The sequence below is a fragment of the Cryptomeria japonica genome, chromosome 11, assembly GCF_030272615.1.
Source record: "Cryptomeria japonica chromosome 11, Sugi_1.0, whole genome shotgun sequence".
Classification (NCBI taxonomy): Eukaryota; Viridiplantae; Streptophyta; class Pinopsida; order Cupressales; family Cupressaceae; genus Cryptomeria; species Cryptomeria japonica.
The window spans coordinates 412,085,381-412,229,559 of NC_081415.1; positions in this window are offsets into that span (position 1 = coordinate 412,085,381).

A 144,179-nucleotide genomic window follows, 5' to 3' on the forward strand; every position below is an offset into this window, starting at 1 on the left:
CAGTTTTACCTTCTTTTTCTTTAGAGTTAACTTCTTAGCTGGAGGCCTAACTACCTATTGCTTTTGTCTTGTTCTTTTGGGTGTAGGTGAGGGTGTCGGTGAGGGTTTCCTTTTCCTTACTACCCTTTTGAACTCAGTTGGTATATCACTTTCAGAAGAAGTCGCAACCGGTGAAAGATGAGCTTCCAGTTGAAGTCCTTCCAACTCACTTTACTTGATACCAATTTTGTTAAGTACATCTTCTTTAATTTCTTTAGCTTGTCGTGTGCCTTTCCTCACTATTTGTTCAGTTTTCTTGACTCTTTTCTGAGATTGGATGCCACTCTCAATTGTTTCTGCATTGTCAAAAACTTTCTCAAATGGTTCTTTTGGTGCTTCAAGAAGGGCTTTTTCATAGGTCTCAATTATGTTATCATCGGTCTCATATCCCATCTCGGTTACCCAAAGAGTTCTAGGGACAATTACCTCCATCCAAATTTCATCTTTCTTAATTACAAAGCATATCTCCTTTTGATATTTGTCAACAATTGCTTGAGATAGTCTTATTCTTGTCTTCATTCGGGCCTGCTTGGAAATTTTTGCGCTCTCGAAGATTTGAATGCTCGGTGAATGGAAAAAGGAGCCAAAACACTTACTTTATAATGTTATTTTCTTCAACTACCACATTCAATGCCTGTCGGTTAAGTCAAACTTAACTCATATGTTGGTAAAGAAGTATTTTTAACTTCTCACCATCAACCGAGGGCATATTAGCATATTTTTCAATTAGTTGCCAAACCCCCAAAGGATTTTCCTTTAGTTAGATGAAGAGTCTCTTGCCGATGGAGTGATACTCTGTTCTGCCAGTGGAGGATTATTCCCATCAACATTTTGATCTGACTTCTGATCCATTTCTTTGATAATTCTTGCTTTACCTCTTCAACCTTTTCTTTAACTTTCAAATTGGGTCCTTTGTTATTTGTCGGTGATGTTTTACTTCTATAGATATTAATAATATGTCCAATTTTGTTACAAGCATAACAAGTCACATTGTTTTTCTGAATAGCTTTCCCATATCCTATGTGTTCACATATGTGTAGAGCATGATGACATAATGATATTGTATGTTGTCATTGATGTCAATATGCTAAAGTATGAACCAATATGTTGTAGTAAGCAAACTGGCAAGAGAACCAATATGATGATGTAAACCGATATTTGTGAAAAAGTGAAGCGGTATGTTGGAATGAGAACTAGTATATGGAAGTTTTGTATTGGGGTTTCATTTGGCATGACTACTGGTTGGTAGTCTCAGCTTTAGGGTTTCTAGTTGATACATTCCAAGATTGTGTGATTCAACCGATGACATCTTGTGATGAGTTAGCATTGTAATGAAGACTAGATAAGTGTTGCCACATCAGCCTTATGCACATGAAGGATTTCCTTGAGGATCTTGCATGGATATTGATCCTATCTACCTCGAGAATGTGCGAAGTCTGTGTAAATGGTGGAGAGTGTGTGATGAGTTATCAGCTTCCTGAAGCGGCAAAGAATGAACGTTGGAGAACATCTTGAGATTTGTTCAAGACTATTGTAATCGATGCAGTCTGATTAATGGTCAGGATTGAACCGACTAGTTTGTAAAACCTAAATGTTTAGGGTTTAGGGTTTATGCTACCAACCTATCTGTTTCCTATAAGGTCGATGATGTTTTTTATTTTGAAGTTGTTGGAAAATGTTATGTGTGTAACCCAGTGAGTGATACTTGATTCTTGCCAGACCGGAGAAGTGTGTTGATACCTACAGAGTGTGATTGCAAAAGAAAAGGAGCTAAAGTGGATCTACCTTGGCATTGAGTGTTGTTATCAGATTAGTGTATTACCTGTTGACTTCTAACCATTTCAGCAATTGGAAAATCCCTTAACCGGGTAGCTTTAACAAGATTTTGTGTAAATCCCTTAACAGGGTGACTCAATTCAATGAGTTCTTCAAATCCTCTTGTGAGGTAACCTCTAACAGGGTTCTAACCTTTAACTAGGTATTTAGCCATCCCTTAACTGGGTGATCCCTAGCAGGATCAATTCCTAGCAGAACCTATTGTAATAGTTTTTAACCGGACTAGGTTCCTAACACAATAGACTTCAAAAGAGTTCAAGAATAGCTTGTGGGTATTCATCCCCACCATGGATTTTCCCAGTTGGGTTTCCACATGAAAAAATTAGTGTGTCATGTGTGATGCCTTTCATGTGATGGTTTAGTATTTTATGTCAAACTGGTAAAATATGTTGAACTAGAAGTCATTATATTTTTGATGATAGATTACTTGTTTATGCATAAGGGTGAAGTGGAAATGAGGTATTAGATTGTATGGAAAGCTAAGTGTTACCGGTTTATGTCTTTCACCTTCCCACTATGTTTTACTAATAGTAATCTGGTTTAGACCGGTGTTAGTGCTTGCCAGTCAAAGTGTAGTATTTGTAGTCAAATCGGTTTAGGATAAGTGTTTTTATCTATACTAATTCATCCTCCCCTCTCAGTACTAGTTTGGTACTAATTGTTCATCATTTATTCATCAATTGGTATCAGAGAATCTTCCATGTCCTCTTTGTTGTAAGCTTAACCGCTTGAGGAAAAGATCCTACTCTAATGATGAAGAGGGAAGGTCCAAAGTTCAATAGAGATGACTTTAAAATATGGAAGGATAGAATGAAGATATACATCAGAAGCATGGGTGCTCAACACTAGAGCTATGTTGAGAATACTTATGTTATCCCTACCGGTACTCTCACCGATGATCAAAAGAGAGAGATTCAAGAGAATGGGAAAGTCATGGAAGCCCTAATCAGCAATCTATCTAACATTGAATTGATTGATGTTCAAGATAAAGACAATCCCAAAGAAGTATGGGATACTCTTGAGAATATCTATGGCGGTGATGAGCATGTGAAACAAGCTAAGGAAGAGAGCCTTAGGGGAAAGTTTTAAGACACGTGGATGGTTGAAGGAGAGACCATTCAACAATATGGAATAAGAATCAAAACTATTGTTGGAGACATCAAGAGTGCATGTGGTAAAATAGATGATTCCACTATCGTTAGCAAAGTCTTGAGATCCTTATTATTGGTCTATGCAATAAGGGTTGTTGCTATTCAGGAGTTTAGGTCTATAGAAAAGACAAACGTATCCTTAGACTCCATCATTGCTAAGTTGACAGCTTATGAGCTAAATAATTATGATGGTAGTGTTCATAAGACTGAATCAGCCTTTAGAGCATTTGCTGCACCATCTAGAAAGGGCAAAGAAGCTAGTACTAGTGGTGAACCAAGACAAAGTAGAGAAATGGATGATGGGGAGATGTTGATGGAATTTGAAGCTCTTCTTGCCAAGAGACTATTAGGGAACCCACAGATACTAAGAGGGGGGGTGAATCAGTATCTAACTGGTGTATAGAATTTCTTAACTTGAAACATGCATAACATAATGTAGCAGTGTACTAGTATGCAAGAAATAATGAAATAAATAGAATCAAGAACACCATAACACAAGATTTTAACAAGGAAACCTGGTGTGGGAAAAACCTCGGTGGGATTTGTGACCCACAATATTCACTCACTAGCCAATAAGAGAATATTACTTACAATAGGGGCCTACACATGCAGGAAGGCCAACTGCCTAGAGCTCACTACTCAATGGGAAGTCTCACTGACTTACAATAAGGATTATACAAATCCAATATCTTGTACTTCTTTACAATAGCATCTTCAATGCTAGATTCAGTACCGGTTCCTGCTATATTCTTTACATATACCCCTTAACCTGTATTTCGCATAATAGGTCTACCTAATATTTTCCTATATTACTTCTACACATCATCACAAATGTCTACAATGATCTCTTTTATATATAAGAGTCATTTTACAATTTTCCAAGTTGGCTTACAATAATAAACAAAATATAATATAACAAAATCCTGTCGGCCTCTGTGCCGGTATACTTCCTTTCTTTTGTGCCAGTGTAGAGTGTGATCTGCTGATGCCGGTATAATGCCTTTGTCAGTGCCATAAGATTGAAAGGTTGCCATCAATGACAAAACCTTCAATCACATACAATGTCTCATCGGAGTGTGCATATGCCAACAATCTCCCTCTTTGGCATTGATGGCAACACTCATGAGAAATTTCAAAAGGTATCCAAAAATGTGTAGTCCAAAAAATGTTACCAAAAATGTGAGAGCTCCCCCTGAGCATATGATTCCTGTTATTTGAATTTTCTCATCCCACTACTCCCCCTTTGGCATCAATGACAAAGGTTGTCAAGATGTCAGTAGAGTTTGTAGTTTCAACCTTGTAATTGGGTGGTTACAATTTGAAAAAGTTCTCCCAAAATCAAGTTTATACTATCCATAAACTTTTTTCTATCCTTTATTGTTGTCTCTGTTCTCCTCACTGTACCAGTGAGATGCTGCAAATGCTCTACCGGTGTTTTGCCTCACTGTATTAGTGCCTCAGATACTTCCTTCCATAGAGATGCTAGATAGTCCAATCTTGGACTTAGTTTTGATCTCAAATGTTTTTCCTTATTCACTATTCTTTCTTTCTCTCTTTCCAATTTGAGTAGTTCTTCCTCAAAATTTGTTATCTTCTCCTCAAAAACTAATAGTGTATCAGGTGAGTTGACAAAACTATCTACAAGTTTATTGATCTCATCATGTACCTTGCTCATTTTCTTATCTATATCTACAGTCAAAAAGTTTGTTTTATAGGTATCTTGGACAGATTTTTGTACTCTTTCAACAAATTACATAATTCCAGTAGAAGTGTGTCAAAATCTCTATTACTCTTCTTTATTTTCTCATCCAAGAATTTTTGTTTTTCAACTTCTACTTTAACCTTCACTGACTCTTCTTTTATTTTCTCAATGTTTTCTGAGATATATTTACACAGTGCATCAAGTTGTCCTAAAGAATCTTTATTGTCTATATTACAGCTGGGAGAAATTACCTTCAAAATTGGTATGGTATCATCAATTGCTTTGTAAGCTTGTGAGCTGCAGTCGATTATTTTCTTGATAGAATCAAGTAGTACCTCAGTCACATTAGTTGATTTGAAGCTTGCTGATGAATCAAAAATCTGAGTACCAGTGGAAGTAACCAAGCTTGTATTGACCTCTGGTAGGTTAGTTTGTGTCTGCATTTCTTTAAGCAATGGTTTTTCACTAGTTGCCGGTGGTACTGTTTCCTTATGTACCTGTTCCTATTCTAGAGCCTTTTTCTCTATTTGTTCCTTTGTTTGTTGCATTGCCTCAGTCTGTGTCTGAGTCTCTATGTTTTGTTCCTTATCTTCTGCCAGTTTCTCCTATGAGTTATCAGTTTCCTCAGCTACCAGAGGCTCACTAACCATATCCGTCTTATCTATTGTATCTTTGTTTACCACTATGTTGATCTTCTGAGTATCAACATCCACAATATATAGGACTTCATGATTAGGATTATTATCCTCTACATCCATACTCTCAGCTATCGGTTGATCTTTAGTAGTTGTTGATTTTATCGGTGGAGTAGTTAAAGGAGGTGGGGGTAAGTTGTCTCTAACCTTGATACTAGGTGGTCCACCAACTTTTCCTTTCCCCTTGTCTCTATCTTTCTGATAAACTTTTATGGGTTTGGGGTTCCTGTACTCTTCTTGTTTTTATTTCTCAACTAGGAATATATCCCATCCATTTTCTATCTCCTTTGTTACCTCATTAACTCTTCCTACCATTAAAGAAACGTGCCAGTGTGTAGTAGAAAATATTGTCCAGTTGGCTTGAGCAATTAGGTCATCAATTTCTTGGGGAGAGTTTACCGGATATACAGCAAGTAGCTTTTCAATCTTTATTTTCTTATCCAGCTCTATCACTGCTTGTCTTCTTGCTTCTAGTCTTTTGAATAGTTCATCAGGAATTTCATTGACTACTTCCATCAAAAATTTCTTGTACATATCCATATGTAATATAACACTATTTTCAACTTGCTCTTTTTCATCAGCTGTTAGAGTGTCATTTATTTTCTCTATGTTCTTCAATTTACCTTCCTCTATGATTTCATTTAGTAGTATATCAAGAGGGGCCAAGTCTGTGTTTGTCCTTTTCTTCTTCTTGGGTGTTAGTTTCTTCTTTAGTGTGGCCTTTCTTACTGGAGATCTCATTGCTTGTTGCTTTTGCCTCGTTCTCCTGGGTGAGGGTGTGGTTGCCGGTGAGGGATCTCTTTTTCTTACAACTCTTTTGAAAGTTGCAGGCATGTCACTTCCTGAAGAAGTACCTATCGGTGATAGGTGAGTTTCAGGTTGTGGAGTTGCTAACTCATCCTTTGGTATACCGGTTTTCTTCAATACATCTTCTTTGATGGATTTTGCTTATCTGGAACCTTTCCTTACAACTGCCTCAACCTTTTTCACCCTTTTCTTTGATTGAATTTGTCTTTCAATATTTTCTGCACTACCAAATACTTCTTCCTTAGGTTCTTTGGGGGCTTCCAGAAGTGCTTTAGCATATGTTTCAACTATGTGATCATCTATTTCATAGCCCATCTCGGTTACCCAAACTATCCTTGGGATGACTACTTCCATCCAGATTTCATCTTTCTTGATGACAAAGCATATTTCATCTTTGTATTTGTCTACAATCTTTTGTGATAACCTTATTCTTTTTTTCATTTTGGCCTTTAATGCTTGGAAAAAGTCATGAATATTGTTTTCCTTGTTTTCACCCATGTTATTGAATAGTTCTGTTAATTGTTTGCCTACTGGTATATCATATCCAAGTTCTTTGTAACCTATACCAGGAACCTGTTTTGTTATGTGTAACATCAGACATACTAACAGATTTCCAAACCTGAAAGTTCCTTTCTTGTCCTTCTTGATCTTTCCAAGGTTGTCAATTAATTCATCCTTTAACCACTCACATATATCAATTTTTGCATTATTTGTGACCATGTCATAAGCACTCTTAATGTATAAGCTTGAAACTGAATTAAGTCTATTTGCATGAGTAGCTTTATATCCTAATATTATGCTAATGAATCTCACATCGATATCTGTTACATCATTAACTCTTAGGGACCTCTTGTCGAATGTTGCACCAGTTAGGTTTATAACTAGGTCATTGGAAACCTTCTTGGTTTTATCTAGTCTTTTACCGGTGGTCGGTAACCCTGTGACAACTTTCACAGCTTCCTTGGTGATCTTGTGGACTACATCCAACCAGAAAAACTCACCATGTACCCTGCTTAAGACTATCCTAATCACATCCTTGGGAAATTCAAGAATACTAAGGATCTTTGTAAATCTTAGGGTCTCATTGATCTTGTGTTCATCTTTTACATTGCCGGTTTGATCACATATCATAGTTTTAAACATGGTTTTAATTTCTTCATCTCCTAACTCTTCAATGTTGCAGTGGATGTACATTTTGGGGTCTTCAACATAAACAACTCCCTTAGGAATTTGAGAAAAAGCACCTAAGGTATCATCTTTCTTTACTACCTTGGGAACTAACTGAAATATGGGCCTAGGTCTTTTTATCACTTTAACAATAGTAGGATTTGCTATATATTTAATTGCAGAGGTGGATGCCATGATTAAATACCTTTTACTGCCTTAGGATGGATGATTGTTTGGAGTGTTCTTGCTTCTTCCTTGAAATGCCTTAGCTTGGAGTCTTCACGCTCTTCGTAAATTTGAAATCTCGGTGAAATGAAATGGAGCCAAAATCTTGATTATATAGTGTCTATTCGCTATCTACCACATTAATTGCATACTGTTTCAGTATTCACTTAACATTGTTTGCTAGTAATAAGTAATTTCCAACTTCTTATATCTAACTGAGGGAATAATAGCACATGTATCAATAGATTGCCAAACCCTCAAGGAAATTTTCTTCAATTTGATGAAGAACTTCCTGCCGATGGAGCACTACTCTATCTTTCCGATGAAGTATCACTTTGTTCTACCAGTGAAGCATTGGTTGGTTCTATCGGTGGAGGAGTATTCTCAATACTTAGATCATCTTTTCTAATCCATTGTTTTGAGAATTCTTGCTTAACCTCTTCAACTTTTTCTTTACCTTTCAAGCTAGAACTTTTGTTGTCTACCGATGTTCCTTTACTTCTATAGAATTTAGCAATATGCCCAATCTTGTTACATGCATAATAAGTTACATTATTTTTCTGAATAGCTTTCCCATAACCTATGCCGGTTTGTGTTTTGCATTGATTAGATAAATGCCCAAATCTTCCACAAACATAACATCTCACATTCATTCTACAGTTTTCAGAATTGTGACCTACTTTGTTGCATTTAGAACATTGACTGGTGGGTGTGTTGATATTTTGATAATTTCTAGATCTACATTCATTTTCTCTATGACCATACTTATTGCAGTTAAAACATTTTCCATTGAATTTATAAGAATTAGGTTGTCTTACCGGTTTGTTGTGATCCTGAGTATTTGTAGTACAGGAGCTTTCACCAACTTCAAAGCCAATTCCAAAAGTGTCACCTTTAGGTTTTTGATTCTTCAACAAGGTGCCAAGTTCCTCTGAGCTTTTCTTGATTTTTTCTTTATGTTGATTTGTAGTTTCTAGTTCTCTTTCTAAGACTTCTTTTTGTCTCATTAGTTCATTTGAGTCATTCTGAGTATGCATCAGATCTGTCTTCAACATGTCATTTTTATAGCTAAGTATTGTGTTCTCATTTGCTACATCACTTAGTCTTTTGGTCAATTCTTCTTCATTCTTCTTCCTATCCTCAATCTCTTTGCAAAATCTCATGGTCATATTCTGGATTTCATTCTTTGTTGTCATGATCTCTTGTTTCAACTTGCTTATTATATCATTAAGTGATTCCTTTTCATCATTCTCATTTTGCAATTTTTCACAAAGTTCTCTTCTCTTATTTCTTGCAACAGTAAAATTTTCTTGAAGTGCCTGAATGATGTCCTGAGCTGCCCTTAAATCATCTTCTAGTTTGATATCTTTCAATTTTTCTGCATTATAGTCTGTAAGAGCTCCTTCTAGTTGCTTCATCAGATTTTCTATCTTTACTAGTGTCAAGATCTTCCTCAAGCTGTTAGGCTTTTGAAAATAGAGGACCAAGCTCTGATACCAATTGTTAGGGATCCCACAGATACTGAGAGGTGGGGGTGAATCAATATCTAACTGGTGTATAGAATTTCTTAACTTAAAACATGCATAACATAATGTAACAGTGTATCGGTATGCAAGAAATAATGCAATAAATAGAATCAAGAACATCCACATGAAAAGCACACCATAACAAAAGATTTTAATGAGGAAACCCAGTGTGGGAAAAAAATCGATGGGATTTGTGACCCACAAATTCACTCACTGGCCAATAAGAGAATATTACTTACAATAGGGGCCTGCATATGAAGGAAGACCAACTGCCTAGAGCTCATTACTCAATGGGAAGTCTCACTGACTTACAATAAGGATTATACAAATCCAATATCTTGTACTGCTTTACAATAGAATCTTCAATGCCAGATTCAATACCGGTTCCTTCTCTGTTCTTTACATATACCCCTTAACCTGTATTTCGCATAATAGGTCTGCCTAATATTTTCCTATATTACTTCTACACATCATCACAAATGTCTACAATGATCTCTTTTATATATAAGAGTCATTTTACAATTTGCCAAGTCGGCTTACAATAATAAACAAAATATAATATAACAAAATCCTGTCAGCCTCTGTGCTGGTATACTTCCTTTCTTCTGTGTTGGGGCTGGTGTCCTGAGTGCCGGTGTAGAGTGTGATCTGCTAATGCTGGTATAATGCCTTTGCCGATGCCATAAGATTGCAAGGTTGCCATCAATGACAAAACCTTCAATCACATACAATGTCTCATTGGAGTGTGCATATGCCAACAAAGACTTCCTAAGGGAACTAGTAAATACAGAGGTAAGCTCCCTTTGAAATGCTTTTCTTGTAATAGGATAGGACACATTGTTGTAAATTGTCCTAATGGTGATAATAAGTACAAACTGGAGAAGTTCAAGAAGTTCAAAGGAGGAAGTAGGAGAAACTATTTTGTAGCAGTTGATGAAGGTGTCACTGATGAGGAATCAAAAGATGAAGAAAGTGAAGACATTGTCTTTGTAGCAGTTAAGGAAGATGTGTCAGACAAGAAGGCTCTTGTCTCCCACTTTGATAATTCCAATGAGTGGATTATTGATAGTGGTTGTTCTTACCATATGACTGGTGACCGGAGTAATTTTCTATCTCTGGAAGAGTATGATGGTGGTGTGGTTCATTTTGGTAATGATGCACCATGTATGGTAAAAGGCAGAGGGTCCATCTCTCTGAATGGAAAAAGCAGTGCTGACAATGTGTATTGGGTAGAAGGTCTCAAACACAACCTTTTGAGTGTTGCCCAACTAAATGATAATGGACTCACTCTAGAATTTAGAGATGGGGTGTGTAAAATAAAAGGTAAGAGTGGTGAACTGATGGCCACCAGTATTCAGACCAAAGGTAACCTATTTCAGTTGAATGCAAATATCAGTACATGTCTAATGGCCAAGTTTGATGATAGCTGGATATGGCATAGGAGACTCTACCATGTAAACTTTGATAATATTGTGAAGGCCAGTAAGATCAAGAAAGTTAGAGGATTGCCTATGTTGAGAGAACTGGAGAATCCTTTGTGCAGAGAGTGTCAACTAGGGAAAATGTCTTCCTCAACCTTCAAAGGTAAATCTTTCACTACAGACAATTTACTTGATCTTGTGCATATTGATTTGTGTGGTCCTATGAAAACTAGGAGTGTGTAGGGAGATATGTATTTTATGATTCTTACTAATGATTGCTCAAGAATGATGTGGGTCACTTTCTTGAAGGACAAGTCTGAAGCCTTTGGAAGGTTCAAAGCCTTCAGAGCACTGGTTGAAAAAGAAAGTGGTAAGAGGATTAAGTGCCTGAGAACTGATCAAGGAGGAGAATTCACTTCCAGTGAGTTCAACAAGTACTGTGAAGAGAACGACATCAAAAGGCAATTGTCTGCCCCCCGAACTCCATAGCAGAATGGCCTAGCAGAGAGAAACAATCGGATTGTAGTTGAAGCACCCAAAACAATGCTGATCCAAGGAAAAGTTGCTCACACTTCTTGAAGAGAAGCGGTGAGCACTATAGTCTACACAATGAGCCGGTTACACATTAAGAAAGGTAAGGATAAAACTCCTTATGAGTATTGGACCGATAAGACTCGTGTAGTAAGCTAATTTAGAGTGTTTAGTAACAAATTTTACATCAAGAGGAGTGAACATCAGAGCAAGTTTGATGCAAAATTTGATGAGGGAATATTCCTAGGGTATTCCACAAAGAGCAAAGCTCTCAAATGTTTCAACAATAGGACTCAGAGAATTGTTGAAAGTATCAATTTTAGAGTTGATGATGTTAGGATTCCCACATATACAAAGAGGGGGGGGGTGAATCAGTATCTAACTGGTGAATTGAATTTCTTAACTTAAAACATGTAGAACATATTATAACAGTGTACTGGTATGCAAGAAATAATGCAATAAATAGAATTAAAAGCAACCACATGAAAAACACACCATAACACAAGGTTTTAATGAGGAAACCCGGTGTGGGAAAAACCTCAGTGAGATTTGTGACCCACAATATTCACTTACTAGCCAATAAGAGAATATTACTACTACAAGAGGGGCCTGCACATGCCTGAAGGCCAACTGCCTAGAGCTCACTACCTAATGGGAAGTCTCACTGACTTAGAATGATGGATTATACAAATCCAGTATCTTGTATTGCTTCAAAATAACATCTATAATGCCAGATCTAGTACCGGTTTCTGCTCTGCTTCTTACATAAACCCTTAACCTATAATTCGCATAATAGGTCTGCCTTATTTCGCCTTAAATATATTCTTCTCGCTTGCATATAAATGTTCTATAATGATCTCTTATATATAGGGGTCATTTTACAATGATGCCAAGTCAACTTACAAAGATTTTATAATAATAAACAAAATATAATATAACAAAAATCATGTCAGCCTCTGTGCCGGTATGCTTCCTTTCTCTGCCGACGCTGGTGGTCTGAGTGCCGGTGTAGAGTCTGATCTTGCTAGTGCCAGTGTAATGCCTTGCCAGTGCCATAGGATTGTAAGGTTGCCATCAATGACAAAACCTTCAATCATCTACAATGTCCCATTGGAGTGTGCATATGCCAACAATCTCCCCCTTTGGCATTGATGGCAACACTCATGAGAAAATTCAAAAGTGTATCGAAAACTTGTAATCCAAAAATGTTTCCAAAAATATGTTACCAAAAATATAAGAGCTCCCCCTAAGCAGATAAGTCTTCTACTGGTTATTTTCTCATACTACTACTCCCCCTTTGGCATCAATGACAAAGGTTTTCAAGATGTTAGTAGAGTTGTAGTCTCACTCAAGCTTGTAACTGGGTGGTTACAATTTGAAAAAGATCTGCCAAAATCAAGTTTATACTTCCCATAAACTTCTTGCTGTCCTTTATTGTTGTCTCTATTCTTTGAACTATACCAGTGAGGTGTTGCATATGCTCTGCCAGTGTTCTCTGTCCCTGTACTAGTTCCTCAGATATTTCCTTCTGTAATGATGCTAGATAGTCCAATCTTGGACTAAGTCTTAGTCTCAAATGCTTTGCCTTATTTACTATTCTCTCCTTTTCTCTTTCTAACTTAAGTAACTCTTCCTCAAAACTTGTTATCCTTTGTTCAAAAACTGATAATGTATTAGGTGAGTTAACAAAATTGTCAGCAAGTTTATTGATTTCTTCTTGTACCTTGCTCATTTTCTTATCTATTTCTAATGTCAAAAAGTTTGTCTTGCAAGTATCTTTGTATAGAGTTCTAAATTCCTTCAGTAAGTTACATAGTTCCGGTAGAAGTGTGTCAAATTCCCTAGTACACTTCTTTATCTGATCTTCAAAGAATTTTTGCTTTTCAATTTCTAACTTATCCTTCAATGCTTCTTCCTTTATTTGCTCAATAGTCACTGTGTTCTCAGTGATGTATTTACACAAAGTGTCAAGTTGTCTTAAATAAAATAATCCTTATTGTCTATGTTATAGTTAGGAGCTATCATCTTCAAAATTGGGATTGTGTCATCTATAGCTTTATAAGCCTGTGAACTACAATCTATTATCCTTTTGATGGAGTTGAAAAGTACTTCAGTTACATTTGTTGATTTGTAACCTGTTGAGGAGGAATGAACATTCTGAATTCTATCGATGGAGGAAGTAACTAAGCTTGCAGTGACCTCTGGTAGGTCAGTCTATGTTTCCATTTCTTTAAGCAATGGATTTTGATCTTCTCCTGTTGCCGGTGGCACTGTTTCCATGTGAACCTATTCTTGTTTCGGAGCCTATTGCTCTGCTTGTCTCTCTGTTTGTTGCTCTATTTCAGTCTTAGTCTGAGTCTCTACATGTTGCTCTGTGTTATCAACTTCAACTTTTCTTTCAGTATTGTCAATGTTGTAAGTTTCCCGTGGCTCACTAGCCATATTTGTCTCGCCAATTGTATCTTTGGCTATCACAATGTTGACTTTTTGTGTATCAACATCAACTATGTATAGTACCTCAGGATTAGGATTTATATCCTCTATGTCCATACTCTCATCTGTCAGTTGATCTTCAGTAGTTGTTACCGGTGATGTAATTGGAGGTGGTGGGAGTAAGTTGTCTTTTACTTTGATGCTCGGAGGTCCACCAACCTTTCTTTTCCTTTGTCTCTCTCCTTCTGGTATACCTTTATTGGTTTGGGGTTCCTGTACTCTTCCTATTTTTCTTTCTCAACAAGGAATATGTCCCATGCATTTTTTGTTTCCTCTGTTACTTCATTCACTCTTCCAACCATTAATGCAATATGCCGGTGTGTAGTAGAGAATACTGACCTGTTGGCTTCTGCAATTAAGTCATCTATCTCCTTAGGTGAGTTTACTGGGTAAACAACAAGTAACTTTTCAATTTTGATTTTCTTATCAAGCTCTACAACAACTTGTCTTCTTGCTTCCAGTCTTTTGAACAATTCATCTGGTAGTTCATCTACAACTTCCATTAAGAACTTCTTATAGATGTCCATGTGTAAAATAACACTGTTTTCAACTTGTTCTTTTTCATCTGCTGATAGTGTATCATAAACCTTTCCTATGTTCTTGAGTTTCCCTTCCTCTATTATTTCATATAGCAATTTTTCAAGAGGGGCCATGTTTTGTTTATTCTTCTTCTTCTTTGGTGTCAACTTTTTCTTTGGTGTTGTCTTTCTAACCGGAGACCTCACTGCTTGTTGTTTTTGTCTAGTCCTTCTAGGTGAAGGTGTGGATGCCGGTGAAGGATCCCTTTTCCTTATAACTCTTTTGAAAGTTGCAGGCATGTCACTCTCCGAAGAAGTAGCTACTGGTGATAGGTGAGTCTCAGGCTGTAGAGTTCCTAACTCATCCTTAGTGATACCGGTTTGTTTCAATACATCTTCTTTAATAGCCTTAGCCTATCTAGAACCTCTTCTCACAACTACTTCAACCTTTTTCACTCTCTTCTTAGATTGAATTTGTTTTTCTATGGTCTCACCACTACCAAATACTTCTTCCTTTCGTTCATTTGGTGCTTCCAAAAGTGCTTTAGCATAAGTCTCAATTATATGATCATCAGTCTCATAACCCATCTTTGTTACCCAAATTGTTCTTGGGATGACTGCTTCCATCCAAATCTCATCCTTTTTTATTACAAAACATATATCATCCTTGTATTTATTGATAATCTTCTGTGATAGTCTGATTCTTTTGTTCATCCTAACCTTTAGTGCTTGAAAATAGTCATGAATATTCTTTTCTTTGTTTTCACCCATGTTATTGAATAGGTCTGTTAACTATTTTGCTACTGGTATATCAAATCCAAGGTTCTTACTACCTATACCGAGAACCTGTTTGGTTATGTGTAGCATCACGCATACAAGTAGATTTCCAAATCTAAAAGTTCCTTTCTTATCCTTCTTGATTTTTCCTAAGTTATCAATCAACTCATCTTTTAACCATTCACATACATCAATTTTTACATTGTCTTTAACCATGTCATAAGCACTCTTAATGCATAAATTGGAAACTAAGTTAAGTCTGTTTGCATGAGTTGCTTTGTACCCTAAAATAATGCTAACAAATCTCACATTTATATCAGTCACATCAGTAACCCTCAAGACCTTCTGTCTGATGTTGCACCAGTTAAGTTCATTACTAGGTCATTGGAGACCTTCTTAGTCTTGTCTAGTCTATTACCAGTGGAAGGTAACCCTGTTACTACTTTCACAGCTTCCTTTGTAATTTTGTGTACTAAATCAAGCCAAAAGAATGAACTATGTATCCTGCTTAAAACTATCCTAATCACCTCCTTGGGAAATTCAGGAATGCAGAGGATTTCAGTGAATCCTAGGGTTTCAACAACTTTATGTTCAGGTTTTACATTTCCGGAGTCATCATATATAACAATCTTATACATGTTTTTAATTTCTTCATCTCCTAATTCCTCTATGTTGCAATGAATATATATTCAGGGATCTTCTGTGAAAACAACTCCTTTTGGAATTTGGGAAAAAGCACCTACATTGTCATCTTTCTTAGCTACCTTGGGAACTAGCTGAAATACGGGCCTAGGGTGTTTTATAACCTCGACTACTATAGGGTTTTCTATGAATTCAAGTGCAGAGGAGGATGCCATGATGATAAATACCTTTTTCTGCCTTTGGAAGGATTGATTGCTGAAGTGATTTGCCTCTTTTCTCAAAATCCCTTAGCTCTACAAATTTTACACTCTTCGAATGTTTGAAATCTTGGTGAAGTGAAATGGAGCCACAACCACAAATTTATAATGTTTATTTACCATCTACCACATTTAATGTATGTCGGTTAAGTAGCCACTTAACATTGTCTGCCAGTATAGAAGTAATTTCCAACTTCTCACCATTAGCTAAGGGAACTATAGCATATGTCTCATTGACTGCCAAACCCTCAAGGAAATTTTTCTTCTATTTGATGAAGAGCTTCCTGCTGATGGAGTATTACTTTGTCCTACTAGTGAAGCATCACTCTATCCTACCGGTGAAGTGTTGATTGATTCTACTGGTGGAGGAGTATTCCCAACAATATTTAGGTCTGACTTTCTAATCCATTATTTTGAGAATTCTTGCTTAACTTCTTCAACTTTTTCTTTTCCTTTCAAACTAGAACTTTTGTTGTTTGCCGGTGAGGACTTGCTTCTACAAAATTTAGCAATATCCCCAATCTTGTTACATGCATAACAAGTCACATTATTCTTCTGAATAGCTTTCCCATAACCTATGTCAGCTTGTGTTCTGGATTGATTAGATAGGTGCCCAAATCTTCTAGAAACATAACATCTCACATTCATTCGACAATTTTCAGAGTTGTGACCAACTTTGTTTCATTTTGAACATTGACCGGTGGGTGTGTTGATATTCTGATAATTTCTAGATCTACATTCATTTTCTCTATGACCATACTTATTATAGTTAAAGCATTTTCCATTGAATTTATAAGCATTAGGTTGTCTTAACGGTTTGCTATGATCCTGTGTATTTGCAGTACCGGAGCTTTCACCAACTTTAAAGCCAATTCCAGAAGTGTCACCTTTAGGTTTTTGATTCTTCAGCAAGTTACCAAGTTCTTCTGAGCTTTTCTTGAATTTCTCTTTATGTTGATTTGTAGTATCTAGTTCTCTTTCTAAGACTTATTTCTGCCTCATCAGTTCATTTGAGTCATTCTAAGTGTGCATTAGATCTATCTTCAACAAATCATTTTCATAACTGAGTCTTGTGTTTTCATTTGCAGCATCACTTAGTCTTCTGGTCAAATCTTCTTCATTCTTCTTTCTATCTTCAATTTCTTTACAGAATCTCATAGTCATATCCTACATCTCATTCTTTGTTGTCATGTTCTCTTGTTTCAACTTGTTTATCATATCATTAAGAGTTTCTTTTTCATCATTCTCATTTTGCATATTTTCACAAAGTTCTCTTCTCTTGTTTCTTGAAATAGTAAGATTTTCTTGAAGTGCTTGAATGATATCCTGAGCTGCCTTTAGATCATCTTCTAGTTTGATATTTTTCAGTTTTTCTACATCATAGTCTGAAAGAGTTGCTTCTAGTTGCTTCATTATATTTTCCATCTCTACCGATGTCAAGATCTTCCTCAAGCTATTAGGCTTCTGAAAATAGAGGACCAAGCTCCGATACCAATTGTTAGGATTCCCATAGATACTAAGAGGGGGGGGGGTGAATTAGTATCTAACCGGTGAATTGAATTTCTTAACTTAAAACATGTAGAACATATTATAACAGTGTACTGGTATGCAAGAAATAATGCAATAAATAGAATTAAAAGCAACCACATGAAAAACACACCATAACACAAGGTTTTAACGAGGAAACCCAGTGTGGGAAAAACCTCGGTGGGATTTGTGACCCACAATATTCACTTACTAGCCAATAAGAGAATATTACTGCTACAAGAGGGGCCTACACATGCAGGAAGGACAACTGCCTAGAGCTCACTACTCAATGGGAAGTCTCACTAACTTACAATGATGGATTATACAAATCCAGTATCTTGTACTGCTTCAAAATAGCATCTAAAATGCCAGATCCAATACCGGTTTCTGCTCTGCTTCTTACATAAACCCTTAACCTATAATTCGCATAATAGGTCTACCTTATTTTGTCTAAAATATATTCTTCTCACTTGCATATAAATGTTCTATAATGATCTCTTATATATATGAGTCATTTTACAATGATGCCAAGTCATCTTACAAAGATTTAACAATAATAAACAAAATATAATATAACCAAAATCCTGTCAGCCTCTATGTCGGTGCTAGTGGTCTGAGTGCCAGTGTAGAGTCTGATCTTGCTAGTGTTGGTGTAATGCTTTGCCAGTGCCATAGGATTGTAAGGTTTCCATCAATGACAAAACCTTCAATCACCTACAATGTCTCATTGGAGTGTGCATATGCCAACAGATGAAATCTCTGAGAAACCTGAGGAAACCAGTAGTGAGCAAGTAGGAGAGGAACTGATAGTAACCTTCTGGGAACCTGTTGCAAAATAGCCTAGTACCAGTAATAGTGCTCCTACACTAGTAGATGTTGATGTTGATGAAGATGAGGATGAAGAAGAAAAGCAAGAGGAAACAACTAAGATTATTCCTAAGTATGTAAAGCTGAATCATGATCCAAAGCAGATCATAGGAGATAAGGATGCAGGAATTCTTACAAGAAGAAAGGTCAAAGAAAATTCTAGCATGATCTTTGAATTTGAGCCTAAAAAATTTAAAGAGGCACATAAAAATGAAGATTGGATCAAGGCAATGGAAGAGGAACTTGACCAGATAGAAAATAATGGTACATGGCCTTTGGTACCCAGACCTAAGCATAAAAATGTCATAGGCACCAAAAGGGTTTTCAGAAATAAGCTGAATGAAGATGGCACAGTGGTAAGAAAAAAAGTCAGACTGGTGTGTAAAGGATATGCTCAAGAAGAAGGAGAAGACTATGGAGAAACCTTTGCTCCAGTAGCCAGATTGGAAAGAGTTTGTATGCTTCTTGCATATGCAGCCTTCAAGGGGTTCAAAGTATATCAAATGGATGTAAAATCTGTATTCCTGAATGGAATACTAGAAGAGGAGGTGTATATAGAGCAACCAGATGGGTTTGCCCTATCAGAAGATAGTGACATGGTGTGTAGGCTACATAAAGCCTTGTATGGACTAAACCAGGCACCTAGAGCATGGTATGAATGCTTGCACTCCCATCTTGTGAAGATAGCAATATCTACTTGAAATAAGAAGGAGATTAGATTCTGATTTGTGAAGTAATTGTTGATGACATTATTTTTGGTGGAGATGACAAGATGAGTCATGACTTTGTAGATGAGATGAAGAAGGAATTTGAGATGTCACTTATAAGGGAGATTAACTTCTTCATTAGACTACAGATTCAACAAATGAAAGATGGAATCTTTATCACTCAGTCCAAGTATGTCAAAGAGGTGTTGAAGACCTTTGGCATGGAAGACAACAAACCGGTTGTAAATTATCAAAAGAGGATGACTCGGTGTTGGTAAATGATAAGGAATACCGATGAATGATTGGTAAATTGCACTATGTAGTACATAGCAGACCGGACTTTGCACATTTAGTAGCCATTACTACACGGTTCTAGAAAATCAAAAGAGAATCCCACTTGGTAGCAGTCAAGTGGATTATTAGATATCCGAAGGGAACTATTGACTATGGATTATGGTATCCATATAGTAATGATTTCAACCTGAAAGTGTTTATAGATACTGATTGGGCTAGTAATGTGGACGATCGGAAGAGCACAACTGGTGGTGAATTCTTTCTTGGTGGTAGACTAGTCTCATGGATGAGTAAGAAGCAGAGTTGTATCTCTTAGTCTACAATAGAAGTAGAGTATGTTGTAGTGTTTATGAGCTGCACCCAGACAATTTGGATGAAGCATGTATTAAATGGCTTCAAAGTTCCTGTATCTTAACCGTTAAGTATATTTTGTGACAACACAAGTGCAATTAACATCTCCAAGAATCTAGTTTTACATGCTAGAACCAAGTACTTCAAGCTCAAGTATCATTTCTTGAGGGAGAAGGTTCAGAACAAAGAGGTTGTACTGGAACATGTTTCGAGTAAGGAGCAGTTAGCAGACATATTCACCAAGCCTCTACCGAAGGCTACCTTTACCTATTTGAGAGGTGAATTATGGGTGATGCCCCTTCAAGAGGTGAACTAAAGGTGTGTGCTCCACATCAATCAGGTCTTACATAGATATATCTTTTTTAGGATTGGTGTGTTCAAGGATGCTACTCCTTAGGGGGAGCAACATAGTGGAACATATATGTGTATGCCTCCACTTTGGCATTGTTGTCAAAGGGGGAGAAGATGTGAAGCATAAGTAGAAAGATATCTTTGTATATTGCCATCAATGCCAAAGGGGGAGATTGTTGGCCTATGTGCAGAGCATGATGACATGATGATATTGTATGTTATCATTGATGTCAATATGTTGAAGTATGAACTGGTATGTTGTAGTAAGCAAACTAGCAAGAGAACCGGTATGATGATGTAAACTGGTATTTGTGAAAAAGTGAAGTGGTATGTTTGTTCAAGGTGAACCAGTATGTTGGAATGAGAACCGGTATATGGAAGTTTTATATTAGGGTTTCATTTGGCATGACTACCAGTTGGTAGTTTCAGCTTCAGGGTTTCTAGTTGATGCATTCCAAGATTGTGCGATTCAACCGATGACATCTTGTGATGAGTTAGCATTGTACTGAAGACTAGATAAGTGTTGCCACATCAGCCTTGTGTGCATGAAGGATTTCCTTGAGGATCTTGCATGGAGATTGATCCTATCTACCTTGGGAATATGTGAAGTCTTTGTAAATGGTGGAGAGCACGTGATGAGTTATCAACTTCCTGAAGTGGCAAAGAATGAATGTTGGAGAACGTCTTGAGATTTGTTCAAGACTATTGTATTTGATGCAATGTGATTAATGGTCAGGATTGAACCAACTGGATTGTAAAACATAAATGTTTAGGGTTTAGGGTTTATGCTACTGACCAGTTTGTTTCCTATAAGGTCAATGACATTTTTCATTTTGAAGTTGTTGGAAAATGTTATGTGTGTATCCCAGTGAGTGGTACTTGATTCTTGCCAGACCAGAGAAGTGTGTTGATACCTGCAGAGTGTGATTGCAGAAGAAAAGGAGCTAAAGTGGATCTGCCTTGGCATTGAGTGCTGTTATCAGATCAGTGTATTACCTGTTGACTTCTAACCATTTCAGCAATTGGAATATCCCTTAACCGGGTAGCTTTAATAGGATTTTGTGTAAATCCCTTAACAGGGTGACTCAATTCAATGAGTTCTTCAAATCCTCTTGTGAGGTAACCTCTAATAGGGTTCTAACCTTTAACCAGGTATTTAGCCATCCCTTAACCAGGTGATCCCTATGAGTTCTTCAAATCCTCTTGTGAGGTAACCTCTAATAGGGTTCTAACCTTTAACCAGGTATTTAGCCATCCCTTAACCAGGTGATCCCTAGCATGATCAGTTCCTAGCAGAACCTATTGTAATAGTCTTTAACCAGACTAGGTTCCTAACGGAGTAGACTTCAAAAGAGTTCAAGAATAGCTTGTGGGTATTCATCCCCACCATGGATTTTCCCAGTTGGGTTTCCACGTGAAAAAATCAGTGTGTCATGTGTGATGCCTTTCATTTGATGGTTTAGTGTTTTATGTCAAACTGGTAAAATATGTTGAACTAGCAGTCATTATATTTCAGATGATAGATTACTTGTTTATGCATAAGGGTGAATTGGAAATGAGGTATTAGATTGTATGGAAAGCTAAGGGTTATCGGTTTATGTCTTTCACATTCTCACTATGTTTTACCAATAGTAATCTAGTTTAGACCGGTGTTAGTGCTTGCCAGTCAAAGTGCAGTGTTTGCAGTAAAATCAGTTCAAAATAAGTGTTTTTGCCTATACTGATTCACCCCCCCCCCTCTCAGTACCAGTTTGGTACTAACTATTCATCATTTAATCATCACTATGTCAGTATGTGTTCTACATTGATTAGATGGATGTCCAAACCTTCCACAAACATAACATCTTACATTCATTCTGCAATTTTCTGAATTATGACCAACTTTGCTACATTTAGAACATTGACTGGTGGGTGCATTAGTGTTCTGATAATTTCTAGATCTACACTAATTTTCTCTATGACCATGCTTGTTACAGTTAAAGCATTTCCCATTAGATTTTTAAGCATTAGGTTGTCTTATCAGTTTGTTGTGATCATGATTATTTGTAGTACCAGAGCTTTCACCAACTTCAAAGCCAAGGCCATTTGTATCACCATTAGGTTTTTGATTCTTCAGCATGTCATCAACTTCCTCTGAACTTTTCTTGATTTTCTCCTTGTGTTGATTTGCAGTAGCCAACTCATTTTCCAAGAAATGTTTCTGTCTCATGAGTTCAGTTTTGTCATGTTCTAAGTGAATTAGATCTGTCTTTAGCATATTATTCTCATGACTGAGTCTTATATTTTCATTTGCAGCATCATTGATTCTTCTAGCCAAGTCATCTTCATTCTTCTTCCAATTTTTAGTCTCTTTGGAAAATATCATAGTCATATCTTGCATCTCATTCTTCATTATACTATTTTCTTGTCTCCGTTTGTTCACCAGGTCATTAAAAGTTTCTTTTTCCTCATCATCATTCTGCATCTTTTCACAAATTTCTCTTCTCTTATTCTTTTCAATAGTGATATTTTCTTGAAGTCCTCGAATGATATCCTGTGCAGCCTTCAAATCATCTTCAAGTTTGATATTCTTCACTTTTTCTACATCATAGTTTGAAAGAGTTGTTTCCAATTGCTTTCTCAAGTTTTCCATCTCTATCGGTGTCAAAATCTTCCTCAAGTTGTTAGGCTTTTGAAAATAGAGGACCATGCTCTGATACGAATTGTTAGGATTCCCAAAAATACTGAGAGGGGGGTGAATCAGTATTTGACCAATATATGAATTTTCTTGAATTATAACATGAAAAGCATTTCAAAACTATGTATCGGAAAACCAAAAATAATGCAGTAAATGAGAACAACAACCACAACATGAAAGACACACCATAAAAAAATATTTTTAAAGACGAAACCTGATGTGGGAAAAACCTCAGTGGGATTTGTGACCCACAATATTCGATTACTAGCCAATAAGAGAATATTACTGATACAATGGGGGCCTGCACATGCAGGAAGGCCAAGTGCCTAGAGCTCACTGCTCAGTTACAAAAGAAGTCACAATGACTTACAAAAATATATTATACAAATCCAATATCATGTACTGCTTTAGATCAGCATCTACTATGCTAGGTTCAATACTAGTTTAAGCTCTGCAATAATCATAAACCCTTATCCAAAATGTGCCTTACAATTCGCACATTAGGTCTGCAATAATCCTTCCATACTTACTTATACTAAAATGATCTACAAGATTTCATACTTATATGAGTCATATTACAATCTGCCATGTCGAATTACAAAAGGATTTTATAATTAAATACAAAATATAATTAAACAAAATTCCTGTCAGCCATGGTGTTGGTAATCTTTCTTTATGGTGCCAATAATCTTTCTTTTTGGTGCCGGTGAACTGTATGCCGGTGTAGAGTCTGTCGCTGTTGGCACCTGCTAGTATCATATGATTGTAAGGTTGACATCAATGAAAATACCTTAAATCACCTACAATTTCTCATTGGAGTGTGCATTTGCTAACAAAAATTGCAAAAATTTAATGCTTCCGGGTCAGGTATGAAAATCTAAAAATTGAAGAAGATGAAAGAATTTATGCTTTTATGGAAAGAGTAAATGAAATTGTTTTGGGTATACAATGTTGTGGAGGAACCTTAAGTGAAGATGAGATTGTTCCTAAAGTTTTAAGAGCATTCCCACCGACATATAAAAATGAAAGTTAATGCTATAAATGAATTAAGAACAATGTCTAATGCATCAGTATCTAGAGATGCCTTGGTTGGAAAACTTTCAACTTTTGAACTTGAGGAATTTGGTCTTGTTGCTACTATTAAGACAGATCTAGCTTTCAAAGAATCATCATCATCTGCATCATCATCATCATCATCATCATCTAAGAAATATGATTGGAAAGCCTTTTATGCAAAAGAACTTGAAGATATCAGAAAGGAGAATGAAGAACTAGAAGAGCTTGAAGCACTATTTGCAAGAAAAATGCTTAAAGGTCCAGTTGGAAGTAAGTATGAAGGTAAAACACCCTTTAAATGTTTTAACTATAATAAGATTGGTCACATGGCTTCTAGATGTCCTGATAGACATGCAAGATTAAGAGAAGAAGCTAAAAGAACATATAAGCCTAACCCTGATTATCAGAGATACAAATTCAAGAAGAATAGAGACAAATCTTGTTATTATGCTAATGAAGGAGTTATTGATGATTTTGATGAGGATCCAGCAGAAAATGGATGGGCTTTTGTTGCTATAACTAAATATCAATTGGCACCTACTATTCAACCGGTAGAGCAGGCCCTGGTAGCTACAGTTGAAGATAAGGATGAATGGATTATTGATTCTGGATGTTCACATCACATGATTGGTGATAAGAGTAAATTATTAACCTTTCAGGATTACAATGGAGGTCTAGTGAGATTTGGAGATGATAAAGCTTGTATGATCAAAGGAAAAGGAACTATATCTTTTTATGGTAAGCATAATACTGATAATGTTTACTATGTAGAAGGTTTGAAGCATAACCTTTTGAGTGTTGGTCATTTAGTTCAGAAAGGATTTTAGTTACAATTCAAGAATGGTAAACGCAAAATCTTAAATAGAATTGGTTTGGAAATTGCAACCGGTAATTAGACTAGAGGTAATATCTTTCATTTGAACAAAAATGAGAAAGAATTTTTGATTGCACATATTGATGAAAGTTGGTTATGGCATAAGAGACTTTTCCATGTAAATTTTGATTGCATTTTGAAAATTAGTACAACTAAGGCAGTAAGAGATTTACCTAAGATTGTTAAACCTCACAATCTGGTATGTAAGGAATGTCAATTTGGAAAACAAGTTAAAAAAACTTTCAAGAGTATTCCAGAGAAATCTAAAAATGTTCTTGATTTAATTCATACTGATTTATGTGGTCCAACAAGAACTAGATGTATATAAGGAGATAGGTATTTTATGCTAATCATTGATGACTATTCTAGAATGTGTTGGGTTGCTTTTCTCGGTGAGAAATCTGAAGCATTTGGGAAATTCAAACTATTCAAAGTGATGGTAGAGAATGAAACCGACAAGAAAATCAAATGTTTGAGATTAGATAAAGGAAGTGAGTTCACATCTAAGGAATTTAATACATTCTGTGAAATGAATGGGATAAGAAGACAGTTATTAGCACCCTGGACACCACATCAGAATGGAGTTATTGAAAGGAAAAACAAAACTATCTTGGATGCAGCCAAAAGTATGATACCAGAAGTGAATCTACCTCATAGATACTAGAGAGAAGTGGTCAATACAACAGTTTATACATTCAACAAAGTTCACATCAAAGGTGAAACTGGTAAGACCCCTCATGAACTATGTTTTGGAAATACTCCCTTTTAAATATTTCAGAACATTTCAAAGTAAATGCTCTATTAGAAGAGATGAGTATATTGGAAAAATTGATCCTAGAAGTGATGAAGGAATATTTCTTGGTTATTCATCTAAGAGAAAGGCATATAGATGTTTTAACAAGAAATTGTAGAAAATTGTTGAGAGTGCAAATGTGAATATTGATGAACAGTTTAGAGGAAATTCAAGGTACATGGACTCTGAACCGGCAATAGAGATAATCACAAATGAGCCTACTGTGAGTACACTGATATAGAATGTTGATCCAGTTACACCGGAATCATTTGAAGATTCAACAGTTACTGAAGAATAGCAGCAAGTAAAAACACCCAGGTATGAAAGATTAAACCACTCTGAAAGTCAGATAATTGGAAACAAATTTCAAGGAGTTATGACTAGAGGAAGATTGGCACATGGAGAGGTATGTCTTGTTTCTCAAATTGAACCTACATCAATTAATGAGGCATGTGAAGATATATATTGGATTAAAGCTATGGAAGATGAATTGGAACAAATTGAAAGGAATAACACTTGGTCATTAGTTCCCCAACCTAAAGACAAAAATGTAATTGGAACTAAATTGGTTTTCAGAAATAAACTTAATGAAGATGGAAAGGTAATCAGAAACAAAGCAAGATTAGTGTGTAAGGGATATTCACAAAAAGAAGGAATTGACTACAATGAAACCTTTGCACCGGTAGCTAGAATTGAGGCAGTCAGACTTTTATTGGCTTTTGCAGCACACAAGAACTATAAAGTATATCAAATGGATGTTAAATGTGCATTTTTGAATGGAGATCTTGAAGAAGAAGTTTATATTGAACAACCTAATGGATTTTCTTTGACAGATAACAAAGACATGGTTTGCAGGTTAAGGAAAGCTTTATATGGATTAAAACAAGCTCCTAGAGCTTGGTATGCTAGATTGGACAAATATCTTTTGAAGTTTGGATACACTAAAGGTAATGCTGACAACAATCTATACTACAAAGTGACTAATGATGACATCTTAGTTATTGAAGTTTTTGTTGATGATAGAATCTTTGGAGGAGAAGATGGATTGTGTAAAGACTTTTCTAACAAAATGCAGCAAGAATTTGAAATGTCTATGATTGGAGAGATAAAATTCTTTTTAGGATTGTAGATTTCACAGATAGATAAAGGTATATTCCTATGTCAATCTAAGTACTTGAAGGAATTACTATTGAAATTTGGCATGGAAAACTCTAAACCGGTAAGCACACCTATGACTACAACTGATAAATTATCTTTGAAGGATGAATCAACACTTATTAATTCGAATAGATACAAGTCTATGATAGGGGGTTTACTGTATTTGACACAAACAAGACCTGATATTATGAATGCAGTATGCATTATTTCAAGATTTCAGAGTAATCCTAAAGATAATCATGAATCAGCAGTGAAAAGGATTTTCTGATACCTACAAGGCACTACAAATCTTGGTTTATGGTATCCTAGAGATGAAGATTTTGATTTATGTGCATATAAAGAAGCTAATTGGGTAGGAGATGTAGATGACAGAAAAAGCACCACCAACAGAGCATTTTTTCTTGGTAGTAGACTAATTTCATGGTTGAGCAAGAAACGGAGCTATACATCACTATCAACATCAGAATCAAAATATGTTGCAGTAGCAACTAATTGTACACAGGTATTATGGATCAAACAAATGTTGAAGGACATAAAGGTAAAATGCAAGGAACCTATAACTATTTACTATGATAATATGACAGCAATTGATATATCAAAGAACCCGGTATTTCACTCTAAGACTAAACATGTTTCTATCAAATTCAATTTTCTAACAGAGAATTTTGAAGCAAAAGAAGTGAAATTGGTTTATGTGAATACTAAAGAGCAGATTGCAGTTATTTTTACTAAGCCTTTGCCTAAGGAGACTTTTGAATATCTCAGAGAGAAGCTTGGAGTCCTACCCCCATTGGTAGAGACTTAGATAGTTGATGTTTTTTATCAACCGATAGAATTAACAGAGAAATTTTATTCTGGATCTAATGAGGAGAGCTACTTCTTAGGGGGAGTAGTTGGATAAATTGGTTAATTGGTATTTTGTATTGCTTTGGCATTTGATGTCAAAGGGGGAGAGATATTATGGAAAAACATTTTAAAAACATTTTGGGGAGAGATATCTTTTGGGAGAAATTATTCCTAGGGGAGATAAATTATGTATTTTGATTTCTAGTTAATGATCTCTTTGGGAGATTGTTGGTTTTTGGTTTTTGGCATTTTTGTTTTGGCACTTTGATGGTTTTTCCATCTTGTGTTGCCATCAATGCCAAAGGGGGAGATTTTTGATATTTTGGATATGTTGATATGGTTTTGTCATTGATGTCAACACTTGTCAACACTTGTCTAACTTATCAGCACTTGTAGATCTTTGGTTTTGTTCATCGGCAAGTCAGTGACTTATGCACAATCACCAATATTTGGTTCACCGACAGGTTATATTGTTCACTAGCACTTGGAATGACTTGGAGACTACTTGGTTATATCAAAGACATTATTCAATCACTTGGTTTTGGCAATTTGGTTATTGGTCTATTCGGGTTTGCATATTTGCTATTACTGGCAAATAGGTCCAGGTTATGCACCAGCTAGCATATCTATTCCAGACCAGTACGACAAGTTATGGAGATGATTTATTATTATTGTAAATGCATTGAGCCGACATGATGCATCACATAATGATTTATTTGTAATTGATTTTATTGTAATATTCTTAGTGAGCTGACCTATTCAATTGGTCTTAGGTTATGGTATAAATGTAAGATCTCATTTATGAGATTGATATGCGATAGGAAAAAGGATTGTAATAAGGTATATGCGAAAATAAGCAGAGCTATACACATAGACATCATTTGAAGATTGAAGGAAGGTTTTTATGAAGGAAATTAAAGCTAAACCTGTACTGAATCCATCATATGAAGATGCTATTTTATGCAGTACATTATCATTGGATTTAACCATCCAATTGTAGTCAGTGTGACTCCCATTTTGTGATTGAGCAGTGAGCTCTAGGTAGTTGGCCTTTCTACATGTGTAGACTCCATATTGTACACACATACTATCTGCAGTAGTATCATTTGATTATGGGTAAGGCTTCCCACCGTGGTTTTTCTCCTTATAGGGTTTCCATGTACAAATATTTGTGTTATGTGTTGTGGATGTTATTTTCTTTTTGTTTCATGCATTAATCTTTACCGGTACTACAATTAACTGATAAAACTGTCTACCGGCATAAAGTTTGGTTTACCTGCAGTAAGCATTAAGTTTTTGTTAAGTTAATCTTGGTTGAATTTAATGGACAACTGATTCACCCCCCCTCTCACTTGTCTCCGGGACCTAACATATGATAGTACAAATTATGCTATGATTGCATTCTTCAACTCAAGACAACTATGGATTCATATATCGATCACTCCATACTCTTCTTGTAACTTTGGTAATTTCTCAAGTAACACTCAATGGAAGCTTAAGAAGGAACTGAAACATGCTAAACCCATAATTTGGAAACTCTAAGGTCTTCTCTTAGTTCATCCATTTTATCTACCAAAATATCCACCACTTGTGTTTCCTGATAAGATTGCAAATTGAGGTACATGTACCTCTCCATCATACTATTATCAAATTCAACCTCTAAAGAGAAGTTCTCTAGCACATATGCTTCTAATAACTTGAGCACTCCTTCTAGTTTAAGTGAACTTGATTGAATAGTTGTTGGCCCATATTTATCCAATACCTTGACTACATAATTTTTATATTCTTTTAATAACTCAAAGAGAGATGGGTGCCCTTTAAACACTTTTCCTCTACACAAATCAAGAATATCTCTCTTGAATTCCAACATATCAATACAACCTTGTAAGACATTGAAGTCTTCACTACCTAATAAGTCTTCTCTTGTGATTACTTCTTCACCTAAGTTTTTGATTTTCTTCAGCACCTTGATTTGTTTGGTGAGATTTTTAGATTAAGTTTCCCATTGATTTGTAAGGAATATCATACCTTTCTCGAGAAGATGACATCCTCATATACCTCCATGGTGGCCTTGTAAGAACATCTTTACGTTAGTCAACTAGTCTCTAGCCCAAGTATCAACAATGGTGGATTTCTTTCTCATTGCATATAAAGATTTAACTTCTTGTTGAGGAAGCATAGAGGAAGAAGGTTGGGAGTCTATTGGCCTTGAATGAAGAGGGTGTGACATCTCCATAAGAAATTTTTTGTATTACTCTAATTGTTCCTTAGCCTCTTATTTTGACTTATATTCTTTTTCAATCCTTATTTTTTATGGTGGTAGTGGCATTGTCCAAAGTGGCTATCTCCCCCCATTTAGGCCACCTTCCTAGATTAATCTAGGAGGTTTGGTAGCTATTGGAAACATATTTCTCACCCTCCTTAGTCGATAAAGGATTTCCTATATTATCCATGAGTTCTTTGGGCTCACTTGTACTCAAATGATGAATAACCTTTTTTCTCTCTTAGCTCTTCTTGGTGATTCGGTGATTACAGCTTGTAAAGTTATGCTTGGAAAAAAAAATTTCCTCTTTTTCTCAAAATTAAAACTTAACCACTGAGGCATACTCGAATCTTGTTGTTCACCTAGTGAAGTGACTTGAGCTATTATTGCATGGGTTTTCAACTCTTGCTTTAGTTCTTTTTCTTCCTCTTCATGTTTCTCACATTTGTCATGATGTTATTCTTATTGCTTATCCTTATGTTCCTCCTAATGTGGTGATGGTTATGATGTTTGTTGACTAGATTATTGTTGTGTTGTTTAAATTATGGTAATGAAGGTGGCACAGTGGGATATTCATGTTGTTGTTGTTCCTTAGCAAGATCTTCTAATTTTTCTCCTATTTCTTGTTCAAAATCTTCCTTACTTGTCTACTCTTGTTGTTTTCTATGACTTTCCTCAAGTTGCTTTAGAAGTACCTCTTGGTCCCGTAGAGTGAGCACCAACTAATCACCTTGATCATCAATTTCCATTGTTTCCTCTTATGGTTCATACAATTATGTTTGAGTAGCTTCAATAGTTTGGCCCTTATGTTCATCAAAAAGTGGTTGACTTAGTTGATCATCTTGGGGAGTAATAGGCACTTTCACCAATACTGGTTCCTCTTGGCCTTGCCTTTAAGTAACTTGTCTTTTCTTTGAGGTTTCCTTTTTCTTATGAGCTACCACTGAAATAGGCTCATTATCAGAGTCAAAGTCAAAAACAATATTGTGGATGGTTACCTATTCATGAGTTAGTTTGGTAGTAGTTGTAGGGGTTTGAGAAGATGTGGTAGCTTATTCTTGACCTGGGTCTTGTGATGGTCCTTCTCGTAGGGTGGTACCAATAGAAGGTAAAATTGGAGCAATTGAAGCTTGTGGGGTGGCAGTTAACCCAAAAGTCACTATTTTCTGTGGTGTTGCCTTCAAATATTCAAACTCTTTCATATTTGCATCCAATAATTTTTGTATCTCAGCTATGGTGATAGGAGTCTCTTCTTCTAGTAGAGTAGGCTTCTTGGAATCACTTCTTCTCTTCCTCACATACACTTGAGTTGTTCTTGATTGTGGGTTGCTAGTGGCTTTATTTTTTGTTTTTCTTTTGAAATCCTCCTCTGAAGCCTAAGGCCTAATCCCTGTCTACTTCTTTCAACTACTTCAAAAAGATCATGAATTTTTAGCTTCTTGGCTTCAGACCATATAATGGGAGAGAGAGGTCTCTGATCCACCCTTTGTTCTTCATAAGTTAGATCTAGGATTATACCATCATCCTTAAAGTCCTTTGGAATGCTAGTTTCTATTTCAAACTCCTTTATTTAGTAGGCAGTTAATCTGTAGAATTTCATTTTCTTAGCCTCTAAGCTATCCTGCAACCCTGCCCAAAAGTCCTCCAGTGAAGGCTTGTGTCCTTCATATGCAACTAGCATAATTCTCTTTAACTTTCTGAATGGATCATAATGCCATCAAGAATAAGAAAACTCTTTGATATTCAAATCTTGAATCTTGTGGACCATTGTTTTAGAAATTAGTAGGTTATGACATTTATAATATTAAAGAGTAATTGGAAAATTTACTCCTGTCTTATGTTTTTGAGTCATCAGAGCTTGAACTCCTATAATTTTCCTATAATATTGAAGGAAAATAATCTTGCTACTACAATAACAAGGAAGAAGAAAAAGCTTACCAGTAAACCCACTCAGCCTAATATAAGTTGACCTTTGGTTTTGAATGAATCACATTCCCCAATTCTCAATTAATTTCATTGCTTCTATAGAGATATAGTACCCAAGATCACTAGTTAATCTTCATATAATTGCATATATAAAAGTATCATTTATCCTCTTGAATTGATCTTTGGCTACTTGGAAGGGCAGTTGAGTGTAGTATTCCCATACTTTCTTCTCATTAATACCTTCTCCCATCTTGCCATCAGTATACAAGCTCGAGTATACACCATTCCTTACCACCATTTATACCACATATGAAGGCATAAAGAATTTGTTAGTTTCCATCACACTGCATATTTTCTCATGGATGTTATCTGAAATGATTGGTGCCCAGTCAAAATAGTCCTTTCCTTTGAGGATGGTGTACGTGTAATGATACATCCATAAATGATAATGTTTAATATCTTCTTTTCCAAAGGCTTTGCTAAGCATGAAAATCAAATCACATGGAGCATCTTTGAAGTCTACCCTGAGGATGTTGTTAATTGATTTCAAGCTTGACTTTCTTAGTTCTCTAAGCCAAGTTTTATTTATATAATCTCTATTATTCACCAGATCATCATTAAAAATCTCTACAACTTCTTCTTCGGTAGTTTGCAGAACTTTCTCATATTGTGTAATTCCAAAGGTTAAGGCTTGCATGTCAGATGAGAGGTCCACAACTACATTTGTTTTGGTGTCCATACACTCTTGGTATCTCTGTCATAATGTTGTACAATTGCAAAAATCAATTTAGGTGTCTAGACCACCTGAGGAAAAATTGTGGCTTCTACAAGCCCAAACCTTCTGATCTTCCTCCAAGGACTAGTTGGATTCTCAGCAGACACTTCTTGCTTGATTGCTTCTAATTCAATATGACCTATTTCTTTGTCTATAATATATTGCACATAATTTTCAAACAAAAGCATATGTCTAGCCTCTATATTGATACTTCATCATGACAGGGACTTTTTCTAGTTTTATCTTGTTCCTTGTATTCATCCTCGAGGTTCTAGGAACACCTACTCCTTTTGTATAAATTCTTTAACCCACAAGAGAAAATTTAGTCATTAGCACTTAGAATCATTTTCATCTTCTTATCAAAACCAATATATTTTGGGATCTTAGGATTCTGGGGCTCTCAATTCAACAAAACTCCCAAATATAGCTTTAAACCTCATTCTGAGACGTCAAGATCCCAGAGTCCCAAAGTTACACTTTGGATCTCAGGATTCTGGGGTTTTGAATCTTAGAAAGGCAAAGAATTTGGAACTCCGAGATGCCAGAATTCTAAAGTCATGAAAGGACAAGCTTGAATGTACTTTGGGAGCTCAGGAACTTAGGGTTTCAAAGTGTGAAAGTTCAAAACTTAGCTACTTCAGGATCTCAAAAACTAGGGATCCCAAAGTATTTAAAAGGGAGATGGCTTCAAAGATAGGGATTTTGGAGATCTAGGATCCTAAAGATAAAGAACAAGTTCTTGAAGGGATCAAAGTTTTGGGATCATGAGATCCTAAAAATGCAAAAAAATAGGAAAACCTTGGGGCATAAAAATGACAAAAACCGTGCTAGCATGTCGAAAAACTAACTTATTCAAAAACTAGAAAGCAAGAAAAACCCTAAACTAAACAAAAAACAAAGAAAAAAAACATAAACAAAAAGGAGGACAAAAACCAAAACCTACCTTGACACAAGAGGAAAGTTGAAAGCACAAAGAAGCATGACCACAAGATTTCCAAAATCACAAAATGCTGGGAGCTCATGAATAATCAAGATGCATAAATGAGCAAAGATGAGCTACCAAAAGGGTATTTATACCTGTTGGCGATAACAAGAATTGAGGCACAATGCAACACTTCAAGATTTTGGGATCCTGAAGTTTCAAACTCACATGATCGAAGTCGTGTTATATTTTGGAAAGTCGGGCTTCCAAAAATCCAAAGACAAATGAACAAAATGAGAAGAACTCGAGATCCCAGGATTTAGGGGTTTTGGGGTTCCAACCAACAAAACAGGGTCGAGATCCCAGGATTCCAAGGTTTTGAGGCTCCAACGAAAAATGAACAAAAGAGACTTGGGATCTTGGGAACTTGGGATTCTGAAGCCTAAAACAAACAAGACATGGAGAACTCAGGATCCCAAGATTTTGGGATCTTGATGCTCCAACCAAAAGGGACACAAATAAGTAAGGAGAACTTGGGATCCTAGGATTTTGAGGTTTTGAGGCTCCAATAAAAAAAGTGAAGCAAAAGATATCAAAGTTTTGAGATCCCAAACTTCCAAATTTTTGAAAGCCTAAGAGATAAAAAAAACCCCAAACACTTAGAAACCCGAAGTTACAAGTGTGTAGGCTAAAAAATTCATCATTTGTTCAATTAGAAACAAAGGGAAGTCATGAATCCCTATCTAATCAAAGAATTCAAAACAAACATCAATGAAATAATGCAAACAAGTAATAGGAATGTAAAATTTATCAATTAAATCTCCCTATTCCATGACTGCATGTAGCTTTCATTGTTCTTCTCTTCTTTGTGGTACGATGGCTCTCAGATATTGCGCTGGCAACCTGCAAATGACACAAAGATTCAAAGTTCATGATTCTCTTGATTGATTGTGATTCTTCTTGATTGTTGAAAATGGAGATTGAATGCTGAATTTATAGATTTTTGGGGAAGATTGATTGAGAGGTGGAACAGATTGATTAAGGAGGTGGAACTCAGGTGAGATCACATGCTGATTGATAGTTGAACTGCTAATTTGGAGGTGGAACATAATAGATTGAATAGTTAATGAGTTAACTGATTGAGAAAAAAACAGATTGAAAGATGAAAAATGATGATTGGAGGAGAATTAAGAAATGATGCAATTAATCAATTAATTGAAAATATCAATTAAAATAGATTGAATAATTGACTGAGATGACCAATTGAATGCTTTTTGGAAAAAAGAAAAGTGGAAGATAGAAATTGAGATTGAAAAGATAATTTGATTAATTAATTAATTAAATGAATGAATTAATTTAGCATGTTCTTGCAATTTGACTTTGATTTTCAATTTAATCTTTGCATGAGATTTAATTCAAATATTGAATTTATTTTAAATTCAATTTGTTATTTGAATATATTTAGAACTTGACTTTGATTTTCAATATTATCTTTGAAATCATGCACATGTATTTGAAATTAGAAGAAATTAAAAGAATTAGAAATTTGAATGATTTCATGAAATTAGGAGAATTAATGAAATTGAAAGAATTGGAATTTGAATTTGAATTAGAGGAATATGAAATTATAGGAATTAAATGAAATTACAATTTGGGGATTTGGAAATGGAATTAGAAGAATTAATTAGTTAATTAAATAATTTAAATAAATTGTTTAATTATTTAAAAATTGAATTTTATCAAATAATAAATAGTATTTAAATTAAAGGATTAAAATCACAATTAATTAAATAATTAATATTTAATTAATATTTAGAAAAGGGTTAATGATTAAATGAATAGAAATTGAAATTGAAAATGAATTTATTTAAATAATAAAGATTATTTAAATTGAAAGATTAAAATCACAATTAATTAAATAATAAATATTTAATTAACATTAGAAAATAATTTAAATGATTAAAATATGATAGAATTGAAATAGAATAATTAGTAAGATGATGAGGACATATGAATTTAGAAGAATAAGATTAATTAGCTTATTTAAATAATTAAAGAATTATTTAACTAATTGGACAAATAATTAGTACATGAATAATAAGACATTTTTTAGGTGTCTACGTTTGCCCCTCTTTGAGACAAAGTCAACATGACATTGTTTCAAAGAAAATGAAAAAGACCTACCCTAGTATGCCCCAGTGATGCTTAGGGTGTAAATATGCTCCCTCGGAAAAAGTGGTCAAAAATTTGTGAAACTAAGACCATATTTTCGATATCATTCTAGTGAGCAATCGTGTGAAGTTTCATGTGATTTTGAGATCGTTTGAGTAGCCTACAAGTTCATTCACATTTAGGGGGACCACTGTCATTAGAGTGAAAAAACCCTAATTTTAAGCTATAAATAGTGATTTTGCCCTTCCATTTGCTCATTTGCATTATTTTGAGTTCTTGGAGATCATTGTGAGTCTTTTGTTTCTTTGCAAGTATTTGATCATTATGGTTGGCTTTAGGGCATGACTGCACTTGTCAGAGTGAGTATGTTCATATCAGAGACCATCGAGGATGGGTGACATGGTATGTTTCCAAATGTTTTCTCTATGTTTTCCCTATTTTTGTCATGTTTAAAAAATAAAAATCAGAGCCCTAACATTTAAGCATTACGCAATTGTATGTTGATGTTTACGCATTCGTTTTTAATGTACCACATAATCCATAAACATATTGCATTCACATATGTGTTACATAGGGTTTAAATGTAACACAAATGATTGTGTTTTTACACATTAGGTTACATCTTCACGCATTCATGCTAACTATCATGCAAAAGTGTCTTTTGTAATGCATTAGTGATTAATGTTACACATAAGTGTTAAATATTATACATTCGTTGTAAAATGTTGTTTTCTATCATGCGTATGATCATTTTTTTATTGTGTTGTATGATATCTAACATTTTTAATATGTTTAGAGTGCAGGAGAATATTGGAGTGCTATACTGCCGACAAAGTAGACCCAGTGGTCCTGATCTTCGAGACTAGTTACTTGATGAGGAGATTGCACATATTTGCCATCTGGGATTGTATCATGTTTTACATTTATCAAAGATTACTATAATGCCCCACTAGGAAACCCCAAAGGGATAAGGCTAAAACTCAAGAATAGAGTGCAAATATATATTTTTTAAGAATATTAAACACAACATAATGATAAAATGAGTTATCATAAGCTTAGATCACACAGCTGAATACTTAGCTAACACCTAAAAGGTTTCCCAATGTGATTACTTGATTCAACACTTAACTCAACCCACTCTAATTAACCCAATTAAGTTGATTTACTTAATTACTAGTTATTACTCTAAACAAGGATATAATTCATTCAGTAAATTAAAATTATAGATAACAGGATGAGTTCATCCATTACAATTGAAAATATAGATAACATGATGAGTTCATCCATTAAGGTTAAAATATAGATAACTTGATGAGTTCATCCATTAAGGTTAAAAATATAGATGACATGATGAAGTTCACCCATTAAGGTTAAAATATAGATAACATTATGAGTTCATCCATTAAGTCAAAATATAGATAACATAATGAAGTTCGTCCATTAAGGTTAAAAATAAAGATAACATAATGAAGTTCATCCATTAGAGTTAAAATTTAGATAACATGATGAGTTCATCCATTAAAATTTTAACCATAAAATTTGCCCAAACTTTCATTGAAACATAAGTCATGCATCTAATTTCATTACATACTTTAATTTCATTATAAGATAATGAATGCTTTGTTGGCAATATTGCATTATAACAGACAATGAAAGATTGTTGTTGATGATTATGGATATAACTGATTAAGGATGTTTACTGTCTTGATATTATTATTTTGTCATTGATGTCAAGAAATTGATTTTCTAATTCAGTATGATGTTTTCATATCTTGAGAAGTATGATTTGAAGATTATAAAGATTTTGGTAAAAGACACAGGAAAAAATATGATGAATAAGGGGATGAATAAGGTATTCAATGGGCAACTAGTACTAAGTCAGACAATGATGAGATCATGATGTTTTAGATTGTTTTAACATCATACATATGTTGTAAAATGTAAAGGTTAATACTATACTATGTTATCAAGGAAAGAACCTAGTTGGTAAATCCATGGAACCTAGTTAGTAAACCCTAAGGTTATCGCTATCAGTTAATGAAGTTGGAATGTCTACTGAGTGAAGTTTAGTGTTCATTGAGTTGTTACCGAGTTGTAACTGAGCTATAACAAAATGCATTAAATATTTACATGCGATATTTAATGAAGGAAGCTGATGAGCTGGAACTGATTAAATGATTGGTGAGTCGTGGATGAAGTTTTTTAATGAATCTAAGGCAAAGGAAAGTCGGCATGAAGATCTACAGCTCAGTTTGAAACGCAATACCCTGGCACTAGTTCCAAGACTAATATGCAAGTTCCTAGGCAGGGTAAAACATTTTTCAAATCGAAAGATACATTGAACCTAGACAAGATCAAAGATCTGATGGCTATGATTGATCATGGGAAATGTGATCAAGGAGATTAAGTGGTTACCTAATTGTTTATAAATAGGAAACTGTTGATAAACAATGTATGCGGGCAAGTGTATGCATAGGGATGATACATAGTGATTACCGAGCACAAAAGTTTGAAGACCTATTTGAATAACAGAGTATAGAAGCCCAGTAGATGGACAAGATTAGTTCTATGTCTAGATTGTATTGAACAAATAGGAATCTACTTTAGCATTTTAGATGTGAAGTTGCAGATAGATTTTTATTACTGTTATTTTGTGAAAGTGACAGAAAATCTCTTAACCGAGTGGACTTAACAGTCTTATTTGTAAAACCCTCTAACAAGGTGATATTCTGATTGAGTGTTTGAAATCCTTTAACAAGGTCACTTCTAACAAGGTGAAGTTCCTAACAAATCTGAGGGAAATCCCTTAACCGAGTCACATCTAGCAATGTGTTTGTAATCTTTAACAAGATTTTCTTTTAACCGAGCATACTCTAGAAGAGTATATTTCTTAGTGGGTCTAAAATCCCATAGTGGTTTTTTCCTATTTGGGTTTCCATGTTAAATTTGGTGTTATGAGGTTTATGATGTTTATATGCTTTTGAGTTTGCATGTTTAAACAGTTTTGGTTATATTACTAAAATATATGTTACCGAGGTTGAATCTGATGTTTTTATGGATGATTAAGCTTGTATGATTCACCCCCCCCTCTCATCTTGTTGGCTATTGGATCTGTACTTATATTAAGTATCATAACTATCATGCTTTCCAAGCATACTTTAATTGCATTATCAACAAATGAATGCATTCCATTATTCAAATTTACATTCTTCATGATCCAAATTACTGCATTAATAAGATGACTACATAAATGCATTTAAGATTAACTTCATCTAATCCACATTATACATTCTAACATAATGCCATCCATACATGCTAAATTAAAGAGGTAACATAAGAACATAAACACCACATAACATCGGAATGATATCGAAGTTCACCCCTAGTGGGCTACATCTCTGGGTCTGCTCAACTGCAAGACCCCTCTGATAAATTAATAGGGTGAAGAATACATATGGTTCACATTGTTTACATCCTTCCATCAAGGCATACATAAACCAAAATACATACGACCACATCGGTCAATAAATACAAGAATGATCCCTAAATAGGAAAAAGGATCCAACTGAACATAATAAGAAACAAATACAAAGATCAATTGGAGCATCCGTGAAACTAAGTCTCCGCAACCCATCATAAGAAACCCATGGTCTAACATGAATATCAGGTTCTCACAAGGGCATAAACAACAAGACAACTCCACATAGTGCTCCTATCAAAGACAACACAACAACACACTAGTGAACATATTCAAATGAACTCCTAAAACCCAGGAATACACAAGGTCAAGTAGACTGAGTACAATATGGTAGGATTACCCACTTGGCCAAACAAGGCTTCATACGAGGTGCACTGACTGACGATTTTCTAACTAGAGACATGACCAGCTATGGTCAATCTCATACCAACATTTCAGCACTCGCATAAAGGACATGACCGAATACAAAACCGTCACACGAAAATAGTCAAAAATCAAGATCAAGGACATAAGCAAGTACCCAAATCAATCATACGACAGTCTCCAACAAAACAAAATCATAGACTTGCCATTTCTTAAGCAAATATGAAAATATAAAATTAAACATGCATAGGCATGGATTTGAAAAGACAATCTTCTTTCCTATTGTTTACACACAACAATTGATCCACTTTTCTAAAGTACGTAAGTTTGATTATAGTTTGTCTACCTTGTCTAGGTACAGGTTGTTCATGGTTTATGGTACTCTAACTAAAGTCTATTTTGCATCATACAATAATTTAAACACTTCATCGTGAGTTTTCAAACCAAAATCACATGATAATAATTATAATGTATGTAGTATACACAATGATATAAATTCAATTATTCATTAATCACATAAAAATACGATATTCATTATCAAAAACAAAACATCATTTTTATTCTATCTCGACACAATTTATCTAAACTCATTTTCTTTTCGAAACTAGAATATACTTTCCATAAAGTAAAAATATGCAATACAAAGGAAATAAATATAGATGATCATTTCCATAAAAATTGATACTTCCTTGCATACATATAGGAAAAATACCAATTAAATATTAATTAATATATATATATATATATATATATATATATATATATATATCCACCATTAATAAAATATATACTAATTAATAATTAATAATAACATTATAAATTAAATATTAATTAATATATATATTCCCAATTAATACAATACATGCTAATTAATAATTAATAATTTAATAAAAATTACTATTTTATAAATTTTAATAAAATATATTAAAAACTTCTTAAATAAACCACACTATAAAATACGATGCATCTATTTTATTTTTTTAATAAATAAAATAATAAAAAAAAACATTGTGGTCACGGGCCCTCTGTGACCACATTGTGGTCATGGGCACTCTGTGACCACACTGTGGTCATAGACCTTGTCTATGAACCCAGGGAGGAGAGGGGTGAGGGGTGCGGGTTGAGCCTCATCTCCTCCACCCTCCAAACCCTAAATCCACCAAAGAGATTAAACTATAATTTTCAGTTTATTTATTTAAACTTTTTTTTTTATATATACAAACATTAAAAGAAAAATGAAAACCCTAGATTTCATTTATTCACAGTCTCATACAGAGACTGAAATATATTTTCCAAAAAATAAAAAAGAGATTAACACATATAAATGCAATAAAATAGACTCAAAAATTTTCTGAGATGAAACAGAGAATGGATCCAATCATTTTTAAACAAAACATTTTCATTTCCAGGCAACCCATTTTGACAAAATTTTGCTAGCATAACCCCTCTCAGGGGTAAAATTAGCAAATCTACTCAATCTAAAAGCATGCAATCCAACTAATTTAACAATCTACAAACCAAATTGCAAGATTCATATAGGAATTTTGGATTTCTTCCAACTCCCATATACACACATAATTTTAAATTTAACACATCATTTCTTTTCCAAAATGAAGAAATGGATTTGCATCCATGAAACAAAAACAAAGGGTTAACCAAAATGCCAACCTTTAATGCTATCCTGGAGGTGTTGAAGATGAGCTCCACCTACAAAATACCCAAAATTCTTCCACAAAATGCCCCCCAAATTCTTCCCCAAATGTTTCCATCCAAAAACATATCTCCCCAAAAACCCATCAAGAAAATAGGTTAAAAACCATTTTTGACCAAGACTCACATTAGGGTAAAATTATTTTTACACAATTAAAAATTTATTTCTAATTAAAAATCAAAATGCTTCTCCCCCTCATTTAATTTTTTTAATTTTCTCATTTCTAACAAAAAGTAACATTTATATTTCAAAATGTTAATGAGGGCAAAATATTTTCAATTTTTCAGTTCTATTTAACCTTTCTCCCAAAATGCATTCAAATGTTTTAATTTACAATTTTGAAAATAACCATTAATCAAACTTGCTTATATAATAAATTGATTTTCTCAAAAAATTGAAATTAACCTTTCTATTCCAAAATGCCAAAGAGATTAAATTATTTCTATTTCAGATAAATTTAAATCTTTCCTTTCAAAATGCATAAACTAAATAAATTCATTATTTAAAATTAACCATTAAATTGAACTTGCTACCAACATGAATAGAACAATCTTTTTAATTAATGATTAATTGCATAAAGGGGAACCTATTTAATTTAGTCCCTAAAATACTAATGCGTAAACACACATTAAATCAAATTAAATACTAAGGATTAAATATTCAATTTAACCACACACAAAACACACAACCCAAGAAAGTCAACCAAATACATGACTCGCATACCCAACTAAAGGGAAACTGACAGACGACTGACGACGCTCACTTGAGCATGACTAGGGTAAAACGAGGGTTTTATGACCACCTAATCCAAACTCTAAGGACCAAAGAGGTACACTCGAACCTATGAATTCAGGTGAAGATGAACCTCGCACCTAGGTGGTACTGTACCTACAATATCCTACAACCATGAGTCACCCAAGCCTACATATATATATTTAATGAAAGTGTTAGATTGAGATTGATAACATGAATCAGGAGAACAAATAAACTTACATAAGAATTGATGCAAAAGCACATTAACAGGTACGCACAATAATCATAATATCTTACTACAACATTACATAATGGTAAATCAACCATCCAAGAATGCCACATAAAGAAAAGTCAACCAAGGTCAAACCGGTTTTACAAGGTTGACTAGGGTAGGGGCACTACATCATCCCCCCTAGGCTCCGACTTACTCCTGGAAGTCATAAGGCTAGACGAAAAAAATGCATCACGCATTATCCCTGAAATTCATTTAGCAAATATCAATTTGCACATAAGAATATTTTCACAAATAATTGAAACATTATTGTTAAATCTTCTATGAATGTCATTATCCATTGACAAGATACATCTAAATCCATACATTTCTTATAACATTCTGTGAGTTATCTATAATCATAGTAGAGAACCAAAAAAAATTCTTCCTTTCATTACACCAAATTAAAGCATAAAAAGAGGTAAACAACAATTACCATACTCATCTACCAATATGACAAGAAACATGCCATCATGATCAATTTCTTTTACCAATCCATCCTCATCATAAAATTTTATTGCATAGAACTAGCTTCAAAGTTCAAACTTTACAACTAAGTTAACTTCCCATAAATAAGAGCAACATATATAACTCAATTGTTAACACTTGTCGGGCATATAAAAATCTTTCCGATGACTATTTCCCATAACATAGTGACAAGATAATATTACTACTTATAATAGTTGCCATTAGTTTTATATCCAAAGTCATTCTATATACTCTAGTCAGTTACTACTACCGAAACATTTAGTTGGTATGCACAAAACAATCGGTTATTAAAGTAAGTAGTCACAAAGCCTAGTATTCACCGAGCTATCTACCAAGTAACATTCCATGTCGACCGAGTAGAAATAATGATACACCGAGTTGATATACATCGAGTGAAATGTGTTACCAGATTCATTGAATCTAGACACACATGGGAAAATGTGTTACAAGATCGAGGAACATAGAACTGTTATCACATTGGAAATTGCACTTAAAGATTGTGTATGATTTTGAGGTCCTCTAACCTATGAAGTATTTTGTATAGTTATTCATTCGATAAATCATGTTTGTAATCGAAGCAATGAACCTGATCACTGACATAAGAGATCTATTTATACAGCATGGATTGAGATTAGATAGAGACATATAGAGGTGTATGAAGCAAGACATGTGCGATACATAAGAAAGCACTAAGTGTTATGACTATTACATAGACACAGAGGTCACCGAGAAGGATTTCAGAGAACAATAAAAAAAAAGAGTAAACAAAAGGGTTTATCGAGTTATTCTATGGGTTACCGAGGTATGCTATAAGCAAGGTAATCTCATTTTGAGCATATAGAATCTGCTATAACATTTCAGATGTAAAGTTGGAGATATTTGTAAAGATTTTATTGTAATATTTTGAAGTTGTAAGAGAAACCTTTAACAGGGTAAAAGACTCTAACAAAGTCTATAAATTGAAAAGCCTTTAACCAGGTGCAGTATTTAGAATAAATGTTGTAAAATCCTTTAGCAAGGTAGATCTAATGATCTTGATACTCCTAACAGGGTAAGCTATCACAAATAGTTGAACATGTAGCTCTAACTGAGCAACCTTTATTATTGTAGTAGTGAAGTTGTGGGTGCCATCCCCACCGTAGTTTTTCTCTCTAACCAAGAGTTTCTGCATAACCAAAATATATGTGTTATGGAGTGAATCATGTATGATTGTTATTTATTTGTTTTAGCTTTATGTTATGTTAAAGTAGTTTGTGGTTTATGCATAACATTAAAGATATTGTTGATAAAAGGATTTGAAGTACTGATTCACCCCTCCCCTCTCAGTACATTAGCTTTCCATATTGGGCCTAACATATAACACAATTTTACTCCATGATTACACATAATAACCATCCACATAACTGGAATGCACAACACAAAAGGCCACATGTGAGCATGTCTAATGATCAGTCATAGATAATATGTACAATCAACATCTCTATGCCTGATCTCAGAACAATTAACATGATCATAAATATCCAACGTCTCACTCAAGGGCTTGATGGTGCTAGGGCACACCATAATGGTGCTACCTTCCATATAAGACCCTCGTGAACATCCCTTATTGCGTAAGGTGGTTAGCCTCCAAGAGATAGTCACCACACATAGGTAGGTAGTGGATCCTAGTTGTATCACAACCTCACATACCCCCATCCTCAAGGTTCCCTACGTCTACTTCCTCATATACACTCAACCAAGATCATCTCCTACATTCTTGGTGAGGAATTCACATTTAAACACAAGATCGACATACGAAAATAATAAGGATAAACTAGTTAAGCCACCAAAGTACATAAGAATAAAGATAATAAACATCAATTCCAATAGTAAGTCAAGAAAATAACGCGGAACTACAACACCAAATCAAGTAAGAAAAAGATCGCAAGATCATGGCTATACCTTCAAGGTCAAAATAAAATAAATTGCTAGTCTAGAAGGAAATAAATAAGAATATCAGAATTGCACAACATCACTATGTGACTAGAATCTAGCCACCAATGAGGAAGGAAGGAACAATCATCTAGCTATCGCAGTAGCTCATCATGTGGTGTAGCCTAGTCACACATCTGCATGGCATGGCAGTGTGCACCTCGACATCACCCTGCATCACATCGTCACGCGACATGGCTCTACCCTAAACCAGTCGGTAGGTTGCATGGTAATGTCTACTACATCCCGCATTGTGTCTCAGCACAGCATGGAAATACTCCAAGCGAAAAAGGCATGCAATGGACATAACCCACATGGCAGTGTACCTCACAGAAAAAGGAATGCATGGGTCACACCCTATATAGCGATGTACCTCTTAGGATACTCGCCATAATCCAGAGGTATACATGGCTAAGGTCCACCCACATTTCTACCAACGCTTGCCAATTGGCAGCTCATGTGGAAATAACATACCTTTCATGAAAACAAGGGAAAGGATCCTCTAAGATACACCATCACTATGCTCAAGAACTACCATTAATATGCTCAAGTAAAGGTGAGGAATAGGCTGGTAGACATAAACCTTATAAATTGGTTCATCAAAAGGGAAAGTATTGAGTACACCTTTAATACAGTTCCATTATATAACTATATTTTTCCTCAAAATAGAGAAGATAAAGTTGCTTTACACCAACATTACTCGTACGTTGATCCATACTATTCAAGGAATGGTGACTTCTAATACTACCCCTTCACATACTGACTTATCAACAACCCATGGGTTGGCACTCAGTAAGGTAACAAGCATGCAACAACACATAAATAGTATGGTATTCCCATACCCATAAGTAAACATATTTTCCATGGTTGATTATTTCACCATCCCATGGGAACATATAGCAAGCACAGGTTTCTTACAATACACAACGAAGCACGAGTACTAGTTTAGTCACATTTACGGGGAGTACTTTTTAGTACACAATCATCTACTCAAGGAAGGTTGTAATTATGCTTCCCACATGAATAACTGAAATAAATTTATTCTAGCTACAAGTACGGAAATTCTTTACAATTCAGAATTACATAAAGAAATAACGTCATTCGTATATCTTTCACTAATTCCTCTAAGCACATGAACATTTCAGCACATAGATGACTGAGAATCTTGATGCATTAAGAATAGCTGAAGATAAAGTAAGAGATCTAGAAAGAGAAAAACAACAGCTTGAAGCATTAGTATCTAAAAAGAATGATGAAATCACAAGGTTGACTGGGATTCAACAAAATCTGTCAAATCAATTGGGCTATGCACATCATGAAGCAAATCTGAAAGATGATGAGAATCAAGCATTGAAACTTGTAGTATCAAGGTTGACCAATGAACTTGAAATAGAAAAGAAATCTAAGGAAACACTGAAAAAGATTTATGAAGCATCAAAGATGTTGGATGAGCAACTGAATACAAGAAGACCCAACAAAGAAGCAGGACTCGGTTACAAAGTAAAAGACTCTACCGAGAAGGGAATTCATACAACTGAGAAAGAAGAATCATCAAAGAAAGCTAGAAATAAGAAGAATATCAAAGGAAAGAAGCCTGTATGCAACTACTATGGAAAACAAGGTCACACTACTAACATATGCCAAATCAGAAAAGGTAAGCAACTGAATGTCACTAGGTCTAATGATTATTGTCACAATTGCAACAAATATGGTCACACATCTAACCAATGTAGGACAAAGTCTACTAGCAATTATTAGAAGGCAAAATTCAAAGGGTTTTGTAAAAACTGCAATAGATATGGACATAGTACCGAGGAGTGTTGGTTTAAGCAGAAAAACTATATGTGATCTACACACCGAGCAAATACTAGAGACTACCGAACTCACACAGGTCCTTACTGACAATATTCTGCAATACCATGGAATTACAATACAAGGATATGGTGTGAATATTGTGGAAGATATGGACATATAAGTGCCAACTACTTTATAAGGTTTAGAATGAACAATCGAAGATCATGGAGAAATCCTAGTATGGCATGTTTTCATTGTCACAAAGTTGGACACTTGGCTAGAGATTGCAGAGATGAACCAAGAGGAGACACTGAGGAAATAAAAGGCAAATTATAGATGATTTGGAAAAAGAAGGAAATTGTGTCAAATGAAGAAAGCACCTTACCTTTCGAGTTAGGTGAACCTATTCCAAATTAATCAGTAAAGGTATGAAGGGACTACATTATCTCAAAGGTCAAATCTTAATAGTTCCTATTTCATTTTGTACTTAATTCAAAATCTGCATAATTAAAGATGCATTAGAAAATTTGAAATTTTATCAAAGTCTTTTGGAAGCCTGTCAAGTCGGTAAATGCAGGAAGTCTGGCTACTCGACAAAAAGCATAAAAAGGAATTAGTGGTACCGAATGCATTTAATGTTTTTTGACCTAATTGCACGAAGCCTGATGAGGTATAATGAATAATTAAAGCTATTGCACGGTCATTTTTCACTCACCAAGTTTTCAAGAAAGTAGAGAAAAGCAAATCAAAGGCGATCAAACCTCCTCTGAAGAAAATTCAAAGGTATTTACATCAATCACAATGCATTATCAAGATAGTTTACCAATAATATCAAGTTGTTATTATTTGCTAAATAGAAAGCATCTTTCGTTTGATAGTCTTCAAACCCTAAGGATCTTTTGTTAGTATTTATCTGAAATTTGCAATGACACCTAAGATCCAGAATCCTATTGTTGTTGAGAACATTGAAAAGCCCTCATTGAAATACTCTTTAACTCCCAAAATTGCATCTGAACCAGATGAAAAAACTGCATTTTCACTCATTCTGGATAGAGTTTTATTAGTCGAGGATGTGAGATTCTTTACTAAGTGTCGAGTTGAAGAACTAGGTCATGTTGAAATCAAAGACACATATGATGAATTGTGTACCGATGGTAAAATGGATAGCAAATATGAACACATCAAAATCAAGGGATTGACCTGTTGGGACTGATTAAAATTGAGTCAAGTTTATAGGCCTATTTCAAAAATTTTGCTCAGTATGTCAGAAAGGCACCTAAACGAGTCAGTTTGAATGACCTAGTTAGCAAGGGGGTAAAATGGAGCTGGTTGATTTTCAAAGGGTAAGGCTCGGGATTCGTGTACTACACCTTTCATTTGGCCTATTTAGTGTGTTGCAACTTTCAAAATTTAGTTTGGAGAATTTTATCAAGTACCTGTTTTGAGAGGTGAGCTGAAAGTGCATTCTAGGCACAAGTGCAAATTTTATTAAGTAGCCTATTTTGAGCGATTATATCTTTTGCCCTGTTGATCATCATGAATAAATTCAAAGTGGATTCAATTCTATGCATAAATGTGAGTTAGCCTACAAAATTTCAAGTCCTAACGAATCCGTTTGCTCCGTTTTCATAGCCAAATCCGTTTGTAGTTTGTGAGGTTCGCACAAGTGTAAAAATGTCCCGGTAAATGTCATGTCAGAATGTTTGTTCTGGGATAATGTTGGTATAAATGGTGAGCTACGTTTCAAATTTCAAGCCTTTATCAATCCGTTTGATCGGTTTTCAAAAGGATTCATTTTGCCATCAAATTCAGTTATCCGCACTTCCAGTGTTATATCAGTTAATGTAGCCATTTTTGTGAGCGCGATGTTTGCATCCTGTCAGTCTGGTGATCGAACTGAGAATTCAAAGATTTAATATGTACTTAAAGGTACTTTTGTTCCAAATTTGAGGGCCTACGGAGGTCGTTTGATATTTTTGAGAAAGGCATCATGTGTTGCCAGAACATTGACTTCATCAGGTCCGCAATGTCGACAAAGCCAGTTGGCCGTTTTCGGAAATTAATATCTCTTCGCTCGGGACTTGTCTTGAGAAACCGTTTGGTAGATGTCATACTTGTTGATCAAAGTACATGCCTGTCAGATGGCGAGCTCCAGAAAGGTGTTTTGACAGGTTTGAAAATTACGTCTTCGCGATTAAATGCAAAAAATGTGGCGTAATTGCCTGAAAGTTGCAAAATGCAATTTTATGATCCGAAAAAGGTGCCGATCGATTCCAGAGGTATGTTTGAGGTTCTTAAGATATTCCAGAGGCCAGTAGCTTGAAAACGAATTTTTTTTAAGTCAGACCCACTTTGGGGCCCGACCTGGCTCATGCCTGTGCTTTAATTTTAATGGTGAAATGTTCTTTTTTCCTGGCAATATATGTGTAATGCCCATACCCTAGTCGGACTTGTAAAAACTCATTTAACCTTGATTGACTTCCTATGTGGCATTCTTGAATGGTAGATTAACCGATATGAAATGTGTAGTTTAGATAATATAAATAACTGTGCATACTTATTATTGTGCTTTTGCATCGATTCTCGTGTAAATGTAATTGTTCCTAACCCTTGTGATAAATCTTGAGCTAATGCCTTCATTGAATATGTATTTGTATATGCATGCTTGTATGAATTCATGAGTGCAGGAGATTGCAGGTACAACACCGCTTAGGGCAAGGTCCATCTCCTTTGGAATTTGCAAGGTTGAGTATGCTCCTTCATCTTTAGAATTCGGATTTAGTGGTCATATAACTCTCGTCTTGCCTTAGCCATGGTTAGGTGAGCATCGTGTGTTGATTCGTGGGGCTTGCTTTTCATTGGGATGCGTGTCGAGAGATTTGGAGGACTTCCTCGATTTGCGTGCCTTGCATGAGGTAAGTGGAGTTTGTTGTTCTAAATATTAAATTCAAAATTATGATTAAACGTACACATTAGAGATATAGAAATTTAAATAGGTAGTTTCTTTTATATGATTAATCATTAATTTAAGAGATTTGCTTTAAATTATTATTGTAGCAAGCTTAAGGTATTTAACTGGGGTTAGTGTGCTCATTTACACATTTGCGACATTTACGCATTTGTAGTTGAGAAATTAGAATAAATCAGAGTCTTGCATTAGATTAGTCATTTATTTAAAAATGTCGCTTTATTATGTTATAGCGAGTTAATTTAATAGCTAATTTTAAAATAACGAATTTATTGAGTTATGCGTTTTAGAAAGGAAAAATTTTAAAGTCATTTGGGAGATAGAATTAAATTACTCATTTCCGCATTTTGGAAGAAAAAAGGGGTAAATTATTATTATTAAACGAAATTATTTCCTTTTTACTTGTAAAGTCGATATAGTATAAAAGTTTGATTTTTAGAAAATTAAATTAACCAAATGCCTTACCCGGTCAATAGTTTCGAAATAAGAAGTAGGCCTAAAATTTGTAGTGAGAAATTAAAATTTAAAAAAACGCAATAAGAAATGGAAGCTTTTTAATTTTAAAGGAAAAATGAATAAGAGGGATTGAATAAGAGGTTTCCATTTTTCATCCATTTTATTTTAAAAATAAATGCCTAATTTCGAAATTTAAAATTAGGGCAAAATTAGGGTTTCTCATTTTAACCTAGTTTTGAAAACATTTTGGGGGTTCTCTCTTTTGGGGATTTTTTTTTTGGAAATGGAGGTGGGAAAAATGTTGGGGAAAAAGAATGGAGATCTCTTGCTTGGAGTTGCAGGTGGAGCTCTCCATCAAATTCATGCCAGGAATGCTAATGGAGGTAGGTCTCTTGTTATCTTCTATTTCATTGAAACCAAAAGAAATATGTTTGATTCTCCCTAAAGAAATCTGAGTTCTTGTTTGAAATTATGGTGGTCATTGGATCAAGATTTTTGTTACTGTCTTATGAGCTAAAAATCTTATCTATTTAAGAGTTTTTTTTTGTACATTTTTGTTGTGTTTGGGGAAAAATCATGAACTGTTATTTGGAAATCTTCCCCCATTTTGATATTTTGGTTATTCTGAAAAAAGAAACAAAAAAAAATGGAGAAGAGATGGCTGTGACTATATTTGTTTTTTTTTAAAATGGGGTTGCTGGAAAATACTTTAAATTTGTGTTTTCAGACTGTGTTTTGGTGAGATAATCATACATTTTGTTTGTATTACTTACATATATTGTTTTTTTTTTTTTTGTTTAAAAAAAATATCTATATATATTCATTTAGCAAATTGTGGACTGCATTCAGGCAGTTTTGGTCTGGGTCTGGAATGGTAAAAATCTGGATCTGGTATTGCTATTTTACCAGAGATTGTTTTTAAAAATAAAATAAAATAAAATGAAAAAAAAATATATATAAAAAAAAAATATCTTATTACCCCCCCCATCGCTGGGAGGGATCCTGGCTACCACGGTAGCTACTGCTACCAGCTGGTAGCAGTGCTACCACTGGTAGAACTACTACCAAGGGTAGCGGCCTGCTACCATTTGGTAGCAGCGCTACCAATGGTAGCGTGGCTACCAAGAGGGCCCACGTGGTGTTCCACGTGGGTAACCCCAGTTTCAATGTTTTTTTTTTTAATTTAATTTATTTATTAGTTTTTTATTTTTTTTAAAATGTTTTAAAAGAAAAAAAAAAAGACAATAAAACAGTAGATTAAGGACATGTTAATAAATAAATGAAAAAAAAAAGGGAAGAAATTATAATGAATTTTATATGGAAGTTTTTTTTTAATTATTTAAATTTAGACTTTTCTTCCTTATTTATTTAATATTATTTAAGTTGAGTAATAAATAATATATGGAATTTAGAATATTGAAAATTCGATAACTCATATAGAGATATATGTTTTTGCCACACTCTGATTTATATAACTAGCATTAATAATTACTAATCATAAACTATGGTTAAATGTGAATATTTAATAAATGATATTTTAGGAATTTCTTATATCAACATATAATATTAATTATATGTGGCTTCTTGGTCCCTTCGTAACGAATACAGTCCGTGAATTAACCCTTAGTGTTCAGACGATAATCTTGATCGGTTAGATATAAATTGAGATTCACATATACTTGTTTTATATATATGCAAGGGATTTATAAATCGTTGGGGGGGTACTAGTGCACAGTTCTAGACCAACATGTCAGTGATGTTTATCTAAGGATTAAGTAAAATACCCGAACGAGAATGCTTACATTTATGTGAACTTAGTTGGAAATCTTGTAGAGATGTATTTACTGACCGAAATGGTCATTTGTAGTATGGTGGTGATCGCCTAAAAGGCAAGATTGTAAAGACATGTAAATATGTAACCTTAACTATATTAAATGCCAGAGGGGTCTTGCAGTTGAGCTGACCCGGAGATGTAGCCCTTTAGGGGTGAACTTCGAGATCATATCTGTGTTGTGTGATGTTTTTTTAGCTTACTTTGTTTTATGCTTTAAATTATCATGAATGGTTGTATTCTTGCATAAGTGTATGATGGAAAATTAACGAATTTAAATCAAATGCACAAAATCAGATTCATAAGACAATGAAAATTATGATTATGGCAGAGTATTTAAAATACGATAATTTAAATTGTAATAGTGGAAAGAATCTTGCTAGAATACATCATTGGATTAACTTGTTATTAAGCATGTAAATTGAATAAATGAGTAAGGGAAATGAAGATAGAATTAATGTTATAATCTCTAAGTTGGAATATAAAGGATGATCAACAAGTAGGAAAATTACTTTTATCTTCTTAAATGAGCAATGCTATGTTAATGATCTTCCACTACAATGGATGAATATAATTAGTCATATATGTTGCAATTATAACCAATAATCCTCACCAGATTAATTTTATAATTGGGTGAACTCAATTAGATGTCCATATTTTAATCCTTATAAAAAGGAATCCCTCATGATTGCTAAAATTGATCTAAAATGGGAAAATAATTGATTTGTTGTTTATACATTAAATCTTAGTAAAAGTATCTCTCGCATATTAACTTCATTTAACAAAAAGAAAAAAAAAAGACTGATATGAAATCAGATAATTGTATTTTAATCCTAATAGAAAGATGTCACTATGATCTTATTATTCAAACCTTAAAATGATGAATAACATCTAGCTAACAATATCTTAAGTTAAAGGATGCACTCGTGTGTCCTAATGCATATCCACCCTAATAGAATTAGTCTATTTATTTGCTTTATCAAAACTTCGAATGAATTCTATGGCTACTCACATTTTATCTTTCAAATAAGAACTACAACTCATTAGTTGGCTATACATGAAATCGAATGAAGGGATCTCACTCTACTAACTGTAGTTAATCCTTAAGGAATGAATTTTTTTTATTAACCATGCTCTTAATATATAAGAAAGATATCAAATGTGGGTGAATATAATAAAATCAAATGAAGGAATCCGCATTCTATTAACCGTAGTTTAACCCTATATGAATGAATCTCGTTAAGCATATTTATAGCATTAAAGGATGATGTCAAGTGTGGATGGTTATCTTAAAACCCTAATGAACGAACTTTGTTATATTTAAAATGCTTGAACCTATTGGGAGGCCTCCTAATGAAATTATGAATTAAAGTGCATTGGGTAATTAACCTCTCGATGGCCTCCTAACCAACCAAGGTAAATGAACACTTCCTAAAATTATAAGATGTCGAACCATGGAACACTTATATAATCAAGATCTATGCATTATCTCGTAATTATGATATCCAGTTTAATGGATCTAATGACGAATAGTTGAGTTAGGTGTAAGCTTATGTAATCGCGTTGGGAAACCTCTTAGGATCAGTTAGCCTTCCGCTGTGATATCTAAGTTGTCAGATAAATCCAATGTATCTTAATATTGTAACTTTCCATTAACGCTCTTAATTATTATTATAAAAAAAAAATTTACACTCTAATTGAGTGTTTTTAACTTAATCCCTTAAGGGTTTCCTGGCGGAGCATTACACTTGGTATCAGAGCCCAAGTTGCAACACTGGGATCTCTGGTTTCACTTGTGCTCTTAGTTGGTGTGTGTGGGTCTACCTTATGTTTTATGCTTGTCCACCTTGATGTGAGGGGTGTGATTTAACAAACCGTACTTGTGTGTAACGTGTGTGTTCACACTTTGTTTTCACCTCAATGATGTGGGTGTTTTGGGAATAATTATAGGTGTTTTGTCTGCTTAATGAGGTCTTGGTCTATGATTTCTCTTACTTCAAAAGGGAGTCGTATGTACCTTCATTTTCGATTTATTTTACTCTTTGACTAATCCATCTAAGTTGGTTGTTAATATCTTGAACCTAAAAGTACGAAATGTGTTTGTTTGTGGTTTTGGCTCTATCTTAATGATTGTCCACTTGAAAGACTAGTATGGCGAATGTTAATGCATATTACGTAGTAGATTAAGTGAATGAGACTCTTTCTCTTCTCTCTCTAGTAGATTAAAAGGAACTGATATGTGTAGATATCTTTTAATTAAGTTTTCTTATTGCAAGAGAAAGGATGATGTTTCTTGAGCCTTGTGTGAGCCTTATAATGTTTTTGTGTTTTAGATTGTAAACGGGATTGGCTTGGGAGTTAATTTTTGGTTAATGATAGAAAGTGGTATGTTGCATTAAGGACTCTCCATGTGCTTGGTAGGAGTAGTATAGTTAAATTCCATTTTAAGTAAGGTGCATTAAAATGCGCATAGTGATTTTGTGAAAATTGCTTGATGTGAAGGGAATACCAAAAGAGGACATATTGTAGTAGCTACAAGAATGAACTAATGTGCTCCTCGAAAGATTGCTTTATGTGTTTAATTAAACTAGTGTGATTTAGGACCTATTAAGTGACGCACTTTTAACTTGCTTTGGATATGGGTGATTGTCTTATTATGTTTCGAAAAGAGTAAATAAAAGACTTGTTGAATTGTATGCATTAAATGTGTAAAATCTAGTAGATAGCTCTTCATTTACCTCCTTATCATATTATGAAGTTTCAATGTTAAATTTGAGGTATTATTGTATTGTATCATATCACGAATAGTGATTGTGCTCTAGAAGACTTGTATTACAGAAAGAAAATTTTGTTATTTTGAATTCTTGTTCGGAAAACTAGAACATTATAGTGCAACAATAATGATTAGAAATGTCATGTTAGGATGTTTTGGCACCTTCCTAAAAGATAGCAAAATGAAAACCGTGCAACTCAGATGATAAACTTATATCCGAGTATATGGTGTGATTTTGAAATTCTTGTGTATTCATAGGAATTAGTTGATTTTCCTACTCTCTTCCTCCTCTTGTCTAAAATATAGGAATTGTTGTTTTTGAAACACTATTTAGAATGCAGTGATTTAAGAAGAAATTTTGTTATAACGCATATGAAATTGTATGTTAGCCTTGGCTTCTAATTGAAAGAGGAAAGTTTTTCATCTTGAAAAGGGAAATTGCATAGTTATTAAGGTGAGTGAAAATGCATAGGGAAGATTGAGAAAGATATCAGAATGATGTTAATTCTTGGTGTAAAAGTGATTTGTTGAAGATCTCAAGTACGTGGATCTAGAGTAAATTTTGTTGGTGATTCATGTGTAAAGCATAATTAAAACTTCCCTTAAGTATAAGCTAGCATAATGTAAAGTACTCCCTGTAAATGTGACTAAACCAGTAATGGTGCTATTCTATGTGTGTTGTGAGAAAACCCGTACTTGTTTTGTGTGCCCATGGGATGGTGAAGTAATCAACCATGGGGAATATGTTTGTTTATGAGTATGGGAAACCATACCTATCTATGTGATGTTGCTTATTTGTTTCCCTACTGAGTGCCAACCCACGGGTTGTTGATAAGTCAGTATGTGAAGGGGTAGTAGTAGAAGTCACCATTCCTTGAATAGTATGAGCAGCATACGAGTAATGTCGACGCGAAGCGACTTTTGCTTCCCTATTTTGAGGAAAAATATAATTTTTTAATGAAGCTATAACATAGGTGTACTCAATACTTCCCCTTGTGATGAACCGATTTACGAGGTTCATGTGTGCCAGCCTTATTCCTATCGTTTATCTTGAGCATATAGATGACAGTTTTTGAGCATATTGTTGGATTCCATTGGAGCATTTGTTGCCTTGTCTTCATGAGAGGCGTGTTATTTTCTTACATAAGTTGCCAACTAACTAGTGTTGGTAGACTTGTGGGTAGACCTTAGCCATGTATACCTCTGGCTTACGACGAGTATCCTGAGAGGAACATCGTTATGCGGAGTGTGACCGGCGCGTGCCTTATCCGCGGGGTACACTGCCATGCGGGATACATCCATTGCATGCTTTGTCCGCTTGGAGTATTGCCATGCCATGCTGAGACATGATGCAGGATATAGTAGACATTTCCATGCGGCCTACCGCTAGGTATAGGGTAGAGCCGTGCCACGTGATGACGTGATGCAGGGTGATGTCGAGGTGCACACTGCCATGCCATGTGGATGTGTGACTTGGCCACACCACATGATGAGCTACTAGGATAGCTAGACGATTGTTCCTTCCTTCCTCGTTGGTGGCTAGCTACTAGTCACGTAGTGATGTAATGTGCAATTATGATTTTCTTTTAATTATTTATTTATTTCCTTGTGGGCCAGCAATTTATTTTACTTTGACCTTGACAGTTTAGCCACGATCTTGCAATCTTGATCTTACTTGACTTGATGTTGCAAATCCAGAAATTATTTTCTTGATTTATTGTTGGAATTGACAATAATTATCTTTAATCTTTTGTACTTTGGTGGCTAAACCGGTTTATCCTTGTTGTTTTCGTATGCTGGTCTTGTGTTGCAATGTGAATTCCTCTCCAAGAACGTAGGAGACGGGCTTGGATGAGTGTATACGAGGAAGTAGATGCAGGGAACCTTGAGGATGGAGGTATGTGAGGCTGTGAAAACAGCTAGGATCCACTACCTACCTATGAGTGGTGACTATCTCTTGGAGGCTAAACACCTTACACAACAAGGGATATTCACGAGGGACTTGTATGGAAGGTAGCACCGCTATGGTGTACCCTAGCACCATCAAGCCCTCGAGTGAGATGTTGGACATTTGTTGATCATGTATTTATTCTGAGAGCAGGCATAGAGATGTGGATCATATATGTTACCTTTGACCGAGCATTTGACATGCTCACATGTGGCCTATTGTGTTGTGCAAACCAGTCTTGTGGATGGATATTATGCGTAATCATGGATTAAATGGTATTAACTTGTCACTATGTTATGGGGCATAGTCATTGGAAAGGCTCTTGTATGTCTGAAAAATGTAAACAATTGAGTTCTTACATTGCTCTTATTTGACGAAAGTTAACTTGGTTGTAAAAAAAAATTGATATGTGAAGCTAGTTCTATGCGATAAAATTTTGTGAAAGAGAGGAATTGGTGAAAGAAATTGACCTTGAGAGCATGTTTTCTTGTCATGTTTGATAAATGAGTATGATAACTGTGTCTATATGTATTTTAATTGCTTTAATTTGGTGTAATAAGAAGGGAAAAGTCTCGTATCTTTACTATAATTGTGTGTAAATTCTAGAACGTTCTAAGATGTGAATGATATTAGATGCATTTTTTGTTAATGGATGATGACACTTGTAGAGGATTTATGAATAATGTTCTAAGATGATGGCCAAATAGTTTTTTTGTGCAAATTGATAATTGTTAATTGAGTTTAAGGACTAATAAGTGTTGCAGGACTTCCGTTTAGCTTTGCGACTTCCAGGAGTAAGTCGGAGCCTAGGGGGGGAGAATGTAATGCCCATACCCTAGTCGGACTTGTAAAAACTCATTTAACCTTGATTGACTTCCTATGTGGCATTCTTGAATGGTAGATTAACCGATATGAAATGTGTAGTTTAGATAATATAAATAACTGTGCATACTTATTATTGTGCTTTTGCATCGATTCTCGTGTAAATGTAATTGTTCCTAACCCTTGTGATAAATCTTGAGCTAATGCCTTCATTGAATATGTATTTGTATATGCATGCTTGTATGAATTCATGAGTGCGGGAGATTGCAGGTACAACACCGCTTAGGGCAAGGTCCATCTCCTTTGGAATTTGCAAGGTTGAGTATGCTCCTTCATCTTTAGAATTCGGATTTAGTGGTCATATAACTCTCGTCTTGCCTTAGCCATGGTTAGGTGAGCATCGTGTGTGGATTATTGGGGCTTGCTTTTCATTGGGATGCATGTCGAGATATTTGGAGGACTTCTTCGATTTGCGTGCCTTGCACGAGGTAAGTGGAGTTTGTTGTTCTAAATATTAAATTCAAAATTATGATTAAACGTACACATTAGAGATATAGAAATTTAAATAGGTAGTTTCTTTTATATGATTAATCATTAATTTAAGAGATTTGCTTTAAATTATTATTGTAGCAAGCTTAAGGTATTTAACTGGGGTTAGTGTGCTCATTTACACATTTGCGACATTTACGCATTTGTAGTTGAGAAATTAGAATAAATCAGAGTCTTGCATTAGATTAGTCATTTATTTAAAAATGTCGCTTTATTATGTTATAGCGAGTTAATTTAATAGCTAATTTTAAAATAACGAATTTATTGAGTTATGCGTTTTAGAAAGGAAATTTTTTTAAGTCATTTGGGAGATAGAATTAAATTACTCATTTCCACATTTTGGAAGAAAAAAGGGGTAAATTATTATTATTAAACGAAATTATTTCCTTTTTACTTGTAAAGTCGATATAGTATAAAAGTTTGATTTTTAGAAAATTAAATTAATCAAATGCCTTACCCGGTCAATAGTTTCGAAATAAGAAGTAGGCCTAAAATTTGTAGTGAGAAATTAAAATTTAAAAAAACGCAATAAGAAATGGAAGCTTTTTAATTTTAAAGGAAAAATGAATAAGAGGGATTGAATAAGAGGTTTCCATTTTTCATCCATTTTATTTTAAAAATAAATGCCTAATTTCGAAATTTAAAATTAGGGAAAAATTAGGGTTTCTCATTTTAACCTAGTTTTGAAAACATTTTGGGGGTTCTCTCTTTTGGGGATTTTTTTTTTGGAAATGGAGGTGGGAAAAATGTTGGGGAAAAAGAATGGAGATCTCTTGCTTGGAGTTGCAGGTGGAGCTCTCCATCAAATTCATGCCACGAATGCTACTAGAGGTAGGTCTCTTGTTATCTTCTATTTCATTGAAACCAAAAGAAATATGTTTGATTCTCCCTAAAGAAATCTGAGTTCTTGTTTGAAATTATGGTGGTCATTGGATCAAGATTTTTGTTACTGTCTTATGAGCTAAAAATCTTATCTATTTAAGAGTTTTTTTTTGTACATTTTTGTTGTGTTTGGGGAAAAATCATGAACTGTTATTTGGAAATCTTCCCCCATTTTGATATTTTGGTTATTCTGAAAAAAGAAACAAAAAAAAATGGAGAAGAGATGGCTGTGACTGTATTTGTTTTTTTTAAAAATGGGGTTGCTGGAAAATACTTTAAATTTGTGTTTTCAGACTGTGTTTTGGTGAGATAATCATACATTTTGTTTGTATTACTTACATATATTGTTTTTTTTTTTTTTGTTTAAAAAAAATATCTATATATATTCATTTAGCAAATTGTGGACTGCACTCAGGCAGTTTTGGTCTGGGTCTGGAATGGTAAAAATCTGGATCTGGTATTGTTATTTTACCAGAGATTGTTTTTAAAAATAAAATGAAAAAAAAATATATATAAAAAAAAAATATCTTATTACCCCCCCCATCGCTGGGAGGGATCCTGGCTACCACGGTAGCTACTGCTACCAGCTGGTAGCAGCGCTACCACTGGTAGAACTGCTACCAAATGGTAGCAGCGCTACCAAGGGTAGCAGCCTGCTACCATTTGGTAGCAGCGCTACCAATGGTAGCATGGCTACCAAGAGGGCCCACGTGGTGTTCCACGTGGGTAACCCCAGTTTCAATGTTTTTTTTTTAAATTTAATTTATTTATTAGTTTTTTATTTTTTTTAAAATGTTTTAAAAGAAAAAAAAAAGACAATAAAACAGTAGATTAAGGACATGTTAATAAATAAATGAAAAAAAAAGGGAAGAAATTATAATGAATTTTATATGGAAGCTTTTTTTTAATTATTTAAATTTAGACTTTTCTTCCTTATTTATTTAATATTATTTAAGTTGAGTAATAAATAATATATGGAATTTAGAATATTGAAAATTCGATAACTCATATAGAGATATATGTTTTTGCCACACTCTGATTTATATAACTGGCATTAATAATTACTAATCATAAACTATGGTTAAATGTGAATATTTAATAAATGATATTTTAGGAATTTCTTATATCAACATATAATATTGATTATATGTGGCTTCTTGGTCCCTTCGTAACGAATACAGTCCGTGAATTAACCCTTAGTGTTCAGACGATAATTTTGATCGGTTAGATATAAATTGAGATTCACATATACTTGTTTTATATATATGCAAGGGATTTATAAATCGTTGGGGGGGTACTAGTGCACAGTTCTAGACCAACATGTCAATGATGTTTATCTAAGGATTAAGTAAAATACCCGAACGAGAATGCTTACATTTATGTGAACTTAGTTGGAAATCTTGTAGAGATGTATTTACTGACCGAAATGGTCATTTGTAGTATGGTGGTGATTGCCTAAAATGCAAGATTGTAAAGACATGTAAATATGTAACCTTAACTATATTAAATGCCAGAGGGGTCTTACAGTTGAGCAGACCCAGAGATGTAGCCCTTTAGGGGTGAACTCCGAGATCATATCTGTGTTGTGCGATGTTCTTTTAGCTTACTTTGTTTTATGCTTTAAATTATCATGAATGGTTGTATTCTTGCATAAGTGTATGATGGAAAATTAATGAATTTAAATCAAATGCACAAAATCGGACATCTTGAGGAATGTAGTAAATCAGATTCATAAGACAATGAAAATTATGATTATGGTAGAGTATTTAAAATACGATAATTTGAATTGTAATAGTGGAAAGAATCTTGCTAGAATACATCATTGGATTAACTTGTTATTAAGCATGCAAATTGAATAAATGAGTAAGGGAAATGAAGATAGAATTAATGTTATAATCTCTAAGTTGGAATATAAAGGATGATCAACAAGTAGGAAAATTACTTTTATCTTCTTAAATGAGCAATGCTATGTTAATGATCTTCCACTACAATGGATGAATATAATTAGTCATATATGTTGCAATTATAACCAATAATCCTCACCAGATTAATTTTATAATTGGGTGAACTCAATTAGATGTCCATATTTTAATCCTTATAAAAAGGAATCCCTCATGATTGCTAAAATTGATCTAAAATGGGAAAATAATTGATTTGTTGTTTATACATTAAATCTTAGTAAAAGTATCTCTCGCATATTAACTTCATTTAACAAAAAGAAAAAAAAAAGACTGATATGAAATTAGATAATTGTATTTTAATCCTAATAGAAGGATGTCACTATGATCTTATTATTCAAACCTTGAAATGATGAATAACATCTAGCTAACAATATCTTAAGTTAAAGGATGCACTCGTGTGTCCTAATGCATATCCACCCTAATAGAATTAGTCTATTTATTTGCTTTATCAAAACTTCGAATGAATTCTATGGCTACTCACATTTTATCTTTCAAATAAGAACTACAACTCATTAGTTGGCTATGCATGAAATCGAATGAAGGGATCTCACTCTACTAACTGTAGTTAATCCTTAAGGAATGAATTTTTTTTATTAACCATGCTCTTAATATATAAGAAAGATATCAAATGTGGGTGAATATAATAAAATCAAATGAAGGAATCCGCATTCTATTAACCGTAGTTTAACCCTATATGAATGAATCTCGTTAAGCATATTTATAGCATTAAAGGATGATGTCAAGTGTGGATGGTTATCTTAAAACCCTAATGAACGAACTTTGTTATATTTAAAATGCTTGAACCTATTGGGAGGCCTCCTAATGAAATTATGAATTAAAGTGCATTGGGTAATTAACCTCTCGATGGCCTCCTAACCAACCAAGGTAAATGAACGCTTCCTAAAATTATAAGATGTCGAACCATGGAACACTTATATAATTAAGATCTATGCATTATCTCGTAATTATGATATCCAGTTTAATGGATCTAATGACAAATAGTTGAGTTAGGTGTAAGCTTATGTAATCGCGTTGGGAAACCTCTTAGGATCAGTTAGCCTTCCGCTGTGATATCTAAGTTGTCAGATAAATCCAATGTATCTTAATATTGTAACTTTCCATTAATGCTTTTAATTATTATTATAAAAAAAAAATTTACACTCTAATTGAGTGTTTTTAACTTAATCCCTTAGGGGTTTCCTGGCGGGGCATTACACTTGGTATCAGAGCCCAAGTTGCAACACTGGGATCTCTGGTTTCACTTGTGCTCTTAGTTGGTGTGTGTGGGTCTACCTTATGTTTTATGCTTGTCCACCTTGATGTGAGGGGTGTGATTTAACAAACTATACTTGTGTGTAACGTGTGTGTTCACACTTTGTTTTCACCTCAATGATGTGGGTGTTTTGGGAATAATTATAGGTGTTTTGTCTGCTTAATGAGGTCTTGGTCTACGATTTCTCTTACTTCAAAAGGGAGTCGTATGTACCTTCATTTTCAATTTATTTTACTCTTTGACTAATCCATCTAAGTTGGTTGTTAATATCTTGAACCTAAAAGTACGAAATGTGTTTGTTTGTGGTTTTGGCTCTATCTTAATGATTGTCCACTTGAAAGACTAGTATGGCGAATGTTAATGCATATTACGTAGTAGATTAAGTGAATGAGACTCTTTCTCTTCTCTCTCTAGTAGATTAAAAGGAATTGATATGTGTAGATATCTTTTAATTAAGTTTTCTTATTGCAAGAGAAAGGATGATGTTTCTTGAGCCTTGTGTGAGCCTTATAATGTTTTTGTGTTTTAGATTGTAAACGGGATTGGCTTGGGAGTTAATTTTTGGTTAATGATAGAAAGTGGTATGTTGCATTAAGGACTCTCCATGTGCTTGGTAGGAGTAGTATAGTTAAATTCCATTTTAAGTAAGGTGCATTAAAATGCGCATAGTGATTTTGTGAAAATTGCTTGATGTGAAGGGAATACGAAAAGAGGACATATTTTAGTAGCTACAAGAATGAACTAATGTGCTCCTCGAAAGATTGCTTTATGTGTTTAATTAAACTAGTGTGATTTAGGACCTATTAAGTGACACACTTTTAACTTGGTTTGGATATGGGTAATTGTCTTATTATGTTTCGAAAAGAGCAAATAAAAGACTTGTTGAATTGTATGCATTAAATGTGTAAAATCTAGTAGATAGCTCTTCATTTACCTCCTTATCATATTATGAAGTTTCAATGTTAAATTTGAGGTATTATTGTATTGTATCGTATCACGAATAGTGATTGTGCTCTAGAAGACTTGTATTACAAAAAGAAAATTTGGTTATTTTGAATTCTTGTTCGGAAAACTAGAACATTATAGTGCAAAAATATGTGTATCCATATTGGCTCGAATGCAATTCACCAATCGGACAGTGAGAGAGAAGAGAAACTTGAATACCAAATGTGAATTGGTATGTGGAAAATTGAAAGGTTTTCAAATTAAATAAAGCTGGCATGTTTTGATGGAAATGCACTTGGCAGCCGTGGTGTTGAGAAGACCATTTAAAAGTTTTAAACCAAATGCATTGGCATGTGGAAATTTATTAAACCTTTCAACCAAATGTAATTTGGGAAGTTGAAAGTCAAATTCCACAACCTTCTGAGCATTCTCCTTGTTGTGTGTGATGTTTGGGAGTGCATTTTAAAACTCCAGCCAATACAAATAGCAATTTAATCCTTTGTGTGGAGTTTTGGGGGGCAGCTTTTAACCAAATGAAATTGCCTCTACCAGCAGCCTCCCTTTACGTGGAGTGAAGTTTAAAATGTAGAAGCTTTCAATTAAATGCAAACACTTAATGGCAGCCCCTACGTGGATGGGTGTGGTTAAGTTTTCAATGGAACTCCAACGAATGCACATTGGCAAGGCTAATATCCTCTCCTCTTGCATGAGCTTAATGAAAAGCCATTAAAACAAGAATAACAGCAGTTTAGTCTCTCATGATGGCCGGAGATTGGGCAGGTTGAAGTCTTCCAGCAGTAGCAAGAGGCAATGTGCAACAGTAGCATGGATTGGGCACATTGGATTTTATAAAATGCAAATGGAAAGTGTTTTGTTCCCAATCCTCTCCTCTGCGTGGTCTCTCAGCACTTGAAACTTTCAATGAAAGCAACCAGCACCAAATATGGAATGATGGATCGCCCCCCATTTAGATAGTAGATAATGCATTTCAAACAGGGAGATTCACAGTATGGTTACCAGCAACAATATCATCAAACAAACATAGCAGCCACATGACTTTGCCATCCCCTCTTTGTGGTATTGAAAAGAAATTAGAAACCCCAACCATATGCAATGATGTGAGGTGCAGCTGTGTGGAATGGAGTTTCAGATGTTTTATAAACTTCCAAACAATGCGAACGAATCTTGAAAACACCATTGGCAAGTCTCAGAAACCTCCAAAATGCAATCCCAGGCTTAATGTTTTAATCCCACATTGGCTGGGAAGTGGGATATTTTAATTTTTATATGCAAAAACGCACTATAGTAATATGTCTAAGCCATAAAGGCTTTTGACAGATGGTGCCTATGGGCGCCCAAGGTGGGCCCATGTGCGAGCACGCTTCCCGAGGTGACGGAGGAGGTGAGTCGATGAAGACCAAGTGGACCCCACGCAGGCATGCTTCCCAAGGCAGATAGGCAAAATTTTGTAGAGGAAGGTCGGGTTAACGAGTGAGCAGGTTCAAGATGGATCAACGTGTTGTGATAGGTGGCAGTCCAGCAGGTGGGTCTCGATGAGTTGGCGCACAGGTGGCAGTCCAGTGGCGATGACGTGGCGGCCAAGTGGCAGTGACGAAGCAGATGACGTGGCGATGATGAGGTGTCATCCCAGGTGGTGTCCGGTCAACCCCATAGACCAATCAGAGGCCACCATGTGGCAAGGCATCAGAGCATAAATGGAGGCAAAAATCAAAATTAAAATGAATAAATGATATAGTTTAAACTATAGAGAAATTCGAAAAATTTAAATGATGGGTCCATGTTGAGGATTAATTCGCCCAGGGCTCAATTTTTTGCTAAAGTATAAAGTGTTATATGTTTTCGGAAAGCTCTCAGAGTGAGGAATCTGATTATGAGGTTAATTTTGACAAATGTGGGATATTTTGGAAGCAGTTTTCACGGGAAAAAAATTCAGTTAGAGGGGAGACACTTGGCAATTTTTAGTTGTAGATTTGTTTTTCTTCCCTCCTCTTTTTATTCCCCATTCTTCTCAGTTGTAAGGGTTCCAGAAATTTGAAAAATGCTCCAGATTTGATGGCTTCCACTTTCTGAATATCATGAACCAGATTTGTGAATGCTTCTGTTTGGTTTCAGGGTACAGAGATTGCAGTGTATTGTTGTAAATGTGGTTTTAGTTGCAGGTCTTGCTTGTGTCAAGCATGAGTAAATTCCTCATAGTATTGTCTCTAAGTATGCATTTCATTATCATAAATTGAATCCTCAAGGAGGATGAAGATTTGTCAATTTTAAGGAAATTGTGTGACTATTTATAGGTATCCTTCAAGGAAGGTTTTAAATTCTATAGTTAGTCATGAATGATGAAATGTGTATCCAGATCTGATAAATTTGTGAATGAATCAAATAGTGCACTAATATAAGGTATTGGTGCATGAATATTTTTTTTAAGGAAAATAAGCTTGCATCTATGAGTCATATTTGCAGTTATGTCTATGACTCTATTGCCCAATGAACAAGGCACTGGTCTTGCAAGTTTGGGGATGTTTTCAGATATGTATTTTAAACGACAAATCTAATTTCCCTTCATGTTTAGGGGTGTTTGTGTTCCATTCTTTCCAAGCTCTGTTTCATCCTATTGTTTGTACAGATCTAGCCAATTTGTAATGTTCCTTAACCTGTTGAGCTTGTGAAATGATTTATCTGCTTAGTGTTGATGCAGTTATGTGTCTATAATTGTTGTATTTAATGCATCAAAAGGGTGTCCCCCCCTAGGTCTAGCAGAACCTGAAGTGCAGAAGGATCATTAGGATCCTATGTTATGTTGTCCAAGCCCTGAGGTGTTTCATTGATTGAGATTGGCTATCTCATAGATAGATTTATAGGTGTCTTGGGTTATCACTTTTGGTGAACAACAAAAATGGCGACCCTGCTGGGGAAATGAAAATGGAAATTGCCTAAATTCATCTAGTTAATCTGTCCATTGTGTATGCACAAAGTGAGAAAGTGAATTTATGAGTTAGAAAATGCTCTTTGTTCTAGATCTGCATAATGATATGTGTATCATGTCATAGTTTATGAAGGAGTAACAGTGAATGCATGGTTGAAAGTTGTAAGAAGTTCTCTCAGCTGTGTGTGAAATTTTTTCCCAATTCCTTATTGGGTGGCAACTTTGTGGTTCATACCAGTATTAAATAGCCTGGAAGAGTGTTTATTGCAGTGAGATCGAAGGAGTAAGAAAGAATTGAATAAGTGTTGAGTGGCGTTCTGCTGTTCAAAATATCCTCTATGCAAGAGGTGGCGACTCTATGATAAAAGACAGTGTTGAAAGTGGAAGTAAATCTCCAGATCTACAAGTCTTACAGCTGCAAATCTCCAGGTATTTTTCAGAGGTTTCAAATGCAAGAGATCTCTTCTGAAAGTTTGAATGTGTAATGTCATTTTCCCATTTAGTGAACAGCACTAGTCTAGAGGGAAAGAGAGAATCTCAAAATTGATTTGCATATCTATGTTGCTAAAATATTCAGTGTATGTTATCCTCCGTAGTATGCAAATATGGAAGAAATTTATGTCAAGCAATGTTAAGGAATAGATTTGTATAAGGATATGTGCTTGAAGTTTTCTATCCAAGATTTTATAATCATTTGTGGGAGTAAGAGAAAATGAGCAGTAAAGATTTTCAGTCTTGTGTATTTCCACATAGAGCCATGCCTGGTGAAGTGTCACAACCGTATAATAGGAGAAGTTTCATCATGAACCATTATGCTGCTCTAATTTTTAGAGATATTCCGGGTTACCCAAATCGCATACCCACAGAAATTAGAAAGTATTTGCCCATATTCAGTGGGAAGAAATCAGAATCAGCATGTCAACATGTTAAAAGATTTTCAGATTTGATAGGAGAATTCAAAATTTGCCAAAAAGATGTATGCATGAAGTTGTTTATTCAGTCATTAAAAGAAGATGCAAGAGATTGGTTCTCTTTTTTGCCAGTGAATTCTATTACCTCATGGGAAGAATTGGTTTCAGATTTCATGGATCAATTCGATGAGAAGGTGAGTGATTCTGACTTGCTAAAAGAATTCACCTATATACAAATCAGGGAAGATGAATTGGTATCAATGTTTAATATCAGATTTTCACAAGCTTTGTCCAAAATTTCTAGAAAGTATAAACTTGATGATAAAGTATGTCTGGATGTTTATATGAGTGCATTTGATGAGAAGATGGGTTTCCTATTGAGAAACAAAGAACCCAAAACCTTGTATGAAGCCTTTAACACAGCTAGGGATATGGAAAATAACTTGAAGTTTGAAATCTCGAAGAGATTCGTGTCTGTTGTTGTTTCATACCAAAGCACCTTCAATGGTGGATTACCATTTGAAGTTGAGCAAACCATTCCATGTTTAGGTGCATCAAGCTTTCTAGTTCCAAATGGTTCTATTGATGCATGTGTTTCAGATTTAAATGAGAGTCAAGAACCTTTGCTGTTAATGCCAGTTGTCTCTCATAGTAGTGATGGAATGATCAGTGGGAAGTGTTGTGAAAATGTTGATACAGAGATTGATATATACATGGGATATGTATCATTTGATTTGTATGCCAGTTATGCTGATTATGTGGCTGCCAACTACCAAGTGAATCATTCATCTCTCCAGGATAATATTAATGAAAATAATGATGGTGATGACCATCAATTTTTACATGTTGCTGATGTATTTGATGTTGAAATACCAAATACAAAGGGATTACTAAGTGTTGTTGTTTGTGCAAGTGAAAATGTGCCATATGATGAAAATCAGAATTGTTTGGTGCGAACAATAGCTGATCCTCTTTTAAACATTGATGATGTCAATTGTGCTGAGGATGAAGTAAATGTTTTTTCAAATTTCACTTCAGACTTCATTTCTTATAATCATGTTGATAATCTTTCTTTTTTGAAAGATATGCACAATGTTAATTCAGAAAATTGTAATGGTACACATGATTGTGATGAAGATATAGCACACATGGATGGACAAAAGTTTACAGAATCTCACATGGAACAGCAAAGTGCAATGCAAGTCCAGAAGATTGCAGAACTTAAGAAAGCTCTTGAGGTTGTGGATAAGAAGGTTCAAATGTTGGAGAGCCTTCGAACTATTGATGAAGACCTTTTGCAATATAGTGAAGAGGATTCTTCAGAAAAGGATTGTGAATTGAATGTTTGTAGCTTTAATGAACATGCTGACCTGACAGATGGTTTTATGACAGAAGATTTTAGTGAACATGCTTAAAACTTATCTGATGAAGTAAATGGCAGTGATGTTCATGTTCATTCTTTGGCTGATGACGAGTGTTCAATTGGTGAAGAAGATCAGTCGTGGCAAGATAAGTATGACTATCTTGATTTTCAGATCGATAGTAATAGGATGAAATCTGATGGATGTGAAACATGGAAAACTGATGATTGTTCCAGCCAAGTTTCAATTTCTTCTTTGTCTGATGAAGATGATTGTGATGATCGAATGGATGGTGTCTTTAGCAATTTTGCTAATGTTCTATTCAATGCTGATATAGATACGGACCAGCCACTTCAGTGTCATAATGTTCATAAAGGGATTGTCCATTTGGTTTCTAACCCTTTGTATGAAGAGATAATTGATCAGCCAGATGTTGTTAATGGTAAACCAGTCCATAATACTAATGGAATTCCGAACAGCAATAGCATGGGTTGTAAAAAATTATTTCATGATGAAGGTAATAGGCATGGATTATGTGATGATTACTTAACACCACAAATGAAAATGTTTCAGGTGGATGTAAACCTGAGAGAGAAAGAGTTAGTTGAGGATTTGCTTCAGCCAGAGGTATGCATTCTTTTCCATGAATGGGATGTTGGGAATGCAGAGGTTTTCAGTTTGATAAGCAAGGATAGTATGAGGTGTGATCAGCGTAGTCAAGCATCACATCCGGATGGTAATGTTCATGTTCCTTGTTTGCATCAGCTGGTTAGTAATGCCCATCATTCTATAAATTTAAATGGTAATAAGGCATGTGCTGATAGAAATTGCAATGTAGAGAATGAGTATTTTATTTTTCATGTTCAGCATGATGATGCCCTTGCAAAGGATAGAATTGATTGGGATAGTGAAGTGTATGGCAGCTTGTGGAAAAGCCCCTATTGTGCTTTGTTTCATGATTTTATTTTTGTTAAAGTAATGTGTGGTTACAAAGCTCAAAATCAGATAAATGGCATGCACACTAGTTGTTTCAGCAGTATGATGGTAAGGTCTGATTATAATGATTATGCTCAATTGTTGCTGGAAGGTGCCTTCGTGTGGATCATGATATCAAGAGATGAAAATTAGATTTTTGACAAAGGTAAATGTTTGTAAGTGGAGCAGTTATAATCAGTTGTGAGCATGTTTGTATCTATTGTATAGTCGCTTTGCTTCAGTTGTGTGGTTTTCAATAAAGTGCCCTGCTATTTGGGTAGAATAAGGAAGCCCTTTTTTTGAGATGAGAAGAGAAGAATTGAAAGAAGAATGATCCGTTTTTTGGGTGGTCTGCTTAACCAAAGATATCTGGATTCTAGTGTTGATCTTGCAATCAACCATCCCCAGTCAAAGCCACTATTGGGACTGATTAAAACTAAGTCAAGTTTATAGGCCTATTTCAAAATTTTTGCTCAGTATGTCAGAAAGGCACCTAAATGAGTCAGTTTGAATGACCTAGTTAGCAAGGGGGTAAAATGGAGCTGGTTGATTTTCAGAGGGTAAGGCTCGGGATTCGTGTACTACACCTTTCATTTGGCCTATTTAGTGTGTTGCAACTTTCAGAATTTAGTTTGGAGAAGTTTATCAAGTACCTATTTTGAGGGGTGAGCTGAAAGTGCATTCTAGGCACAAGTGCAAATTTTATTAAGTAGCCTATTTTGAGCGATTATATCTTTTGCCCTATTGATCATCATGAAGAAATTAAAAGTGGATTCAATTCTATGCATAAATGTGAGTCAGCCTACAAAATTTCAAGTCCTAACGAATCCGTTTGCTCTGTTTTCATAGCCAAATCCGTTTGTAGTTTGTGAGGTTTGCACAAGTGTAAAAATGTCCCGGTAAATGTCATGTCAGAATGTTTGTTCCGGGCTAATGTTGGTATAAATGGTGAGCTACGTTTCAAATTTCAAGCCTTTATCAATCCGTTTGAACGGTTTTCAAAAGGATTCATTTTGCCATCAAATTCAGTTATCCGCACTTCCAGTGTTATATTAGTTAATGTAGCCATTTTTGTGAGCGCGCTGTTTGCATCTTGTCAGTCTGGTGATTGAACTGAGAATTCAAAGATTTAATATGTACTTAAAGGTACCTGTGTTCCAAATTTGAGGGCCTACGGAGGTCGTTTGATATTTTTGAGAAAGGCATCATGTGTTGCCAAAACATTGACTTCATCAGGTCCGCAGTGTCGACAAAGCCAATTGGCCATTTTCGGAAATTAATATCTCTTCGCTCGGGACTCATCTTGATAAACCGTTTGGTAGGTGCCATACTTGTATATCAAAATACATGCCTGTCAGATGGCGAGCTCCAGAAAGGTGTTTTGACAGGTTTGAAAATTACGTCTTCACGATTAAATGCAAAAAATGTGGCGTAATTGCCTGAAAGTTGCAAAATGCAATTTTATGATCCGAAAATGGTGCCGATCAATTCCAGAGGTATGTTTGAGGTTCCTAAGATATTCCAGAGGCCAGTAGCTTGAAAATGAAATTTTTTTTAGTCAGACCCACTTTGGGGCCCAACCTGGCTCATGCCTGTGCTTTAATTTTAATGGTGAAATGTTCTTTTTTCCTGGCAATATATGTGTATCCATATTGGCTCGAATGCAATTCACCAGTCGGACAGTGAGAGAGAAGAGAAACTCCAATACCAAATGCGAATTGGTATGTGGAAAATTGAAAGGTTTTCAAATTAAATAAAGCTGGCATGTTTTGATGCAAATGCACTTGGTAGCCGTGGTGTTGAGAAGACCATTTAAAAGTTTTAAACCAAATGCATTGGCATGTGGAAATTTATTAAACCTTTCAACCAAATGTAATTTGGGAGGTTGAAAGCCAAATTCCACAACCTTCCCGACATTCTCCTTGTTGTGTGTGATGTTTGGGAGTGCATTTTAAAACTCCAGCCAATACAAACAACAATTTAATCCTTTGTGTGGAGTTTTGGGGGGCAGCTTTTAACCAAATGAAATTGCCTCTACCAGCAGCCTCCCTTTACGTGGAGTGAAGTTTAAAATTTAGAAGCTTTCAATTAAATGCAAACACTTAATGGCAGCCCTTGCGTGGATGGGTGTGGTTAAGTTTTCAATGGAACTCCAACGAATGCACATTGGCAAGGCTAATATCCTCTCCTCTTGCATGAGCTTAATGAAAAGCCATTAAAACAAGAATAACAGCAGTTTAGTCTCTCACGATGGCCGGAGATTGGGCAGGTTGAAGTCTTCTAGCAGTAGCAAGAGGCAATGTGCAACAGTAGCATGGATTGGGCACATTGGATTTTATAAAATGCAAATGGAAAGTGTTTTGTCCCCAATCCTCTCCTCTACGTGGTCTCTCAGCACTTGAAACTTTCAATGAATGCAACCAGCACCAAATATGGAATGATGGATCGCCCCTCATTTAGATAGTAGATAATGCATTTCAAATAGGGAGATTCACAGTATGGTTACCAGCAACAATATCATCAAACAAACATAGCAGCCACATGACTTTGCCATCCCCTCTTTGTGGTATTGAAAAGAAATTAGAAACCCCAACCATATGCAATGATGTGAGGTGCAGCTGTGTGGAATGGAGTTTCAGATGTTTTATAAACTTCCAAACAATGCGAACGAATCTGGAAAATGCCATTGGCAAGTCTTAGAAACCTCCAAAAAGCAGTCCCAGGCTTAATGTTTTAATCCCACATTGGCTGGGAAGTGGGATATTTTAATGTTTATATGCAAAAACGCACTATAGTAATATGTCTAAGCCATAAAGGCTTTTGACAGATGGTGCCTATGGGTGCCCAAGGTGGGCCCATGTGCGAGCACGCTTCTCGAGGTGATGAAGGAGGTGAGTCGACGAAGACCAAGTGGACCCCACACAGGCATGCTTCCTAAGGCAAATAGGCAAAATTTTGCAGAGGAAGGTCGGGTTAACGAGTGAGCAGGTTCAAGATGTATCAACGGTGTGCGCTATTTCGCGAAGGGAAGATGCACGTCGTTTAAACCCCGTGAAATAGCGAAAGTGAATGAGAGTCATCCATGTGTCGTGATAGGTGGCAGTCTAGCAGGCGGGTCCCGGTGAGTTGCTGCACAGGTGGCAGTCCAGTGGCGATGACGTGGCGGCCAAGTGGCAGTGACGAAGCAGATGAGATGGTGATGATGAGGTGTCATCCCAAGTGGCGTCCGGTCAACCCCATAGACCAATCAGAGGTCGCCATGTGGCAAGGCGTCAGAGCACAAATGGAGGCAAAAATCAAAATTAAAATGAATAAATGATATAGTTTAAACTATAGAGAAATTCGAAAAATTTAAATGATGGGTCCATGTTGAGGATTAATTCGCCTAGGGCTCAATTTTTTGCCAAAGTATAAAGTGTTATATGTTTTCGGAAAGCTCTGGGAGTGAGAAATCTAATTATGAAGTTAATTTTGACAAATGTGGGATATTTTGGAAGCACTTTACATGGGAAAAAAATTCAGTTAGAGGGGAGACACTTGGCAATTTTCAGTTGTAGATTTGTTTTTCTTCCCTCCTCTTTTTATTCCCCATTCTTCTCAGTTGTAAGGGTTCCAGAAATTTGGAAAATGCTCTAGATTTGATGGCTTCCACTTTCTGAATATCATGAACCAGATTTGTGAATGCTTCTGTTTGGTTTCAGGGTACAGAGATTGCAGTGTATTGTTGTAAATGTGGTTTTAGTTGCAGGTCTTGCTTGTGTCAGGCATGAGTAAATTCCTCATAGTATTGTCTCTAAGTATGCATTTCATTATCATAAATTGAATCCTCAAGGAGGATGAAGATTTGTCAATTTTAAGGAAATTGTGTGACTGTTTATAGGTATCCTTCAAGGAAGGTTTTAAATTCTATAGTCAGTCATGAATGATGAAATGTGTATCCAGATCTGATAAATTTGTGAATGAATCAAATAGTGCACTAATATAAGGTATTGGTGCATGAATATTTTGTTTAAGGAAAATAAGCTTGCATCTATGAGTCATATTTGCAGTTCTGTCTGTGACTCTGTTGCCCAATGAACAAGGCACTGGTCTTGCAAGTTTGGGGATGTTTTCAGATATATATTTTAAATGACAAATCTAATTTCCCTTCATGTTTAGGGGTGTTTGTGTTCCATTCTTTCCAAGCTCTGTTTCATCCTATTGTTTGTACAGATCTAGCCAATTTGTAATGTTCCTTAACCTGTTGAGCTTGTGAAATGATTTATCTGCTTAGTGTTGATGCAGTTATGTGTCTGTAAATGTTGTATTTAATGCATCAAAAGGGTGTCCCCCCTAGGTCTAGGAGAACCTGAAGTGCAGGAGGATCATTAGGATCCTATGTTATGTTGTCCAAGCCCTGAGGTGTTTCATTGATTGAGATTGGCTATCTCATAGATAGATTTATAGGTGTCTTGGGATATCACTTTTGGTGAACAACATGATCGAAGCCCTAACCTATCCCTGTGTCTTTAAACCCCAATGGGTCAAGTTTGTTCTGAGCAGAGTTCATGATGACTTCATGTGGCTAGAGGAGCAACCGTTTAAGATCACCAAGGAAATCATTCATTTGATCATCGGTTATCCTATTTATGATCATGCCCGAGCTTAGAAAATGATATCACAGAAGGAATTGATCAGTTTAACCAAAGTAGAATCTGATTGCAGGGGACTGAAATTGAACAATGTCACTGATGTAGAGCTAAAGTTTGCCATTAGAGTAATAGGTTATTATTTCTTCCAATCAGCAAGGGAAAATAGTGTACCTTGTGCATTAGTCGACTTAGCATATAAAATTGTGAAGAAGGGCATGAAAATTGATTTATGTCAGGTATTGTTGAAAAACCTATTTGAGAATCTCAATACCATAAGGAAGCCAAAGAAAAACAATTCGGCTAATACACTAAAATTTGGATCACTTCTAGTATGCATGTTTTTCTATTTTGAAAAATTCTTTCCATCAGTCGGTAAAGTTGTTTAGGAACTACACCGACCAATCACCCATCAAATCAATGACTTCATCAAGAAGCTAGGTGATGATTTTAATGATATTATGGATGATTATTTCAGCAAGTTTTAGGAGAAGATGCATAACAGATATAGAATTCCACCCATGTTAGTGGAGAAATACAAGGATGACATATGTTTTGAAGTGGACACTGATTACTGCTATGTTAATGTTGTGGAACCGAGAACTCAATCTTTGCCACCTATGGGTTACGAGATTGATTTTGACATCACACAATAGCAGATATATGTTTTTCTTACATTACCAAGGCATGCTACCGAGCTGAGGTATGGAACATATGAAGAAGTGAAGGAAAAAGTAAAATTGAGCATTGTAGTACCCAAAGCTACAAGGAAGGCAACAAAAATGATCAAGGCATTAACAGAGAAATTTGGAGAAGGTTCTTCCTCCACACCTGTCAAGGGCACTATAGCCATCACCAAAGAGGAATCTGAATCCCAAGAGGTAGCTATAACACTGAGCACCGAATTGCCAAAAGGGAAAGTTTTGAAAAGAAAGAAACAGGATACATCCAAAGTGTCACCGACTCCTCCAGCAAAGTGATCGAACACAAGAGCATCTGTAGCATCACTGAGTAAGAAACCAAAGAATGTTGCCGCACCCAAGGTAACAAAAACTTACAAGAAATCTACTTTGAGACTCATTTTGACCAAAGAGTCTAGTGATATTGAATCCAAAGACAAAAACAAATTTCAGATTGTCAAGAGCACAAAGGTAAATGTACATAGTGTTGAAAATTTATGTGCTAATCTGAAGCAATATGGTGGATTTGGATCATTCAGATATGTAAAATATGAATCCAAATCTGATGATGAAAAGAGACAAATAGAAGAAGCTATCATCTGCACAGTATTGAAATTCTGATTGGTCCCATTGGAAGTATGTAAATCTCTTCCAAATGAATTATATTTGCATATTGACAACAGGTGGAAGTAAGCAATGGACTTAGAGAAATAGATGAGAGAAAGAAGTCTAGTACATATTTTCTCAGACATGTCGGTAGATGAGATCACTGAACATCTAAAAAACTGCCACACAAAATTCCTAGTCAAAAAAATAGCCTTGAAATTAATGAATGGCCATTACTTGGATGTAGATAATGAGACCAAAGAAAAATGGTAGGAAATATTTCAAATCAAGAATGCTAGTGAGCAAGCTGAAGTTGAAATAGTTTATGTCACCAAGCAATATCCTGATATCATCGAGCAAGACCCCGCCGACACCATACAAGTTGATGAGGATATCATGGACACCGAGGCACCTGAACAAGAAATGATAGAAGGGAATTCTTATGCCCAACTTGTATCCAGTGAATTAGTTTTGGAACAAGTTCATCCCTATCCTCCGGTCAATCAACCTATTTCAACTAAGGTCCCTCAGGATACAGAACAAGGCACTGAAGGTCACAAGTCTACAGTAGGAGAAGGTCTTCTCAAGAACAGACCTCTCAAGCTCCCTCTATCATTGAAAATGTTACAACTGAGACACCAAGCTCAGAGACACCAAAGGACACTACAGAGGCTAAAGAAACTGACCAAAGTGTTACCTCTACCGAGCAACCTACCAAGGGTCAACAAGCCTCCCAAGCCATTGTTTTAGTTCAACCGATGAAAGGTAAAGAAAAGAAAATGAAAAAGAATAGTTTCAAATTAGATTTGTCAAAACCAATAGTGTTGCCCAATGTTGATATATCCAAATTAAAAGGGCAAGCACTCATTGAATTCGATGAACTATGCAAAGCCAAAGCTGAACAAGAGAAGCAAATGGCTATTCAAAAGAAAAATAAAGTACTTCAGAAGGTGAAAGCACTCTTAACTGATATGCTACCTAAAGCAACTGTGACAAAAGATGCTGCCATCCACATTCAACTGGATGAACTCATAACCAAGATAGAGACATCTAGAGTAGATGCATCTAAATATTTGAGCAAGATAAAGGACAAGGAGCTCACTGCTAAAATGACTGAAGAGGTACAAAAAGCTATTGCTATTGGCAAAGTTAAACTTGTCAAATTTATTGCTGAGTTGACCCCTCAACTCAAGCACATTCTTTATTTATTTCAGAAACTCTATACATTTTCTTTATTCATTAAAGATATCAGAAATAAAACTAAAGTGATTGAGAAAGAGATCACCAATCTCTCAAATAAGTTGACCCCTAAGCCAAATTCCATTCAACATTTTTATACAAAGTTACAAAAGCTCATGGCTCAACAATTGGAACTCAGGAATGAACAACAGAAGATAAGGATGGACATAATGACACTTCAAACATTATTCATTCCTCATCTTTCCTCCATCCAAGAATAGATCAACAAAGCTACCTCCCTATCCACTCAACAAGAGGGAAGCACCTTAGATGGTCTAATTTCATTGTTAGCTGACATTACCACTCAAAATTCACTTATGGACAGTGTTAAGGATGCCCTCTCTGCCGCTCTCACCGATGCCCAAACAAAGTACAAATCCATCTTTGACCAGTTGCCAGCACCGAATGGTAACTAAGTTTTGATGTTTGTCAAAAAGGGGGAGTGAGTATCATATCAAAGTATTCTATCTAAGTATACAGGGGAATGTAGTATACATGGGGAGTACACCGAGCAGTGATCACCAAATAGAACCAAGTATAGAATATTGATCACTGAGCATGCAAAATCAGAATTTTGTATAGAATATTGATAAGGGGAGTATATCTGAATATACTATTTCATTGACAAAAGTATATGCTGTCAGTTTTGTCAAAATTTTGTAAGTATATAGATTTTTGAGTTATGAATTTGAAAGTAGTTTTGTCAAACATCTCAACTAATGTCAAAAGGGGAGATTCTTACTACTTATTATAGTTTCCACTAGTTTTATATCCAAAGTCATTCTATATACTCTAGTCGGTTACTACTACCGAAACATTCAGTCGGTATGCATAGAACAGTCGATTATAGAAGTAAGTAGTCATAGAGCCTAGTATTCATCGAGCTGTCTACCGAGTAGAAATAATGATACACCAAGTTGATATACACTGAGTGAAACATGTTACCAGATTCATTGAATCTAGACACACATGGGAAAACATGTTACAAGATCGAGGAACATAGAACTGTTATCACATTGGAAATTGCACTTAAAGATTGTGTATGATTTTGAGGTCATCTAACCAATGAAGTATTTTGTATAGTTATTCATTTGATAAATAATGTTTGTAAGATTGAAGCAATGAACCTAATCACCGACATAGATATCTATTTATATAGCATGGATTGAGATCAGATAGAGACATATAAAGGTGTATAAAGCAAGACATGTGTGATACATAAGAAATCACTAAGTGTATGACTGTTACAGAGACACAGAGGTAACCGAGAAGGATTTTAGAGAATAGTCAAAGAACAGAGTAAACAGAAGGGTTTATCGAGTTATTCTATGGGTTACCGAGGTATGCTATAAGCAAGGAAATCTCATTTTGAGCATATAGAATCTGCTATAACATTCCAGATGTAAAGTTGCAGATATTTGTAAAGATTTTATTGTAATATTTTGAAGTTGTAAGAGTAACCTTTAACAGGGTAAAAGACTCTAACAAAGTCTATAAATTGTAAAGCCTTTAACTAGGTGCAGCGTTTAGAATAAATGTTGTAAAATCCTTTAGCAAGGAAGATCTAACGATCTTGATACTCCTAATAGGGTAAGCTATCACAAATAGTTGAACATGTAGCTCTAACTGAGCAACCTTTATTATTACAGTAGTGAAGTTGTGGGTGCCATCCCCACCACAGTTTTTCTCTCTGACCAAGAGTTTTTGCATAACCAAAATATATGTGTTATGGAGTGAATCATGTATGATTGTTATTTATTTGTTTTAGCTTTATGTTATGTTACAACAGTTTGTGGTTTATGCATAACAATAAAGATATTGTTGATAAGAGGATTTGAAGTACTTATTCACCCCTCCCCTCTCAGTACATTAGCTTTCCATATTGGGCCTAACATATAACACAATTTTACTCCATGATTACACATAATAACCATCCACATAACTAGAATGCACAACACAAAAGGCCACATGTGAGCATGTCTAATGATCGGTCATAGATAATATGCACAATCAACATCTCTATGCCTAATCTCAGAACAATTAACATGATCATAAATATCCAACATCTCACTCAAGGGCTTGATGGTGCTACCTTCCATATAAGACCCTTGTGAACATCCCTTGTTGCGTAAGGTGGTTAGCCTCCAAGAGATATTCACCACACATAGGTAGGTAGTGGATCCTAGCTGTATCACAACCTCGTATACCCCCATCCTCAAGGTTCCCTATGTCTACTTCCTCATATACACTCAACCAAGATCGTCTCCTACATTCTTGGTGAGGAATTCACATTTCAACACAAGACCAGCATACGAAAACAATAAGGATAAACTAGTTAAGCCACCAAAGTACATAGAAATAAAGATAATAATCATCAATTCCAATAGTAAGGCAAGAAAATAATCCAGAACTACAACACCGAATCAAGTAAGCAAAAGATCGCAAGATCGTGGCTATACCTTCAAGGTCAAAATAAAATAAATTGTTGGTCCACAAGGAAATAAATAAGAATATCATAATTGCACAACATCACTATGTGACTAGAGTCTAGCCACCAATGAGGAAGGAAGGAACAATCGTCTAGCTATCGCAGTAGCTCATCAAGTGGTGCGGCCTAGTCACACATCTGCATGGCATGACAGTGTGCACCTTGACATCACCTGCATCACATCGTCACGCGGCATGGCTCTACCCTAAACCAGTCGGTAGGTTGCATGGTAATGTCTACTACATCCTGCATCATGTCTCAGCAAAGCATGGAAATAACCCAAGCGAAAAAGGCATGCAATGGACGTATCTCGCATGGCACTGTACCTCACAGAAAAGGGAATGTGCAGGTCACACCCCACATAGCGATGTACCTTTCAGGATACTCACCGTAATCCAGAGGTATACATGGCTAAGGTCCACCCACATTTCTACCAATGCTTGCCAATTGGCAGCTCATGTGGAAATAACATACCTTTCATGAAGACAAGGGAAAAGATCCTCTAAGATACACCATCACTATGCTCAAGAACTGCCATCAGTATGCTCAAGTAAAGGAGAGGAATAGGATAGCAGACATAAATCTTATAAGTTGGTTCATCAAAAGGGAAAGTATTGAGTACACCTTTAATACAGTTCCATTATATAACTATATTTTTCCTCAAAATAGAGAAGATAAAGTCGCTTTACACAAACATTACTCGTACGTCGATCCATACTATTCAAGGAATGGTGACTTCTAATACTACCCCTTCACATACTGACTTATCAACAACCCGTGGGTTGGCACTCAGTAAGGTAACAAGCATGCAACAACACATAAATAGTATGGTATTCCCATACCCATAAGTAAACATATTCTCCATGGTTGATTATTTCACCATCCCATGGGAACATATAGCAAGCACGGGTTTCTTAGAATACACAACGAAGCACGAGTACTGGTTTAGTCACATTTACAGGGAGTACTTTTTAGTACACTATCATCTACTCAAGGAAGGTTTTAATTATGCTTCCCACATGAATAACTAAAAAAAATTTATTTTTAGATACAAGTACGGAAATTCTTTACAATTCAGAATTACATAAAGAAATAACGTCATTCCTATATCTTTCACTAATTCCACTAAGCATTCATATTCACATTACTAACCATGCAAATTTTCTTTCCAAAGCGTAAGACTTCCATCTTTCAATATGAAGCCAAAATGCAAAAATACAATTTCATATGCTTTATATACATTCTATTTAAATCAATGCATTGATTAGTAGCATTTCTAAAAAATTTAATAATCTAGGCAAAGAGAAGGGAAAGAGAGTTTGATAACCAAACTATTTCATACATAGACACAAGATCAAAAAGCTCACAGTACATGCTAAAATTTCTCACTATAAGTCTATCATTTAATTGAACGGTTTTCATTTCACTACTTTTTTAGAAGAATTCCAATAGGCCTAACATGACATCTCGAAATATTATGGTTGCAACAGAATGTCCTAGAATTTTGTTTTTTTTCCCAACACAAGAAATCAAGATAGACAATCTTTTTTCTCATGCAAGACCTCTTGCGAACACTCACTACTCTTATTTCAATACAAAACATATCATAATTTGCAACCTTTCATTGAAAATCAAGGTACAATAAGAAGGTAAATGAGGAACTATCAACTCAATAATACATATTAATGCATGGACATCAAACAAGCTTTTCATTTACACTTTCTAATCATAATAAGTCAATTATATATATGTCCAAAAGCAAGTTCAATGTAGCATTGTTAAAATAGGTCCTCAATCAAATCGGTATAATGAAACACATTAGTACACTCTCTTAGCTACTATGACATGTTCCCTTTTTATACATGTTTTACAAACAATGTAGTTTCACATAACAACTATTCGCATAATAATGCACATTACTTAAGATAGAATTTAAATATGTTACTCCTACAATATAGATGGAGAATTCTTTAATGTAAATGTATAATTTTCTCCCAATAATCAAAATGAACTTTTAAACCCATAGCCCTCTTATATTATCTAGAAGCACAAAAGCATCATTAGGCTCACACAAGGGTTCAAGAAGTCACAACCTTTCCCTCACAATAAGAAAAGTCACATAAAATATAATTACACATATCACAAACATTTTAACTTTCGGAGAGAAAGAGGAGGAAGGGTGATAATTATTCCATTTGTTACAAAATAAGAATTCAATATCTACCATACTAGTCCTTCAAGTGGACAACACTAAGCTAGATCATAATCTTAAAACAAGCACATTTCATACTTTTAGATTCCAGACAAGCACTGACCAACCCAAATGGACTAGTCTAAAGAGTAAAACAATCAATAAGGAAGGTACATATGACTCTCTTTCAGAATAAGAGTAACCGTAGACCAAGATATCAATAAGAAAACAAAGCACATATAATCACTCAAAAGCACCAACATCAAGAAGGTGAAAACAAGGTGTGAACACACATGTTACACGCAATTAATGTCTTCTCAAAAAGATACACAAAAGAATAGAACATGAGTCCTTTAGATCTTAAAGATCCTATGCCTCAATCACACACATACAAAAGGAAGACAAGAAAACAACATAAGGTCTATACACCTCACACCAACTAAGGGTACAACCGACACTAGAGATCCCAGTGTTTGCAACTTGGGCTCTGATACTAAATGTAATGCCCCGCCAGGAAACTCCGAAGGGATAAGGTTAAAACTCAAGAATAGAGTGCAAATATTTTTTTACAAGAGTTTTAAACACAACATAATGATACAATGAGATATCATAAGCTCTGATCACACAATAGAATACTTAGCTAACACCTAAAGGGTTTCCCAATGTGATTACTTGATTCAACACTTAACTCAACTCATGCAAATTAACCCAATTAAGTTGATTTACTTAATTACCAGTTATTACTTTAAACAAGGATATAATTCATTTGGTAAATTAAAATTATAGATAACAGGATGAGTTCATCGATTACGATTAAAAATATAGATAACATGATGAGTTCATCCATTAAGGTTAAAATATAGATAACTTGATGAGTTCATCCATTAAGGTTAAAAATATAGATGACATGATGAAGTTCACCCATTATGGTTAATAACATGATGAGTTCATCCATTAAATTAAAATATATATAACATAATGAAGTTCATCCATTAAGGTTAAAAATATAGATAACATAATGAAGTTCATCCATTAGAGTTAAAATTTAGATAACATGATGAGTTCATCCATTAAAATTTTAACCATAAAATTTGCCCAAACTTTCATTAAAACATAAGTCATGTATCTAATTTCATTACATACTTTAATTTCATTATAAGATAACGAATGCTTTCCAAGCATACTTTAATTGCATTATCAACAAATGAATACATTCCATTATTCAAATTAACTTCATCTAATCCACATTATACGTTCTAACATAATGCCATCCATACATGCTAAATTAAAGAGGTAACATAAGAACATAAACACCACATAACACCGGAATGATATCGGAGTTCACCCCTAGTGGGATACATCTCCAGGTCTGCTCAACTACAAGACCCCTCTGATAAATTAATAGGGTGAAGAATACATAAGGTTCACATCATTTACATCCTACCATCAAGGCGTACATAAACCAAAATACATATGACCACATCAGTCAATAAATACAAGAATGATCTCTGAATAGGAAAAAGGATCCAACTAAACATAATAAGAAACAAATACAAAGATCAACTGAAGCATCCACAAAACTAAGTCTCCACAACCCATCATAAGCAACCCATGGTCTAACATGAATATCAGGTTCTCACAAGGGCATAAACAACATGACGAATCCACATAGTGCTCCTATCAAAGACAACACAACAACACACTAGAGAACATATTCAAACGAACTCCTAAAACCCAAGAATACACAAGGTCAAGCAAACAAAGTACAATATAGTAGGATTACCCACTTGGCCAAAAAAGGCTTCATACAATATAGTAGGATTACCACACTATAAAATACGATGCATCTATTTTTATTTTTTTAAATAAAATAATTAAAAAAAAAAAGCAAAGGCCCAAACATGCGGGACCCACCTCCCATCCACAGGAGTGGGGTTGTCCAATCCGCAACCCCTATAGCCATAAGGTGGACGCAGGTCCCTACAACCACAATGTGGACATAGGCTTCTATGACCACATTGTGGTCGCAAGCCCTCTGCGGCCACATTGTGGTTGCAAGCCCTGTGCAGCCACACTGTGGTCATAGAGCTTGTCTACAAACCTTGGGAGGAGAGGGGTGGGGGGTGCTAGTTGAGCCTCAGCTCCTCGGCCCTCCAAACCCTAAATCTGCCAAACAGATTAAACTATAATTTTTAGTTTATTTATTTAAACTTTTCTTTTTTATATACAAACATTAAAAGAAAAATGAAAACCCCAGATTTCATTTATTCACAGTCTCATACAGAGACTGGAATATATTTTCTAGAAAATAAAAAAGAGATTAACACATACAAATGCAATAAAATAGACTCACAAATTTTCTGAGATAAAACAGAGAATCGATCCAATCATTTTTAAACAAAACATTTTCATTTCGAAGCAACCCATTCTGGTGAAATTTTGCCAGCATAACCCCTCTCAAGGGTAAAATTAGCAAATCTACTTAATCTAAAAGCATGAAATCCAACTAATTTAACAATATACAAACTAAATTGCAAGATTCATAAAGGAATTTTGGTTTTCTTCCAACTCCCATATACACACAAAATTTTTAATTTAACACATCATTTCTTTCCCAAAATGAAGAAATGGATTTGCATCCATGAAACAAAAACAAGGGGTTAACCAAAATGCCAACCTTGAATGCTATCCTGGAGGTGTTGAAGATGAGCTCCACCTACAAAATACCCAAAATCCTTCCACAAAATGTCCCCAAAATTCTTCCCCAAATTTTTCCATCCAAAAAAATATCTCCCCAAAAACCCATGAAGAAAATAGGTTAAAAACCATTTTTGACCAAGACTCACATTAGGGTAAAATTATTTTTACATAATTAAAAATTCATTTCTAATTAAAAATCAAAATGCTTCTCTCCCTCATTTAATTTTTTTAATTTTCTCATTTCTAACAAAAAGTAACATTTATATTTTAAAATGTTAATGAGGGCAAAATATTTTCAATTTTCCAGTTTTATTTAACCTTTCTCCCAAAATGTATTCAAATGTTTTAATTTACAATTTTGAAAATAACCATTAATCAAACTTGCTTATATAATAAATTGATTTTCTCAAATAATTGAAATTAACCTTTCTATTCCAAAATGCCAAAGAGATTAAATTATTTTTGTTTCGAATAAATTTAAATCTTTCCTTTCAATGCATAAACTAAATAAATTCATTATTTAAAATTAACCATTAAATTGAACTTGCTACCAACATGAATAGAGCAATGTTTTTAATTAATGATTAATCGCATAAAGGGGAACCTATTTAATTTAGTACCTAAAATACTAATGTATAAACACATTAAATCAAATTAAATACTGAGGATTAAATATTCAATTTAACCACCCACAAAACACGTAATCCAAGAAAGCCAACCAAATACACGATCCGCATACCCAACTAAAGGGAAACTGATGGACGACTGTCAACGCTCACTTGAGCATGACTAGGGTAAAATAAGGGTTTTACGACCACCTAATCCAAATTCTAAGGACCAAAGAGTTACACTCAAACCTTCGAATCCAGGTGAAGACGAACCTCGCACCTAGGCGGTACTGTACCTACAATCTACTGCAACCATGAGTCACCCAAGCATACATATATATATTTAATGAAAGTGTTAGCCCGAGATTAATAACATGAATCAGGAGAACAAATAAAATTACATAAGAATTGATGTGAAAGCACATTAACAGGTATGCACAATAATCATAATATCTGACTACAACATTACATAATGGTAAATCAACCATCCAAGAATGCCACATAAAAAAAAAAGTCAACCAAGATCAAACTGGTTTTACAAGGCTGACTAGGGTAGAGACACTACAATTACGGCCAATAGGGCCTTGATCACTATGTTAGTGGAGTGGTGGCATTGAGAGATGTCCTATTGGTGAGGCATCTATTACCTTAGAGGATGTTTGGTGTATACTACATATTCCCATCCATGGTGCTAGAGTTGTATATGACCATGATGATGGTGTCGTCAGATTGTGTGACCTTTTTGAGTGTGAGGAGCAGGACTTGCAGATCAGTGGTCATTATGATATCTCGTGGGCTCACTTGGACTAGATGATCTCAGTATAGTATTGTGCAGTATAGTAGGTGGTTTGCTTATCCCTTATAGGAGAGGTCATGGATTTCCAGTTGGATGGGGTAGAGTGCTCCATGATATGATCATTCATCAGCAAGTGTATGCTTGGGGTCCTTGTCTATTTGTGATGGCTTATTATTAGATGCACAACATTGTTTACTTGAGATACCGATCGGTCAACTGTGGTGTGATATTGCTCCAGAATTGGGTTTGGGAGCACATTTCTATCTCGAGGCCAGTGATTCATGTTGACTTATAGCCTAAGGACCCATATGCTTATAGATATACACCTAGGATTAGACACAGGGGATCGGGTAACACATTGTACTGGCGACATTAGATTGATATCCTGCAACATTTTATTTGGAGACCTTATTTGGATTGCCCCTATTGGGTAGATGATGCTCAACACTTGCCTTTCTATAGACAACAAAGATATCTCATTGGGAGGATGGTGGAGACACATAGGATTATTGATATGTACCTACCAAGATGGGTACTTAGGTAGTTTGGAGAGGTACACGTAGTACCTGTTGTTACAACTTACTTTTCTCTTGTTAGTCATGAGGTTTCTGATTGGGTTGCTTGCATACAACCACATGTGGTTGCTGCAAAGTTCGATGCTCTTTAGGAATTATAGTGGGGTTGGAGTATAGGTGTAGTAGATCAAGGGAATACACCACAATATGATGCATGGTGGGCCAGACATAGGCCTATTCCACTAACTGATCCGAGAGTTTCGATCACAACTTAGTAGATACTTCATCCTAGATAGCGACTAAGGATTGATATGGGGGATATGAGGAGAGATGATAGAGGGGAGGAGGGAAAAGGAGGAGAGAAGGGTGGAGAAGGAGATGAGGGGGGGAGGAGGATGTAGACATTGGTGGAGACACTGAGTCTAGGAGCAATGGAGATGATGATGATTCTTTTGAGTCATCAAGTAGCCAGGATGGGGATGATGATGACATGATAGAATTAGAGGATGCACCTACAACAGTGGGGGGTAGAGATGGAGGACTGGGTGGTGATGGAGATGATGATGATCCATAGATTCTCAGAGCATGGATTTAGAGTCTAGAGGATGAGGTTGCTAGACTTAGGCAACAACGAGATGCTGAGTGGGATTTATTCTGTCGAGATTATGGTGCACTAGAGACTGATAGGGATCAGATTGCAGGTGAGAGGGAGAGAGATGATGTAGTGAAGTGGATGCAAATGGTATAGGGTGCTTATGAAAAACAATTTTCTCTAGGTATCGATGCACATAGACATTCAGACAGACTATACTATGTTATACAGGAGGCCTTTTATTATTGATAGCTCTACCATGAGGTTATACCTAAGGGAGAGAGAGCTCTAAGCTTCAGCAAGGTTAGAGGTCATTTTGGTTCTATTAGGACTTCTACATGGAAGACTAGCAGTGGTGGTGTTATGGGTCCACCTCCACATCCTGGGGCAGGATCTATTAGGTAGGATCCACCTGGAGATAGAGGCAGTGTGGGTTGAGATAGTGAAATCATGTTATCTAAGCCTTTGGGCATGTTTTAGGATGATTGTATTCTAACACATTACCATTTTTTAGTTATATATATGATATGTAGTTTTTTGGTGGCGATCTATTATGCTTTATGTTCCATGTATGTTGTATGATTTTATGTGTGATGTGATGCATGTCTATATGTTTTTTTATGAATGCAATGATTTTTATATGGTTTGTGATGTAGTCACTAGTTTAATGCCATCTCATATGATACTCATGGAACTATTTAGATGCAATTAACTATATGAATGAAAATTAACTATATGGATGCAATTAAATATATGGATGCAAACTAAATAATATGAATGCAATTGAAATATATGGATGCAAATTTGTTTTTGTATGATAATGTCAAAATATTGTTTTATCCCTTTTAACTTAGATGTATCTTGAAGAAATGTTAGTAAGATAAAAGAAAGAAGAGGTTGATGAAAGAACAATGTTAGATGCTAGAAAATGATTTAGAAAGAGACACTAAGAAAAATAATCAACAAACTTGCAATAAGAAAATGAGATGAAATGAGAATGATTGATTCACGAACCTGTGTCATTATTTATTGCACAATATATATTCATCATTGGGCCTTATTATTGAAAAATGGTGATTAGTACATCAGGGTATAAGGAAACAAGATATAAATATGTCTCATTGAAGAAACAAACACATAGCAAACAAGGAGTGAAACCCTCCATTCTAGGAATTACACTAGGGGTCAAGGTATGTGTGCCATTCACAAGCTGAATGCTCCTATCACAGACACCCACTAGAAAAATTTCCCTAGAACTTCATTGGTTCACACCATAAACAACAAACAAAGAAAAAGATAATGCCCATCATGGATCGTCTAGTCACTTGTAGACATCCTTGAGTAGCATAGGAACATAATCTGTCACCAAGTGATAAAAGATAAAGACTGACCTGAACAAAATTCAGCAATTATACTAATCTTGTGCCTTCGTTCTCAGTTGCTTGATTTGATAGTTGATAATGTCTGATCTCAGAAATTTGCCAACCCCATTTAAGACTAATTTGTCTGATTTAGAGTGTATCCATCTCTATTTAAGACAAGATAATGATCACTTGATATGGATATGATACTGGATATGATATGATTTATAAGACAATTTGACCAGTTGATTGTAGATATTTGATTGGATAGTTGTATCCTTGGTTAACTTTGTGCGAAGCATTTGCTGGATATCTGTTAGTGTATTTGATTCTTGCGAGACATTTTATTGCAAGTTTTTTGATTGATTTTCGATTGTGTTTGGATTTTGTGTATTGATATTTGAATGTTTTTGGTTTGTTTTTTCAGGACTTTTTCTGAATGTTTTTGGTTGATTTTTTCAGGATCGTATTTGAATGTTTTTGGTTGATTTTTTTTTTCAATATTTTTGGATTTTATGTTTTTCACTATTTTTGGATTGAGTTTTTTTTTTCAATGTTTTTGGATTTTTTAGGACTTTTTATGATTTTTATGATTTTTTCAGCTATACCCCCAGTATGTAGACCCATATGACTTGATGATCTACAGAATGCATGTGGAGACAATGAATTTTTGACATGACCTATGTTAATACAATATGTATGATGAAGATGCATTTCCTATTTGAACAAGGATGACTGTGTTTGTTTAGCATTTTGTAATAAACCAATTGAATTGGAGGTACACAACATTTCATAGATAAGCAGTCAATCGATCCCTAAGGTCCCTTGGAACATCCAATTTAACACACTTAGTGACTAGGGTTTACAAATGGAGACTTGGAAAAATTTCCCATTGGTTCTTGAAACTTTGATCTTCTTTTACCCATGTGTTTGCAAATGAGTTAATTTTCACTCTTGTGTTTAGTAAAGATCCTTAGCATCCTATATGGCTAGCTACATGGATTATTCTAACTTCAAAAGCATCTCTAATAGAGCCTCGCTGCTAGCAAGCTTTTAGAGCTCTGATGATGTTATAGATTGTAATTTCTCAAATATTGCTCCATTGCTAGCAAGTGTCCATAGCCCTAATGGTTACTCGCATGTTACCATAGGCAAGCTTTTTGTCACACTTGTATGCATTATATTTCAGTTATGTATCATTGCTCTTTTGCCTTGAGATGAATATTTGGCATAACACTTTTTTTACTTTTTTATTTTCTTGCCTTGACTTGCAAGTATTGAAACCTACATGGGTGTGACAATTACAGCGGTGCTGAAGTAGAATTTTAGATTTTTCACTAGTCATATGGTCAACTAGGTGTCTAGAATGAATTAGAGATTCTGTTAATATGTTTGAGATATAGCAATTGATAGATTTTGGGTTAACAAGTCTCAAATAGTGAAATCACTACCCGACCATAAGTAAAGTGTTGTCACAGGGTAATGTTGAAAATGAATGACCTTAGGACCTCAAATACTTCATGTCCGAATATCTAAGAAAGGAGATGACCCTTGTTTCTCTTGAATGCAAACAAATGATAAACTTAGACAGTTGCCTTGTTTTATTGATGCTAATATATAAATGCAGAAATTTTGCTAATGCGATGCATTTGAAAAAGAAACTATGTGTGATGTGGTTCTTTGAATAAAATAAGATGCAATGTGGAAAGCATAACCTAAACTAACCCAACCCTTAGATATAATAATGTTTAAGGTGCATGTTGTTCATAGGGTCAGGGAGTTTTGTGTAGGTAGTTAATTAGTCTTTGTTTGAAGAGTCCGATAAATATTTCTTTTCCAATAGGATATAAGGACTCAACTAAGTGTACATGTTTAATATCTCCAATGTTAATTTCCTTAGTTTTTGGATTTTGTGGATCATCAGAGGGAAATCAAGCTTTGGCAACCATGAATTTAGCTATAGCCTTATGATTTTCAAAGCAATCCAACTGTGGTAGATTCTCTTGCCCCCAATCTATCAAGTGTGGGTGTATGAGGCAAATAGATTCTGGTTTCAAAGTTGTTACCACATTGGCATGTGAAAATGGAACATACAATCATTGATAAATTGTTCTCTGCGGTATTGGGATCATGAGGGGGACTAGGAGAAATGGTAAGTTCATTTGAGAGGGAATCTTGTGAGGAACATGGAGGATTATGACATGGAGATGAAGGGATGGAGGGATCTTGATCAGGATTTGGAGAAATAATGGGATCTTTCTTAGTACATGAAGGTGAAGGAATACTTTGATCTTGATTTGGAAAGGGATTATTAGGAAGGATGGAAGGGATGTCTCGATCTTTCTTAGGAGGTGGATGTTGGATGAGACTTGAAAGGATACTTTTTTCTTGGGACAAAAGGGTATCATTATGAATACAATAGAAAAGAGTGAGGGGATCATCATCATAAGATTCTTGGTTGGTGGGATCTTGATAAAAAATTGGGTTAGATGAAAGAGTTATTTATTGATCTTTATTTGTTTCAAGACTCATTTCTTTTGATTTTGGATCATCCTCTTGACACAAGGAAGGAGTTTGGATATTCATGGGAGATTCTTGGAAGGTTTCAACACTTTGTCCTGATGAGAAAGGATTTTGAATGAGACTCTTTGAAGTGGGTTTTCTTAGAAATGGAATATATGATGGCATTGGATGTTAAATTTTTGAATCATGGAAAGGACTAGCATCATGACTTGGATTAGATTGGATTTGTATTATGGATAGCCCTTGGGAGGTTGCATTATTGGATAAAGATGGTGTGGAATTCTCTTGTGTGACTTTAGGGTATGAGGAAATGGTGGAAGATATGGAGGCTACTTGAGGTGTAGAGTCTTGATGGGAAGAGTCATTGCTAGACATGGGCAAATGACCTTGTTGCATGATAAGTGACACATTGACCATGTTTGATTGATATTCAAAGGGTGACATGTTTGTAAATACACTTGCATTCATTTGGGACACCCTTGGTGGTGTATTTGAAGACATAGGAGGATATTCGTAGACATGTGATGTGACTGAAGGCAAAATTGATTGTGTGATTGTGTGTGACCTTGGTAGAGGTTGACTTGTTTGCACAATTTGTGGTGTTGAGAGTTGTGATGTTTGTTGTATTGGTTGTTAGACTTGCATTGTTAGATGTTTTTGCTGTCGATATTGGTTTCTCATGTTTATTTGTGTGAGAATAGCTAGTATGTCTGATTTCATAATAAGAGCTCACACATCAATTGGATCTAAGTTCATATTGGGATATCCAAATTTTTGAAATAGTTTCAACATCTGGGATCTACTCTCTTCACTTTTTTAAACGTTTTGTTCCAAGATCTTTATTTCTCGAGATAGTTTCTCTTCAAGTGGTGGAGAAATAGGTATGACACTTGTTTGTTCTTGATAAGTTTGATGCATGTTTTGGGACATGTATATGTTGGATTGAGATGATTGATTGTTTAGTTGCAATGACATTATCCCATGAAAGATGGAAGTTTAATAAGGGTAAGGTTGTCTCCTAGAAGTTTGAGAGCTTGTTTCAACCATTTAACTATATGCCACTTTATTTTTTTGGATTTTTGAATTTTAGGGATGAAATGCAATGCAAATAAAGGATGAAAGTGCAACCCTATTTTGTTGGATTTTGATAATTTTGAAAATGGACAATCCAACTGAGGATGACAAATAAAACCTATGTTTTTTGAAATTTTTGACAAATTGGATTAAGGAATGACAAGATGAAATTCTAAAGAATGACAATGCAACTTTCAACTTGGACTGGGGAATAACCTAATTTTGAAGATAATGTAAAATGGAGATAATGATTTGACCCTATGTCTTATGAGGATGAAGACTATGCAAGAACTAAAATAGGGATTATGATGACTGTGCAAGGACTTATGCAAAGATTATGACAACTATGCAAGGACTTATGTGAAGATTATGATGACTATGAAAGGACTTATGTGAAGATTATGATGAATATGCAAGGAGTTATGTGAAGATTACGACGACATATATGGGAACTCTATGAGGACATAGATGAAGACAATGCAAGGAATTATGCAAAGACTAATGAAAAGTAAGGACATAAATGAGGACTATAATGAGGATGATAATGAGGACTATGTGAGGACTTATGCAAAGTAAGGATGTAAATGAGGACTATAATGAGGATAATAATGAGGATGATGCAAAGATTTATACAAAGCAAGGATGAAAATGAGTACTATAATGAGGATGATAATGAGGACTATGCGAAGACTTATGCAAAGTAAGGATGTAAATGAGTACTATAATGAGGATGATAATGAGGACTATGCAAAGAATAGGGATGTAAATGAGGATGATAATGAGAACGATGCAAGGACTTATGCAAATCCAAAGGACATAAATGAGGATTGTGATGAGGATGATAATAAGGACTATGCAAGGACTAAGGACTCTAAGAACACCTATGGCCACAAGTATGCCAAATTTTGGACTTTGTTGGACTGTCTGATGTTTCAAGTAACTTTGTTTGTGGGACAAGTCTATTTTTTGATTCTGAGAGCACTGTTTGAAGATAAGTATAGCAGGATGAACTGTGTTTTGAAAAACTATGAGAATTCTAAGCCACAGAAGGTGGGGCCTAAAATATCCCAAATATTGACTCAATACTGGTCTAGCACAGTGATACACATAAAAACACAGAAGACAATTTTAGGCTGGATAGTGGAAAACATTCAAAGAGGCCCTTATGATAAAATATCAAAACAAGATGAACAAATAGAGAGTCTAGTAGCACTAGCTCCACTCCATGGCACACACTTCTTGGGCATGCCAGTCTCTCTTACCTCGAAGATCCGAAGATCTTATCACCAAGGGATTTCTATCTCCTAATGCAAGGTACATGAAGGGTATCTACAGGGTAAGATCTGCATTCCCTAAATGAATGAATGTGGGATTTGGGCTACTAATTTGGTTCTTATTGTAAGTTTTGAGGGGTCCCAATCCAATGAAGGATTCTCAGAGCAAGTCAATTAAGGCTTTAGTTAAGCTTATCAGTGTAGGGAAGGCCCCCACATATGTCAATTTCACTCAACGCTCTAGCTGCCTGACTAGTATATTTATATAGCGGCTCAAAAAATATGCTCGAGTGTATGCTGGGAGAGATGATATCCCCAATGCACCCCAATTTGAAGTACCTCTATGGTGAAATCCCCAATCAAAGATACCCCTCACTACTAAAATGAAAAATTGGGTGTCGTTATCACCTTTCCCTTTCTCCCAAGACCCCAAAGGTGGGTGGAAAGGTAGTTAATGCAATAGTAGGTCCACCCCAACCACAATAAAAGGTTATTTCCCTTAAAACAACAAAGTGTGAGTTATTCTATTGATATGATCAATTCACGTTCATTTTGTTAGACATAATGTACCACTGAGAGGGGGGTAAATCAGTGGTTCTCAAACTTTTCCCTTTAACTATCCTATGTGAGTATACCTATTAACAGATCTAACTGAATACATATTTACCAGTTAGATGGGAGACTAACACAAATGCACTCACACATAAAGGGAACATCACATAAAACCAGAATATACGAGGAAAACCTAAGATGGGAAAAACCTTGGTGAGAAATGTTGCTGGAGTCTACTACTCCAATCCAGCCTCACAATGAATCCCTGATTACAATGTTTAGGGAACCAACCCAAGGAGCACCAACCCCTAATTTAGGGCACCAACCCAAGGAGCACCAACCCTTGATTTAGGGCACCAACCCAAGGAGCTACAACCCTTGTACTAAGTTACAACTCAGTGAATACAAAATCATACTTTTATACCAAAATTATCTTCTTGTTACAAAAGACCTTTGTAACTCTCAAGTATGTCTCTCCACTAGTTCTCCTCTCTACATAAATCTGTCAGTTCTCTATTCACCTTTTCTCTGCTACACCTTGCTCTCTACTACACTCTTGTCAGTTCAGCCTCTTCTCCTCTGTCGGTTCTGCTCTTTGTCATTTTTCTCTTCTCTCAGGAGCTCTACTGCTCTACACTGGTACTATCTTCTGTCAGTTCTCTGCTTGCCTTCTTTGCAATCTTTTGCAACTCTTTTCCACGGGTTTGGCTACTGCCAGTTCACTCTTCTGTCAGACTCAATGGCTGACTGTCGGTAGCTTCATAGATACCAGTTGAATACTTCAACCCTATTCTTCCTCACACTCAGTCTCTTCTTCTTCTTCTTCTTGATGAGCACTTGACTAATTTCAATCCTTCAGTAGCAATCCTCTCTCATTTAGTGGCAGGATTCAACGATTTTGGCTTGCATATTTATAACTCAGTTTTCTCACAAAAATCCAATTCAAATTTTGGGTAGTTAGGTTTTCCTCATCGACCTTGAGAAAAAAAAATCTAATCTGATCACCTAGATTGATGAAATGTAACTCATCAATCAATCTTGCCATTGTTGTGCCTTCCTCATCACACCTCCTATTTTTGGCATACTGCATTTAACCTATCGATGGATCTCTTGGCCAAACACCAAGAATGGTTTTGCGATTTCCTTCACCTGCCTTGATTTGCTCAATCAGTTTGAGCTGGATCTCTATTCTCCTCCTAAACTCAAGCTACAAACCTCTGTTATGCATCCCGTTAATCTCACAGTTGACATAAATGTCGACCTGTCACCATCTACCTTGCCACTTGACACTTCACCGACTCAACATGCCAACTTGTGCATGCATGCCACTTCACCTCCACGTGGCCTCTATGTTGGAATCTACCTTTGCTGGATCATCTATGTTGATATAGATAGGATCAGCAACCAAATCCATTACTGGGTTCGTCCTACCATCTTACTAACCCTTAACCAGTCTATCATCAACCTTGCACTCTGCTTCTCTTCCAGTGGAAGACTCAACTGGTCAGCACTCTTGCTAACCTTCCTTATGAACATCCTCATCAGATGGGAGTCTTCAGCATCTACACCTTGTCCATATTACAAATGGACATACTTACTGGTAAACCCCTTTGATGACACCATGTCATCAACCTTCAACTGTTTCCATCTGAGGCATCTGCATGTCAGTTGCACTCTCTATGTGCAGCTGCCCAGCCTTGCCTTCTTCATCATTAGTCTAGACATCATCTCAACCAGTTTGTCAAAGTGACAAAACCATCACTCTTCATTTATCCTAGCAACTCATCATGCCTTCTCAATCGGTCCAGTGCATATCCTTGATTTCATGCACTTGAGGCATCCTTTTGTTATTCACTAGTAGATCTAGTGTGAGCCTTCAAACACCTGCCCTTACCACTTCTATCTTATCTCATAAAACTATGATGCACACTTTACATGATAGGAGATAATTGTTAGGATAACCGGTGAACAACTAAGAGGGGGGGGTGAATCAGTTGTTGATAGATTATAACTTTTAATCCACAATACAACCTTAAATAGATCAAGTAATGGTAAAGCACAAATAGATGTTGATAGAAATAGATATCGGTAAACAATACAACTTAACAATTAACTAGATAATCAATGCAAAGAAACCATACCACAGAACACCATGATTAGTATGTTGAAAACTCAGAAAGGGAAAAACAACGGTGGGAAGCCTACCCACAGTCAGATGATACTTCTATAGAAATTATGTGTTACAATGAGGGGCCTGCACTTGCAGGAAGGCACACTGCCTAGAGCGTACTGCTCATTACAAAATGATTTTCATTGACTATAGAGAGGATACAACCTTCTCAAGATAAATGGACAACAATCCAATAGAGTGAACTACTAAAAATAGCATCTACTATGCTTGATTACAGTCTCGGTTAAGCTCAATGTCAGAGGACTAAATCCTCTTCTCAATCCATTTTGATCACCAATGATCAATAAACTCCTCTGCCTGAATGATATTACAATATTCGCACATTACATTCCTTGACCATGAATTTTCCAATAACCATGATACTTTACAAAGAGTTTCTACCTCTTATTTATACAAACCCTTAGGCCTTAACCAATTAGGTCGGCCACCTAAAGATATTACAATTACATAATTCCTTATTAAAATGATATTCCATGTCGGCTTAAGACCAAAACAATAATAACAAATCCATAAAACATCTCAAATCATCTAGGTAACGTGTGGAGTACACATTAGCATGATACCAATCCATAACCTAGATAGGTACCAAAACTATTCTGGGTCCACCATGCTAAAGCAATGTCTTCAAGAAATTAAAGCACGATCCACAAACATCTTTAGTATCCTGAAATCCTTGAAGAAGCTGCACCAACACCAATTGTGCATCCTACCATGATTCCTCAATGAAAGCTCTACCGGTAAAGCCTTAAACTAGTGTGGGTAAGGGTTTACCAAAGTGTATGATAACATCCAATTACCAAGCCAGTACCAACTGACCAAAACATGCTCATGGATCATATAACACATGAAATCCAATATACTTTACTAGTCCAAACATACCGAAAGTGTCAAACATATAATCTCTTCTGCCAGTAACACTAGATCTTATACCAATAACCTTTCTACCGTAACCATCAAATATCAGTTAGTGTAACTCTATCTGTCGGTAACAGCTAGTGTTGACATCAATGAAAAAACATGAATGCCACACACATTCAATTCACCCATAATGCCAACAACTTGCACCTTTGGCATTGATGGAAACACTAGATGTGAAAAACATCTAAGTACCAAGAAATGCCAAACAAGTCTCCCCCTGTGGAAGACAACCAATCAATCAATAGCTCTCCCCCTATGAATGATATCTCTATAAGGTTCTAAACAAATCTCTCTCCCCAATGTATACATTTTTTTTAGTTTCACATCAATATCTCTCCCCTTTTGACATCAATGCTAGAAACCTGAGAAAAAATATCAAAGCAATGAAATAAACCTCTGATTTTCAAAGCTGACTACTCCCCCTGAGTAGTAGCACCACTCATCAGTCCCAAAAAGAATAATGTTTTTAATAATACATGTCAAACTGATGACAAACTTCATAAATCAAGCCTCTGCCAGAGGGGGAAAAACCCCTAACCCATCTCTCAAGTATTCAAATGATTCCTTAGACAACGGTTTAGTGAATATGTCTACAATCTATTCTTTAGTGTTCACATAAACCAATTTGATTTCCTTTGCTTCTACCTTGTCCTTCAGAAAATTATACTTTATTGAAATATGCTTAGTCTTAGAGTGAAATACCAAATTCTTGGACATGTCAATAGTTATAGAGTTATCACAGTAGATAACTACTAGCTCACTACAATTTACCCTGATATCCTTCAACATTTGCTTCATCCACAAAAAATGAGTGCAATCAGTTGCTACTGCAACATACTCAACTTCTGTAGTAGATAAAGAAATGCATGACTATTTTTTGCTTATCCATGAAACCAATTTCTTTCCAAGAAAGAAAGATCCACCAAAAGTTCTCTTCCTGTCATCAGTATCACCTACCCAATTTGAGTCAGTATATGCACATAAAGTGAAATCATCATTTCTGGAATACCATAAACCATATTCTCTTGTTCCTTGCAAATGTCGGAATATCTTGTTTACTGCACATTCATGATTTTCTTTAAGATTACTTTGATATCTTGAAACAATACTTATTACATTCATAATATGAGGTCGAGTCTAAGTTAGATATAATAAACCACCAATCATTGATTTATACCTTGTCAGATTTATCGGTGAAGAAGTATCCTTGATAGATAATTTATCACTTGTAGCCATAGGAGTACTTACCGGTTTGGAATTCTCCATACCAAAAAATTTCAACAATTCCCTTAGATACTTAGTTTGATAGATAAAAATGCCTTTGTCAGTTTGAGTAATCTACAAACCTAAGAAAAATTTCATCTCACCAATCATGGACATTTCAAATTCATTTTTCAAGTTGTTAGCAAATTCCATGCACAATTTATCTTCTCCTCCAAAAATGATATCATCAACAAAAACTTCAATAATCAGAATATCATTATCAGTGATCTTATAATATAGATTACTATCAGCACTACGTTTAGTAAAACCAAGCTTCAAAAGATATTTATCCAACCTTGCATACCAAGCTTTGGGAGCCCATTTCAAACCATATACAACTTTCTTCAATTTGCAAACCATTTCTTTGTCATCTGTCAGGGTAAATCCATCAGGTTGCTCTAAACTTCTTCCTCAAGCTCACCATTCAAAAATGCACATTTGACATCCATTTGATAAACCTTATAGTTCTTATAAGCTGCATTAGCAAGAAATATTCTAGCAACTTCAATTCTAGCTATAGGTGCAAATGTCTCACCATAATCAAATCCTTCCATTTGAGAATATCCTTTACAAACCAATCTAGCCTTGTTCCTTATAACTTGACCATCCTCATTCAATTTATTTCTAAAAACCCATTTAGTTCCAATAAGATTCTTATTTTTAGGTCGAGAGACTAAAGACCAAGTCTCATTCTTCTCTATTTGATCTAATTCATCTTCCATAGCCTTTAACCAATGTTTGTCCTTACAAGCTTCAATAACAGTTGTCGGTTCAACTTGAGAAATAAGACATACCTCTTCATTTTCCAATTTTCTTCTTGTCATTAATCCTTTGTTTCTATCTCCAATAATTTGATCTTCAGAATGATTTAATCTTACATACCTTAGAGTCTTTTGAACTTCAGGTTCACCACTCTGATCATCATTCACAGATGAATGTCAGACTGTGTCGGTGTAACTGTTTCAGCTTCCTGTACTAGTTGAGGCATTGCTAGTTTAGTTATGATCATTTCTACTACCAGTTCCCTGTCATATGATATATAATGATTTCTATACTCTTCATCCACTTTCACATTAGCACTTTCCACAATTTTCTACAATCTTTTATTATAGCATCTATAGGCTTTGCTTTGAATTGAATAACCAAGAAATATTCCTTCATCATACCTAGGATCAAACTTCCCAATTCAATCATCTCTTTTGATATAACATTTACTTCCAAATTTTTTGAAATACTTAATAGTAGGTATATGTCCAAACAATAATTCATAAGGGGTCTTACCGGTTTCACCTTTGATGTGAACTCTGTTGAATGTGTAAACTGTTGTACTCACTGCTTCTCTCCAATAGATATGAGGCAATTTGGCTTCCATTATCATAGGTCTAGCTGCATCCAAAATAGTTCTGTTCTTTCTTTCAACTACTCCATTTTTTGGAGGAGTCCTAGGTGTAGATAGTTGTCTCCTGACTCCATTTGTCCCACAATAACTGTTAAATTCATGAGAAGTAAACTCACCGCCATGATCTAATCTTAGACATTTAATTTTCAATCCATTTTTTGTTTCAACCTTCGCTTTAAAGTTCTTGAATTTCTCAAAAGCTTCAGACTTCTCCCTTAGAAAACTCACCCACATCATTCTAGAATAGTCATTAATAATCAACATGAAATACCTATCACCTTGAAAGATTCTAGTCCTTGTTGGACCACATAAGTCAATGTGAATCAAATCAAGTACATCATTAAATTTATCATGTATTCTTTTTAAAGAGCTTCTGACTTGCTTACCCAATTGACATTCCTTACATACTAGATTATGAAGCTTCATAATCTTAGGTATATCTCTAACTATCTTAGTTGAATTGATCTTAACAATACAATCAAAATTAACATGACACAACCTCTTATGCCGTAGCCAACTCTCATCAATATGAGCAATAAAACATGTCTTATTACCAGTGTTCAAGTGAAAGATGTTATTTCCTATTTGAATACTGGTTGCAATCTCTAAACCAATTTTGTTAATGATTTTGCATTTTCTATCCTTAAACTGAAGTTGAAAACCCTTATCAACTAATTGACCAACACTTAAAAGATTATGCCTTAAACCTTCAACATAATAGAAATTATCAGTGTTATGCTTGGTATCCAAAGAAATAATACCTCTACCTTTGATCATACATGCCTTGTCATCTCCAAATTTGACTTGACCACCATTGTATTCTTGCAGGGATAGAAATTTTCTTTTGTCTCCAAAGCATCCACTATCAATTACCCATTCATCCTTATCTTCAACTTTTTCTGCCAGGGCCTTCTCTTCATTTTTGATAGCTGGTTCTAGTTCATCTTCATTCAAATCATAGAAAACCCATTCCTTTCCATTTCAAGATCCACTACTAGAGTCTTCTATCGGTTCATCTCCAGAGTCATTAGTTACTCCTTCCTCATCTGCTATGTAGCATTGTTTTTTTTTCTTGAATCTATATCTGTTCAGGTTAGTCTTTAAATATTTCTTAACTCTTTCCTCAAATCTTTCATTCCTTTCAAGACATCTAGATGCAAAATGACCAATCTTATTACATGAAAAACATTGAAAAGGTTTTTTTCCTTCATACTTACTTCTAGTTGGACCTTTAGGTACTCTTCTGGCAAAAAAGGCTTCAAGTTGCTCAAGTTCTTCATCTTCTTTCCTCATGTCTTCCAGTTCTTTTGCATATAGGGCTCTCCAATCAGTTTTGCCAATAGATGTTGATGATGATGCATGAAAAGAAGGTTCAGACTTTACAACTCCAGAAGATCCAAATTCTTCAAGCTCAAAAGCAGATAATTTCCCAGTCAGAATGTCTCTATTGATTGAAGTGTTTGCCATTGTTCTTAGCTCATTAATTGCACTTGCCTTCATCTTGTAAGCTAGTGGAAGGGATCTCAAGACTTTTGGTTATTATTTCATCTTCACTTAGAAATCCTCCACAACATTGAATTCCCATAACAATCTCATTTACTCTTTCCATAAATACAACTATTCTTTCATTTTCTTCCATCTTAAAGTTTTCATACCTTACTCGGTAACCATCAAGTTTAGTAATTTTGATAGTAGGGTCACCTTCATTTAGAGTTTGCAATTTATCCCATATAACCTTAGCTGATGATTTATCAGTCAATCCCATGATAAGTTGATCAATTAGTGTACATAAGAGGCCTTCTCTAGCTCTGCAATCATTTTCAATATTCTTGTCCAGGTTTGCAGGAGTAGGATTGTTGGATGCCAGATCATAAGGTGTGTATCCTTTCTTAGTGATCTCCCAAATATCCTTACCAATACATCTAAGATGAGACTCCATTAGAATTTTCCATAGCCCATAATTTATTCCATCAAGCTTAGGGATTTCTCTTCTGAAAATAGCTGTCGGTGGATTATAAGTGTTAGTTGCCATAGGATCTACCTCAAGCGGTTAAGTTTCTGCAAAAGAGGACCAAAGCTCTGATACCAATTGTTAGGATAACCGGTGAACAAATGAGAGGGGGGGTGAATCAGTTGTTAATAGATAATAACTTTTAATCCACAATATAACCTTAAACAAATCAAGTACCGGTAAAGCACAAATGAATGCCAGTAGAAACTGATACTGAACAATACAACTCAATAATTAACCAGATAATCAATGCAAAGAAACCATACCATATAGCACCATGATTTGTATGTGGAAAACTTGGCAAGGGAAAAACCACAGTGGGAATCCTACCCACAGTCAGATGATACTTCTGTAGAAAGTATGTGTTACGATGAGGGGCCTGCACTTGCAGGAAGGCACACTGCCTAGAGCGTACTACTCATTACAAAAAGAGTCTCACTGACTATAGAGAGGCTACAACCTTCTCAAGATAAATGGACAACAATCTAATAGAGTGAACTGCTAGAAATAGCATCTATTATGCCTGATTACAGTCCTGATTAAGCTCAATGTCAGAGGACTAAATCCTCTTCGGAATCCAATCCGATCACCAATGATCGATCAACTCCTCTGCCTGAATGATATTACAATATTCGCACGTTACATTCCTTGATCATGACTTTTCCAATAACCATGATACTTTACAAAGAGTTTCTACCTCTTATTTATACAAACCCTAGGGCCTAAGCCAATTAGGTTGGCCACCTAAAGATATTACAATTACATAATTCCTTATTACAATGATATGCCATGTCATCTTAAGACCAAAACAATAATAACAAATCCATAAAACATCTCAAATCATCCAAGTAACATGTAGAGTACACGCTAGCATGATACCGATCCATAACCTAGATAAGTACTGGACCTATTATGGGTCCACCATGCCAAAGTATTGTCTTCAAGCAATTGAAGCATGATCAATGAACATCTTTAGTATCCTAAAATCCTCGAAGAAGCTGCACCAACACCAATTGTGCATCCTGCCATGATTCCTCAATGAAAGCTCTACTGATAAATCCTTAAACCAATGTCAGTAAGGGTTTACCAGAGTGTATGATAACATCCAATTACCAAGCCAATACCAACTAACCAAAAAATGCTCATGGAACATATAACACATGAAATCCCATATACTTTACTGATCGAAACATGCTGGAAGTGTCCAATAGATAATCTCTTCTACCGATAACACTAGATTTTATACGGGTAATCTTTGTATCGGTAATCATGTATATTAGTAAGTGTAACTATGTCTGCCGGTAACAGCTAGTGTTGACATCAATGACAAAACATCAATGCCACACATATTTAATTCACCCATAATGCCAATAATAAGCTCCACTTACCAGTGGTAGTGGATCCTTGTCATCTACATCCTGCAATGCACTCATGTGGCTTCCTTATTTGTGTAGCATATCTTCAAACAAGCACATGTGATCTAGTGTGGGGCACACTCACTGCCAGTCATCTCTTCACATGGTGACTGCATCATTATCCAGTGGGATTCCTATTGTTTTGCATCCACACAACATACCAGTGACCTGTACATCCTTCTACTCCAATGTTGTTGTGATTTAGGTAGCATTCTGCCTCTTCATCACAAACAACAACTCCACATACTTCTCATCCTACTTGTACACTTGTCATAAGCTTGCCGGTTGGCAACAACTCACTGTCAACACATCACTTACCAGTTGACAACCTTTCCTTACCAGTGATAGACTATACTGGTAACTTGTTCATAGCTTTAGCACAAGTCAAACACTAACTTGTATACCGGTGACCCCAAAGGTCATTCTTGTGAATGATACTCTCTTTCTTACCTTACCAGTGCTTTGCATCACAAGGTGATATCAAAGACATCACATCATGTATGCATTCATGACAATGTTGCACATACATCTCTTATACTGGTAGCCATCCTGATAGTTCTACACATACATCTCTTATACCAGTAACCATCCTATACCAGTTGACATCAATGACAACACAATACCAACACATTTTAAAAACCCAAACTTAGGTGTGAGATACGCATGTGCATGTCAATTTTAGAACACCAAAGTGAAGTGTGAGATCATGCATGTCAATTTTAATCCCAAATTTATTTTAAGCACCAATCTAAAGTGTGAGATCATGCACGTCAATTTTAATACCAAGATTAATTTTAAGCACCAAGCTGAAGTGTGAGATCATGCATGTCAATTTTAAGCACCAAGTTGAAGTGTGAGATCATGCATGTCAATTTTAAACCCAAAATCCAAAAATGATTTAACCCTAAAGGATCTTGCAATAAAATTGTCAGTGGTTTCCAAAATAATCTAGGATGATCAAGCCTTCTCTATAATTTCGCTACATGTTGCAAACATGGAATCAATAGCTAAAGTCAAAATGACAACATTTAAATTTTTTTTTTTTAATAACCCCCAAAATAAAATTACAAAGAAGATACCCTTGATGAATTTCTAAGAGCATTAGAAAAATGTAAGAATTGAAAAAAAAGACATTAATTTGCACCCTGAAGAGCGGATTTATGGAAAAACGTGTTTTTTAAAAGATCTAGCTTTACGTTAATTATTTTACATCAAAATCAAAAGTGTAAAGAAGATACCTCCTATGAAATTTTAAGAGCTTTCCAGAAATGTAAGAATTTAAAAAGAAATTCTTTGATTTGCGCCCATAATTTAGAATTTATTAAAAAAAATAAAAATGATCATATCTCGGTCAAAACAGATCATAAAGATCATAATTTTTTACTGTAGGCATGTCTCGGGATCCTTAAGTTGGTGTAAAAAAATCTCACAGAAAGTAATTTATTTTCTTCAAAAATCAAAGATCTATGAAAATAATTGCAACTATCATATCTCACTCAAAACTAACGATCTAAGGCTGATTTTTTTATTGTAGAGTTGTGCGATGATCATTAACCTACATTAAAAAAAATATGAAGAAATTATCAATCATTTGAAAGATGTGATAAAATCTTTGGACAACCTGCAATCTTGCCTGGAACATGATCGACACAATGTTAGTCTTGAAATTTTTGAATAAAACACCAATTAAGATTAGAAAACCTCTTGGAATATAAATTTAAAAGAGAGGTGTAGTTGCAAGATCCAATACCTATACCTATAGACATACACACAATTCCAAATCAGAGTGGTGTTGATTCACGTTGGGTACACCAAAATGTGTAGGCTTAAAATTCATCATTTGTTCAATTAGGAACAAAGAGAAATCATGAATCCTTATCTAATCAAAGAATTAAAAACAAACGTCAATGAAATAATGCAAACAAGTAATATGAATGTAAAATTTATCAATTAAATCTCCCTATTCCATGACTGCATGTACCTTCCATTGTTCTTTTCTTCTTTGTGGTATGATGGCTCTCAGCTATTGCATTGGCAACCTAAAATGATACAAAGATTCAAATTTCGTGATTCTCTTGACTGATCATGATTCTTCTTGATTGTTGAAAATGGAGATTGAATGCCAAATTTATAGATTTTTGGGGAAGATTGATTGAGAGGTGAACATATTGTTTAAGGAGGTGGAACTCAGGTGAGCTCACATGCTGATTGATAGTTGAACTATTGATTTGGAGGTGGAACATAATAGATTGAATAGATAATTGAGTTAACTAATTGAGAAAAAAATTGATTGAAAGATGAAAACGAATGACTGGAGGAGAATTAAGAAATGATGCAATTAATCAATTAATTGAAAATATCAATTAAAATAGATTGAATAATTGACTCAGTTGATTGATTGAATTCTTTTTGGAAAAAAAGTAAAGTGGAAGATAGAAATAGAGATTGAAAAGATAATTGATTTAATTAATTAATTAATTGAATTAATTAATTTAGCATGTGCTTGCACTTTGACTTTGGTTTTCTATTTAATCTTTGCATGAGATTTAATTCAAATATTGGATTTATTTTAAATTCAATTTGTTATTTGAATATATTTAGAACTTGACTTTGATTTTCAATTTGATCTTTGAAATCATGCACATGTATTTGAAATTAGAAGAATTGGAAATTTGAATGATTTAATGAAATTAGGAAAATTAATGAAATTAAAAGAATGAGAATTTGAATTTGAATTAGAGGAATATGAAATTTAGTGAAATTAGAGAAATTAAATGAAATTACAATTTGAGGATTTGGAAATGGAATTAGAAGAATTAATTAGTTAATTAAATAATTTTGTAAAATTATTTAATTATTTATATTTTTTTGTTTTTAATAAAGGGGTAGGAACTTTGTTAATAATCAGAAACCAGCATTACACAAGAAAGCCAGAGCCATAAGGCTCCAGATGAGAACAACAAACCCAACCATAAATCATCCAGCTTCATAACTATCCATATCCTTAATGAAGATCTTATGCAAGTCCTGATAGTAATTAGGGGAAAGATGCTTCCAATCCTCAACTTTCCAAACATCACCATGTTTCGAAGCCCACTTAGCCAAACAATCTGTAGCTCTATTCCATTCACGAGGAATGTGGATGAAAGACACCCTCTCCCTCATAGCACTAATTTGCAAAATCTGGTGCACAATCCTTGCCAACCGCCAATTAATCACACTCACCTTCTGCTCAATCAATAGATTAATAATAATCTACGAATCTAAGTCACAGATAACCTTACACCACCCCAGCTCATATGCACGCTCCAGGGCATAGAAAATTTCTAGTACCTCCATAAAATTATTAGATTGCTGCCCTTTCTATACTGAAAAGAAGAAAACCACATCCCCATACAATCCCTACCAACACCCCAATCCCACCAGGACCCGAATTACCCCGAGAGGAGCCATCAGTGTTAATCTTAATGGAATCATCCTAAGGGGGAAACCATCTTCCCAACCTTTGAACCTTTTTCTTAGCACGCCTACCTCTCTTGACACAAGCTGAGACAAGAGACATCTCCTACAAACCCAACCTACTCACAATATCAACCTCTCCTCTATCCAAAGGAAAATTCACCACACATTTAGCTTCCAACATCTTCTGGATCATGCCAATGATTGTATTCAACACTTGTTGAACTATTAGTCTGACTTCCCTAAAGATCCTCCTATTCCTCTCTAACCAGATCTGCCAAAGTATGAGAATCGGCCCAATGTACCAAACAGTTTGGAGAAAAGAGGACAAAATAGGAGGCCTGCCCAAACTGCTCCAAAACTCCACCAAAGAATCTGCGTGAACACAGGGGTGATTCCACATCCTCCACCAGTAATGTGAGAGTAGCAATGAGAAAGGGAATCTGAAGAACAGGTGAGAGGAATTCTCCTCTCCATTACCACACAAAACACAGATGGAAGAGCCGTGGAACCCACGCTTGTGAATATTGTCCCAGGTTAGACATCTATTCAAAGCCAAATTCCAAGCAAAATAGTTACACTTCGGCCAAGAGAAATTGTTCCAAACATATTTCCACCAGTGCACCTCCCTCCCCTCCAAGTGATGAAACAACAACTCCTGGTACCCATTGGCAATAGTAAAAACACCCTTAGGATTCGGGGACCAAGAAAGTTTATCCCTATCCTTAAGGGAACTACAGTGTCCACTAGCCAAAATGCCATGAAGCTTAGCATAGTTTTCCTCCATATCAACAACCTGCCATTCATTAGGAACCTTCCACCGCACCATCCCCAGTTGCCCACACCTATAAACATACTTAAAGTCGCTCACTCTAGACCACCATGCCTTGAGGAACCTCTGGCAAAGATTCACTAAATTAGGAAACTGATCAATAATGGAGGGATAGCCATCCCAAGAATCAAACCAAAAAAGAACCCCTTCCCCCCTCTTACAGATCCAAAAAAGACCTTCTTTTATCAGTGTAGCCCCTTTCTTGAGAGTACTCCAAATCGTAGAGGCTTTTCCCACAAGCAGATATCTTAGGATTTCCTCCTTTGGGATCCTCTTCATATACTTGAAAGACAAAATCCTAGCCCAACCTCGATCCTATTCAACATACCACCTGTAGTACAATTTAGCCGCCAAAGCTTCCCCAAATAAAGAAAATTTCCTTAAGCCAAGCCCACCCAATTGCTTTGGGATGCACACCAAGTCCCATTTGACAAGACTCCATTTATAGGAGGACAGGTTGCCTACCCATAACAATTGTCTTGCCAAAGAATCCAAATCCTTCACAAACCACTTTGGGGCCACTTGGAGCATACACCTATAAATCAGAAGAGCATGGACCACTGACTGAATCAGTTGAACTTGCCCAGGAAAGGATAACCATCTGTGAGTCCAATGCTCAACCTTCATGCAAATCATCTAGAATACCTTGCCAAGAGTCCCTGGGAGGATTACCAGTAGAGATAGGAATACCAAGGTAAGTCAAGGGAAGAGAACCAACCTGGAATCTCAAGATATGAGAAATACTCAACTGAATAGTTCTAGGTGTGTTGAAGAAGATAATGGAAGATTTATCTGTATTGATCAACTGGCCAGAAGCAACAAGATAGACATCCAAAATTTTATGCAAATTTATAGCTTCTCTGATTCTAGCCAGTCCCATTAGGGTCGTACCATCCACAAACTGCAAATGGGACTGAGGAGGTGTGTCATTACCCCAACTCCAACCATGAATAATGCCTAGTCCCACATTATACTTAATCAATCTCTCCCAACCCTCAGCCAAAAGAATGAATAAGTACGGGGAAAGAGGGTCCCCCTGACGAAGGCCCCCAGATGCACCAAACAACTCAATATGATCTCCATTAATTAGCATAGAGAATGAGGTAGACAAAACACAACTCATAACCTATTGGATCCATTCATCAACAAAACCAAAGGCCCTAAGAATCTTTTGGAGAAAGGACCATTAGACTCTATCATAAGCCTTTGCCATGTCCAACTTGATAAACATAGCATTTTCCTTGGAAGCTGCCATAGAATGAATGGTCTCAGTAGAGATGACCACTCCATCCAAGATTTGATGGCCTTGCACAAACCCACTCTGATCTTCAAAAATGACCCCCCCAAATCAATTCTTCAACCTTTCTGCTATCATCTTAGAAATAATCTTATAAATCACATTACAAAGAGAAATAGGATGAAACTGGCCTAACCAATCAACCCCATCACACTTGGGGATGAGCGCAATGAAATTTGCATTCAAAGCCCATAACATCTGCTTACTCCTTTGGGACTCTTGGACCACCTCTAGTAAGTCCAATTTGATAATATCCCAGAATTCTTAATAGAACTCAATTGGAAACCCATCCGGTCTAGGAGCCATCCACTTCTTCATGTGAAAAACAATCCTCTCAAGTTTGTCCAACAAAATAGGTCCCATAAGCTGCTCATTCATCTTCCTAGTAACTAGAGAAGGAATACAAGCAAGAATCTAATTTTCCTCTTCTGATTCCCCATGAGAATCCTCACTAAAAGGGGATTGGAAATACTACATAGACTCCCTATAAATCTCTTGCAAGGATAAACACTGCTCACCTCTATCATTAACCAGAAAAGGGATGAAATTGCCATGCCTTCTTGCTTTCACTGAATTGAAAAAGAATGTAGTATTCTTATCCCCCACTTGAAGCCAATCAATATGGGCTCTTTGTTTCCAGTAGATTTCCTCCCTAATCTCCCACTCCTCTAAATCCTTGACTGCCTTGACTTCCTCCCTAAGAAAGGATTCTGACAATCCATGCTCTCTAATCTCTCTAGTAATGTCATTCAACTCTAATTGAGCAGCTCTCTTAGCATGAAAAATAATACCAAAATAGTCACAATTCCACTGTTTAAGCTAAAACTTAACAAATTGCAGTAGCTTGGCAAATGTGTACATGGCAGTGCCAAAGGCTGGCCTCCCTTTCTTCCACCACTCTACTACATGAACCTGCAAAGAAGAATCTCGCAACCACATAAGCTGAAATTTGAATGAAGGAATGTGAGTGACCTAAGTAGATGAGGAGACCAATTTGAGGGGCCAGTAGTCTGAACCTTTCCAATCCAAAATCTTAGAGCATGTGGACCATCCCCCACCAACCCAAAACTAGAAACCAAAAAATGATCCAGCCTCTCTGCAATCCAATAATCCCCTAGTCTCCTATTGTTTGAAGTGAACAAACCATTACCAAGCTTGATGTCAACAAGATTGAAGGTTGATATACTATCCTAAAGAAGGAAGGAAGAAGGATCCAACTATATAACACCAACCTTCTTCTCACTCAACTCCAATATGGCATTGAAATCACCTACCATAATCCATGGATGAAAAGGGAAAAATCCACACATAAAAGTAATATGAGATCACAAATTCTGCTTACCCTGAAGATCAGTGGGGGCATAAATGTTAGTAAGAAAGATATATTCCCCAATCTCAAGACTAGAGGAAACCCCAAATAAATATGATCTAGAAGAAACCCACCATATAGTACGAATCCTCAAGGGGTTCCAAAGACAAGCCACACCTCTAGAGGAGCCAAATTCCCCAATACACTAACATTCGCCTCTCCACATAGCTTAGGCACCAAACCCAACATACTTTCCACATATAGTTTATTTTCTTGCAAGAAAAGGACATTAGGAGAATGACTCCTAATCAATTCCTAAAAAAAATTTTGTCGAGGGCCATTGTTCAAACCCCTCACATTCCATGAAAGCACAATCATTTCAGGGGATTAGAAAAATGATAATCTAGAGTCTTTACTGACCCTGACTCAACCAAGTTCTCCCCCATCAATTTGATCTTATCCAAGTCCTTCTTTCTTCCAACCTTTGAACTCTTCTCTATTTCTCCTTTCTTAATGTCTTTTTGAAGAAGACCCATATGTAAAGAGATCTTATTACTTTTAACCTCAGCAACATCCAATTTTTGTGTTGCAGGAGAAACATCACCACCAGCCATCTTCACTTCAACACTAAAGATGGGTCCCTTCTGAGATAATACCTATTGATCCATCTCCATCTATTAACTTCCAATCTCCTACAGACCCTGGGTAGGATCCAAGTTCACACTATCAGGCATCAACCCTACTCGACTATGATCCAAAGGAATCATCCCCAGATTCACCTACTACTAGCTAAGGTCATCCAAGGCTTTAAATCTATTAAAGGTATCCTCCTCCTGGCTCTCCTACAAAGACCTCTTTTGACCTCGGTTCCTATTCTTTCTCTTAACTAGGACAAAACCATCAACACCCACAACCACACTAGACATGGAAGCTTTTCCTTTATCATCCCCATCAAGGTTACGAGATGGTTGTTGAGGCTAATGCTCAGCCAATTTAGACCTAGGGCACTTGCACTCCAAATGACCATACTCATAACATAGATGACATTGGTAAGGTAAAGTCTCATAATCAAGCTACTGGACCCAAGAGCAAGAGCCCACACACATATCTATAACATCTGGCAAAGGCTTACTAAGATCAATTTCAACACAAATGTGAGCAAAAGTCATTACCGATCTCCCCAAGGTTTGCATTAAAGATCTAACAGGCTTCCCAAACAGTGAAGCTAGCATATGCAACACATCCTCCCGATAACATTCTACCAGAAAACGGGGTAAACAAACCCACAGTGGGACCTGATTCCAGAGCTCCTCCAAAGGGCTAAATCCCACATGCCAAGGTTTGATGAACAACCCCACCTAACTATAAAAATATGGGCCTCCCTCAAAGACCCAATTGAGATCATCCATGCAATTAAAAGTGACCATGAAGTAATTGTTTGCCAACAATATAATATCCATTTCCCCTTCTAGTGCCCAAGTCCTTTGAGCCCAATTCTCCAAAAACTATAAATAAACCCTCATCCCCAAAAAATTGTAGTATAACGAGTGCTTTGAGAAATATTCAACATCTTCAGCAATCATCTTAGGTGAAATTACCAATTTTGGTAGCTCTTTGTATCTCTTAAGGAAGCCATTAATCTTTGAAATCCGAGTGCCATTGGACAAAATTACCCTAATAAACCCCAAATCTGGAGCAAAGAGATCATTAGCAAAGGTCTTGGTACCATGGGATGGGGATTTTGTGCCCAACACAACTTGAAAATCCAAACTCAGAGAATCTCTTGAGGCCTCACCCCCAACAGCCGCCATCCCTAAGGAGAAGGGAAAGTAAAAAATAATAGCCCACACCCCAAAACCCAACCTACCAAACACTCCTCCCAACCTTTGTTGTGGGGAGAGAGCGGCCATAACCCACCACACCCCATGAGCTGCACCCACCACTGCCACCAAACAGAGAGCGGAAACAACCCTCCACACCCCACGAGCTACACCCCTACCACTAAACACTAGACTCCCTGCACCCCTTGCTCCAGCTCCCAAACCAACACCACCCTATAGTCCTCCCCACCACCAACCCCGATCTCTTCTGTAGAAGCCACCATGCTCCCCAAAAGCTAAAGACACTAGGACACCACCCACACACACCAATTGATCAAAAAAAGACTTGCAACATAATACACTGGAAACCACACACAGAAAAGAGAAAAGCCAGCCCCAACCCCGACCGATAGCCCCAAACCTTCTCCCTTACTCTTTCAACAACCCGTCCCTATACTATCCACTAAACCCACACCCCAGCCCACTAACATGCAATAGGAAATTGACCAAAGAGACCGATATGTAGAAGCTCGATGCCCTCATGCAGGCTGCGGCCTGCATAGGCGCTCAACCTTCCTTAGCGACACCATCTAATGGTAATCTTAATTATTTAAAAAATAAATTTAATTAAATAATAACGATTATTTAAATTAAAGGATTAAAATCACAATTAATTAAATAATTAATATTTAATTAATATTTGGAAAAGGGTTAATGATTAAATGAATAGAAATAAAAATTGAAAGATTAAAATCATAATTAATTAAATAATAAATATTTAATTAACATTAGAAAATAGTTTAAATGATTAAAATATGATAGAATTGAAATAGAATAATTAGTACATGATTAATAGGACATGTTTAGGTGTCTACACCAAGCTCATAGACAATGAAACAAATCAACATAGCAAAATCAGAAACCCAAGACCTTGGGGTTCTGAAGCTTAAAACTCCAAAACTCAGGAACCTTGAACAAAAGAATAATGAAACCAAAGGAAAACAACAGAAGAAAAGAACCAAAAAGGGCACCCTCATTTTACTAATTAGAAATGGAGGGGGCAAGTATCTAGGGCATAACATTCCCCTCAGACAATACATATTGTCTAGTTACTGAAAGAGGAATTAGCACCACCAGAGGGTGTAGACCCATATTCACACTTTTCTTCCACATTTTCTACTAACTTCTTCATACATGTCATATTCATATTCTCCTTTTCTTTGTTAGAAATAGTTCTCCTTGTCAGACCAACAAACATCTCATTCCTTCTTTTGCAAAATTTAGCAATGTGTCTAATTTTACTATAGGAGTAACAAGTTGCTCCGTATTCTGAACCATTTCCATTCCTTCTAACATTTTGGTCTCTTTTGATACTTCCACTCTTTTTTGATAACACTTTTGCACTCAATAGACTTATGACCAAAGTTGTTGCAAGAATAACAATATCCATTGAAAGACTAAAAATTGCTACCATTTAGATTCCACATCATCCTACTTTTGCACTCATTAGCCTTATGAACAACCTTGTTACAATTATAATGTTGACCATTAAATAATTAATATCTAGTTTAACTTTTGTATTCACTAGCTCTATGTCCAAAATTATTACATGAAAAACAATTACCATTGAAAGTTGATGAAAACTTGGTTTGAGCAAGAGGAGAAAGAGACCTTCTAAAAACCCTCTTGTTTCAAACTTGAGGGAAACTATTTTGATTAGAGTTTTTTACTTCAACTTTGAATTTATCTCTAATAGCTTTATTCAACTTCATGAATCCCCTTTTGTCTTCTTTCATATTTGTGTCTACCGAGTTAGGTACTAGTTCCAATGTATTCCTTTGTTAGATTCAAGTCTTCTTCAACTATCTTTGCCCAAATCTTATTTTCTAAAGCTTCCAACTCAATTACAGTAGCAGAGATAGCCTCAGCCATAGGTACGTCCTCAATCCAATTAAAAACTTGTGCCAATAAGCAATTGCCTCCACTATTATTCTTCACATAGTAAACATTTTCATTAGTTCTTGTACCTTCTACAACCGATCTCTTAGAGCTTCCTTTTCTAATTTCACATCTAGACCCATGAAATATGGACTTATAACCTTTTCTACTCATTTGAATCACACTTAATAGGTTATGCTTGAGACCTTTAACATAATAAACATCATTATTTTTATTCTTACCACTAATAGAGATGATTCCTTTTCCACAAATAGGAACATCTTCTTTTCCTACAAACTTAACTAATTCGTGTAGCCATGAGCAGTGGATCCTCAAAGAGAATTGATCGGCTCATGTAGTAAGAGTAACACAATGAAAGAAACAATAAAACATTGAAATATTATAGAATTAGATCATATTATTGTCTGAGAACCTCTAATTATCATCATACGGTTATCATAGAACATCTGGTAATCAACTGGTTACATGCAGACTAACATGCCAGATAATAATCCATTTGAAACTCTCAGAGTCATCTGGATCTCTAATCATGAATCTAAAATATCATTCTAATCTACTACCCTACAAATGATTACATAATACCATATATATAGCCTTTGGAATATATCTGGGTCAGCCACAAAAGTTTACATTTACCAATGCAGAAAAAATGAAATGTGTAAATAGGTCAGCCCCAAGAATGAAAGGAAATTCTTCATAAAAGAATCACCAAGAAGTGTGGATAAATAGGAAGATCATCCAAGGACTTAGGAACATCAAGAAAGACCCCAAAAAGATCCACACACCAAGAAACCACTCCCAAAAAGAAGAAAAAACCAATCAGTAAGCTTAAAACTGCTCCAGAAAATAAGAAAACCAACCAGTAAGCCCAAAACTACTCTGAAAACAAGAAGCAGTCAAAAAATAAGCAATATCTTTCCGAAAAAGAATCCAAATGGACTGAGGATTGAGAATTAGGCATAAGAACCAGCCAAGAAATGAAAAATACAATCTACAACAAAATACAAGCAACTACCGGAACATACGGGTAGGAACACACAAAACTACACATTGAACTGAACAAGAACTAAACTAAAAGGAAATATTTTTGGTTGATGCAAGATTTCTCATAGACTGAGGATGCTCTTGCATCAGACACCCCATAAGAGATGTTCCATGAGAGGGAACTCATGAACATCGAAAAGGATTTGGGATATAGATCAGATGCTCATTTTCAATCCAAAAATCTTCCTTATCTGCAAACCTCTTTCTTAGCTCCTCCAAAACCTCAACCAGATTCTCTAACTCTTGATTCTTTTTATTTCTCTTCCCTTGCTTCAAACCTGCACAATGTCTCTGCTTACTGCTCTCTTTCTATTGTAACTATGACTTATTTATGCCACAAGACTTCATCTGGTTCACTATCACAACCTTGCTGCCATCCAGTTTCATGTGTCTATCAGAGCTCTATCAAATCCTTATGCAAATTCATGCCACTTTTTAGTATAACCTCTACAACTAGTTTCTCAATACTGCAACTTCTCTCAAGACTCATATTCTTCACCTCCTTCTCTTTCTCCTTCAAAGAAGCCAATGTGAATTTCTGCCCATCCTTCTCAATAGTGATTAGGTTTCTTCTACAATCATAAATAGATCCTCTATCAAACTGCCAAGGTCTTCCCAACAAGACATGACAAGCACTCATAGATACAACATCACCCAAGACCTTATCCATAAAAGGTACAATATTAAAACTCACCAAACATTTCTCTTTTACTTCTAACTTTTGATCATCTTGTAACTAACATACCTCGTAATTAAAGACAAGGGTTGTCAATCCTCTTCAATCTAAGCTTCACTACCATCTCCTCAAATACCAAATTACCAATACTTCTACTATCCACAATAACCTTGCAACACTTACCACCTGATTTGCACATGGTCTGAAAAAGTCTCCTTCTTTGAGTAGGTCTGATATCTTCATTGCTCTGCTCTATTATGACTCTTATGAACATAAGGGATTCCCCTTGCTCTGGTGCACAGTGAGTTCCGTTAAATTCACCTTTCAGTTCCTTATTTCCCACACAACTTCTTGCCATTCCCTACTTACATTCATAAGATCTGTGTCCGGTTTCTCCACACTTGAAACATTTGCTGAAAAATTCTTTGCTGCTACTGCCACTCCCTTTCTATGTTTTCTAATCCAGTTCTTTATTCCACTTAGGTTTTGATCCTTCTTCAACATTCTGCTTGTCTGTACTCATCTTCCCCTTGGATCTCTCCTTTCCTCTATGGTTATTCTACTATCTTCTTCTCACCTTCTCCTTAGCCTTCAAAGCATAGTGGTAAGCTTCTTCAACTATGGAAACCCTCAACATACTCATCTCATCATAAATGTTAAATGCAAGTCCATTTATGTACCTCACCACCTTTTCTCTATCCATCTCTCTATGCCCAGATTTGATCATCACCTTGTAGAATTCCTCAGTATACTCTTTCACACTCATGTTTCTCTGCTTCAGGTCTACAACTTCTTAAACAATTCCAACTCATAGTCTCTTGGTATGAACTTGGCCTTCAATATTGCAACCATCTATCTCCATCGGGTGATCTTCATTTCACCATTCTCCACTCTATCTCTATGCAGTTATTTCCACCATAAGGCAGCATGCCCTTTCAACTTAGTTTGTACCAACCAGACTCTCTATGGGTCCTTGATATCCTCAAACTTGAAGTAGTCCTCCAACTCTCTGATCCAATCAATCAAATCCTTTGGGTTTAGCGTTCCAAAAAAGTTTGAAACCTCCACTTTATTAACTTTACTTTCTTGTGCATTGCTCTCATAAATCTTTCCTCTCTTTTGTCTTCCTGTCCTTCAACCTCTTCTGCCTCAAGCTCTTCTCCACCTTCTTCATATTTATCCTCAGACTCCATATTCCTCCACAAACTTGCCATTGCATTCCAAATCTCATTCATCATCTCATTCTTGAAATTCTCCATCATCTTTTCTACCCTCTGGGAATTCATCCTTCTAGGCGGCATCTCCTACTCTTCTCCAATAAACTGCCTCAACTCGGTGATTTGACTGCCTATTTCAATTGCCTCACACTCATCGATCTATTGAACACACTTGTAGAATGCCTCCACTCAATGATCTGTTCACCCAAAGGAATTTCTCAAGGTTCACAATAAGATCTTCCACCAACTGATTCATATCCATCTCTGATACCACTTGGTGCAGCCATGATCAGTGGATCCTCAAAGAGAATTGACTTGCTCATGCAACAAGAGTAACATAATGGATGCAACAATAAAACATTGAAAGATCAAATAATTAGATCATATTATTGTCTTAAAACTTCCAGTAACCAGTCAGTTATCATCATACAACTATCATAGAACATTCGGTAATCAACCAGTTGCATGCAAAATAACATGCTAGATTACAATCCATCTAAAACTCTTAGAATCATTTGGATCTCTAATCATGAATCTAGAATCTCATTCTAATCTAATACCCTACAAATAATTACATAATACATTATATATACCCTCCGAAACATATCCGGGTAGGCCACTAAAGATTACATTTACCAATGCAGGAAAAATGAAACGTATAAATAGGTTGGCCCTAAGAATGAAAGGAAATTCTCCTAAAAAGAACCACCAAGAAGTGCAGATAAATAGGAAGGTTAGCCAAGAACTTAGGAACATCGAGAAAGACCCAAAATAGATCCACATGCCAAGAAACCGCTCCGCAAAAGAAGAAAAAACCAACTGGTAAGCCCAAACCTGCTCTGGAAAAGAAGAAAACCTATCGGTAAGCCCAAAATTGCTCTGGAACCCAGAAACAATCAAACCAGAAGCAATATATGTTTGGAAAAGAATCCAAATGGACTAAGGATCAGGAATCAAGCACAAGAACCAGCCTAGAAACCAAAAATATGATCTGCAATGAAAAGAAAGCAACTACCAAAACATACCGACAAGAACATACAAAACTGAACACTGAACTGAACAAGAACTAAACTGAAAGGAAATATTTTTAGTTGATGCAAGATTTCTCATTGACCAAGGATGATCCTACATCACTAATCCACCATCATATTTCTCAAGGTTAATAAACTTGTCTCTATCACTAGTCAATGATCCACACTTTTACATGTACTGTAATTTTCACACTTACTAGTTTCTCATCATTCTTCACGTCTTATGAACTACTGGGCCACCCATTATTCTTCTCTTCTCTAGCTAGAAACAAAGATTCTTCATTTGAGTAATTGTCATCTTATTCTTTAGATGCATAGACCTTCATTAAAAAATCTTTTCTTTTTATTTTCTCTATCATATCTTCTTATATCTATGGTATTTCTTTTGTAGTTCTCCTTTCCTTTTTCATCATCATTAGGTCTTCCATCATGATATTCCTTAGACATACATCTAGAATAATAATGACCAATTCTTCCATAATTAAAATATTTCAAGGGTAACTTACCTTTGTACTTGCTAGTTCCTCTCTTCAATCTTGTCACAATTTTTTCCTAAATCTCATCCATGTCTTCATTTTATTCTTGTTCTTCTTGAGGCTCCTTTGTAACTTTGAATGTGTATTCCTTCCTTTTTTTATTCATATCATCCAATTCAACAACCTCAAAGGCAACAAGTGAACCAAGGAGTTGATCTACAATGTGTTTATTCATGTCATGGCTTTCCTTAATGACATACTTCTTAATTTAATAGTTTTTGGGAAATGTTGCCATTATCTTCCTTATAACTTCACATTTTTCTACCATTCCACCAACACCTCTAAGAGAATTTAAACTTTCACTCATTTGATGAATATAGCCTTTAATGTTTTCATCATCAAACATTCTTACATTCTCAAACTTGTGCTTTAGATTTATAATATCAGCTCACTTTGTCTTTTCACACTTTTAAATAAACTCTTTAACTTCTCCCAAATTTCTTTAGATAACTTTGGTCTTGTACCTTTGTTAAATACCACATCATTCAAGAAAGTGACACTTACAACTATAGCCCTTGCATTAATCTAATGCTAAATTATTTCATCGAGAGTTGTAGAACCATTATGAGGAGTAGTATAACCCTTCTTAATGCTTTCCCTTATTTCAGCCAACATTGTTGCTAAAATATATTCCATCTTTTCTCTCCAATAAGATTAATTTGTGCCATCAAGTTTTGGAGTCTTGAGGGTATAATCTTGTATCAACCTGGATCTTCCTCAAGTAATTAAGCTTCTCAAGGGGAACTCTGCTTTGATACTAGTTGTTGAACACACCACAGGACTTAGAGGGGGTGTGAATCAACCTAGACCACAAAAGTACTTAATTTTTTATCTTCAAACTTTAAACCATAACTATATAATCATAACAATAACAAATCAAGAAAGAATAGAGCATAACACACACATCAACACTAGATTTACATGGAAAAACCAAGCAAGGAAAAATCACAGTGAGAATCAGAATCACAACATGAAGATAATCTATTATAATATTGCCTTTGGTACCCACTAGTCATAAAACAACTTAGAAAATTAAGGTGCACAACCATAGGACAAGATGTAAAAGACTTGCAAATATTAAACACACTGTCTTGGGGAAAGTACAAAAAAACTACCTGTAGATTTCTCTATAGTAGTCAACCAACCTTTTGACTCCCTTTCTAATTTTAAAATCTAGCAAAATCCTTTCACTTTTTCATGCAAAGTGGGCCCCATAAATGTTTGGCAGACAAATATATTTATTTGAAACTTGGACTCATTTCGGTCCAACTTTTGTCTACCCATCATATGTTGCATCCACGAAGAATTCAAACTATGCTGTAAGTTTTCCCTTGGGAATCCTCACCTGCCTACCACATGTCAGATCCATAAAGAAGCTTCACTAAAAGGGACAAGAAGGCCATAAGAGCCCACGAATCCTCCACATGTGTAACCCATATGTCCACCTCAACGGGTAGTGATTCTTGGCTGTTAGGATTTTGGTGGTCATGGAGAATGAATGATGGAAATGGCTAAGAAAAAGGATGTGCATGTATGAACCATAAAAGTTGTAAAGATGCTTTAAGGTCAAGGAGATTGCAAAAATAATGGAGGTAGTTAGCCTCTCAATCATTAAAAAATAATAGATGTTCCTCATACAAAAGATCAAGGATGAATCTACAACCCTAAATTCCCTAGAATAGAAGCAGTTGGCAGTGCCATCCTGTCCTTACTCCCAAAATTTTGACACGGAGTGGAAAGACTCTTCAAGGAAGATTATAAAATCTCACAAGGGGTGAGAAAGAAAGGCTTCTAAATTTTTGAAGTCTTTGGGATTGAATCTCTCAGAGATCATCTTACATGTTTCTCCCCTTTTATTTTCTTACATGTGTTGTGATTTGCATTACGACCTTAGTGCCATTTGTAAATCGATAGACTATAACTCTGTTGCCCTTTTGTCATTATAAATGATGTTTTGTGACATTAACAAGGTCATGCTTATTTTTCTTAATGGATGTCATATTCTTATTTTCTTCATTCGTGAAATATGGATCATGTGTAAGAACTCTATCATTTTTATGAAAAATTAGTTTCAGATGGCATTTGTTTCACAATAAGTAAAGGAATTTGTCATTTCAGAGTAGAAAGGTTATCAATTTTGTTTGGCCTTTACGGGTGCTTCCCATGAGAGGATCTAAATTTTATGACCTATGTCTAAGTTACTTTGTTCATTTTGTTCTCTTCCCAACAATCAAGAGTCTATGAGATACTGTGCTCGATTTGCAAAATAGGTCCCCCTAGCAGAGTGATTCTAGCTAGTCTTTTGTAGAATCTCTACATTCATTGAGGATTGCATTCCTTTGAAAGTATTTGTTTTGGATGTTGGTTTTCTCTCTTCCTTTTCCAAATCCCCTTTTTAATGAAGAACCGACTTCTAAAATCCTTGAGGTTGTTTCATAGGTCACATCTAGTCCCACACTTGTGAACTTCCGAAATTACCCTTGTAAATTGGTGAAAGCAAGTTTCAAGGATCAACAATTCTTTTTGGCATGCTCAGTGGGACCCTGGAATTCCCTCTCTAGTTGAAGATTCTATCTACCTAAAGGATTAATGGATGGTAATTTTTATGTATACCCACAAATGGCCACAAAGGAGGCATTCATGGCATAATATTATTAAAATGACAACTATCCAATAGCTGGTGAGATGTTGTAACTTTCAATAGTAGTTGGAGGCTATTGAGATGGAGAAATAGGAAACCCACGAGGAAGAAAATAAGGGAAAACACCAATTTTAGTCTCTTAGTTCATGAATTTTGAAGATATGAAGAAAGCATATTATCCCCTAGAGAAGATGAACCCTGAGAAAGATTGGCATTTTTCTCTTCCTTTCTTGGAAAGCTTCTTCCCAACTGACATTCCACTTCCAAAAATAATCTCCCTCTCCAAAGGAAGACTACTATTTTTGCACTCAACCCATTTAAATCAACAAAAAAAAGAAATTCCACAGCCTAATGCTCTATCAAAATTTCCTATTCTAGGAATATCATAGGAGCAATCTCTTGAAATCTTTTCGTCAACTCCAAAAAAGGTTTTCCTAGTAGAAAAATTAACATTCCTAGACAAATATAATCAGCAATTTTGTGAGACAAAAATAGAGCCACAAAACTTGAAGATAAACAAAGCCAATGATGATAGCTTTTGGGATGAGTTAGAGACTATTTTCTCATCATTCACCACTAAATGCTAATCAAAGCAGGTGGAAGTTTGTTAACTCCCTAAAGATCACCCTAAGGAAGCCAAGAAGACTAAAAAATAGATTGAACCCGATTTGTGTGGAAACACAAACTCCAAAAGAAAATCCCTCATGCGAGAAGCCCAATTCACACTACATTCAACCCTCACATGGATGTCCGATTAGAGGCATTATGTAGTGGCAAAAAGAACAAGTGATTAGAATTGTCACCTCTTCAGCTCCCAATCAAGATCCTTCACAGGTAAGGTCATCCATCATGTTATCTCTAGGATGTGTGTTTAACAATTTTGTTTACATTATTATCCCTAGAAGATATGAAAGATCCCTTGACAAATAACCATCTCACACCTTTTCTTATTGGCGTTGCCTATAATTTGAAAGGAAAAAGAGTCTAGGAGGAAAGGGAAGTTATTTTAAAAATCCTATAAATGGTTGTTTTTAGTTAAAGGGCAGTGTCGGTTAGAGTAGGTTAGGTTAGTTGTTTATTCTTTCAAATAAGCGCTATAGTGCATGTGCTTACCTTTTTAGGTAATTTTGTACAATTGATGTTTTCCCTAAGTGCCTCTTGTTAGATTTGTGTGAATGTTTTCATTGATGTCAAACCCAGTGATCTGGTTAGGACTAGATGTAGCATATTGAGAAATAGTGGAAGACAGGTATGTATGAATTATTGGAGTTGTTTCTAGAAGATCTTTTACTCCAAAATCTAGTGTTTTGCTAGTCATGGCTGAGCTTTCCTTTGGCATGAAGTGTTGGTATTAGTTGTGACAGTAGTATTTCTATCTAGATGTTTTTATTGCAATATAATATATGAATCCTATATTCCAGAATCTATGGTATTCATATTTTGGAGATGGAAGCAGTTATGCCTGGAACTTGTATCTATGGGCCTGACAGACCTTTGTTTTGGTAATTGAAGTCTGTGTTTCAGTAATTAAAAGGAAGCATGTAGAAGATCAGTGAAGGTTGACTTGGTTATATATTTTTGGTTAAGGCATGTTTGAGTGATGTGTTGACTCAAGAAATGCATTATTTCCATAACCTTTTGTTCTTGGCCGACATATCATCTCAGTGATATGCATATATATACACATGTATATTGTGACTCAGTGAGTGTAATTTAAGAAAAAGAGAAGAGTGAGTAGAAAAGTGTGATGTGGGAAGAGTGGAATGTGTATAAGAGAAGAGAGAAAAGGTATGTGAGTATTATAAGTGTGATGTGTGTAAGAGAAAATGAGTGTAAGTGTGGAAAGTGTGAGTGTAGTTATGGTGTTGCAGTAATCCCTTACCAGATCTATTGCAAGTAGTTGTGTTGTAGACATCCCTTATAGGATTTGTTTTAAGTTATTGTTTTGCTACCTCATCTTATCTTGGAATTGACTTCATGCATTTGGAGATTTAATTTTCCCCAGTTCACTTATTTATATTATAGTGAGCATTCCGATAATAATCCGTGTTGTTATTAGGTAGTGAGCCAACCAACAGTGAGCCACCCTTTTGTGAACACCATATAAATAGTTATATTATTTTCAGGGTTAACCCTCTCCATGGTTTTTCCCATTTTGATTTTCCACCTATAAAAATATGGTGTTTGTCTTGTGATTATGTTTTCCATTTATTCTGCTTTTGTTGTTTCATGTTGATGGGATTAACTTATAAGGTTAAAATCAGTGGAAACTTTTTTTTGTTGTGGCAATAGAATTCACCCCCACCCTCTCAGTATTTTGGTCCATTCAACCGTTCAAAAATTAGTATCTATATACAGTGAAAAATTATAATGATAAACTATTGCAAAACCATAAAGATCCAACCACAAATAAACCCTAGTTCCATAATAAAGGGTTCACCATACACCAATGAAGAAACCTAAGAACATGTAAATCAACAAATAAGATAATAATACCATTCACATACCAATTAGGGTTTGATCTTGATGCAAGAGCATCCCCAGTCTATGGGCAATCTTGCATCAACCAAAAATATTTCCTTTCCTTTTAGTTTAGTTCTTGTTCAGTTCAGTGTGCAGTTTTTTGTGTTCCTGTCAGTAGGTGCTGATAGTTGCTTGCTTTTCATTGCAAATCCTATTTTTGGTCTCCAGGCTAGTTCATGTGCTTGATTCCATATTTTTTAGTCCATTTACATTCTTTTATGGCTAGTTATCGCTCCCGGTTGACTAAATCTGAGTTTTGAGATAGTTCTTGTGCTTACCGGTTAGTCTTCCTTCATTACTGAAGCAGTTCTTGGTGTGTGGATCTATTTTGGGTCTTGTCCAATGTTCTTTGGTGTTTGGTGGACCTTTCTATTGATCTGCACTTCCTGGTTGTTATTTTCTGAAAGAATTTCTTTCATTCTTAGGGCCGACCTAGTTACACGTTTCATTTTCCTGCATTGGTAAATGTAATCTTTTGTGGATGAAACAAATATGTTCTGGAGGGTATATATAGGGTATTATGTAATCATTTGTAGGATAGAGGTAGTTAAAATCAGAATAAGGATTGAGATTGGTGATTATTGATCAGGTTGATTCTAAGAGTCCCAGTTGGATTGTATTTGGCTTGTCGCCTGCATGTAACCAGTAAACTATCGAATATTCTATAATAATTGTATGATGATAATTGGTCGATTGTCAGAGGTTTTAAGACAATAATATGATCTATTTATATGACCTTGCTATGTTTTCTTATTGATTTCATTGTGTTACTCTTGTTGCATAAGTCGGTCAATTCTCTTTTGAGGTTTTTACCGGTTATGGCTACATCAAATGGTATCAGAGTTGGTTATGAACTGGTTGGTGGAAGAGTTGTTTGTGAACCTTGAGGAATTCCTTTGGGTGGACAAATCATCGATTGGAATCAGGCTGCGCATGTGTTCAATAGATCAGTGAGGAGAGGCAATTGAAACTAGGAGTCAGATCGCCAAGTTGAGGTAGTTCACTAGAGCAAAAGAGGAGATGTCACCTAGAGGGACAAACCCTTAGAGGGTAGAGAAGATAATGGAGGAATTATGTTGGAAATATGTGCCTCGAATTAACTTGACTTGTGTTCAGACTGATCAGAGTAACCTATCCCGATGGAACAGCTGTCGGTGTAACTCTTGCCGATGGGCTGATGGAACCCTCTCCTTGTGATCAGGCTATTGGGTGAGCAAATCAAGAAGATCCAACAACAAATCTGAGGAAGATCAATGGTGGAGTAAAATTTTGGGACTATCAATAGCTATCACTGTACCGAGGTTGTGAGGTGCCCAAGATGTTATCCCTTGTGACATGGTGACCAAGTGGTGGGACTCGATAGGAGAGTGACTAAGATGAGTTAAAGGTTGAGTAGATCACAGATGATCGGATGATGATTGCAGAAGATCTGATGGTGCTCGCTAAGTCGCGGTGGGAAACTACTCGTTAGAATATCCATTATGACCTAGCGACAAAGAAGAGTTTCATTCTGGGTGGTTAGTGAGGTCATGCTAAGGTGGCAGGGCAGGGACCCCAGAGCCAATTAGGTGGTGCCAGGTGGTGGAGCTACATTAGTTGAGTCGCTGGTTTATCGGAAGATCAGAGCAATGCTTTTGTGGTTTTTCTGATGGTCGATGGAGTAGAGACCAACTACGGGTGTGCGCTTGAACCGGAGTCCAAAAGGTAAATACTTGGACACTAAAGATGGTCTTGTTGATTTATATGAATACAAATTGACCCAACTTCCTAGTGCATGTGGGATATTGTGTTTCTCATGAATGCAGACTGATGTAGACAGTTAGACTTCAAACCATTGGTGCAGTTGCCTAGATGAACTATCGACAATATGATATATGAAGCCATTGGATAGCTATGGTGAATGTAACTGATTATGGTATGCCGATTGTAGTGTCCAATTTGTGAGAATCTGAGAATGAATACCAGTTGTTGCAGACTGAAACTTTATTGTAAATTCATTTACTGGAAATAAAGTGTTCAACTGTTGGTGGTGGGTTTTTTTCTCAAAAGTGTTTTCCCACGTAATTCTTGGTGTTTAGTCTCTGTGTTGATTCTATTTGTTTTCCTATATTATTCTTAACATTCTGTTAAAGTTTTAAATTGCATTATTTCATGATCTTCCCTATTAATTGACATTAGGAAGGTGTTTCCGAATTGTGCTTTCCTTACAAGTGGTATCAGAGCTTGGCCCATTTTGTTATCCTTGTTGGGTAGGGTTAGTTTTTCGTGTTAGTTTTGTTTTAGTGGGAGTCTTGCAGAGTTCCTACTTTTTTGTTTTATAGGTTAAGATGGTGAGAACTTCAGTACTTCAGGGCGTATAGACATGGAGAAGTTTAATGGTTCCAGTTTCAAACTATGAAAACTCAAGATGGAAGACTTGTTGGTTGATCGAGACCTTTAGATTGCTATGTCTAGGCAGAAACCTATAGGCAAGAGGATTGGGAATTAGCCGACCGGAAAGCAAGGGGTCTAATCAGGCTATATCTTGCCGATTCTGTTATGTTAAATGTCCATGAGAAGAAAACTGCACATCTTCTCTGGAATAAGTTAGGAGATATTTATCAAGGCAAGTCCTTGGTGAATAAAATTTTCTTGAGGAAAAATGTGTACTCTCTGAAGATGGATGTAGGAACACCATTGGCAGACCAATTGAATGCATTCAACATGGTTCTTGCACAATTAACTTATGTTGGTGTGACCATTTAGGAAGAAGAACGTTGCATGCTATTGTTGTGTTCATTTCCCGACTCTTGGGATCACTTAGTGATGGCTATCGATGGTACTATGACCCAATTCAAGATGGATACTGTGGTTAATACTCTTTTGTCAGAAGAAATGAGAAAGAAGTCTTATGAGACAAAAAAAGATGCACTCTCTATTCGAGGCAGATCGAAGGACAAAGACAAGAAGAAAGAAAAGAAGTCCAAGTCCAAGTCTCAAGAGAGATCAAAATCTCCAAGCAAGAAGTCAAAGGTGAAGTGTTGGACTGTAGGCAAAAAGGGCATATCCGAAAGGATTGCAAGGAGGAGGAGAAGAAGAAGTATTCTGACACTAAATCTTCTTAGAGTGATGTAGATGTATTTGTAGCAGCCCTGGTAGTGCCTACCTCAGATGACACCTAGTTAGTAGATTCGGGTGCATCTTTTCACATGACCTCCCACAAGGAGTGGTTCTTGAAGTATGAACCGTATGCTGGTGGAAAGGTATACTTGGCTAGTGATTCTATGTTGGAGATTATAGGGAGAGGCATAATTAAAATTCAATTCCCAGATGGTAGAGTGAAGGGGATTAATGGAGTTCTTCATATACCAGGTCTGGCAAGAAACCTTCTCTTTGTAAGTAAACTTAAAGATGTTGGAGTACAAGTTACATTTGTATCTGGTGGTTGAAAGATGACTAGGGGTTCCATTGTATTGGCAAAGGGTGATCGCATTGGTACACTATATAAGTTAAATGGTGAACCTATATGTTGTAATGTAACCTCTAAAAAGTCAGTTAAGACAATTGTAATAATGCATAATGCTAATTCATTGGAAGCTAAACTTCCTACTGAGAAAACAATGCTCTAGCATAATAGGTTACCCCGCATAGGTGGAAAAGGTTTAAAAGATTTGAAGAATAAGAATCTGGTTGAAGGTCTGGATGATTGTAGTTTTGAGTTTGATTTCTGCAAACATTGCATATATGGAAAACATAACCGTGTTTAGTTTTATTCCAATTCTCATAAGTCTTCTCACATTATGGATTATGTTCACTCTGATGTGTTTGGTCTAGTGGATGTTCCTTCTCTGTCTAAGTCTAAGTACTATGTTTCTTTTGTAGATGATTATTCAAGAATGACATTTGTGTACTTTCTTAAAAGTAAATTAGAAGTGTTTTGTCAGTTCAAGGAGTTTAAGAACCTTGTTGAAAATCAGACTGGGAGAAGGATTAAATGTTTAAGAACAGACAATGGTGGTGAATATTGTAGTGCAGATTTCGACAAGTACTATGTTGATCATGGAATTAAGAGACATAAGACTATACCTTACACTCCACAACAAAATGGAGTTGTTGAAAGGTTGAATCGGTCTCTAATGGAGAAAGCAAGAAGCATGTTGAGCAGAGCTGGGCTAGAACAAAAATTATGGGCTGGAACAAAATTTTTGGTCTAAAGCAGTTGCTACAACATGTTACCTGCTTAATCATTTTCCTACTTCAACATTGGTTGAGAAAACACCTATGGAAGTATGGTCTGGTAAGAAACCTTCTTTAAGTAACCTTCATGTTTTTGGTGTAGAGGCATATCCTCATGTGCCTGATATTAGTAGATCTAAGTTGGATAAAAAAGCTGTGAAATGTATCTTCATTGGCTATGGAGTTGGAGTGAAAGGATACAAACTTTAGAATCCAGTGACTGGTAAGGTTATGTACAACAGAAGTGTGATTTTTCATGAGCTAAAACCTATGTCACTAGATCACAAAATAGGAAAGCAAGGAGAAGCTAAGGTTGAAATTCCTCCAGCTAAGGAAGAATCTCTAGAGATACTTGAAGAAGAAGAGAGTTCAAGTAGTTCAAGTAGTTCTGAAGAAGAACATGATGATGATCCTCCTATTGAACTTCAAGAAGCCTCAACACCAGAGTTGAGAAGATCTACTTGAGAGAGGTGACAACCTAATAGGTATACACCTAATAAGTATAGTCACTCTATGTTGAATATTAATTGTGCTTATGCCTTACTTGTAGATACTGATGAGCCTACAATTGTCAAAGAAGCTATTAAGATGCCTAATTCAGATTCCTTGTTGGAAGCCATGAATGATGAAATGTCATCATTGGATAAAAATAGAACTTGGGATTTCGTGCCATTGCCTAAAGGAAAAAATCCTATAAGCTACACATGGGTATTAAAAAAGAAGTATGGTCTAGATGGCAACATTGACAAGTACAAAGCAAGATTGGTTGCAAAGGGGTATTCTCAAAAGGAAGGTATTGACTATGGAGAGATCTTTTCTCTTGTGGCTAAACTGACATCTATTAGATTTCTCTTATCACTTGCAGCAGCATATGATTGGGAGATTGATCAGATGGATGTGAAGACAACATTTATTCATGGTGATCTTGAAGAAGAAATTTATACGTCTCAGCCTGAGCACTTTGTGGAAAAAGGTAAAGAACATTTGGTTTGCAAACTCAAGAAGTCTCTGTATGGTTTGAAACAGACTCCTAGAATTTGGTATCAAAAATATGATACATTTTTTTTGTCCTTGGGATTTGTGAGATCAAAAGTTGATCATTGTGTTTACTTCAAAACTAAAGGTGATATGATTCTTATCATAGCTTTGTATATAGATGACATGTTGTTCATAGAAATACAAAAGGTATGATCTCAGATTTAAAATCTCAATTATCTATGAAATTTGAAATGAAGGACTTAGGAGCAAGAAATTACATTATAGGAATGGAGATAAAAAGGGATAGATCTAAGAGGAAACTTTGGCTCAGCCAGAGAAAATATATAACCAATGTTCTTGATAGGTTTCATTTGTTTGACTGTAAATCATAGGTTGTTCCCATCTTGTAGGGAACTAAGCTGTCTATGCTTGACAGTCTGAAATCTCCAAAAGAGCTTGCTGACATGAAGAACATCCCTTATGCAAGTGCTATTGGTAGCTTGATGTATGCTATGGTCTATACAAGACTAGACATTTCCCAACCAGTGGGAATACTTAGAAGGTTTATGTCGAATCCACGAAGGCCACATTAAGATGTTGTAAAGAGGGTGTTTAGATATCTAAAGGGAACTTCAGATTTTGCTTTGTGCTATCATGGTCATTCTAATGATTCAAAGAAAACTCTCAATGTATGTGGTTTTGTGGATTCTGATTGGGCAAGAGACATAGACAATAGAAGATCCACCAGTGGATATGTTTTTGTCATGAATGGTGGAGCAATTAGTTGGATGAGCAAGCGACAATCTATAGTCGCTTTGTCCAGTACAGAGGTAGAATACATGGCGGGCACACATGCTTGTAAAGAAGTTGTCTAGCTTCGGTGTTTGAGTTTAGATATTGGTTTTGATGCAGGGCAGGTTGAAATTTGGAGTGACAATCTGAGTGCCATATGTTTGGCGAAGAATCCTACTTTCCATGCCAGATCGAAGCATATTGATGTTCAGTATCAATTTGTTCGTGACATGGTGGAAGATGGAAAAGTTTATCTTAATAAGTTAGACACTCTAGAAAATATTGTAGATGCCTTGATGAAACCTTTGAGCACTCACAAGTTCAGGTGGTGTTCTAATTCTATGGGTCTTGATACCCATGATTCTCAGTAATGTCTGAAATGGTAATTGGTCTAGTGAATTCCTCATCAAGTGGGAGTTTGTTGGAAATATGTGCCTTGAATTAACTTGACTTATGTTCAGATTGATTGGAGTAACCTATCCTGATGGAACAACTATTGGTGTGACTCTTGCCAGTGGGCCGATGGAACCCTCTCCTTATGATCGGGCTATCGGGTGAGAAAATCGAGAAGATCCAATGGCAGATTTGAGGAAGATCAATGGTGGATTAAAATTTTGGGACTATCAGCGGCTTTCACTATACCGAGGTTGTGAGGTGCCCAAAATGTTATCCCTCATGACATGGTGACCAAGTGGTGGGACCCGACAGGAGAGCAGCTAAGGTGAGTTAAAGGCTGAGTAGATCATAGATGATCAGACAATGATCATAGAAGATCCGATGGTGGTCACTAGGTTGTGGTGGGAAACTTCTCATTAGAATATCCATCATGACCCAATGAAAAAGAAGAGTTTCATTTTGGGCAGTTAGTGAGGTCATGCTAAGGTGGCAAGATAGGGACTCTGGAGCTAATCAGGTGGTGCCACGTGGTGGATCTGCATTAGTGGAGTTGCTGGTTTATCAGGAGATCAGAGCAATGCTTTTGTGGTTTTTCTGATGGCCGATGGAGTAGAGACCAACTACAGGTGTGCACTTGAACCAGAGTCCAAAAGGTAAACACTTGGACACTGAAGATGGTCTTGTCAGTGTATATGAATATGAACTAGCCCAACTTCCTAGTGCATGTGGGATATTGTGTTTCTCATGAATGCAGACCGATGCAGATGGTTAGACTTCAAATTATTGGTGCAGTTGCTTAGATGAACTGTCAACAATCTGATATACGAAGCCATTGGATAACTATGGTGAATGTAACTGATTATGGTATGCCGATTGTAGTGTCTAGTTTGTGAGAATCTGAGAATGAATACTAGTAGTTGCAGACTGAAACTTTATTGTAAATTCATTTACTAGAAATAAAGTGTTCTACTGTTCGTGGTGGATTTTTTTCCCGGAAGGGTTTTCCCACATAATTCTTGGTGTTTTGTCTCTGTGTTGATTTTATTTGTTTGTCTATATGATTCTTAACGTTTGATAAAATTTTTAAACTACATTCTTGCATGATCTTCCCTGTTAATTGACATTAGGAAGGCATTTCCACACTATGTTTTCCATACAAATTCAAGATTGAGGTGAGGAATGAAATCCAGAACATATTGGCTGGTTTGCAAAGGAACCCTAAATCTAAGGATGAGTATGAAGAAGTCGGTGAAGAGCTTGAAGAGGAAGAGGCTAAAGGACTGGAAGATGAAAGAGAGGAAAGATTCCTAAGAGTAGTGGTACAAGCATGTAAAGTTCATAAATAGGAAGTTTCAAAATTTTCCAAGACTATGAACGTAAAGGATTTGATTGATTGGATCATAGAGTTGGAGGATTACTTTGAGTTTGAGGATGTCAAGGACCTGCAGAGAGTCTGGTTGGCACATAATAAGTTGAAAGGGCATGCTGCCTTATGGTGGAAAGAATTACAGAAAGACAAAGTGGAGAATGGTGAAATGAAGATCACCTAGTGGAGACAGATTGTTGCAAGATTCAAGGCCAAGTTCATACCGGGAGACTATGAGTTGGAACTATTCAAGAAGTTATAGAACCTGAAACAGAGAAATATGACTGTGAAAGAGTACACTAAGGAACTCTACAAGGTGATGATTAGATTTGGACATAGAGAGATGGATAGAGAAAAGGTGTTGAGGTACATAAATTGACTTGCATTTAACATTCAGGATGAGATGAGTATGTTAAGGGTTTCCACAGTTGAAGAAACTTACCAGTATACTTTGAAGGCCGAGGAGAAGATGAGAAGAAGATAGCTAAATAACCCTAGAGGGAAGGAGAGATTCAAGGGGAAGATGAGTACAGAGAAGCAAAATGTTGAAGTAGAAACAAAAGCTAAGTAGAGTAAAGAACTGGAACATAAGACACAAAGAAAAGGTAGTGGCAATACAGGCAAAGAGTTTCCCAAAAAACATTTCAAGTGTGGAGAAACTAGACAGAGATTTTATGAATGTAAGAAAGGAATGGCAAGAAGTTGTGTGGAAAATGAGGAACCGCAAGGTGAAGTTACTAAAAATGATTGTACACTGAAGCAAGGAGAATCCCTTATGTTCAAAAGAGCCATGATGGAGCAGAGCAGTGAGGATATTGGATCTACTTAGAGAAAGAGTCTTTTCTGGACTATGTGTAAATTAGATGGTAAGTGTTGCAACATTATTGTGGATAGTGGAAGTATTGATAATTTGGTATCTAAAGAGATGGTAGTGAAGCTTAGGTTGAAGAGGCTTGAGCATCCTTGTCCTTACAAGCTAAGTTGGTTACAAGATGATCAAAAGATAGAGGTAAAGGAACAATGTTTGGTGAATTTTAATATTGGGCCTTTTAGGGATGATATTTTGTGTGATGTTGTATCTATGAGTGCTTATCATGTCTTGTTGGGAAGACCTTGGCAGTTTGATAGAGGAGCTATTTATGACTGTAGAAGAAACTTAATCACTATTGAGAAAGATGGGAAGAAGTTCACATTGACTTCTTTGAAGGAGAAAGAGAAGGAGGTGAAGAATCTGAGTCTTGAGAAAAGTTATAGTACTAAGAAACTAGATGCAGAGGTTATACCAAAAGATGGCATGAGTTTATAGAAGGATCTGATAGATAAGCTTGATGGACAGATATAACCAGATGACATAGAGCTTATGGTGACAAAACGGTTGAGATCTTGTGGCAGAAACAAATCAGAGTTGTAGAAGAAAGAGAGTAGTAAGAAGAAACAATATGCAGATCTAAAGAAAAGGAAGAGAAATAAGGAGACTCAAGTGTTAGAGAAGCTGATTGAGATCCCGGAGGAGCTAAAGAAGAGGTTTGTAGATAAGGAAGATGTTTGGATTAGAAATTAGCATGGGGTCTTTATCCTGAATCCTTTTCGATATTCATGAGTTGCCTCTAATGGAACATCTCTTTCTACCTAGGGTGTCTAATACAGGAGCATCCCTGGTCTATGAGAAATCTTGCATCAACCAAAAATATTTCCTTTCGGTTTAGTTCTTGTTTAGTTCGGTGTGCAATTTTATGTGTGTTAGTCCCAACTGGTGTTGAGAGGGGAGGGGTGAATCAACACTTAATCATATTTTCTCAATTTAAATTTTATCTTGAAACATCATTCATCTAAGATCCAACAATATACTCAATCACTGAAGTAAAATATGCAAGCATAAAAAGTTGATAGTGACACCAAGGAGTTATCTTGTGGAAACCCAATAGGGAGAAAACAACAGTGTGAGTAGGAACTCACAAAATTTGTACTCTTCTGAAGTATGCCCGATTAAGAGCCATCCCTATTAGGAGATTACAAAGACACTATTAGGTGCCACCCGGTTAAGGAATTTTGAAAAACACGGGTTAGTGCCTTTACCCTATTAAAGGTAGCCTAATTAGAGGACTTAGAACATCAGTTAAGATGTTACTCGATTGAGGGATTTTACAATAGGGACCTATTAAAGTCCACCCAGTTAAGGGATTTATGTTGCAGTTGTTAGAAAGCAATAGATGGATGATCTGCTGAATTAGCTACTGATAGCTTGATCAGATCTCAAAATGCATCCCACTCAATATGCATCGGTTGTGTCTTCTCTGCACAACACCGATTTCCTTCTTACACCTTTGGCTATTCACTTAGCCGGTCACCTATCCCTTAGAACTAAACTCTGTCGGTCTTCTAACCTTCGGCTCTGCACTCTATTGGTCCTCTATCCTTTGGCTCTGTACTTAGCCGATTCTCTATCCTTCGGCTCTACACTCAGCCAGTTGTCTATCCTTCATCTTTGCACTCAGCTTGTCTACCTCACACACACACTCAACTGTGCTAACACCTCTTATCACTTCCTCTCACTCTGCTTCTTCACCTTGGATCGCCTTCAACAAGATTTCTTTGTTTCAAGTTTCATGATCAAAACTTTTTGAAAGAGCTCAAGAACTCTTTATGCATTTTCTATTGACACCTTCAAGCATACCCTCAATCAAATCAATCAAGGATTTCAGAAGATTCCAATTTCAAAATCTCCCACTCTTTCTCCGCGTGCCTTACAGCAATTTCGCCAAGTGTTCAACAAATTCTACCACTGCATCTCCCAAAGATAGAAACTTTTGAGTCATGTTCAGCCAAATAAATGTGAACCAGAGAATCTACATGTAATCATGCTTGGCTACATGATAACTGAAGGTTAACCTTACCAACAAATGATTTGGCATAGACACAAGCTTACCATCTCATCCTTTGCCACTGCAACTAAATAATTGATCATTGCTCCAAGATTTATGGTGATCACCTATCTTTCTTCTATCATACCAGTGTACTGGTATGCAACTGCACTTCTTATATTACCGGTTCATATTTTGATTGACGGTTTGTTGTGCTAGCACCAAGTCCCTTCCCCTATTTACCAGTGAGTTACTGGTTGGTTAGAGCAAACAAGTTTTCTTGCCGGAGTCACCTTTTGTGACTTCACCATCACCAACTAACCGATCTTCTTGAATGATAGATCGGTTGACTTATTTTATCTTTCCTTGAGCTAAAGTACCCTTTGATCATTCAATACCAATGTTGTTTCCATTCACTATTACTTAGTGAAAAGCAACACCACTTTACCTATACCACTTCACCGGTAAGTGTTCGCTTGCTGGTAGGTACCAGTAGTTGCTTTCTTTTCATAGCAGATCCTATTTTTGGTCTCTAGGCTAGTTCATGTGCTTAATTCCATATTTTTAGTCCAATTGGATTCTTCTCCAGCTAGTTATCGCTCCTGATTGAATGTTTCTAGGTTTCGAGATAGTTCTTGTGCTTACTAGTTAGTATTTGTTCATTAACAAAGTGGTTCTTAGCATGTGGATCTATTTGTGGTTTTTTCCAATGTTCCTTGGCATTTTTTTGATCTTCCTACCGATCCACACTTCTTGGTTGTTATTTTCTGGAAGGATTTCTTTCATTCTTAGGGCCGACCTAGTTACATGTTTCATTTTCCTGCATTGGTAAATATAATCTTTTGTGGGTGACCCAGATATATTCCAAGGATATATATAGGGTATTATGTAATCATTTGTAGGATAGAGGTAGTAGAAATTGGAGTAGGTATTGAGATTGGTGATTAGTGATCCAGTTGATTCTAAGAGTCCCAGATGGATTGTATCTGGCTTGTAGCCTGCATGTAATCGGTTAACTACTAGATGTTCTATGATGATTGTATGATGATAATCGGTCAGTTGCCTGAGGTTCTAAGACAATAATATGATCTATTTCTATGACCTTGCTATGTTTTATTATTGTTTTCATTGTGTTATTCTTGCTGCATAAGCTCACCAATTCTCTTTTGAGGGTTTTACTGGTTATGGCTGCATCAGATCTCCATTGTCTCCTATCTCTATTGATATTGTTTGATACATTTTCTCTCATATTTTATATGTGCACAAGATCTCAACAAAGAATAGATTTGTGGTTGTGAATTTGCTTGATCACTTGAAGGATTGATTGAAAAAGTACTTAGATGCATTAGGGGTGTGAAAGGATAAGAGTATCCTCTTATATAGAAGACACCCTAGAAAATGGAGGGATAGGATTAAGAGGTGAAAAGATAAATGGTCAACTAGGATTAAAGGGTAGGTAGGAAAAGTAATAAAATATGAAGGAAGTAGGTAGGAAAATTAAGAAATAAATGACAAGTGTCATGGAGAGAAAAAGCTAAAGAATTAATTAACTAAATGAAGATCTATTTAATTAATAGAGGAAGTGGGACCAATTAAATAAATAAAATATGTATTTAAATAGGAAAAGGGTAGAAGAGAGAAAATGAATTAATTAAATAAATAAATAATCTATTTAATTAATAGAAAATTTAGGGTAAAATAATTAAAGAAATAAAAATATTATTTAATTAGGACAAGACACTTTTAGGTGTGTACATTTTTCCCCTCTTTGAGACAATGCAACTTTTCATGTTGGCTCAAAGAAGACAAAATAAACTGATACAAATTTGTCCTAGGACGAAAATGATATGCCCCCTCAAGAGATTGGATGAAATTTTTTGACAATATCGCAGACAATATCTTGATAAGAAATAAAGGCTAGAAAGTATAAGGATATAATGTCAAGGTCATACGAGTGAAAATTGACTCAAAAGGGGTCAACAAGAAGAAAGAGACTGACACAATGGACTAGGGTAAAAAAACCTATATATATAGATCATAAGGAAAAACATCCTCATTTGCATCCATAGCCTTTAGGAGATTAGAGAAAAGAAGAGAACTTGGAGATGTTAAAGAGCAATAAATAGTCTAGTAGAGATGGCAATCGAAGTACATCGATTTGATTATGTCTGATGGTTTGATCAGCCAGAGGACATGGTGAGCCAGTAAGTATGTCAACCTTGCTTAATAATTTTTTATTTATTATGTATTTATTATGCTAGGAAAGTAGATATGCAAAAATGTAGAAGTAGTAAAAATATTTTTGAACGCGTCTAGGTCTAGTTTGCACGTGTCTATGGTGCGAAAACACATTTGGGTCTAGTTTGCACATGTATATGATTATAATTATGTATGTGGTCCATATGCATACATCTGCATCCTACAAGCGTGTCTATGTAAAAGGACTATGTATATGCAATAGGGATGTGTTTAGGTTGAGCAATGCCACATCTATGTTGAGAAGGTGCGTATAGGTTGCTGGAATGTGTTTGTGTGGAACAAAACCAAATTTTTTTCTTAAGAGGCCAAAATTGACAGTTCTATGATGAACATACACTATCAATTGGAGAAGTTGTTGAGAGGATTCACTCAATAGGTGTCCTAGGAAAGACAAACTAGAAACTAGGCTAGAATTGACAATCATGTTATAGACATGCACTGCCAATTAGATAAGTTGTTGATAGGATTCACTCAATAGGTTCCCTAAAGTAGATAGGTTTTCTAAGATGAATATAGGATAAGTGATCGAATTGGTAAAATTTGGAGAGTGTTATAGCAAGATAAAATCAAGTGTAATCTAATGAGAAACACCATGTGATAGACATTGGTACCGCTAGGATAGGATAGGATAGGATAAGAAGTATGTGATGAACATGAAGTATGTGATTAAGTCCCAAGAGAGATTCCCAATGACTCAGAGATTATGAACAGACCTGAGTGTCGATGATCATGCAGTGATCAAGGCTATGTGATTATGACACATCATGTATATGTATGAGAGTTGGACAAACACAAGACTATTGACTACTCTTGTGGAGAGACGACACTCCAAGACATGCACATTTCATTTATCGATTGGCATGATGTTAGTCACCTTAGAGAATGTTTACAGGATTCCGTGGGTACTAATACGTGAAGAGCTAGTCATGTATGATAGGGAGGAGGATGCAGATGCACTATGACAAGTCTTTGGAGACCTAGAGCTAGAGATGAGGGGAGGACACTTGAGCTGGGATGTTATGTACACCAGCGAACAAAATTTGGTAGCAGTGGTGGGAGGGGTGATTAGCCGGTACTTGTGTCCTGATAGGGCTACACGTGGACTCGATATAGGTTGGGGTAGAGCATTGTGGATCCTAATGATAGAGAGGACTAGATTCACATGGGGACTATACATTTTGTAACACATGTATCATGAGCTCCATCAGTTTGTATATCTCAGTGCCTGTGATTTATTATGTGGGGTTACACTATTACAAGTCTGGGCCTATGAGCATGTAGCTATAATGAGGTTGATTGATTTTGGATTCAAAGGTCACAGGAAAGCCTATGTATATATATATATATAGAAAGATAACTTCCCAGCCATGGATTGGGAAGCTAGAGTTTTGGTGGCAATTTATTGATGATATAGATAGTGTCACATGGAGGCCATATCGAGACTATGAGGTCTGAGAGGAGGATGGTAGAGAGTTACCATTTTTTTTCCATATAAGGTATATCATTGGGTGCTCATTACATTTTGGATAGACATCTAATTGACAAGGTGACCAAACAGTTTGCTAGAGTGCAGTAGATGCTATAAGGGGCAGGAAAGTTTGCATGCACAGTGAGAGAGTAGGTCCATTGGGGACCAATTTTGTCTTATGATGGATCTCTCAAACGATTTCATGAGATGGTTTAGACGCTATGGGATATATGTTACCTGATGTGGCTGATGTAGGTATGTTAGAGGAGTATGTGGCCTATTTTGCAACACATTCATTCCCACGTCTAATAGGTCTAGGAGATATAGCTCCAGGATTAGATGATGATGATGATGATGAGGATGGGGGTGGATGGTGGAGGAGACAAAGGAGAGGAGGTTCTAGGAGCATTGTTAGGGGTTGAGGAGGATAGAGTGATGGAGAACTGGGAGAGAGAGTAAAGGGTGGAGATGGAGAGGGAGGGACACCATCGAGGCCACTCAGAGGTAGAAGAGGATAACCACTACAAGTTTCTCAAATATAGATATAGGGTGGGTAGTGATAGATTAGACAAGGATAAGATATACTTGCACAAGATGCCCTAGAGCAAGTTAGGCTGAAGGAGGGGGAGCTTGAGGTGATGAGGAGGAGGATGATCTAATAGCAGCAATCAAGAAGGAAGACTGAGAGGGGGGGTGAATTAGTCTTCATCGGATCTCAAAATTAAACTTCAAGACATAAACTGATAAACTGCAACAATAAACAGATAAGCAAATTAACAACACAACACACAACACCGATATTTTTGATGTGGAAATCTTGGTCAAGGGAAAAACCATGGTGGGAACCTACCCACAATAAGATGATACTCTACAATAGTATGTAAAAATATTACAATAGGAAATGCACATACATTCAGACACATTGCCTAGAGATCAACACTCAAAAGATATTTGTTTGGAAGGATGCAACCCTCAAGGAAGTCTCATTGACTTATAGTATGATTCGGACTACAATTTGGAAGAAATGAACTGCAATGATAGCATACACAAATGTTTGATGATGTTTTCAGTTAAGCAAAGTTGTCTGCTTTGTAACACCAATCTCACCTCAACACTTCACTGAATGATAAATCTCTTGTTTTCACATTCAACTCTCTCTGATAATGCAGACACTATATCAACACCAAAACTAAGTGAATAACTCACCTATATATACAATTCATCAACCTTGATAACAAGGTTGGCTAAACCCTCAACCATCAACTCACAAAATTATATTACACGATACAAAGATCGATCACCGAACCAATATAATGATTTACATTACATAGCATGGACCTAATTCAAATTTACAAATGATCTCATCCACTGAAAAAATCATGCCAAGATCAAACACAACACACTACACCATCACAAATACCGCATAACATGAAAATCATCACCGATTGATGGAAAACACTAAAAATTTGCACAACGATCAATGTAGATCACCAAAACAAATAGGACATGAGTAGGAAACACCAGAAAGCATGTTAGAATCATCACCAACAACTGAACCAACACCACTTATCAAATCTTCATCAATCAACATTAGGAAGCTCAAGAACACAACCAATTAGCAACTGTCACGAAGAAAGATAACTTGTGGGGAACCAAATCATGAACCATCTAAAATGAAGATACAAAAGATCATCCCAAACAATATCCCAAAATATCAACACAAGATCCGATCATACCAGAATATACCAGAGGAAATACCAGATTTTGTAAAATAGTGATCAACAAAACCAAACTACAAAAACCGGATTAGAAGATCTTCTGAAACTCACTAACCGAAGGAAATACTGGATTCTGTATAATAGTGATCAACAAAACCAAACGACAAAACCAGATCAGAAGATCTTCCCAAAATCACTAGAATAAACCACAGGAATATGTTGACATGAATAACAACAACATATCCTAGCAGCAACAATGAACAACCATATCCAACAACTCGAACAATCTCCCCCTTTGGCATTGATGGCAACATATGAATGTGAAAAATAGTCAATGCAAAGACAAAATATATCACAAGCAAACTACTCCTAAGATCAAGATAGATAATGCATTTTTTCACATGATCTCTCTCCCCCTTTGATAGCAATGTGAAAGATCTCCAAAACAAAAAACATCAATCTCTCTCCCCCTGAGACACACAACCAAATCAATATACTACTCCAATAGAGGAGCAACACCAACACACTGATCTAGATAAAAGAATAAGACTCTGAAATTCACCTCTGATCGATGCAACTCAATGCATTTAGTTCTCATCAAGAGGAATGGATACCCCTAACTTGTGTCTTAAGTAAATAAATGTATCTGCAGGTGAAGGCTTAGTGAAAATATCAGCAATTTGTTCCTTTGTAGATACATATTCCAGCATCACCTTCTCTTCACAACTTTCTCTCTCAAGTAATTATATTTGATTGATATATACTTGTTCTTTGAATGTTGCACCAGATTCTTTGACATGTTTATAACACTGGAATTATCATAGTAAATGATAGTAGGTTCATCATGAATAACTCTAATATCTTTCAATATTTTCTTCATCCAACCTATCTGAGTACAAATTGTTAGATGGATCAAATAACCGGAAGACAACTAAGAGGGGGGGGGAGGTGAATCAGTTGTCATAGATTACCAAAACCTTAACCAATTAAAAATTTAATACCAGAACCCAAAACATTAATACTAGAATTCTTAAACCAAATACTGGAATAGCAGTTAAACCAATTAAGCATGAACAATAATCACAGAATAAACACCATTCACATGACACCAAGATTTATAAGTGGAAAACCCAGTAAAGGGAAAAACCATAGTGGGAAGCCTGCCCACAGTCAGATAATACTTCTACAGTAAGTATGTGAATTAAAATTGATGGGCCTACACTTGCAAGAAGGCCAACAACCTAGAGCGCATTATTCATCACAAAAGGAGTCTTAGTGACTACATAGAAATCCAGACTACAATCCGAAGAAGTATTGAACTACAAAGATAACATCTCCTATGTATGAGTATACTTCTTGTTAAGCTCAATATTGAAGGACTAAATCCTCTTACATAAACCCAATTTAATCTCTAGTGATCGACCAAATCCTCTACCTAAACTATATTACATTATTCATACATTACATATCCATATCCTATTCCTATATCTGATCTATAATGAGATCATACATCATATATATATACAAACCATCGACCATTAATAATCAGGCCGGCCACCAGACAATAAACTAATTATATAATTACAAAACATGTCGGCCTTAGACCAAAAAAATAATATCCAACACATAAGACATCCTGAAAACCCATTGAGAGGTCCAATCCATACATTACATTAAGTCAGTCCATAACCTAGATCAACCAGGAACCAATATAGGTCCACATGCTAAATCAATGATCTCCATCCACCAAGTCTCGAACATGATCACCAACAACATCCTAAAACTCCACTAGAAGCTGCACCAACACCACTTATGCATATCATCAAAGGTCTTGATCAAACGCTCTGGTGGTGAAACCCTCGCCAAAACCACAAGCCAAGCTTCCAAGAAAACAAGATAGCATCTGATCACCAGACCAAAACCAACTAACTGAATATAAATATGATTATCATGAATAATCCAATTCCATAACCAAACCATATTAGAGCCTACCAGATCATGCCAGATCCAAACCAACCAAAAACTACTCAACCTACCAAGACTAGAAGGGTGTCGGTAAAGCACCCAAACAACTAGTATTGACATTAATAACAAAACATCAATGCAACATATAATCAATTCCACCAAATGGCCAATAATCTCCCCCTTTGGCATTTATGACAACACTAGATGTGAAAAACATCTAAGCACCAAGAAATGCCAAACAAGTCTCCCCCAATGGAAGACAACCAACAATCTCCCACATACAGATGTACAAAAAGTTCTGAAACAAAGACTAAACTCCCCCTATGAATGATATATCGGTAAATCTTATAAATCTCTCTCCCTAATGTATACAACTCAAGTTTTTCTTTTTCACATCAATATCTCTCCCCCTTTGACATCAATGCCAATATAACAAAAATATCAAAGAAAAAATATAAACCAGTGAATCACAAAGCTGACTACTCCCCCTGGGTATTAGCATCCCCACATTAGTGTCGAAATGAAAAATATCTAATGATGCATATCGGACTGATGCCAAACCGCATCAATCAGTTCTCTACCGGAGGGGCAGAAACCCCCAATCTATCTCTCAGGTACTCAAAATGATACTTTAGGCAAAGGTTGTTGGTATTATCAATGTGTTGCATTAATTTTGTCATTGATGTCAACACTTATCCTTCTGGAGATATTTGGTTATGTTGAATAGGCACATTGTGTTCATCGACAAGTTCAGTGACTTATGCACAGTCACCGATATATTGTTCACCAACAAGTTATATTGTTCACCGGCATTGAGGATGACTTTTTATCATCTAGAGATCACTTGATTATGTCAAAGACATGGTTTGGATACTTGGTTTTGGTGTTTTAGTTATTGGTCTAATTGGGTTGACATATTTTCTATTACCAACAAATTGGTCTAGGTTATGGACTGGTATGCATTATCTATTCCAGATCAGCACGACATGTTATTGGAGATGATTTATTATTTGGATATTGTTGTAAATGTATTGAGCTGACATGATGCATGGCATCTTGACTTATTTTTAATTGACTTAATTGTAATATTCTTAGTGACCCAACCTACACATTTGGTCTTTGGTTTTGGTATATATGTAATATCTCATTTGTGAGATAAGTAATAATGGATGTGTTGTGGATGTTGTTTCTCTTTCTGTTTTATGCATTAAGTTTCACTGGTATTGATATTAACTATTAATCTGTCAACCGATATTAAGTTCGGTTTACCAGTATTATGTATAAAGTTTGATTATTATATTTAGGTTAAAAATAATTGACAACTGATTCACCCCCCCACCTCTTAGTTGCCTCCCAGGTCCTAACAATTGGTATCTGAGCTTAGTCCTCTTTTTGCAGAAGTCTAACAGCTTGAAGAGATTCTATGGCAACAAACTCTTTCAGGAAGGATAGTCCAAAACTTGATGGAAATAACTATGGTATATGGAAGATCATAATGAAGACTCATCTGAATTGCATTGGAAGAGACATGTGGGAATTTACAAACAATGGCTATGTTGGTCCTACACTGAATCAACCTAATTTGCCAACATTGGGTAAAGATCAAGAGAATGATTGCAAAGCAAGAGAAGCACTTTTGAGCACATTGTCAGATCAGCAAATCATGGAATTATAAGACCAATCTACTGCTAAAGCTATTTGGCATAAATTAGAGACGTTGAATGAAGGAGATACCACTGTTAAAATTGCAAAACTAGAATGCTTCCGGGTCAGATATGAAAATCTGAAAATGGAAGAAGATGAAAGAATTTTTGCTTTTATAGAAAGGGTTAATGAAATTGTTTTGGGAATACAATGTTGCGGAGGATCCTTAAGTGAATATGAAATTATTTCTAAAGTTTTAAGAGATTTGCCATTGGCATATAAAATGAAAGTAACTACTATTAATGAGTTGAGAACAATGCCTAATACATCAGTATCTAGAGATACCTTGGTTGGAAAACTTTTAGCATTTGAGCTTGAGGAATTTGGTCCTATTGCTACAATTAAGATAGATTTAGCCTTCAAAACATCATCATCATCATCTAACAAATCTGATTGGAAAGCACTTTATGAAAAAGAACTTGAAGATATCAAGAGGGAAAATAAAGAACTAGAAGAACTTGAAGCACTATTTGCAAGGAAAGTGCCTAAAGGTCCTATTGGAAGTAAGTATGAAGGTAAAGCACCATTTAAATGTTTTAATTGCAATAAATTTGGTCATATGGCATCTAGATGTCCTGATAGACATGCAAGATTGAGAGAAGAAGCTAAAAGAACATATAAGCCTAACCTTGAATATCAGAGATACAAATTTAAGAAGAACAGAGACAAATCATGTTACTATGCTGATGAAGGAGTTACTGATGATTCTAATGAGGAACTAATAGATAATGGATGGGATTTTGTTGCAATAAAAGAAGATCAATTGACACCTACTGTTCCATCGGTAGAGCAGGCCCTGGCAGCTAAAATTGAAGAAAAAGATGAATGGATTATAGATTCTGGATGTTCACATCATATGACTGGTGATAAAAGTAAATTCTTACCTTTTCAAGAATATAGTGGAGGTCTAGTAAGATTTGGTGATGATAAAGCTTGTTTGATCAAAGGAAAAGGCACTATATCTTTTGATGGTAAGCAAAGTAGTGACAATGTTTACTATGTTGAAGGTTTGAAGCATAATATTTTGAGTGTTGGTCAATTATTTGATAAGGGACTTCGGTTACAATTCAAGAATAGTAAATGCAAAATCATGAACATAACTGGATTGGAGATTGCAACCGGTAATCAAACTAGAGGTAAAATCTTTCATTTCAATAACAATGATAAGACATGCTTGATTGCATATATTGATGAAAGTTGGTTATGACATAAGAGACTTTGTCATGTGAATTTTGATTGCATTGTAAAGATCAGTTCAACTAAGGAAATAAGGGATTTATCTAAGATTGTAAAACCTCATAACCCGGTATGCAAGGAATGTCAAATGGGAAAGCAAGGTAGAACAACTTTTAAGAGTATTTATAAGAAATCCAATAATGTTCTTGATTTAATTCATACTGACTTGTGTGGTCCAGAAAGAACAAGAAGTCTATAGGGAGATAGATACTTTATGCTAATTATTGATGATTATTCTAGAATGTGTTGGGTTACTTTTCTCATGGAGAAATCATAAGCTTTTGGAAAATTCAAACTATTCAAGGAAATGGTAGAGAATGAAACCAATAAGAAAATCAAATGTTAAGATCTGATCAAGGAGGTGAATTTACATCTAAGGAATTCAATACATTCTATGAAGTGAATGGAATCAAAAGACAACTATTAGCACCTCAAACACCTCAGCAGAATGGAATTATGGAAAGGAAGAACAAAACTATTCTCGATGCAGCTAGAAGCATGATATTGGAAGAAAATCTACCTCATGTATATTAGAGAGAAACAGTGAATACAACAGTTTACACTTTTAACAAAGTTCACATCAAAGGTGAAACTGGTAAGACCCCTTATGAACTATGTGTGTGTGTGAAAAAGTGAACCTATAGCTGCAAGCACAACACTTCAATTAAGTCATTATATGCATGGTTAGTAATCAATAATCAATAAGAAATAAACTATAGCAAAGCGACTAATTGCCTTCTAAAAGATGTGAGTATAATATTGCTCTCAGATTTTTATAAGCAATACCAGTGACTAGACTACACCAAGATGAATGATTTAATCTATATGATATTAAGCTATATGGATGCAAGATAGATGAATAATTCAAGCAATAATAACCAATTCAAGCAACAATGGATGCAAGCAGTAATGAATGTAAAATGGATGTAAGTAATCTAAAAAAGCACAATGATTTCAATGACTCTAGAGAAAAATTAGCATGATAATAATCTCCAAGCATGTTCTCAAAAATCTTTGGGGTGAATTGGAATGAGAGTTGAAGACTAAATTTATAGAGAATCAAAAAGCTCAATTTAGG